This window comes from Podarcis gaigeae, assembly GCF_964106915.1.
Source record: "Podarcis gaigeae genome assembly, chromosome: 2".
Classification (NCBI taxonomy): Eukaryota; Metazoa; Chordata; class Lepidosauria; order Squamata; family Lacertidae; genus Podarcis; species Podarcis gaigeae.
The window spans coordinates 7,540,557-7,662,452 of NC_139679.1; the positions used below are offsets into that span (position 1 = coordinate 7,540,557).

A 121,896-nucleotide genomic window follows, 5' to 3' on the forward strand; every position below is an offset into this window, starting at 1 on the left:
GAATGTGTCATTCTGTGTGGGGGAAAGATGGCCATTATGGACAACTATCATTTCCCCAAAAGAACATGATTGGGACAATCTGGGAAAATGATGACCACTCAGAGTTGAATGTGTGGAAACTCATTCTGGGTGTAATCCTTGATGCCTCCCTTTCCATGGAGGCGCAAGTTACAGCAACAGCCAAGGCGACATTTTTCCACCTTCGCCGCATCAAGCAGTTGGTCCCTTACCTTTCCCGCCCTGACCTGGCCACAGTGATCCATGCGACGGTCATCTCCAGGCTTGACTACTGTAATTCGCTCTATGCGGGGCTGCCCTTGAAGCTGTCCCAGAAACTCCAGCGGGTGCAGAATGCTGCAGTGAGGCTCCTCACGGGGTCTCTGCCATGGGAGCATATTCACCCAGTGCTTTTCAAGCTGCACTGGCTCCCGGTGGAGTACAGGGTCAGATTTAAGGTGCTGCTTTTGACCTTTAAAGCCCTTCACGGCCTAGGACCCTCGTACCTACGGGACCGTCTCTCCTGGTATGCCCCACGGAGAGCCTCAAGGTCCATAAATAACAACACCCTAGTGGTCCCAGGCCCTAAGGAAGTTAGATTGGCTTCAACCAGAGCCAGGGCCTTTTCTTTTTATATATATATAAATATTTATTAAGATTTTTTGTGAAAGAAAAACATAAGTAATAAACAACATTGCTTATATCATAACAAAATTTCATAACTTGTTTAGACTTCCTCACGTCTCCTGCTCCCACTTACATTGTTAAAAAGTTTTTTCAAGCAAATTATCATCTTGTTTGCAATCTTATATCCACTCATTTAAATATAATCTAATAGTTCTCCCAAAGGGTTTGTCTTTTCCTTAATCTCACTTATCATCAAATTCCAATCTAATTTAGTGGTGGCCAATTATTTAAGATCAAGCATCCTTCTTAACATTCAATCAAGTTACAATATTTTTGTAAATAAATTTTAAATTTCTTCCACTCTTCTTCAATCCTTTCTTCTCCCAGGTCTCGGATTCTGCCAGTCATCTCTGCCAGTTGCATATAGTCTATCAGCTGCATCTGCCATTCTTCCAGTGTGGGTAGATCTTGAGTCTTCCAATTCTTGGCAATGAGTATCCTTGCTGCCGTTGTTGCGTACATAAAAAATGTTCGGTCCTTCTTTAACACCTTCTGGCCGACAATACCCAGGAGGAAGGCCTCTGGTTTCTTAGTGAAGGTATACTTAAATACCTTTTTCAACTCATTATATATCATTTCCCAGAAGGCCTTCACTTTAGGGCAAGTCCACCAGAGGTGAAAGAATGTTCCTTCATTTTCTTTACATTTCCAACATTTATTATCAGACGAATGGTATATTTTGGCAAGTTTAACTGGGGTCATGTACCATCTGTATATCATTTTCATTACATTTTCCTTCAAAGCATTACATGCAGTGAAGTTCAGCCCAGTGGTCCACAACCTTTCCCAGTCCTCAAACATAATGTTATGCCCAATATCCTGTGCCCACTTTATCATAGCAGATTTAACCATTTCGTCTTGTGTGTTCCATTTTAACAGCAAGTTATACATTCTTGATAATACCTTAGTCTTTGGTTCTAACAATTCTGTCTCCAACTTCGATTTCTCCACCTGGAACCCTAGTTTTTTGTCATTTTAAAAAACTTCTTTAATCTGGGCGTAATGTAACCAGTCTCGCACTTTACCCTCCATTTTCTCCAAACTCTGCAATTTCCAATTGTCACCGTCTTTTTCTAATATTTCCCAATATTTTGGCCATTTGGCCTCCATATTGGGTCTTTTTCGGGCCTTAGCTTCCAGAGGGGACAGCCACCTAGGAATTTTGTTTTCCAATAAGTCTTTGTATTTTGTCCAGACATTGAATACTGCTTTCCTGACAATATGGTTCTTAAAGGCCTTATTGATCTTAACTTTGTCATACCATAAGTATGCATGCCAAGAGCCAGGGCCTTTTCAACTCTGGCCCCGGCCTGGTGGAACGCTCTGCCTCATGAGACCAGGGCCCTGCAGGATCTGATTTCTTTCCGCAGGGCCTGTAAGACAGAGTTGTTCCGCCTGGCCTTTGGCTTGGAGCCAATTTGATTCCCTCTCTCTCTTTCTTTTCCTTTCTTTTCCTTCTCCTCCTGCGATGAGGCTACATTTTAATATTTTAATGTTCCATTATTTTAATGTTGTATTTTATTTTTGTTTTTAAGTTGTAATCATTCATCTTGTTTTTATTATTGCTTGTAAGCCGCTCTGAGCCCGGCCTTGGCTGGGGAGGGCGGGGTATATATATTATTATTATTATTATTATATTCTCCTAAAAAAAATTGTTACATTTCTTAAAAAATCACTTTAGTTGTCTTCAAGAATCCTGAGATGTTTTGGGTGAGAAAATACTCTAAATTCATCCTGAATTTTACAATAGGCAAAATCTAGTAAATATAGCCTAAATAGCCAAAATCTGGTACATGGGGTCACGAAGAGTCGGACACGACTAAACGACTAAACAACAACAACAACAAAGTAACAACCTTGGGGTGTAAGGAGCCTCCCCATGAAATCTACTACTCTTAACATAAACTTTTTAGCTTCCCTCAAAATTTATCAAATATTTCCCTGGAGAACGAATAACCTGCTTTGCTGCGAATATTGCTTTAAGCGAGATTTCAGTACCAACATTTTTACGCCCTGATGGAAAAAAGAAATTGTGGGGGGTGGGGCAAGCTGTGAGAAAAGAAAGAAAATGTTTGCAGTTCACTTCCAGAGTTTCTGCTGTCTAACTGAATTGGCCTGTTGACAACATCATTTAGCAAGATCTGATGGTATCATAATATATGTGTATTTATGACATCTGGAGGTGTCACTCAGGGAATAAGAGGGAATGGCACAGAAGCTGCATGAAAAGAGAGAAACAAAGGTTGTGAATAGGCAAACAAACACCAAAAAGGGTACAGAGAATGTGTTTTGAAGGAATCATTTAGAGTCCCTCAAAATTCCCAGCCCCCTCTCTCTAACATCAGAGTGGAGTACAAACCACAAGCTAAAAAAACATTAAAAGCAAAGAATACACACCAAACAGCTCATATATATAATAGGGGGTGGGAGGGTGGGGGGTTTCCGCATTACTCCTACTTAAAGTAGACCCACTGACATTGATGAAACCAAATTTGTCATGCCCATTAATATCATTGGGTCTTCACTGAGTAATTGTGAGCTGGTCCAGCCATATATATACATGCAATGCACACAGGATTTTAAACATGGGATATTTAGTGTGCATCATTTGGGTTGATTAAAAAAACAAAACTGTTTTGAGCCTCACAGTGGTATCCATGTCGATGATGGGTGGGTTATAAATATGCCTAATAAACTAATAAGCATGTCTGTGCATGTTCTCAAAATAAAATGTGTGAAATACCACCTCCCACACAATGGGAAATGAAGGAAGAAAATTAAATGTCCAAAGGCATTTCGCAGAAACCTATTGCTTTGAGGAGAATGAGAGGAAATCACACTCATACACCCCAAAGTGTCAGGGCCTTCGCTTAAATGTTGAAAATGGCTCTGGTAATTTTATTCTCAAAATGCTTCCAATTCCAAAGGAGAATTCAGGATGACTGACTGGTTTTTTGGCTCCACCCACACACCATTAAATGAGTCCCTTATAAATGTGTGCACGGCCCTACACTTTACACCAATCCCTGCCTACAAGCAGGATAACTTTCCACCTCATCATCTCCACTGCTCCTACCTCCTCTCTGATCTCACAATGGCGGCGGCTGCTCCACCACGAAGGCAACAGGAACTGTTCACACTCAGGTTTACCCAGGCTCTTGCCTGTGAATTTGTCGCCACTGTGATCTTCATTTTCATTGTCCTGGGCTCAGCCTTCAAGTGGCCCTTACAGCTGCCCAGTGTCCTCCAGATCTCCATGGCCTTTGGCCTAACCATCGGCACCTTGGTTCAAGCGTTCGGTCATGTCAGCGGCACGCACATCAACCCAGCAGTGACCATCGCCTACTTTGTAGGGAACCAGATCTCTATCGTCCGCTCGGTGCTCTATGTGGTGTTACAGCTGTTGGGAGCCGTCACTGGTGCAGGAATCATCTACTCCGTGACACCCAAAGACGTCCGCCATACATTAGCCCTGAATGACGTAAGTCCTTCCATTGCCAAAGAAATGATTGATCAACAGAATCTTGCACAAGTAGAATATTTTTTTATTATTATTTAGAATGTTACCAATTATGATATTGGAGACAGAGATAAAGGGATGGCAAAGTATGATTAATAAATTTTGTAATGGGGATAAGAAACCTAGAATTAATAAAATAAGATGGTATTAACCCCTGAAAACAAGTGGCCTGGGTCTCCCCAACATCAAGTTATATTATATAGCAAATCAGTTAACATATATTGTAGATGGGATTACAGTACAAGGAGAGTTAGAATGGTTCTAGAATGGTACACGGGAAATGAGGGAGACGTTTGTGAATATATATTTTTATCAAACCAATAGGCAATGGTAGCAGAATATTGAAAATCTCTTATTAAGAAACATCATTGAGATATGGGCGAAATATAAATGAAAATTGATACCTGAAAATTCCCCACTAACACTGGTGATGATGCTAGAAGACTTCCCAGTAAATTGAAAAAAGGAAATTGAAAAAGTAAGCGAAAGAGAAGAAAATACTTAAAATAAAGGGAATAGGTGGAGAAAATGAGAAGCAAAGAACAAATAAGAGAAGCTCTAACAGGAAGTAAAATAACTTGGTTTAACTAGAGCAATGGACAAAGAAGTGGTTAAGGGAAAACAAGAAATGCAAAGAATATATAAAATTTGAAATAAAATGATTATAAAAGGGGAGATAAAGAAGAAAATATAGTTATTAAAGGGGAAGCTAGTGAAATTTATAAAATATTAGTAAAAATGAAGGATCAACAAGATCAATTAAAAGAGGTGTGGGAAAAGGAGACAACAGGGCAGATAAATAGTCAAAGCTGGGGGGAAATATGGGAGAACGCACTTTGAAAATGTTGTCTATAAGATAAAAGAAAATTACTATAGGTTAGTATGGAGATGGTATTTAACACCAATATGATTAAATCAAATAAACAAGAAATATTCAGTGTTATGTTGGAGGGGATGCCAGGAAACTGGGACTTATGTTCACATGTGGTAGGGGTGTAAATATGTACAATTTTTTTGGCAAAGGGTGTTTAAGGAGATAACAGAAATCACTGGGTTAAACTGACTGAAAGTCCAGAGGTAGCATTGTTATCAATTTACTATGGGGTGGAAGGTTTGCAGGTTATGAAGGACTTGCTCACAAATTTATTGACAGCTGCATGAGTTATTATAGCTAGGAAGTGGAAGGGACAAAGTGAATATAAAATGGAAGAATGATATAAAGAGGGGCGGTATATAGCTATTAATGATAAATTAACATGTGCTATTAAGGTAAGACAGGGAATATGCAGGGGTTATTATTTTGAGGAAATCTGGAAGGTATTGTAGAATTTGTACTGTTAAAAAGGAAAGGGGTCAAACCATCACAAGAGATGTTGAAATTCTGGGAGGTTGGATAGTTACAATGGAATGGTTTTGGGGGTGGGGTGCATATTTTTATTTATTTTTTATTTTTACCTTGTCAAAAAGAAGAATCTTGCACAAGTGACTCCCAGCCTTCCAAATTAGACAGATGAAGGAATGTGAACAAAACCAGCAATTCTATATGGGTTGATTCTAGCTAATGTGCATTCCTGGATTACAATATGGAACACTGGCTGCATCAACATTGCACAACAGATTGACACAAGATCTTCCACTTGTCTCGTGCCTAGATAGCACGTGTCCAAGCGGTTTTCCCCTTGCCCCACTCTTTCTCAGGAGAACCCATTTTTTAGCTCTAAATCACCGCAAATGTCAATCCGGAGAAAACTCAAGCGGTTTTCCCCTTGCCCCACTCTTTCTCAGGAGAACCCATTTTTTAGCTCTAAATCACCGCAAATGTCAATCCGGAGAAAACTCAAGTTGTGGTTTGTTCCAATTGAGTGCTGAACAGTGATTTTCCCCAAGGGAAAGCAGTGGAACAAGAGGAATAGGCTGCTAACTGACAATATGGTTTTTCTTTAGGTTGGTCACTTTGGGATCCAGTTTTCCCAAATGATTTTTTATTTTTATTTTTGGTCCCATGTGGAGAAAAGTTGATGTCTGTGTGTGTGGTGTTGCAATGGAAAAGGAGGAACATCTGGGTGAAAAGCAGACCAGCAACATCACTATCTGCATTCGCCTGTGATCCTGTATCCTTGGGAGAGTCACCTGGGCAAAACAGGTTTCTAATCTAGCTTTCCAGCTCCCACAGTAAAACTGAGAAAATTGGCAAAAGAAGGCATTGTACAGGGGAAAGTTATTCATTGGAGAAAGGAAGATTTAGCAGTTAAGGCAGAATTGCTCAGAAGACCCGTCTGACTGTTGTTGTTGTTGACAGGAGAGAAGGGAACCATTACAGAGCTATCATATTTACTATTGGTTTACTCAGAAGTAAATCCCTCTGTGTGTTCAATGGGATCTACTCCCAGCTCGGGATAGGACTGCATCCTAAATGTGCAGTCATATATGTGCTTACTCACAAGTAAGTCCCACTGAACTCAATTGGGCTTACTCCCAGTAAGTGTGGTTAGGATTGCAGCAATAGACACCCATTAGAGCAGCCTTCCCCAACTTGGAACCCTCCAGATATTGGACTACAGCTCCCATCATCCCTTTCCATTAACAATGCTGCTTGGGGCTGATGGGAGTTGGAGTTGAACAACATTTGTAGGGCACCAGGTTGGGGAATATTGTATTAGAGGGAGCCAGCCTAGAGCTACAGAGATGCTCCATGTTAGAACTTTTTCTATTCTCTTCACATTCATCTCTTCCATTTTGCCAGCTCACCTATGGCACAAACCCTGGTGAGGCCCTGGTGGTGGAAATCATCCTAACCTTCTCGGTTGTCATGTGTATCTTCTCTGCCACTGATAAACGCAGGACGGAGAGCAGGGGCAATGCAGCATTGTCTATTGGACTGGCAGTCACCATGGCTCACCTCATCGGGGTAAGCGTCTGAGTTATCATTTTCCCCTAGTTTCGGAAACAGATGAGTTGACGTGTTTCTAGAAGGCAGGGTAGGAAAAGTTACTTCGGCTAGAGTTAAAAATATTTAGAAATGGTTATGTGCTGGTGTGTGCGTGCGTGTGTGCACTATCTATCTATCTATCTATCTATTTATTTATTTATAAGAAATTAAAGATTTGGAGTGGGGGCCCTGAGGGAATTCCAGTGTTTACTTGACCAGGAGATGCCAAAATGAAAATGGGGGAGTCCTCCCTCCAGTGAATAAAAATCTGCGAAAAAACAAAACAAAAAAAAAAACCCCAACAACAGTAAAACCAGTGCAGTTACTCAGGGATGGGAGACAGGGGCAGAGGAAGGGGGGTGGTTAGGGGGGGCCACCCCAGGTGTCACCACTGAAGGGGGTGACAAAATGGCGGGCGGCACTCACCTCAGGGCCTGCAGCATACCCAAGCCGCGCATCTCTCCTGGGAGTGATGCGGTGGCTTGGGTGCCCGCAGGCTCCATGCTGCCCCAAACAGTCCGCCCACCGCCTCCCCCTCACCTGTAGGGTGGCTGAGTGGGAGGAGTCAGGCAGACTCCTTGGAGGCCCTGTGGAGCATCCTGTCGCAGTTTGCCCCTGCTGGCACCGCCCCTGGGCGCAGGGCACGTGTGCCACCCCAGGCACCGGATCGGCTTGTTCCGTCACTGAATGCACTGCTTCTCTGCTTAATCAACACCTGAGGTGGAAGAGCAACAGTGAGCATGCTCTCTTCTCTGGGTACCATCCATCTTACTCTACACAAGCAGCAGGGATAATGTATGAATCAGGGAACCTCCACTACTCACACAGCCTGTCTGTTTCATGTAGAAAAATCAGGGCTCTACATTGTGTGGGTAACTTACACAAGCAGAAGTGGCTCCCCACTGGAGAAGTCAATCCATGGGTAAGCAAACTAAGGCCCAGGAGCCGGATCCAGCCCAATCACCTTCTCAATCCGGCCCGTGGATGGTCCAGGAATCAGTGTGTTTTTACATGAGTAGAATGTTTCCTTTTATTTAAAATGCATCTCTGGGTTATTTGTGGGGAATAGGAATTTGTTTGTTTGTTTGTTTGTTTGTTTGTTTGTTTGTTTGTTTGTTTGTTTTCAAAATATAGTCTGGCCCCCCACAAGGTCTGAGGGACAGTGGACTGGCCCCTTGATGAAAAAGTTTGCTGACCCCTAATCCTATCAGTTCATGGAGAAGGGAATGAGGAAGAGATGGGAGAGAATTTCAATTCAGTTCACATGGAGAAGCTAGCCTACCCAGTCTGCACTTCCCAAAACAATAAGCAGACTGACACACAGCCATCCTTTGAAATTCAAACTTCTCCAAATCTTGAAATGCAAATTTTACATGTTATTCTTCCCATTTTGATTGTGAAATTTGGACGTCAGAGTGTTTTAGATTTCTTAGCATCTCTTGGTTTTTTTTATTTTGGCACACATCAAAAATGAAACTTCATGAGATACAGCAAAATATTAAGTGCTGTTCCATATCAACTACAAAATACAGTCAAATGTTATATGCTAGGAGTCAAATATTATCCATGTTAAATAACCTTGCATGCCAGTTGTCAAGTCCAAAATTCAGTTTCATGTTAATAGATTTTTAAAAATGCTTTTGTACTGCTGTGTACCACCCTAATATTTTGTGAGAGGGTGGTATTAAAATAATAAAATAAAATAAAATACTGTCAAACATCAAAGTTACAAATAAAATACTGAAAATTCAGATGAAGTGAATATTCAGCATCAAGAATGAAAGAGTAGAATTGGGAGAAACACAGGTCACTTTCAGTTCTACAGAGAATAACAAAGAATGTTATCCATGTGGTAAACATTGTTTTCTCTTTTGTTTGATTTCAATGGTGTATCTCTGCATTCATTTGAAAGCTTTCTGGATCATCTGCACATAGAGACCCCCTTGGTATTTTGGTTCTGATTCTGTTTAGTTAGTTATACTTTAGATTTTGTAATGTGTCCTTTCTGTCTTGATAAATTTTTGATTCGTTATGTATGTTACGTAACTTAAGATAATAATAGAAAAGAATTTTTTAAAAATCATGCAAAAAAGTTAATTGAGGAGAGTTCATAGATGGCATTGTATGGGAGCACCTGGAGACTGGATACCCAGATAAAGTCACCTTGATGGGAGGAAAGAGCTCAGTTGGTAGAGCATGAGACTCTTAATCTGGGGGTTGTGGGTTCAAGCTCCATGAAAGATCCCCAAATTTCAGGGGGTAGGACTAGATGATCCTTGTGGTCCCTCTACAATTCTGTGATGGACTGCTTGATGAAGGAATCCTAATTTCTAGAGGGGAAAGAATATATGGAGAAATTGAGAAGAACGGCAAATCTAAACCCATGTCTTTTCTGCCTTTTACAGATTTATTATACTGGCTGCTCCCTAAATCCAGCTAGATCCTTTGGACCTGCTGTCATAATGGGAAAATTCAGTGGGGCTCACTGGGTAAGTTTTGTATGATGCACTATCGATTAGCCAGACTAGACTGCATAATTGATCCTAGAATTTTGGGTCAGCAAGCAGGGCAGCCACATAACGTATCACCCGAAAAGAGGAAATTCATCACCAAAACCCCAAAGAGAACACAAGTTTCTTTTAAATTGTTATTTAAACAGAAATACAGTAAATCTAACGGTTGTGGGGAAGACTGTGACTTATGTAACCTGGACAGAAGAGCACTCACTACCATTTGATAAAGAATCTTGACCAGCTTTGGTGCAGATTCGACTTCCTAGCCCTATCAATCCAGTGACACAGTGGTTAAAGGGCTGTACTGGGACCTGGGAGAGCAAATTCCCACTCAGCCATGAAGTTCACTAGATGACCTTGGGTCAACCACCAACTAACCTGCCTCAGAAGTTTGTTGTGAGGTAATAAAGAGAGGGGGAGAAGTGTTCAAGCCACTTTACAACAAATAAAGACATAACAAATAAATAAATAAAAGTGCATAGAACTGAAATCATGGTTAGAAGCCCTACCACAGTTTTCGGGATATGGCTGTCATGGTTGCCTTCAAAGCTTACTCTACATCTCCTTGTTTCCACAGGTCTTCTGGTTAGGACCCATTTTTGGTGCCAGCGTGGCCTCCGTAGTTTACAACTACCTTCTGTACCCTCAGAAACTGAGCATAGCTGAGAGGCTGGCTATTGTTCAAGGGTTCATTCTTCCAGAAGATGAAGGGAGAAGCACACCTGGAACTAACACTGAAAGACTCCGGACCTGAGCATGTGGTGGGTTACTTATCATGCCCAAATGATTCAAATGACAGCGACACAATTTGCTACAATGCTGTAGAACTCTGAGAAGTAACATCCAGCCATTGCAAAGGAAACAGTGTGAGTCATTTGAGTTTAAACAGTAACCAACTGACACGGTTCTCCACATGCCACACTCACCAACAAACCAATAATAGAGTATGAGTGCCTGGCAAACATTGTTATGCACATTGGGTGTGATGTTTGTACATGGAAGTATGAATCTTGGCGCTACCTCTAGCCAAAATTCAGGTTTGCCCAGTGCAATGGTTTTATAATTGCTATTCCAGGAGGGACAGGATGCTTAATCTCCTTGGCCCATCAGCCAGAGTTTACTAAGACTTCCCCCGTCAAGCAAGGTGTCTGAGTCATGGGTGGCTATACCCCCCCCCATCTAGTTCTGCCAGCTGCTTTTGACTACCATCGCTGAGCATTGTCTGAGAAAGGAGAAGCAATTGGCTGTTGCCAGAAGAGCCAAGTGTGGAAAGATGCATAAATTCATGACAGTACACTTTCCTTTCCTTGACTTCTACCCATTTCCTCATTTCAAAAGCCACTCATCAGGTGGTAGCTTCCTGGCAGGTTGGTCACTGTTGCTTACTGAGAGGAAGGGGCAAGGCAGTGGGGAGGTTGGCATGCTGCAAACACACAGCCAGCAGTGCTGGATTGTCTCTGCTGGTGTGTTTTCACCATGCTGACCTCCACCTCACTTCCTGTAAACAACAGTTCCCCACCTGCTGGGAAGCGAGTGTAACAACTCTGCCCACCAGCCGATGAACTGTTTCTGCCTCAATCCAAGTTTCCCTCTGCCCATTTTATTATTATGAAAGAGAACTCATTTGTTGGAGCAAGATGCCATTTTCATTTATGGGTGGCTGGGCTGTTGACAACAGATCCACATGTCATTATTTATTTGGTCCCACCTTACAAACATTTGTCAGCAGGGGAGCTGTGTTTTTTCGCCCCTGTTGTGTTGACTGTAGTTCTATAACGTGAAAGGATTGTCGCGGGGAGCAGGTGGTTTGCCAACAGTCATTTCTGTAACATTTCTGTAACATTATGAGTTGTTCATTGTCAATAAATAAGAATTCGGGAAAATAATATATAAAATGTATCAAGAGCAAGAACTTTGGTGCATTGTGAAGTAAGGATGTAGCGCAATAGTTAGGAGGTTCCTGCAAAGCAGTTTGCTTTCCTGGCTGAGATGGTAACCTCAATGTCCCAACTTCACTATGGCCAGAGGAGGTCCATGTGCTACTTTGCTCCTCCACCCATTGAGGTGGCACAGGCACAATCTGATTCAGGAGAGACAAAACAAAGTACTTATTCATGGAGTGCATAATTAACTTAATTGAATTTGGTCATAATCATTACCCTACATGGTGGTGTTTTGGTTTTTTTAAGCACTAGACAAATTAATAGAGGTTAGTCCTGTCAGCAGCTACTAGCCAAGACAACACCATTAAATTCTAATGTATAGAGGCAATATGTCTCTGAATTAAGGTTACCAGACATCCCCGTTTCCCAGAGACAGTCCCTGGATTTACAAATCAGTCCCCATACAAAACCCATTGAAGTTGAAAAGTGTCCCCGGATTCATTGAAAAAAATCTGGTAACCTTACTCTGAATACAGTATGCATTGGGAACAGGAGGACAGTATGGACTGTGTTCTTTAAAAACCCCTCAGATGACAGTAGGATATCAAGGCAAAAGTTTGCAAAGCATGGACAATTTATGGGGAGCTGCCGAACTTTTCTCAATATTTCAGCACAACACTTTTCGGAAACTCCATGAATATTCTGTGAACACTACTCAAAATCATTGATGGGGACGAAGTTGAACCAAAGTATTTAATCAAAGTGATTAAAAATGGATTTGGCCCTAAATATGTCAGAATATTGGGAATAATTTATGATATTGCATCTGGTAGAATTCGGATAAATAATACAGATTCACAAAAATGTCAGCTTAGCCACAGGACAAAACAAGATTGCCCATTATCAACGTTACCATTTGCTTTTATTTTAAAACCTCTGGCAATGAGATATGCCAAATTCTGACAGGAAATGGTGAGAATACATTCTGGGACATTATGCTGATGATATTGCTTTATGTACATCAGACCCAGTTTATGCAGGGAAGTTATTATGTATAGAATTGAAGACCTTTTTCAATATCTCTGGACTTAAGGTAATTTTTCAAAAATCAGAAATAACGTTCTTTCATACTCCCCCGCAACTTTAGGAAACTTTAGCCAAAATATTGCAAATCCCAAAAGCTAGAAAAAGCTTCAGATACTTAGGTATTCAGGTTACCAATAATTTAAACAAAATATATCAGCTAAATAATAGCAAAGTAAATAAAACAATAAAAATGGACATATGATGCTGGAACAAAATACAATTTTCTATCATAGACCAACTGACTACAACTAAAATAATGCTTGTGCCAAAATAATTACTTTTATTTCAAATGTTACCAGTTTGGATCCCACCAACCCATATGCCCAAATGCTAAAGAAAACTCAACAAATTCATATTTCAAGCAGCCAAACCACACATTTAAAAATATTTGCTGTTGGAGGATGAGGACTCCAAAGCTAAACAGCTATTACAACACATATCAACTCAGCACCATTGATAGACCTAATGTCTGGCAATAAGGGAAATCAATGGAGCGCCTTAGAGAACTTGGAAATAGATGGCGTCCCTATGAAAGTAGCATTTTCAAAAATAAATTAATTCCACTCTTTGATTCCACTCTTTTGATTACAAGGCAGACAGTCCCCATGACTCCAGGACTGGCTCCAAATTTTATAGTTAGGTCACCCAGCAGCTGCATGTGGAGGAGCGGGGAAGCGAACCCAGTTCACCAGATTACGAGTCCACTGCTCTTAACCACTACACCACACTGGCATGACATCACACGCACTACGTCCAGGTGTGTGCGTGTGACATCGCACATCCACGTTGCAGCGGTGGGCCATTTGACAGCATCCAGATCAAAGACGACAATCCAGCCAGGCATTTACAATATAGAAGAGGCCATGAAATAAGTACAGAGCCAACCTCTTTCCTCTAAGTCTGCTCATCGAAAGATAATGATGAGATTGCTGCTCCCTCAACATCAGTCACCGCCCACACATGGTACTTCTATGCTCCCTAAACCCCAGCAGCACTTTAGCTTTGCCAGTCATTTCAAAACCATGACTCAGTCTCTTTTATGGAGCACAAACTTATTAGAAGGCAGTGCATGTATCATGGTAAGTGGTGCAGTTTTAGCTCAAGGCATTTCCTAAGCCTTCCATATTATTCCGTACTGTTCCAATCAAATGACTAGATTCCGGTTGCAGTCCTAAACTCAATTACCCCAGAGTAAGTCCCATTGTACCGAATGGAATTTATTTCTGGTAAATCACCATAGGGGATTCACACATTACATCCAACACGTGTACCATCTGTGTACCTGTGTACACTAACAGTGGAGCCATACAGTTATGCAGGCATAGGCAAACTCCAGCCCTCCAGATGTTTGGGACTACAATTCCCATCATCCCTAGCTAACAGGACCAGTGGTCAGGGATGATGGGAGTTGTAGTCCCAAACATCTGGAGGGCAGGAGTTTGCCTATGCCTGCACTTATCTAAGTAATTCACGGGGGATGATCCATGAGTGTACAATCTGCATAGACAATAGCTGAGATGTACAAATGACAGTTCTTTCGCATAAACACTTTTAGAGTCAAGTCGCACCTAGAGTCAGTGTAATAGTAACTTACTTATACTGTATGCTATTATACCCTCCTCATTTGGCCAATACGTCCATTTCGGAAGGAAGCCTTCTTGGACCTGCTTGTTAACTATGATGCCACCCTCTTGGCCATGCTGGTACAGTGGTACCTTAGGTTGCAGATGCTTCAGGTTACAGACACTTCAGGTTACAGACTCCACTAACCCAAAAATAGTACTTCGGGTTAAGAACTTTGCTTCAGGATGAGAACAGAAATCGTGCGGCAGCAGGGCAGCAGTGGGAGGCCCCATTAGCTAAAGTGGTACCTCAGATTAAGAACAGTTTCAGGTTAAGAACTGACCTCCAGAACGAATTAAGTTCTTAACCCAAGGCACCACTGTCTATTTCCTGAGCTGTAGGTTACATTGTAACTGAGCTTCCATTATTGTGGCTTTGGACAACTCTCAAACATACTGAAGAGATCAGATCCTCTCCATTTTCCTGCCCAACCTTCTTTAGCCAGTCCACTCATTTTAGGGGAGTTTCCTCTTATGAAGTCAAATGTGCAACACATCGGGGGGGGGGGGTAGAAAATAATGCAAATATATTTCACACATAGCAACCAATGCGCCCCTTTGGCTTCAGATAGTACATGGGTAGACGAGTCTGGGGCACAAATTTTCATGGCCCTTTGACGGCTATAGTGGCTCATTTACCAGATGTATTTAATGTTAACTCTGGAAGTGTATCCTTGATTCTGACCAAACTAGGCCTCCTGACATATATTTTGCTCTTTAATTAACTAGGCGGTTTGAGTATCCCGGTGCAATTTAATTAACTAGGTGGTTTTCCTTTCTGCTCTTCTCCTAGCCTGCAGGTACATGTGAGTCATCTGCCAGCAAGACTAGTTCTAATTTGACTTCTCCCACAGTGTGGCCAGGCTTCAAAGGAATAATGTGAGCAGGAAAGAGCTGGATGTGTACAACCTAAAAGCGCTGCACGCAATTTGAAGGGATGCTTTCGGTTGTCTCTGGCTTTCTGCTTGGGGACCAGACTGAGGATCTGCAGCCTACAGAGATGTTTCATTAAAGCCTTAGTAAAAGCTTTGATTCCTTTAATAAGGTGTGTGGAAGAGGAAACGTAACAATGCGTTTCGTGCCATCAGGCATTCCCTCCTAGGCCACAAAACTGTTATGTAATCCCATCCCCTTCACTTTTTAAATATATTTATAATTCCCTCCCCCTGCCCCAGAAGGCTCAGAAAACTCGTGCATCTTACCTGGGTCTCTGCAGTCTCTCTCCTGTTAAGGAGGCCTCCTAGCCAGGCAGTAACTAGTTTTAGCAATGCAACAGCATCACCTGCCCTCGCAGCATTATCTGAGTGCTGACGAGGAAATTTCTTAACCTTCTACAGAATTATTAAAGGCACAGGCTCACCATCCCTGGGCCAAAGGGTAGAGAGATCTGGGAGACATCTCTTCCCTAGATTCTTTGAGCTACGCATGTTCTCTTGTTTCCAGCTCCTTCCCTGAAAAAATGGGAAACAGAGTAACTGATGTAAACCAAGGGTAGGCAACCTAAGCCCCGGGGGCAGGATGCAGCCCAATCGCCTTCTCAATCCGGCCCATGGATGGTCCAGGAATCAGCGAGTTTTTACATGAGTAGAATGTGTCCTTTTGTTTAAAATGCATCTCTGGGTTATTTGTGGGGCATAGGAATTCGTTCATATATATTTTTCAAAATATAGTCTGGCCCACCACATGGTCTGAGGGATGGTGGACCATCCCATGGCCGAAAAAGGTTTCTGACCCCTGATGTAAACCATTATAAAGATGATAATGACATTTGCAAATTAAAAGTGTTTAAGATATATAAGACACTTGGGCTGATTAAAGAAATCTCAGTTTATTAACCATACAAGTTTTTGGTCAACTAGTCAATTAATTCATCATGCAAATCTGCATAAATTTACATATTAGTGAACCCACATAGAAGAAGAACAAGAAGAGCAGCAGACTTTTACTTGTTTTTGGATCAAAAGCGAGGAATCTTTTTAAGACCAAGGGCCACATTTCCTCATGGGACCCCTTCCAGGCCAGTAGTGGGTGGGGCCAGAAGCAAAAGTGGGTGGGTCAATGGATATGACTGTTTCCTTCACACAGTAAACTAAACTATGGCCATGTAGAAACATAGGTTTCTATGCTCTCCACTCTACATACGTACTCACATATCTTCCACCAAGCCATGCTAAAGGTCTAATAAGAATTCATACAGGATTTATACAGTCCAGCCAGGCAAAAGCACTCACAGTGGGCATGGCTCCTGAGAGCCAAACAGAAAGGCTGGGAGGGCAAAATTTATGGTAGCTCCCAGTCCTGGAGTTCCCCAAACACACAACATCTTAGAAGCACACAACATCTTAGAAGAAGTCTTCCATTATGTGTGCCAGAGAAATGGAAATACATTTTTCTTAGGGTGGCAACCTACCATTTAGGTAAGTTCCTGTATTAAAATAAGAAACCATTGTCTTAACCTCTGTTTCTGATTAACCAAGGGCACCTGTTTAGTCAATCAGAAGTATTTAAATCCATTATCTTGTCTGATTAATCAGTTATAGTTTGAAGCCACAAACAGATGGACAGATACAGAAAGAGGTACGTAAGGCCTATGGCTGTGGAGAAAGAGGACAGGCTATATTATAAACACACATGGAAAACGCCTGTCGTATTGGACGGACTGGAGGGGTATGGATCTCTGTATCTTCTGAGCTCACCGCTGCATTGCACTGTTCTGTATCAGGGATTCTTAACACTCCTTTTCACAAAATCCAAATGTGTGCCATTTTCTGTGCCACTCGCATGTTCATGCAGGGAACATCATTGTTATATTTTTTCCTGACACAAACAAGGTACATGGTGATTTAGAGTTGTAGAAGACAACTGGGATGTACTGAGCACACTGTGAGCTGTTAAACTGGGAGGTTTCAAGGAGCAATTTTGTGGGACTGAATTCTGTCCAGCAGGATCTGAGCTCAAGAGTACTCTCTCGTATTCAGAAGCATACTGGCCATAATATGGGGAGAATATTCAACTCTAATGATTGAAGGTTGAGCATGGACTCAGCTGGAAAGACTGGCTTACTATAGCAACAGCAGAGAGGTGTCTTGCAACATCTTGGCCTGATGTCAAACGTAATAATGCTGTTGACATGTCTTTTCAGCCCAAATAGAGTTATGCACCTGCTCTGGGCTATCTGTATTAATTAAAATTCCTGGAAAGGACACATAAATCAAAAGCAATTGAATTGAATCATATATGGTACATCATCATTCACTGTGGGTTCAGGCACAGTTGAGCCATGTGTGGTGGGACAAAGGCATGGTGAAATTGCAATGAACACAATTACAATACAACCCCCATTGTTCAGCCCAGACACCGAGGGCCTTCTGGCAGTTCCCTCCCTGCAAGAAGTGAGGTTACAGGGAACAAGGCAGAGGGCCTTCTTGGAGGTGGCGCCCGCCTTGTGGAACACCCTCCCATCAGATGTCAAGGATATAAACAACTATCTGACTTTTAGAAGACATCTGAAGGCAGCCCTGTTTGGGGAAGTTTTTAATGTTTGATGTTTTATTTTGTTTTTAGTCCTCTGTTGGGAGCCGCCCAGAGTGGCTGGGGAAACCCATTCAGATGGGCAGGTATAAATAATAAAATTATTATTATTATTATTATTATTATTATTATTATTATTATTATTACTACTACTACTACTATTATTATTATTATTATTATTATTATTATTATTATTATTGATTGCAGATGTCAGCAGGTTTTGACACAGGCATAGGGTGTGTATCCAGTATCAACCAACCCGCTGCTGGTTGATTATCTGGCAGATTAATCAAAGTTAACAACCACCCTATGACGTTCATCAAATTGGGGCAACTCCCCAAGATCACCATTTTGTGAGTGCTTTAGCCCATAAGCCCCTGTCTGGGCATCTGGACAGAAGCTCCTCCCCCTGAATCCCCTTAACAGGATACCTTCATTCCTTGGTACAGCGCCCCATTATGAAATATGATTCCAGGGTGCTAAATCACCCAGCCTCCCAGTTGCAACATCATGTGTTGCATTGCCCTGTGAAGTTTCTTCCATGCATGGTTGACTTCTACTAGTTCCGTGGCTCCCCAACATTTCTGCCATTCCAGACGTTCTGACCGCACCATTGCCACTAGTGAGTGTGTTACGTGCAGTGCCTAAAGGTCCACTGCTGCTGCAATGGTGAGGTCAATGCCTTTCCGGCACTCCTGACTGCATGATCTGAGCATCCAGCAGGCCCACCACTGTGATGTGAGATGTCAGTCAAGGCATCAAGCCGTCCCACATCATACCACTCCAGCCAAGCCATGTTATATGTCCAAACCAGAGTGTTGGCCCCACCATGTCAATTTACAACATAGCAGTGCCCAATGCCCAATGCTGTGGACTCAGATCCACAGTCCCTTGTGTGCTGCACCAGAAACAGGTAAATCAACAGGAAGGATTAAGTATTGAGGCTATTTCAGGTCTAATCTAACTCTTGTAGATGGAGGAGCACCAACAGCCTCCACCTGAAAACTATGGTGGCTGCTCCACTGTGGAACAAATGAGCAGCATAATCCATGGGGTTATCACTGCAGGTGAGCAGAGCCTTCCTTAGAACTCCTGTGAATTGACTCTTCGTTAAATGAGCTCCATTGGTGTGGATGAGGCAGGGCCTGTGGCCTGTGGGCCTTCTGACCAGAAACTGCCTGGTGTTGACCACAGGGCAAGCTTCAGCATGAGGAGAGGCTTTCATAGACAGCATGCCCCCCCCCCCCGCCAAACTGGTTGGTCTTGGAAACCTGGATCCACACCCTCAGGGAAGTCTTAGCAAGCTGTAGGTCACTTAGTAGGAGTAGGGACGGCAGGAGAGTTGGCCATGCACTCCCCAACTTGGAGAGCCTACTAAAATGAGAGGGAGCAGGCCACACAAAAAAGCTTGGTCTCATATTCTGACCAGCAGATGGTGTCCAGTACTCTCCATATGTCCCTAAAGAGGTCACATGTAATTGGTCTCCTAGTGTCTGGGGCTGGAGAGTGGTACCACTGCCAACCCTTGAGCAGCCTGACTACATGGAAGTAGTTTCAGGTCTTGATGGTTAACCCCAGTTCCTTAAGAGAGACAAGGTATTGCAGAACATCCTCGTCCTATGTGACCCAGGCCTGCCCACGTGCAGCCTAAATGTTTCAAAGGAAGCCCAAGCCCTGGATTATGGATTGTAATACTCCCTGCATCATGGTGTGCTTCCAAGTGGCCCACAGATCCACGGGAAAAGGCTCTGGCTCCAACTTAGCCCTGAGTGCCAGAGCCCGAAAGTGATCCTTCTGAAACTGAGACAGAGCATCCGCTGTGCTGTTATCGAGGCCTGGAACAAAACTGGCTGAAAAGGAGATGTTAGCCAGCAAACACTGAACCCCTTGAATCTAGTCAAGCGCGGTGTGCACCCAAAACATCACCATTAGCATTTCCATGTGTTGCCCTCTATAAAACCTATTGACACATACTTTCCTACACACTAATCACGCTATCGTGCCTATAAAAATTAATAATGCAATAAACGTTAAGTGGTTATGAATCAGACCAGACTCTAAGAACGGGAAATGTTTAGTAGTTCTGTGTTTCCTGCTCCATAACAAGTCACTTAGGCTGCACTCCTGTGCACAATTACCTGGGAATAGGCACCATGGAAATTAAAGGGGCTTACTTCCGAGTAGACTGGTATAGGATTGTTATAGTGTTGTCCTGCTCAGCACATTGAGCCCCCGTCAAATGACATTGCTGCAATGGCATTCCTCATCCAGATCCCCTGTAATTCACATCTTACATCCAGCCATTTTAAACTTACTTAAAATCATGATTTATTCCATATCCTTCGCCGAAGAATTGATGCTTTTGAATTATGGTGCTGGCGGAGACTCTTGAGAGTCCCATGGACTGCAAGAAGATCAAACCTATCCATTCTTAAGGAAATCAGCCCGGAGTGCTCACTGGAAGGACAGTTCATGAAGCTGAGGCTCCAATACTTTGGCCACCTCATGAGAAGAGAAGACTCCCTGGAAAAGACCCTGATGTTGGGAAAGATGGAGGGCACAAGGAGAAGGGGATGACAGAGGACGAGATGGTTGGATAGTGTTTGCGAAGCTACCAGCATGAGTTTGACCAAACTGTGGGAGGCAGTGGAAGACAGAAGTGCCTGGCGTGCTCTGGTCCATGGGGTCATGAAGAGTCAGACACAACTAAACAACTAAACAGCAACAACAACAACAAAGTCTATAACAGGAGCTGTGCTCCCATGACTGCTAAATTTGCTCAGGAACCTTCGACAAGAAACTATGTCAAAAGCTGTTTTGAGAGTCCAAGTTGATAATGTCTCTGAGTTCAACCTTATCCACATGCTTGACATCATTTTCTTTGAACTATGAAAGGTTACTAGGGAAAGGCTTGGCTTTGCCATAATGATGATTCTTCTTCATTATTCATTTATTTATTTGTGCGTCACTTCCCACATAATGTCCTGAAGACACTAACAGCAATAACAATAATTACAAAATAATAACTCAGTTTCCAAAAACATTATACCAAAATAAAACCCTCACCTCCAACTGTTAGATATAAGTTGGGACCTTTTCAACCGTATCAGTAGCAATCAGTTGTACATGCCAATTTATCTCTACCCTCAACTTTGGTAAAATAATATGCAAGTTCATTTATTTTAAACATTTATACCCTGCCTTGCATAAGTGAGCCCAAGGCAACTGACAACCTAAGTTACAACAATGACTTAAATGCATCTATGTGTAGGCATGTAAATGCGTCACGCCGCAATTTGGCAATGCCAGCTGAGCATCAGGAATGACTCCTTTGTCACGGAGAGGCCATGACTAGTAAAGGATCAGGTCTTCTAGCCTCTGCAGGGATGTGGAATGGTTTGATTAGGATGTCCAGCTTGCAGAGCCTGGGAGATCCAACTGGTTTCCAGAATGCCTTTCAGGGGTTTTCTGCTGGCTGTCCTGTTAAAGCCCCAGCTGGCTTCAGACGGGGGAAATGAGTCAAACCATAATAATCATGAGAGCCCTCAGTAGCATGTTCCTGCCTCAGGAGCACCACGCTGACTCTTTCTCTGTGATATGCTGGTGTTAGGAGCGTGCAGGAAGTTATTTTGGTTTTTAACTTTAATGTAAGGGAGCATCCCAATATATATATATATGATTTATTTGATTTATTCATTTGATTTATATCCTGCCCTTGAACCTGAAGGTTCCCAGTGTGGCTTGCAATGTATCAGAAAACACATAATCGGCATAATAAGTTTTCATTAAAAATAAACCCTTTCTAAATAAATAAAACAGTGATTCAACATTCCAGAGGAGAGAGAGAGAGAGAGATGAGTACTTTTAATCAGTTGCCCCTATAAGCCTGAAGTATAAGCTTACCTGGCTCTTAGCTTATTTTCAGAGCTGGAAACTTCTAAACAAATCAAGAGGGGAATTATTATTATTATTTTTAAAAATTGCTTTAACTACTTACACAGCTGATCTGGAAAATAAAAAACATGTTCATACCTGCATATAGATGTTGTCTGCTACTGCTGCCACCTGGCAGATTATAATATGGAGTGGTTCTTTTACATCAGAATCACTGGAGCATACATTAGCCTCCTAGAATTTAAAAGCAATCAACACACCGTATTTTGTTTTTACAAATCCTGGCGCAAGTGATATCCCAGGCTTCTCTATAGAAATGACATCCCACAAATTCACAGTTCCTTCCCTGATTGGCTAGGAGTTTCAAAACCTTTGTCTGTTGGTCCACACGGGCTACCACCATTAAAGAAGGTTCGCATGACCACCACCACCCAAAAGTGCATGTCATGGTGGTCCTCAGGGGCAGGACTACTGGTGTGGGACATCTGAGGCAGCACATCATGTGACACCACCTATCAAACCCTAGGAGACCAATCAAACCCTAGAGGGAGTGTGATTATGTTATATTCCTTCACCACCAGCTTGAGGAAGTAGTAAATAAACTGGGCTGTGACATGACATGACATCACTGCATCATGTATTCCTTTGCCCTGTTTTGCTATTGGCTACCACATGGTGATGTCATATCCCTTGTTTCCACTACTGCATGTCCCATGAACAGCGGCGGAGGAAGCTGCTCAGGCGCGTGGGGCAGGACACCGAGGGACAGTGCAAACCGCCCAGTGACACATGTGCGATATCCATACAGACTGCGCATGTACGGCATCCCGTTTGGAGTGTGCATGCGCAGCGACCGTATGAGCTGCCACGCATGCACACTCCATACAGGATGCCGCACATGCGCAGTCCGTATGAGCTGCCGCTCCCATGCGGCGGCCGTACGGGCTGTCGCTTGCACAGCATCCATACGGGCTGCCACTTGCTCATGTGTGGCATGTGCAGCATGCTGTACAGACTGTGCATGTGCAGCATCCCGTATGGACTGTGCACATGCAGCAGCCTGTATGGATGGTGCATGGGAGCGGTGCCCATACGGACTGCACGCGCACTCAGCCGCTCTACAGCTGGGGAGAGGCAGGGGCCATCTTGTCACACACACCCCGAGTGGCACCCGGGGTGGCCTGCCTCTTCTGCCCCCCACTTCATATGCCCCTGGCGGGGCGCACCATGGGCATCCGGAGTCTGCCTGCTCTTCCCACTCAGCCACCCTACAGCTGGGGGAGAGGCAGTGGGTGGACTGTTTGGGCAGCGTGGAGCCTGCGCATGCCCAAGCCACCACGTCTGTCCCAGGAGAGACACATTGAAGAAGAAGAAGAAGAAGAGTAGTAGTAGTTTGGATTTGATATCCCACCTTTCACTCCCTTTAAGGAGTCTCAAAGCGGCTAGCAATCTCCTTTCCCTTCCTCCCCCACAACAAACACTCTGTGAGGTGAGTGGGGCTGAGAGACTTCAGAGGAGTGTGACTGGCCCAAGGTCACCCAGCAGCTGCATGTGGAGGAGCGGGGAAGCGAACCCGGTTCCCCAGATTACGAGACTACCGCTCTTAACCACTACACCACACTGGCTCTCATTGCATTGCAGGCCTCGAGGTGAGTGGCACCCGGCATTTTGTCACCCCCTCAGTGGTGACACCCGGGGCGGCCTGCACCTATTGCACCCCCCTTCCTCTGCCCCTGTCCATGCAGAGAAAGGAGAACAACGTGCATGAACCTGCATTTTTGGTCATGTCTAATCCCAGCCTTCGCAACAAAGAACAGTCCAAACAATTCTTGTGAGTGATGAAAGGCAAAGGGGGTAAAAATATGTTCCCATCAGGGCAACCTCTCCAAAACTAATACACAATTGTGGCAGCTTAATCCTTTCAGAGACCACACTACTGTGTAGCCTGCACTTGAGTTTCGATAACACAGCTTCTATCACCTCTTTGTGTTGTGTTTACTTTAAAGGGGACCCAAACATCCGCGTTTTGAATGAATCAATTGTGTTAACGTGCAGAGAGTGCTTTTGCCTTTTAATCGCATCACGCTGCCTAATGACATCAAGCTCTGATAAAAATTGTGAAATCGCTGCTTCCTCATGTGTTATTTTCATGGTTCAGGCTAACCTGTTCCCTTCACACCCCTCAGGCAACCTGATATGTGAACAAACACTTATCTCTGATGCTGTTTTTGCCTCATAGCAACAAATATCCAAGACACAAAAAAAGGAAGCCTATGTACGATATTGGAATTGCTTTAATCTAATTTGATTATTGGGCATTAGATGACTTGCACTTCATCTGCTCTATACAATTAAGCAGTATCATACCACTTTAAACAGTTTCTGCCAACCTTGGGAATTGTAGTTTGCTAAGCAGAGCCTAGGACTTGCCGATCAGAAGGTCGGCGGTTCGAATCCTCACGATGGGGTCAGCTCCCGTTGCTCGGTCCCTGCTCCTGCCAACCTAGCAGTTTGAAAGCACGTCAAAGTGCAAGTAGATAAATAGGTCCCACTCTGGCGGGAAGGTAAACGGTGTTTCCGTGCGCTGCTCTGGTTCGCCAGAAGTGGCTTAGTCATCCTGGCCACATGACCCAGAAGCTGTATGCCGGCTCCCTCGGGCAGCAAAGCGAAATGAGTGCCGCAACCCCAGAGTCAGTCACGACTGGACCTAATGGTCAGGGGTCCCTTTACCTTTACCTTTCTAAGGGTGCTGAGACTTGTTAGGAAACCCCTGTTCCTCTCACAGAACAGCAATTCCCAGAGTGGTTTAACCATCAATACCTCTTTCCCAAGAACTCTTGGAACTGAGTACCAGCAAATCATTCTTTGCCAAATCGGGTCCTCCCTTAAAGAGGGCATGTATTGTGGTGAGACCTGGAAAACCGACACCCTGTGTTGTGGGTGGGTATGACTGGTCAGCTACAACACCCGATTCGTAGGTCCCTCAAAGCTGGGTGCAATCTGGCCAATGGGACACAGTCCAAACGGTTCAAGGGACCTATTTATGGCCATGCACGTAACCTAGAGCTTCCTCTTTCGGTGCGGGCATTCGGAACACCCGCCTACCTCTCCCTACTTTTAGGGCTTTGAGCTAGACCTTGCTTTGCCATCGTGTGTTGTCTTTTGTTGGGACAGGGGCATGGCCGGAATTTTCCCCAATTGGCTGATTGGCTGTTGCCATTTGGGTTTCGCCTGCCGCATAGCAAATCGTCAAAACTTGTAAGGTTGCGGATAGCCTCTGGTTCAGGTGATAGGGATGGGAGAACGCTCTCGCCATCCCTATGTGAAGGGTATTCCGTTAAAGGAATGCAGGGGCTCGGTGATGTGGTCAACCCCTAAGAGGGGGTTGTGCCTGTGCCTGAGTCCAGGGGGACATTTGGGTGGCGGAGTTGGCCTGTTCCCGGCTTTCCGCTTATCCAGGTGTTCACCCTTGGCTGACCTATGCTGGAACCCTGGGTCAGCGCTACCTGCATGGCAGGGAGCTAGTCAATGCAACCAGCAAGCCTATGCAACCAGTCACTTTCTGTAATCAATAAAGTTGTGGCCTAAATTCTGCCAAAACCCAAAATTTGAGTCAAGTGTGAATTTATTTAGGGGGGAGGTTTCTGGGTCTGAACACGCAAAAAGACAAAAGCAACAAAACCAGAAAAATCACACTGCTGTAGGCTACCTATCACGTAGCAGAATGAAGTATAGTTGGTACCCACTAAAGAGGTTGTGTTTATGTAATGCAAAAATTGTTAGTTCAGATCATCACCCGCTCTGTTTGGAACAGAATATACCAATTAGTAGTCAACCCTAGATGAGTACTGGCACTTGATATTCAATTTAATTTCATTCTGTATTAATATATCAACTAACTCTAAACACAGAATACATATTTATGCTCTTACTGTTTTATATTAGCATAACATACACCATGTACTGTAACATTTCTGACTATGGACGACAGGGCACAATACACACACCCTTCACCATTCTGGGAAAACCCCTTAATCCCAATTTTATTTCATTTTACGAAAAGAAAAACATACACCAATAAATAAATTTTAGAAAGAGGGCACATGGACACACAAAGCATTAAAAAAAATAAAAACTGAGACTCCTTGAGCTCCATGTTACGCCCCCTTTCTGCCCTCTGCCTGCCCCTCAGAGCTGTAACTGGCTGTACATTTGAAAAAATAATATATACTATTCATTGTATTGAATTGTAGATTTCAACAAAAGTAGCTCATAAAGTTCAATGAAAAAAGTAGAAGACCCTGTTGATTGCCAACACCAGTTACTCAAATCAGTATTGTGCTTGTCCATATAACTGTAAATTGCTGCTTACAGCAGCTACTACTATGCTATAAGATCCACTGTCCTGCGATATCATATATGGTATGTATGGTTGTTGACAGCTTTTATATTAATTTTGCTGTAAAAATTGGTGAGATTACGATATTGTATTTTTTTGCATATTGTATTTTTTTTGCATATTTGTATTTTTTTGCAATATTCCGGAAATCCTTGTCTTAGACTCCGTGAAAGGATTCTGTGGAACTGCAACAACCTTTCGTGTGGATTGTTGGACTCTGTGAACGGACAGGTGGAATAGACATTTTCACATATATGGACCTTATGCATAAACTGATTAGAGAATGAACTGATCCACTGGGTCTTCTACTTTTTTCATTGAACTTTATGAGCTATTTCTGTTGAAATCTACAATTCAATACAATGAATAGTATATATTATTTTTTCAAACGTGCAGCCGGTTACGTCTTGTGTGTTTATTGAATGGTTCATGTAACCAGAGGTTTGTTGTTGTTTTGCCCCTCAGAGCTGGCACATCACACAGGGCTGGACCTCAGCGGCTGCAGCCTCTCCTCCTCCTCCTCCTTGCCCGCTCTCCAGCAGCTGCTACAAGGGAGGAGGCCAGCAGTGGTAGCCATGGAGAGGCAAGAGAACGTTCCCTTGCAGCAACCACCACAGCCGCTGTCACTCAAGACAAGAACCACCTCATCCTCCTCCATGAACTTGGCAGAAGCAGCACCGGCGAGGGAAACTGAGGCATTCCGGGATGAAATCAAAAGCTGGGATGGCTCTTGCAATTCTGGGACTCTCCCTGGATAATTGCCCCACACAAATGATGAGTGTGCCATAAAATGTTCCCAGAATCCTCTGCAACGTGGGAGAATTTCTGTGGCAGGAGTTCCTTGGCGAATTAATTGATTTGGGAAGGATTCTGAAATCCCTGTTCTAAGAAATGAGTCACCTCTGTGTACATAGCAAAATAATGTTTTGCTGGGGAATTCTAGTAAACTTTCCAGTCCAAGGTTTTAACATAAAAGACCTTTTGTATGCGAGGGAAATATAGTAAGACAGACCCAAGCGTTTCCACACATTTTGGGTGGATGGAATATATTTCCAGTCATCGTTTCCTGATGCTTTTGGATATTAGATGGTTTGCCCTCATTAGGGGGGCATATTGGGTGATGATATGTTTCTTCTTCCTGATTATCTTTGTTCCTCAGCTCCCAACATGTGACCTTTGCTGGCAGCAACCAAAAGCTTCGGCCTTCTGCCTACATTAAATTTCACTGTGTTTCTGCCCTCAGGCCTTGCCTGCTGTAAGGCTCCTTTGTTCAACTGGCACATAAAGGCCTGGGAGGTAAATCTAGCTGGGGCTGAACAGGTCTTTCAAGGAGATGTATTAACCTGAGTTGGGGCCAAAAAGAAAAAAACAATCCTTACTGGACATTCCAGCTGAGCCGAGCTGGTTTTTGCAGCAAGCATTACACAACAGTGACGCAGAGTGATTTTAGGGGAATCACAAAGTCCTATCACATACCGCATTGCGGGGTGGGGCAGGGAGCACACAAAATGTTTCATGGGTACACCTTAGCTCTTAAATGAGGACTGATGCAAGACATTTCACCCCATCAGGGAAAGAGGATGAGGAGCACAGAGAAAGGCAGCTGGAGAATGAGTGGACAAAGGATGAAAGATGGGAGGATTCATGCAAGGAGAGACGCATGTGGATGTGCTGTCCGAGGATGAAGGTTGAGGAAGTTTCCCTGAGAATCCATTGCAATGTTCAGATGCATGGTGTTATGTACTGAGGTTCTCACCCTGGGCCAGCAGGGGGATACTGTAGATAGTTTTCACTCAGGTCCACATATGCAAATAAGGGATTGAAAGTGACGTTCAGTGATTGGATAGTTACTGTTGCATTCTAGTGGAGCTCTATATAAGCAGGCTGGCTGAACCCTTCACTTCAGTTCAGTTCTGGCCTGTGAATAAACAAGAGCTGTTTGAAGAATCGCTGCGTCGTCTGATATGTTCACCCACAACTTAACACATAGGGATGGGGAGGAAACAGGAAAGCAAATAAATTCGGGCATCCATTCTTCATGAAGTTAGATAAATGCTGAGACCCTACCTGCCCACAGTCTGTCTCGCCAGAGTGGTGCAGGCTCTAGTTATCTCCCGCTTGGATGACTGTGATGCACTGTACGTGGGGCTACCTTTGAAGGTGACCTGGAAACTACAGGGACAACCCATCCTCTTTCACTGCCTGAGACTAAATAGGAAGGTGCCTTTGCACCACCCCACCTCCAGAAGCCTCGCTTGCTCACAAGATCTCACAGAAATCTCACAAGACCTCAACAGAAGCCACTGCCACTTTTCAGCCGGCAACTTTTTCCACTCAGTCACATCACAGCAAATTCTGCCCTCAAACTCAGGCATTGTCCTTCTAGCTATCTAAGAAAAAGAAGAGGGGCCCCACTCATTTGCTCTCTTAATGGCCCATCACCTTTCCTTTCTTCTCTTAATGGCCCGTCGCCAAGTGATCACCTGAAAGCAGAAAGCTAGCCTGGCCTGTTTAGCTTTTAACGCTTGCTGGAGCCAGGGATTAGAATTGTCTGGCACACACAAACTCATAACAATATATGCATAACGAGTGGGTGTGGGCATGTTTAGAGAAAGTATATACTATATACTATGTGTGTGCGTGCACACGTATTTAGAGTATATATTATATATTCATTGTGTGTGTGTGCATGTACTGTGGAGTGTGTATATATTATATATACACAGTGTGTGTGTCTGTGTATTTAGAGTATATATTATATATTCATTTTTTGTGTGTGTGTGTGTGTGTGTGTGTGTAATTTTCCTGTATAAATAAAAATATAAGGTGTCATCATGCTCTGCCAAGTTCTGTCATCTTTGCTATTGAAAATTATACCTAACACCACACCCACTTAAAACTCCTGCCAAAAATCTTGAGCTCCACACTATGACCAGGCATGGGATTCAGGTTTGCTCTAGTAACAGCCCTGTGTTAATGCTCAAAGGAGCAAGTGGCGTGGCCTGGTACATTTTGGGTACTCCCTGCTCCTCTGTCTTGCTTGCACAGTCCATCTGCATGTCAGGGACTGGGCTCAAGAGGGCGAGAGGGGGGAGGAATGGTGGAAATCACACGCACCCTTCTCCTGACGCTGCAGGAGAAGAGGAACACAGCACTGATTTATATCAGGGGTTTGAGGAGCTTAAGGGAAGTCACAGCTCAGAGATAGGTGAACAGAAGAGTTGGGAAGTGTTAGAAGAAGATATGATAGCCATGTTCAAATATATAAAAGGATGTCACATAGAGGAGGGAGAAAGATTGTTTTCTGCTGCTCCAGAGAAGCGGACACGGAGCAATGGATCCAAACTACAAGAAAGAAGATTCCACCAAAACATTAGGAGCTGTTCGACAGTGGAATTTGCTGCCAAGGAGTGTGGCGGAGTCTCCTTCTTTGGAGGTCTTTAAGCAGAGGCTTGACAACCATATGTCAGGGGTGCTCTGATGGTGTTTCCTGCTTGGCAGGGGGTTGGACTCGATGGCCCTTGTGGTCTCTTCCAACTCTATGATTCTATGATTCTAAGAAGGGGGGAGGAACTGTGGCAGGGCAGCCAGCTGACACGTTGTCACTGGAAAGTATCTCTGATCCCCCTTCTCCCAGAACTCAACGTTCGTTAAGAGGGCCATACCTGCTTTAGATCAAGAATGACAGCTGTCCAAAGCATACTAGAAAACTCCAGGTGTAAGGTTGCCAGATTTTTTTCAATGAATCCAGGGACACTTTTCAACTTCCTACTCAATAGATGGAATTTGGCAGGGGACAAATTTGTAAATCTAGGGACTGTCCCCGGGAAACAGGGACACCTGGTAACCTTATACTGGTGTGTCATAATATGTCATAATATGCAAATAAATGAAACGTTTTAAAACCTCTGAGGATGTGAAAGCACTTAGCTCTAGAGGAAGCTGCCTGCTGCATCTCTGCATGATTTACTCTTCAGGCTTTCCAATCTACCTCATCTGAGCATGGAGCCTTCTGCAGATGCGACAGAGAGACAAACGACACATGACATTGAATGCATCACTTGGAGCTGCATGAATCATCATTAAACTGTAAATAGCAGATGCCGCGGGGCTGTGACTGATCGAGATTGGGACCACAGCGCACTGGGAAGGGGAATTAACCCTTTCCTCCCTTATCAAAGCCCCAACAACTCTACCACCACAAAAGCCTAGGCATAGGACGGCAGCTTCCACTGGGGCCAACACCAGCTTTCTTCCTCCCACTAATTATCAGCTTCCTTGGGAGAGATGGATTTTCACAGGAAAACTATTCAATCTGTGTCATTTCCCTGCTGCCATGATACCACCCCTCTGGCTCATATCACTCCATGGCTGCAATTTGCTTTTTAGAATAAAGACAGGCATGTGCCAATGTATTTTTCTTCTATATTCTCTTTTTCCACCTCCGTACAGAGGTCTGCTCTGTGTTATGGCTGTACTGTGGAGACACCTTGTGGAGAAAGAATAATATTTTTCCTTAGCACACCTACAGCATGAAAGCGATTTGGATGGTTGCTTTGTTTTGTTTTAATGCTTTGTAAAATCTGCCTTTGAAGGGATGATTCTCCCTTCTCTTCTATTTGTTATAATAGTATTTCTCTCTCTCTCTCTCTCTCTCTCACACACACACACACACACACACACACAGAGAGAGAGAGAGAGAGAGAGAGAGAGAGAGAGAGAGAGAGAGATTCAAATTACTTTTTTATCAAATTTAAATACTGCCCTATATCCAGGAGTCTCAGGGCAGTTCACAGAATAAAATCAAGATATAAAACCACAAAATACACAATAACAATGGAAACAACAACCCAATCACCCTCCAAAAAAACCCCACATTTTAAAAGGGCATAGGATGTAAATCAGATCAACCAAAGGCCTGGTTAAAAAGGAACGTTTTTGCCTGGTGCCTAAAGAGTATAGTGAGGGTGCCAGGTGAACTTCCCTGGGAGAGCATTCCACAGATGGGGAGCCACTGCAGAGAAGGCCCTGTTCTTGTGTTGCTACCCTCCACACCTCTCAAGGAGGAGGCACACGAAGGAGGGCCTCAGAAGATGATCTCAGGGTCCGGGGAGGTTCATCTGGAAAGAGGCAGTCCTGGAGGTATTGTGGTCCTGAACTGTTTAAAGCTTTATAGGTCAAAACCAGCACTTTGAATTGGGCCCAGAAACTAATTGGTAGCCAGTGCAGTTGGGCCAGGATCAGTGTAATATGCTCAAACTGTCTTGCCCCGGTGAACAACCTGGCTGCTGAATTCTGCACCAGCTGAAGTTTCTGAACCGCCTTCAGAGGCAGCCCTACGTATTTGCATGAATGTTCAGGAACAATGCTCAAAAGCTGAACTTCTTCCACACCAACCCTTATTGCGTCCTCAAAGGAAGAAGAAGAAAAAGGAAGAACCAGCAACAACAGTTTAACTCTGGTGAATGGGACAAATGTAGTGCAATCCCACACATTGATCTTGCATTTTTCGACCATCAGTATATGGGAAAAGAAATCGCATTCAAAAATATGAAAAGTCAAAGGAAATTTCAGTAATTTCCCTAAAATGACCATCTTGGCAGATGTATTTCCCCCAGCATAATAGATTCTCATATATTAATCTCACTGGCATGTGCCTTTTTTTGTAAACTTTTAAATTTTATTTCATTTTATAATGTATATAAAACAGGGAGAACAGACAAAAATTAGAAGACGAAAAACAAAATTATAAAATAGGCACATAGAATGAGTAGTTGCCCATGAGTTAAAACAACAAAGTCCAAGTATGGAATATCAATATTATCAGATCATAAATTCTCGTTCCAGGCTTGTGACGAGGGCTGTCTGAAAATGATGGTTCTGCTGTATGGAATGCCAAAACATATAAAAAGTGTCAGGAGGGTCTAGTCCTTGCCAAAATCTCAAATGCAGAGTAATTTTCTCCATTATAGCTATATTCCACAGTAAGTGTAAAATCTAGGACTGTTTTCCATTGAGCTGCAATTACTATTCGTGCTGCCAAGGTCATATATAAGGCCAATTCTTTTGACAATATCAGATGCCTCTTACTGCACATTTTACCCTAATATTTGCATTTTTGTACACATGACTTGGCTGGAGAACTGTACTGCAAAATTCAGATAAGTGCAAATTTCAAAACAGTTGTCTTTCAGTTCACATAGTGTTTCGTATGGTAGGTAGATTTGCTTTAAAATGCAAACCGAATGTAATTTTTCACCCATCCCTACAACTGGCGGGCTGGTTCGTCCTGTCCCCAAACAGCAGCTCTTACTTGAGAGTAAGGAAGAGAGCTTTATTGAGTCAAATAATAGTAAAGGCCCAGCAACAAGCACTGGGTACACAAGCCAGGATTCCAAGGTAAGCAGGAAAGGCAAGCAAAGCAGAACTGAACAGAGGCAATGAAGATGTCCCAACAAGTTGTCATACTCCTCTCTCTATGCTTTCAGAGGTGAAGTGACATGAGCTAACTGACAGAACTCTCACACCTTAAGGGACAGGTGCACATTCAAATGTGTGTTCCACCTGAGTGGGTGCCTCTGATTCCACCTACCGAGGTGGCATTCTTGTTCCTCTGACTCCAGCTCTTCCACCTCCTCCTCCTCCTCCTGCACAAGCCCTCCCACTGGCTGGTCAAAGTCCTCCCCTCTCCCCAATGAGGTTCTGCACTCGACAGCAGGGGCAATGGAGACAACTTCCCCCTCTCTGGCATCTGAGAGCCAGTGTGGTGTAGTGGTTAAGAGCGGTAGTCTCGTAATCCTGGGTAACCGGGTTCGCGTCTCCGCTCCTCCACATGCAGCTGCTGGGTGACCTTGGGCCAGTCACACTTCCTTGAAGTCTCTCAGCCCCACTCACCTCACAGAGTGTTTGTTGTGGGGGAGGAAGGGAAAGGAGAATGTTAGCCGCTTTGAGACTCCTTAAAGGGAGTGAAAGGCGGGATATCAAATCCAAACTCTTCTTCTTCTTCTTCTACCAAGCTTCCAGCCCCCCCCCCCCTGCTTCTTCTCCTACAGTGTCATCCTCTTCCATCTGGGGCCACCAAATCAGGCCAGATTCTGGCAGAGTCAAGAGGTCCGTGACAGAAAAGCATGTGCTCTACTACTGAGCTACAGCCATTTCCCTAAGACTTATTTACATTCAGAATTTCTGGATGCAATCTGAATTCAAATCCTGCTTGGCAAAAAGAAAGAATGAATGTATGGAGCCCAAAATCACAATGCTTCGAAATTTGCTTTGATTGCTCCTTAATCTCCAAGGGTTACCCATGTTTCCAAAAGGGGTGTTGGTTAACTTTCATTTTTCTGAGCTACACATGTATGTCAAAAATCAGTTCTGACCCATGAATGTACGTCAACATGTCTTTGCCACATACCTAGTCAGTACATTCCTAATACCTGCAAGGACCCAGAATCAAGGCATCATGTTACACCAGAGCACGTTCAACCTTATTTGGCAGCATTAATAAACAGAGAAGCTTAATCATTCCTAAAAGATCAACACAGTCGAAAGCCCAGTTCACCAAAGGTAGTGCTAATGAACCTGTTATCCAAGTTATTTGCAATGGAAAGCCTCTTCTCATCCCACACCAGATGCCCAATTAGCAGGGGTTTCTTGTACCCCACCTGGAAAGTGGTATTTTGAAAAGGGTATTAAAATAAACTCAGCGCTAGAGAGAAAAGTCTAATTACTTGGCGAGAATGGAAGCATGTCTAGCATGAAAAGTGCAGGCTGCAAATGTCAGGGGAGTTCAGAAGCAGAACGGCTGTCTCTGGGCTAGGACCGAAGGTGGCAACACTCAGGATGCAATGCCCAGGAGCAGAGCAGAGAACAACAGGTAAATTGCCACCTTGTGATAATTAATGGCAACACAAGACCTTTTTTAAACAAACAAACAAAAAAGCTCGTGACCCGCTCTTCCCTCATTTCCCCTTGCTATGAGCTCTGGGTTCTCAACAGCATTAACTCTGGACACCGCCTTTCTTTGTTCACTGTTCTTATGGCCTACCTTCCATAACCAACATGGACCACTTCTTCACTTACCTTCTTTCTTTTTTTGTATAATTTTTATTAAGTTTTTCTGTTTTACATTTTAGAATATTTATTTAAACAACCTTAACATATCAATGTTATGGTGACAGCAGCCACGAAATTAAAAGACTCCTGCTTCTTGGGAGAAGGGCAATGACAGGCCTAGACAGCATCTTGAGAAGTAGAGACATCACCTTGCCAACAAAGGTTCGTATAGTTAAAGCTATGGTTTTCCCAGTAGTGATGTATGGAAGTGAGAGCTGGACCATAAAGAAGGCTGATCGCCGAAGAATTGATGCTTTTGAATTATGGTGCTGGAGGAGACTCTTGAGAGTCCCATGGACTGCAAGAAGATCAAACCTCTCCATACTGAAGGAAATCAACCCTGAGTGCTCACTGGAAGGACAGATTGTGAAGCTGAGGCTCCAGTACTTTGGCCACCTCATGAGAAGAGAAGACTCCCTGGAGAAGACCCTGATGTTGGGAAAGATGGAGGGCACAAGGAGAAGGGGGCGACAGAGGACGAGATGGTTGGATAGTGTTTTCGAGGTTACCAGCATGAGTTTGACCAAACTGCGGGAGGCAGTGGAGGACAGAGGTGCCTGGCGTTCTCTGGTCCATGGGGTCACGAAGAGTCGGACACGACTAAACAACAACAACAACAACATATCAATGACTTCCCTTCTTCTCTTTCCATGGTTCATTTTGCATATCATAAATCCCTGCATATTTTACATAAACTAAACCATTCAGTATTCCATTGTTACATCCATCAAAACCTATTTACACTGTTGAATTTATCTGAATGCTGCCAATGTTTTCAAGTATACACAATTTCCCCCCATATATTGAATAAACATTTTCCAGTCTTCTTTAAACATATGCTCTTCTTGTTCTCTTATTCTACATGTTAGGCCTGCAAGCTGCGCATATTCCATCAGTTTAAGTTGCCATTCTTCTTTAGTTGGGACTTCACTTGTTTTCCATTTGGGGGCTAACAAAACACGGGCTGCAGTAGTGGCATACATAAATAAGCCTTTTTTGACACCTGGGAATTTCCATCTGAATTATCCCCAACAAAAAGGATTCTGTGTTGTTTTTTGGAAAAGTAATTTTAAACATTTTTTTCAATTCATTATAAATTATTTCCCAATACTCTTTTACCAAGTCCACCACATATGATAGAACGTACCCTCAGCCTCATTGCATCTCCAGCTTCACTTATCTTCTTAATCTTCAAGGATGGCCCAAAACATTTTGCTGCCTAAGGCAGAGCAGCAAATGGATCCCCACCACCACCTCCACTCCACACACATAAATCAAGGTGCATATATTACCCAAGACTAGCCAGGCAACTAGCCTACAAGGGTTATCCTACACCAGGGGTCAGAAAACCTTTTCAGCAGGGGGCCAGTCCACTGTCCCTCAGACCTTGTGGGGGGCCAGACTATATTTTGAAGAAAAAAAAGATGAATGAATTCCTATGCCCCACAAATAACCCAGAGATGGATTTTAAATAAAAGCATACATTCTACTCATGTAAAAACATGCTGATTCCTGGACCGTCCACAGGCCAGACTGAGAAGATGATTGGGCTGGATCCGGCCCCTGGGCCTTAGTTTGCCTACCCCTCTCATACACTTACCGTTCCTTGGTGGTAACATAACCATGTGCGCCCATTGCTGACATCAGCCACTTGAGGTGATCACCTTACTCTGCCCAATGTTATGGCTGGACCTGCACATAGCACAGGTCCATACCACATAACACGAAGCTGAAGCAACTCCATTTGTACATATTCCCTGTTATTTTCTAAGTGGGCTAGGGAAAGCTTCCATTATTGGTTTGCAGTCATACCTTGCTTTAGAGAGAAAGGCACTGGGGGTGGCATCCTCCCTGTGGCATCCATGTCAGGATGGGACCAGGCAATGACGTTGAGAGAACTCCAGGCTGGGGGCAGTAACCCTGCAGGTGGTGAACGTTGTCTCTCCGTGTCTTCTTTTCTGTTCCGTTCTTTCACTGTCCTTCTTGTTGCTTGTGTTTTGTTGGAAGAGAAACCTGTCTCTGAAGGAATATGCACTTACCTCTCTCACTTTCCAGTATGTGTGATAGACTGAGATTCAGACTCGGAGGCTTGAGGAATCCCAGCCTGCACAGGAGTCCCCGCCTCCAGAACCAGCTGAGCCAGGGCTGGGGCTTGAGCCTGAAGGGTACTCACCTGTGCTGGATCCTCAGGTGCAGGCGTCAGCTGAGTCTGCTCTGGCTCCTGAGGTGATGGAGGACCCATTGCCTGCAGGTGCTCCACTCTCAGCCCCGTCAGGGGAAGCTGAGGTTGCCTCTGGGTCCGGTAACCCTCCAGCCTCTCCTGAGCTGCAGAGGTTCAGGGCAGAGAGGCAGAGAGAACTAAGTTCCCGCAGGAGGAGTGCTCGTCTCCAGGCCAGGAGAGGCGCGTCACCTGTGGACCGGGGCCGCCCTATGCCTTGGGGCAGATAAAAGCCAGCCAGCCAGCCCCAGTCCCAAGTTGTGGGAGCAACATTGCTGGTAGCCTGTTCCTGCCTGCACCCTGTCCTGCTCTTCTGCCAGAGTTCCTGACCTCACCCGACTCCCTGCCTTGGACCCAGCTTCAGCTTTAACAGACTACCTCCATACCGCACACTTGACCTCAGACTGGACTCGGACCTTGCCGCATGATTAACCCTCAGGACCAGCACAGTATGTGTGTGTGGTGGGAAGGGGAAGGGGAAGGGGAAGGGGAAGGGGAAGAGGAGACAGATCACGGGCAACTGGTAACTAGAGTAGCCTAAAGCACTTCCAAGACTGAACTGACCACTCTTTGAAATTAGTTGATTGATCAAATATAAGTTTCATGCTGATAATACATGGACAGCATCTTTTCCAGAGCATACAAAAGACACTGTCATTGGAAAGTACCTTTGACTGAAAGAATCTTCAAGTTACAGTAACAGGAACCAAGATTCCTATGGTAACTTCAAGCCTAACACATTTATTGTAGGTAAACTCTGTAGACGAGAGCCCATTTCATCCGTCGGGTATTGCATAAATCTTTGTTGTCAAGGGGTATATGCAGTTTGGTAGAGAGCGTGGGGGGAGTTTATGGACAGTGGGGCCCAAAACTCACAAAATGCAAAGGATACCCGTAAGCCTATCACATCTCTGTATAAATTTCAAATGAATACAAACCAAGACACTCCTTCCCAACCAGTTGCCGCTAAGATAATTTCCCTTGCTTTGCTATTTTAGCACCTGAAGAAGGGCAATTACCTTCTGTGGTGGAAACGATGCTCCAATCTAGACTGAGTCCAAATGTAGTCACTTTGAATTTGCTAATGAATTCTCCCTTATCACCTTCATACTGGAACCTTAGATGTTAGCAGCAGAATCCTGAGAGACAGAAATGTCTCCCCAATAGCCTCTGAATGTTGCAAATTGGTGTTGTGATGTGTGTTCTTTTATCTCTCTTTCCCTCTTCTTGTTGTTTTGGAAGAGAAAGGTGTTTGGAACATCACTCCTTCAGGCTCACACAGGATGACAATGAGACACACACACACACTCCTCCAGTAAGGAAGAAGTGTGCTGTTGACTTGATCTACCTGAGCATTGTGGAGAAAACCTTGCTGAAGGCACTGCTAAGGAGTCCTGCAATGGTCACATCTTCTCTATGGACCCACTTAAAAATAGAAAAGGAAAGAAAGATCCGGTAATGATTCATAACTGGCCCATCCAACCAAAATCATGAACACCAATGACCTACCTGTCATCTTCTAGCATTCCACTAACAAGCTTAAAAACCCTGGTAAGGAATAGCATTAAGCCACAAACTCAGCTCCCAAAGAGAAAGGACTCGGGATTTAAAGAGAATCTTGCGTCTTTCGGAAGGTAAGCGATATTCTCTTCAGCAGCACCATTAAGTATAAGACTTCATCTATAGCACTTTAAATGAGACATTAATGACAAAGGGGTAGAAAGCCTCTATTACATTCAAAGTAGTGGGGGGAAAGGCAGATATCGGGTTTTCTAAGCTAAGGCATGAAGGAATGTGATTGCTTTCAGTTTATCCAAAGTGAGACATCATCCTAGGTGCAAACAGCCATTCTTTTAAAGGAAATAGATTGGGGAAAGCAAGGCATTTCTGAAATGCCATTGTATGGTTGCCACTTTGGCTGGGAATAGCTTGCAAAAGCACGCATCAATAAGTTCCACTAAAATGAAAAAGGCACACATGCAAATAACAAACTCACTAAGCACTGAAATGAACGCTGTGGTCTTAAGCGAGCTTAGCTGCAAGTAAGGCTGGAGGAACAAGTGAACAGCTTTTAAGAGCACTGAAGGTAGAACGACAGAGCCACAATTTACACAGTGTACACATGCATTTTCTCATTATGCTTACTTGCTGGATTTGTTAGACTCCTTTCCAAAGAGATTGAGGCAATATGCAGCACCTCATATTGTAAAACATGTTTTTGAAAACTCCCCCCCTTTTTTATTATAAAAAAACCTATTTTCTCCAATCAGGTTTCTGAAGAATTACAAAAACTTGTGAACAAAGGCAATAAGGTGAGTCTCTGCACAGCATGGACAATGATGCCCCTCTCTCTCTCTCTCTCTCTCTCTCTCTCTCTCTCTCTCTCTCTCTCCACTTTCATTATCTAGAGAGGAAGGACTCCTCTGTCTCCATGAGTTTGGGATTGCTATGTCAGCCTCATTTGACTGAACAGCATGAAATCAACTTCGCATCAGCTTCTTTAGCTTAGCTGGTGTGTGCCAACTGCAAGTTCAAACGGTCAAAATCAGAAGGCTGTGGCCAAATAAGTTCTATTTAGAGCAGACCCATTGAAATTTATAGACTTAAGTTAGTCACATATGCTAAATAAATAAATAAATAAATATGAAAAAATAATAATTCCTATCAATCTACTACTCTGAGTATGGCTAACATTAAATGCAGCATAGAGTCATGATTTGGATGTTTATAAACTCATTTTAAGAGTCATCCTTTCCTTTGAAATACATCAATATGTCATCTCCTAAACTGGAAGGTAAATGTAACTTTTAACAACAATGATCCAATTTCTGGTTCATTTATTTGCTTGTTTTGGTGCAGAAGACCTGATGAAGAACACACAGTGGCTTTACCTTTGTGGGCTGGTTGTTGCAGCTTTTCTTCCCGTTAGCTGGCAAATGGTCCTGAAAGATTCGACCGATGAGTCCAGGTAAGAAACATTAAAGAATGATTGACAGAATGGAGTTGAATCACAGGGACACAGATACTTGATGTATCCTTGTGGAAATCTTCAGAATATATTTTCAGCACTGTCACACTGACTCCTAGAAATTTGAACCCTTTCCCCAATCCTGTAATGGAGGAAATAGGACGGTCAGTTTAAGAAAATATGAGGAGATTAACTGGCAACCTCTGTCCACACCCCAGGTAAAGCAGAATTTTGGAATGTATGCCAGCTGAAGTATCTATTACTACATATTATATACCGTATTTTTTTGTGTATAAGACTAGGTTTTTCCCCTAAAAAATAATGTCAAAAATTAGGGGGCATCTTATACACAATAGTGTCTCCCTCCATTTTCTTAAATCTGAGTCCCCAAAAATAGGGGGTGTCTTATACATGGGAGCATCTTATAGACGGGAAAATACGGTATATATAAACTGCGTTTACTTAAAGCACAAGAAGATGATACAAATTGGTGCCCTTTGTAATCTGCATGGGAGCCTTATTTGTGGAAATAAGTTCAGGGTATGCATATGAAGGTCAAGTTCATGCCCCAGTCTGAACCCATGCAGCTTATGCACATTCAGTTTAAATTGTGTGCAGACTGTTCTGCAGACTCAAATGTAACATGCCTAGATTGTGGATGCACAATCCTTACAAACAGCAGAGTCATGCAAACTGGCCAACACAGGTACTGTTTGTAGGTAGGTATATCAGGTGTGTTCACAAGACCTACTGGTCATGAATAAGTTGGGGTGGGGCCAGCAGGCATGACTATTACCACCCCAAAAATATGTGTTCTCTTGTCACGTGACGTCTGCCGTGCAGGGCTTGTGGTGGCCAGTGTTTTAAAAAACATGATGGGTGTTACTCAGAGTGGACCTCTTGAAATTAAATGACCTAACTTAGTCCTGTTCATTAATTTCAGTAGCTTTTACTCTGTGTAAAATTTAATTTTTTGATAAGGTGTGATGTGCTATGAAGATACTCTTACTATGGTTAAAAGCAGGCATAGGCAAACTTGGCTCTCCAGATGTTTTGGGACTATAACTCCCATCATCCCTAACCACGGGCCCTGTTAGCTAGGGATGATGGGAGTTGTAGTCCCTAGATATCTGGAGGGCCGAGTTTGCCTATGCCTGGTTAAAAAAAGGATGTATAATTCTGTCTATTCTTGATTTCGGATACAGGTGGCAGTCTTATGAAACAGAAAGTGGCCATAGCTTTACATCTAATGTCAAAAGACATTCTGAAGGCACCTTTACCAGTGATTTTACTCAATATTTGGACAAAATGAAGGCCAAGGATTTTGTACACTGGCTCATCAATGCCAAACAGTACAGGTATGTGGTAGACTGCAGATCAGTTTTCCATTCAGAGTAAAGACAACAGGGCCAGCAGAAAGACAAAGAAGAATCAAAACCAAATTGATTCCTGTATAACTATAAAAATACTTTCTTATGCAAGAGCAGGCAGACACAAGACAGTTCTTTGCTTTCTGCAGTAGATCAGCATAGGTTTCAAAGTCCCAGTTGTTTGACAACAGCAAAACAGTGATTATAGTTTCTTGTTTAAAGGTTTTATTCTGCTTTATTATGTTTTGTGCTTTTAAATTATGCCCTGCTTTGGGATTAGAGAATAGTGAAAAGTAGATAGGAAATGTTTTGTTTTTTTAAAGAAAACACAACTTATAATTGAATAAGCAAAAGCTTGCAACCATGATTAGAAGAGAAGTTGATTTTTCAACTTCAGTATGGTAACACTCCAGAATCAAATAAATGAGGGCATTCTTAATCCTAAACCCATTTATTAAACCCTACTCTTCATTGATTGGGCCTCAATTTAGCAAAATTGAATTAAATAATCTACTGGTTGAAATGTAAAAGGTTCATTGTTGTTGTTATTATTACTATTAATATCCTTGTCAATACTACTACAGCTTGATTGATAATTATTCCCAATTCAGGAACAATCAGCAATCGGGTGATTTATCTAGCTGGTCTAATTACGGTAAAATAGCTGCAGGAAAGTCAGGCTTTAGATCAGGGGTAGGGAACTTTTGTTGCCGGACTACAACTCCCACCATCCCATGCTTGCTGGGACTGATGGGAGTTGTAGTTCAGCAACATCTGGATGGTCAAAGGTTATTTCCACCTACTTTGGGATGTTTGGTTATTTGGGATTGGTTTGGCTCTGTTAGGCTCCAGTCCTATGCAACAGGGGTGGAGAACACACAGTCCTTCAGATGTTATAGGATTTCAACTCCACGTTTAGTACCAGCCAGTATGGCCAATGGTCAAGGATTATGGGAGTTGTAGTCCAGTTACATCTGGAGAGCCAAAGTTTCCCTGTGTCTTACCTAGGAACAGTTCCTATTGAATTCAGAGTTCTTTCTAAGTAGACATGCACAGGATTACACTGTTACCGTTGTTTTCATAACTGTTGCCTTATTCCTATTCACAGCTATAAAAAGAGGTTCATCAAGGAAAGTTACCCACCTGGCTTTCTCTCATTCAGGTAAGTCTTACTGCATTTGAAAAGACTCACATCCTCAAGACAGATAAACTTCAAGGGTTCTGACTTTCCCTATTTCTGGAAAGCGAAGGAAGAGCCAGTGCCATGCACTAGAAGTGATCACCTTTGACTGATTCAGATCCTTATGTAATAGTAAATACTTCCCTGTCTGCATGTCTGGAAAAATCATACACTATGAAATACAGCCATACCTTGGTTGACGAACGCCTTAGCAGTCAATCGTTTTGGGTCCCGAACGCTGCAAACGCAGAAGTGCGTGTTCCGGTTTGCAAACGTTCTTTTAGAAGCTGAATGTCCGGCAGGGCTTCCACAGCTTCCGATTGGCTGCAGGAAGCTTCTGCAGCCAACTGGAAGCCGTGCCTTGGAAGTTGAACCAACTACCGGAACATATTCCATTCAGCTTCCAAGGTACAACTCTACAAGTGATTTTACCAGTCACACAGATGCCACTTCAAACAGTAAGCCCACAGCTCACACACATTTAATTCATGCACATTCAGCTTTGCATGCATGGCAAAAAAAATTAAAGGGATCATGGTTCCAGGAAAAATGACAGTCCCACCCACCCTTGAACCCAGTGTGTTTTGGCTTTAGACGTGATCCCCAGAACATAACCCCTGTTTAAATTGCAGTGTTACTGTATTGGATTGCATGAGTTCATTAAATAATCTTAGGACAGTCACTGTCTTTCCACCCAGCCTACCTCATAGGGCTGTTCTTACTTGAGCTTCTTACAGAAAATAGGAGAGAGTGTATTTTTCGCTCTATAAGACACACCAGACCATAAGACACACCTAGTTTTTGGAAGAGGAAAACAAGAAAAAAAATATTCTGAATCCCAGAAGCCAGGACAGCCAGCAGGATTGCAGTGCAGCGATCCTGCTGGCTGTCCCGGCTTATGGGATAGCCGCACTCAGCCTCTCCCGGGCAGGGGGAGCCTTCATCCCTAAGGCTCCCCCAAGAGCCGCACTCCCTTTAAAAGCCCCGAAGAGCCCCACACACACACACAATCCATGTGGCTCTTTAAAGGGAGTGCTGAGCAGAGCCTCTCGCCTGCATTCGCTCCATAAGACACACACACATTTCCCCTTATTTTTTAGGAGTGGAAAAGTGCATCTTATGAGTGAAAAATAGGGAACATAATAGTTCAAAACTATTTTTCTGAAGGCGGGAGGTGTGCAGCCCCCACCCATAATTGGCTCAGGCCCCTAAATTCCTTCTGACCTGAACTCAGTTCATCTCCTTATTCCATGATCTATCACTTTTACAGATATGCGTAAAAGGAAAACTCAAAATATAAGAATCCCAAGTTCCCCTGCTTTGATGTCCAGCTTCAGCCGACACTGGAGTCTTTTGCTTGACATGGTCTTACCATCATTCTTTAGCTCTTCATTGTTTCCAAGTTGGTGAGCTACAGGCACTTATGAAACTTGCCGCTAAAGCTGCCTGCACTAAATAATGTCACATTAAAAGTGGTTTCTTCCAGCCTCTATCTTTTGATTTCCCCTGTGTTCCTTGGAGGTGTTTGATGTTAAAGGCGGGATTTATGGGTCAAAACGCACCAATGTAAAGGTTCTGTTTTTAATAAGATGTGGATTCTAAACAGTCTGGCCTCTAATAGTTCCAACAGTCTACAACTCCAGGTTAAAGGAATACAGCAGCAGCATAATTGCTGATGAAAGATTTAAATGATTGCTAGCTACTCATCGCCTAGGACACCCAAGCCATGCTCCATCAAAATGGGAAGCTGTGCAGGTGTGCTGGTCCCGGAAGGTTACCGTGCGGCAAGGTCCGAGTCCAGTCCGAGGTCGAGGGTGTGGTATGGGGCTGTCCATCAAGGCTGAAGCGGGGTCCAAGGCAAGGAGTCGGGTGAGGTCAGGAACTCTGGCAGAAGAGCAGGACAGGGTGCCAGCAGGAACAGGTTACCAGCAATGATGCTTCCACAACCTGGGACTGGGCTGGCTGGCTTTTATCTCCTCTGAGGCATAGGGCAGCCCTGGTCCATAGGTGACTCGCCTCTCCTGGCCTGGAGGCAAGCACTCCTCCTGCGAGAACTTAGTTCCCTCCGCCTCTCTGCCCTGAGCCTCTGCAGCTCAGGAGAGGCAGGAGGATTACTGGACCCAGAGGCAACCTCAGCTTCCTCTGACGGGGCTGAGAGTGGAGCACCTGCAGGCAATGGGTCCTCGATCACCTCCAGAGCCGGAGCAGATTCAGCTGATGTCTGCTCCAGGTTCAAAACCCAGCCTTCAGGTTCAAAACCCAGCCCCGGCTCAGCTGGTCCTGGAGGCGAGGACTCCTGTGCAGGCTGGGATTCCTCAGGTTCAGCCTCTGAATCTGATTCCCAGGCCATCACAGCAGGCACAGAACCTCAGCTCTGCTTCCCTATTGTACTTTGCATGTTGATAGCAGCATCTGGGCTTGAGGAGGCATGTGGACCTCACCTGTCCTGAGACTAATCCAGCTGAGGAATCACACACCTCCTTCCAGATCCAACCAGCCCCACCTGGCCAGTTAGTGAGCTGGGCTGTGTGCCTTTGCCTGTCCCAGCTTCCTAGAGCGTTCCTCCCACTCCTCCCTATGCCTTGGCGCCTGCTGTGTTTGTGGAGATGGGAACACCTTCAGCTCTGGTAATGGGTCCTGCTTCTCTGGTGCCTGTGCACTGATCCCCTCGCCATCCTCTGACACCCTGTGAGTACTTTCTATGCCCCCAACCTCTTCCTCCTCCATCCGCAGCTTGTTCTAATATGTACCAGTGGAGATGGCAGTGCTGAATCGGTAGCTCGTGTCCTTCTGTCTTGCACTCTTTATAAAGATTTGAAGAGTGAGGTTATCACCCCTCCATTGCAGGTCGCCCAACCACTGTTACAGTGTCCTTTCTCTTGGCAGATCAAGATGAGCAGGTGACAGCAAAGGTTGCAAGGTTTTTAGTCGGGGCAATTAGAATAAGCTCCACTATTTGACTATTGATCCAAACCCCCAAAATGTATTTTATATAATTGACTTTTTACCTTTAACCTCTGTATACTGCATTTTGTTTGTTTTATTGCTATGGCTGGTGGCTGATGCAAATAAAGATTCATTCATTCATGTGTACCAGTTGTTGCTACACCCAGCAGCGGGATCCGTTTCCTCCTCCGCATTGTCCTGGCAGCTCATGACACGAATTTTCATATTGTCCCCATCTTCCTCACTGCTGAATTGTACAAGGAATAACATTGAGACAAGGGAGGTGGGAACCAGCAGGCTGCGAGTGCCACACTTGGTCTGGCTATAGATAAGACGGCAGAGAAGTGGGGGGGGGTGGCAGAGAGCAGACTGCATTTGGTGGGGCACAGCCCCACTCACCTGTATGGACTATCTTCCAACACTGCATGCTTCTTCATGTATAAAGGCTTCCCCAGGGGACATAAGGCCTCTTTCTTGTGCTGGGTTTCCACCCTGGGACGTTTGAAAGAATATCAGAGACAAGAGTGCCTTCTAGCATATGCAGAATGCATATATCTCACCAATGAGCAACCACAGAAGGCAAGGGCTTTCACTTCTGAAGGCTTGAATCGAGGGTACAGCTGAATCCAGAACTCTTAGTTATAAGCTATGCACACTTACCGTATTTTTCGCTCTATAAGACGTACCCGACCATAAGACGCACCTAGTTTTTAGGGGAGGAAAACAAGAAATAAGAAGCCTCCTGAGCAAAGAGGAAGCACTTCTCCCTCTTCGCTCAGGAGGCTTTGCGGGGATATCCCTGAAGCCAGGAGAGCAAGCGGGATCAGTGCGCACTGATCTCGCTTGCTCTCCTGGCTTCAGCGAAACCAAGTCTCCTGGCTTTCCCCTGACCTCCCGCAAGAGCCATGTGCTCTTTAAAGGGAGCGCGGCTCTTGGGGGCTTTTCTGGGAGGTGGGGGAAGGGACAGAGCCACGCGCTCTGTCCCTTCCCCCACCTCCCACAAAAGCCAGAGATAGCTGTGTGAAGCCTCCGCAGGGCAGAGGGATGAAGGCTCCCCTGCGGAGGCTTCACACGGCGAAGCTAGAACAGCTAGAGGGAGTGCTGCGCAGTGCTCCCTCTTGCTGTTCTGGCTTCTGGGATAGCCCACGAAGCCTGCATTCGCTCCATAAGACGCACACACATTCCCCCTTACTTTTTAGGAGGGGGGAGTGCGTCTTATAGAGCGAAAAATATGGTACATTGAAATACGTGGGACTTGCTTCTAAGCAATGTGACATTTTGTGCTGCAGCTTCCATCAGCCCCAGCTAGCATGACCATCCTGTGTTATGGTCCAAAACATCTGGAATGTATCGAGTTAGGGACGGCTGCTGTGGATGATACATTCATACGAAGCCTTCGTATGTGAAGTTCAATGGAAGTTGGTCTTGAGCTGCAGTGGGGGTCCCCATATATTTTTAAAAGAGCAGTGCCTCCTTTCAGCATTGAGGTGCTCAGGAGTTTCATAAGGGGGAGAGGATAGCTACTCAGGCTCAGAGCATACCAAAAGGGAAAAGGAAAGAGAGGGACAGTTGCACAGAGCAATTTCAGCCAGAAGCAAACAGGGATGCTGACAAAAATATGTGAAGACAGGACAGCCTGGCCTCTAGCATCTGCTTATTATCTATGTCTCGCGATGTTTCCTGTTTCACACAGAATCTGGCCTCTGGTAGTTCTTGTGATATGCTTACTGCACTCCCAACTAAATTTGAAAGGATTGTAATGACATCACTCCTGGCAAAGTTCTCGATTTCCTGTTAAGACATCTTTGCTACGAATCCTATTGCATCACTTTTCTCAATATTCATATGGGATACATAATGCAACATTGCATCTTTGGGCTTTGCATTAATTAACCTGGAAGAGGCTTCCACAACTGGTGACTCACTAACTGACAACCCACCTGTCATGCGCAGTGGCCTGCTGGGGTTCAATAAACTCCCTGTTTTTCCTGGTGGCCTGAGACTGTACAAACAGGAAGGGATGGATGCATCTAGCAGGGTGCCACATGTGGCTGCTGGGAATACATCAGGCTTGGTAGGTCACAAGTTGCCCAGGCATGATCTGAAAGTCCTCCTCCTGCTCAAGGACCAGGGAACTGTAAATTCTGTAAATACTTCCCTTTGTGATGTGATGGAGTAAGTGTGAAAGACTATACAGTGGTACCTCGGGTTACAGACGCTGTCTTCACACTCCGCTAACCCAGAAATATTACCTGAGGTTAAGAACTTTGCTTCAAGATGAGAGCAGAAACCATGCAGTGGCGGCGTGGCATCAGCAGGAGGCCTCATTAGCTAAAGTGGTGCTTCAGGTTAAGAACAGTTTCAGGTTAAGAATGGACCTCCAGAACGAATTAAGTTCTTAACCTGAGGTACCACTGTATTTGATTGACAGGGGCATGCCTGAATCTCAGGTTCTACCAGAGACCACACCTTTTCAGTGAAAGCACCACTTTAGCTAATGGGGTCTCCTGCTGTCGCCGCGCCGCTGGAGCACAATTTATGTTCTCACCCTGAAACAAAAGTTTTTAACCCGAGGTACTATTTCTGGGTTAGCGGAGTCTGTAACCTGAAACGTCTGTAACCTGAAGCATCTGTAACCTGAAGCGTATATAACCCAAAGCGTATGTAACCCGAGGTACCACTGTATCTATGATGTCTTGATGATGCATCCTGAGGTGTATTATGGGAAACTTTAAAATACTGAAATACTTTATTAAAATAAAGACACTGAGCATATAAGGTAAAGGTAAAGGTACCCCTGCCCGTACGGGCCAGTCTTGCCAGACTCTAGGGTTGTGTGCTCATCTCACTCTATAGGCCAGGAGCCAGCGCTGTCCGCAGACACTTCCGGGTCACATGGCCAGCGTGACAAGCTGCATCTGGCGAGCCAGCGCATCACACGGAACGCCATTTACCTTCCCGCTGGTAAGCGGTCCCTATTTATCTACTTGCACCTGAGGGTGCTTTCGAACTGCTAGGTTGGCAGGCGCTGGGACCGAACGATGGGAGCGCACCCCGCCGCGGGGATTCGAACCGCTGACCATGCGATCGGCAAGTCCTAGGCGCTGAGGTTTTACCCACAGCGCATACTGTGCGTTAATATACCCGTTTCCAGATAGTGTTTTGAAAAGGCCTTTAAAAATCCAACATCCTTTTCCAACAGAAACCATTGTCTTCTGAAAATACCCTGCAGAGAGAGTGCTTAGACAAATAAGGGCAGCTTTTATTTTACATTTCTCCTTGTTATTTTGGGCGAATATGTAGATGACAGGCACAATCCTGATTGTCAGAATTTCATCATCAGTGTCATTTTAGTCATAAACCACAAGGCAGAAACCAATGCCTGTTACTATAGAACCAAACAAAAACTATACTATAATACCGTATATACTCAAGTATAAGCAGACCTAAATATAAGCCGAGGCACCTAATTTTAGCACAAAAAAACTGGGAAAACATATTGACTTGAGTATAAGCCGGTTCACCACACCACAAACCTGGTGGTGGCAGCAGCGGCAGAGGAAGAACATTGGAGGAAGAAAGGGCTGCTTTCAGGCTGCTCATTCCTCCGCCGCCAACAGCAGCAGCAAAGGCAGAGGAGGAGGAAGGAGCAGCCCGAAAGCACCCTCACTTGGGTATAAGCTGAGAGGGGCTTTTTCAGCATAAAAATGTGCTGAAAAAGTCAGCTTATACTCGAATATATATGGTAAATAAAAAATGATGATTTATTTATTTATATTCTGGCCATCTAACTGTAAGGTAAAGGTAAAGGTACCCCTGCTCGTACAGGCCAGTCTTGCCAGACTCTGGGGTTGTGCGCCCATCTCACTCAAGAGGCCAGGGGCCAGCGCTGTCCGGAGACACTTCCGGGTCACGTGGCCAGCGTGACATTGCTGCTCTGGTGAGCCAGAGCTGCACACGGAAACGCCGTTTACCTTCCCGCTAGAAAGCGGTCCCTATTTATCTACTTGCACCCGAGGGTGCTTTCGAACTGCTAGGTTGGCAGGCGCTGGGACCGAGCAGCGGGAGCGCACCCCGCCGTGGGGATTCGAACCGCCGACCTTTCGATCGGCAAGTCCTAGGCGCTGAGGCTTTAACCCACAGCGCCACCTGCATCCCATCTAACTGTACATGTCCATAATACTTGTTTCTTACGTGAATTTAGCAAAAACCCTTTTTGTCGTGCACAAAACAAGTAGCCAGAGTCAATCTTCCAATTTTCATATTTTATTTACAACATGGAGTGTTATTTTTGAAATTACATCTCTTACAACAAAATAAATATTTTTTCCCCCTTTTATTTCTAAAAAGAAAATAATCTCTCTATTTCTACATGTAGCGATTATAGGAGGAAGGAAATACACTAGAAAAAATGTGCCAGCACCTTTTCTTTATTTGATTCCCCTCCTTCTTCAGTAAGGATTATGAAGCACTTCATGTGGGTTGCGATTTTCAAAGAAGACAGACCCTGCCTTAAGAACTTAACACAGATTCTGTTATCTAAAGCCTTTCAGACAACAAGCTTGTTGGGAGATACTGTGGAACCTGGAGTCAAGCTTATGCCCCACCCCGCAATATTTGTCATCTAATCCCTGTCAGCTATGAGCCATTTCCCTCCTTCCCATCAATACTGGGATGAAGTCAAATAAAGGCTTAGGTTGGCCCAACTGGGTTGTGGTCTCTCTTATGAATGGCGCTAGGAAGGAACAACTGTGTGCTCAAAGATTCTTCCCTACCAAATAATCCTAGCCAGCTGACTACCCTCCAAATCCACACACAGGAAGGAAGGAAGGAAGGAAGGAAGGAAGGAAGGAAGGAAGGAAGGGAGGGAGCTCTGCACGATTCTGCCTCAGGTTGCAAAAGTTCATGTTCTAAGACTCATGTAAATCTTGACAAATTCCCCAACCCTTGAGCTATGAAGCTGTAGGAGAAGTTCAATGTAGCACTAAGCAGATAACTCCATCTACTTGCCCAATGGAACAACCAGCCTTGCCCTCCCCCATAAGCTGCTCTGGCAATTCTCTGAACCCCCTTATCCTAGTAGAAGTCCTTGCATGGGCCTCCACTGGCAGGGCCACTTAATGGAATGGGTGGCATTCAAGAAAGTTCTACTCACCCATTGAAATTAATGGACCTAGCTTAGTAACGTTCATGAATTTCAGTGACTCTACTCTGAGTAAAATTTAGTTGCATACCACCCTATACATTTCAATTTTTGCAAGCAGAATCACCAGGCTACGCCCAGCCATGCTTCGTGTTTTTCTCTTTGCCTTCCTAAATTCCCATAGACAACCGCTCTTAGTTAAAAGTCTTCACTTCTTGGAGCTGGGACCTGCTTCAAGTCCAGGTCCCCCCCCCCACACACACACTTTAGTCCAGAATAACCCCAACCACTCTGAACTATGGCTCCCGATAGCTCCACAGATCCATCATGCAGCAACACCTTTCTACATTAGACCAAATGAGATTGTTTCTGTCACTTTCTACTCGGTGCCCATCCAGCACTCTATGATTTGGCCTACAGGTAGTGTAGGGGTACCTCAAAGTTCATGCTGCTTTCCTTTGTTTAGCCATAGATGCCCCTAGAGTCGAAAGAAGCTACATATTGTGGCCTCCTATCAAGATTGCCAAGCAAATATTGCAAGGCCCTTTTGCAGAGACAAGCAGGAGATGCTTAGGGTAGAATTGAAAAGAAAGCTGCTGATTATTCATGGCATGAATATGGAAATTGTCACTTTAAGGGTTTTGTCTCTTGGCATACAAGGAGACCCATGAATAGAGTGAATGCAAATATTAATGCGGATACTCTGGTTTTTCTCGGCTTAACTTTCATGGCAGGTCAAGTGGTGGAAATTTTGAAATTCAAGTCAGAAAGGAAATTCAAAACTCCGTTTCAATAAAGTGGTGCTTGGTAGGTATAGCTCCATCCATTATTTGACCTGCAATCCAGTTAAGTTCAAGCCGCTGACACCTATACCTTAAACCTAACAATTATTGGGAGTTCCTCTGACTTCAATAAAATGGCCAAGCAAATGGGAATGCAACAGTGGCCCAAAACAATATTTCATCGGTGACAAAGGAGAAACCTAATTCTGCTACACACTATTTTCTGCTTCTGCTTTACCCTGGCCAGCTAAATCCCATCACACTTATGTTCCTAATTCACCAAACTCTGCTTTGGCTCAACCCCTTACCTGGCAGGTATCATCTCGCTACCACTTGCCTTAGCTCTACTCACTAATGCTACCTGGGCAGGGGACAGACTTTTTGAAATCCTAACGAGCAAATCCTAATGCTAAATGTTCTCACCAATGAAGTATCTTAAAACAATCTCAATTTTGCGTCAGGAAAAAAAAATCACCCCAAGGTTCAGAGTGACTTGCAAATGATTTGCATCCTGTCTCCCAAACCTGCCCCCAGGTAAGAATTGGTAGGTTTACCTTGACCAATTCAGCATGCCCATTCCTGCAGGGTATTTAATGCTCTCTGTTCCCAAGGACAACTGGTGTAACCTAGCAGACCTCTTGCCCCCTTTCCCCCATGAAATATACGCCTCTATTCAAGTTGTATAATCTCATAAACCACTCTCAGCATACAGAATTAAGTCCAGATATGAAATGTGTGCATTTGATTTCCTGCCAGTCTTAAAAGCTGCTTACTTAAAGCATGGAATCCCTACAATTACAGCCAACTGAAAAGGGCAATACCACCACTTTGACTACCCCTCCACAGCTCCTTGTGTGCTTGTGAATGAGATGGCTTTGCTCACACCCTTGGAACACAAGACTGCAATGCAGAGCCAGATCAGATGACACGGATGGCAGTCAATAGTGGGGAGTGGGATTTAAGTATGTATGTACAGGTGAAAATCAGAAAATTAGAATATCATGGAAAAGTTCATGACATGGCTCCCCAAATCAACACAGACTGTGGAAACTTCACACTGGACTTCAAGCATCTGGCATTGTGTGCCTCCCCATTCTTCTTCCAGACTCTGGGTCCTTGGTTTCCAAATGAGATGCAAAAACTGCTCTCATCAGAAAAGAGATTTGGGGAGCCATGTCACCAGCTGGTGTTGGTCCACTGTGCTTCATTAAGTCCAGGGTCAATGCAGCCGTCTACCAGGAGATTTTGGAGCACTTCATGCTTCCTTCCACAGACAAGTTTTATGGGGATGCTGACTTAATTTTCCAGCAGGACTTTGGCACCTGCCCACACTGCCCAAAGTACCAAAACCTAGTTCAATGCCCATGGGATTACTATGCTTGATTGGCCAGCAAACTCACCATACCTGAACTCCATAGAGAATCTATGGGCCATTGCCAAGAGAAAGATGAGAGACATGAGACCAAGCAATGCAAAAGAGCTGAAGGCTGCTATTGAAGCATCCTGGTCTTCCATAACACCTCAGCAGTGCCACAGGCTGATAGCATCCATGCCACGCCGCATTGAGGCAGTAATTGATGCAAAAGGGGCCCAAACCAAGTACTGAGTACATATGCATGCTTCTACGTCTCAGAGGTCCAATATTGCTCTATTTGCAGTCTTTGTTTTGCTGATTTCATTTAATATTCTTATTTTCTGAGATTGTTAATTTGGGATTTTCATCAGCTGTACACTATAATATCACAATTATAACAAATAAAGGCTTGACATATCTTGCTTTGCATGTCATGAGTCTATCTCATATATTAGTTTCACCTTTTAAGTTGAATTACTGAAATAAATGAACTTTTCCACAATATTCTAATTTTCTGAGTTTCACCTGTAAGTGCTTGCTCCTCCCTTGCTTGCCTCTGTGTGCCATAAAAGGGGCCAGCAATGCAGCACAAGAATCTGAGCCAGGGTACTGTCACCCAAAGGAAGCAGACTCCGGGAGGCAGTATCTTCTGGCTCTCACCTTATCACAAGAAGAACTCATACTCTGAAAGGGGGATAAGGAGAGAGGACTTTTGCTCATTGCCGATCATGTTGTCTATCAATAAAAGTTGTGCTCTTCTTTTCAGTCCAGTTCTTGAGTCTCATGTCTTCATTCTGGGTCTTGATAATAATAGTTTTAATATTTGTACCCTGCCCATCCAGCTGGGTTTCCCCAGCCACTCTTGAGGCAAACGTTTACAAGGAAAATAAACCATTCACAATTCTTTCCACCATGCTGGTTTTCTTCACATAGCCAAGAGATGAAGGAATGTTGATAAGGAGAGAATCAGAGAAATGAGCAATGTAGTTTGGCTTAAGTTCCATGGAAGGGTAACAGATCTAAATTGCACTTAGATCTAGGTGGAATGAAACTGCTAAAGGTTTGCAGTATAAACTGCCATCGCTTCCTCCAAAAAAATATTGGGAGCAAGAATCGCGGCTAAGAGTCTCCATCACAGTACTTCTGTTCCATGGTTTTCCACTGGGAAGGAATAGCTTTAAATGAGTTTTAAGCATGTGGTATTGTTGTTCCCATCTTAGTACCCTCTTTCACAATAAACACATGTCCAACTTCCGAAAATATCAATGAACTTGGTACAGACAAACCTACAGGAAGAACTTGAGAAAAGACAACAGTGTTCTGTCTAGGTTGGAGAACCCTGACCTACTCACCTGGCCTATCATCCCTGCCTTGTCCCTCAAAGGTTTTGACAAAGTATGTATTGGCCATTGCAGAGCACTGCTTTATGAGGAAATCAACACACACACAATCTGGCTCTTGGGTACAAAAAGGCAGCAGAAGTCAGGACAGATATTATTGATTTGTTCTGAAAAGTCAGCAGGTCACGTCCATCTCATTCTTGTCTGTTTCAATTTTTTAACTTCTCTGAATTTTGAGGGGCCCAGGATGGTCAAAATACTATGCAACCTATTCTTTTGAGGTGCCAGCAGCTTTGGAAGCATAAACTACTTATGCTACCAGCAGCCCCCCTGCCACATAGTCAAAGCACCAGATTGGATGGGCGAGGAAGCAGAGTGAGTCCCTGCTCTGTAATACAGTTATGTCTCCCTCCCAGTTGCAGTAGTGGATAATGCACAGGGCCCCAATGGAGCAAACTGGTTGGTTGGCTTCCTTGAAACCTGCACCTGAAATCATGGCATCAATTCAAATGACCAAGCATCATTGGGGCAGTAGCAGGAGCCCTAGTCATCATTTCTTGGCTAATTAACACTTGGGGAGGTTCACTTCTTGACCTGAAAAGGCACACAAGAACCATGCTTGAGAACCCCAATGTTCTCAAACGATAACAGAAAACAGAATAATCAAGAACCAAATTTCTGTCTAGCAGATCAATTAGCTCTGATGTTATTAATTTCAAAGGGGCAGAAGAATATCATGAACTAAGTTTCCATGCACTGAGGCACTGAGACTCCTGGCCCAATCATCTCAAAGGCAACTTTTGATGTCTGTTGTTCTCAACCTTTGAACTCAACATTTCTGATACATTTCTGGGCTCAACTGCTGCTCTCCCCATATCAGTCCACTTTTGCCCTCATAATACATTGGGCTGCAGGGATTTGTCAAGAGAGTGCCGATGGTGACATCAATAGCTGTTGACACAATTGCCCTTCTCTAGCCTGCTAGCTCATTTACATTGCTATGGTCAATGGCTTGGTTGCATTTACCTAGACCATGAAGATCACACACACAGACAAATCAACACAGAAATGTTTGGCCCATGTCTATATTGTGACTGAAACATGTAAATGTTCTGATGAATTAGGGTTTCATCATAAAGTAGCTAAAAAAACAACAACCAAAGGAATTAAAATAATGTGACTTAATTTTTTCTAAAATGAGCATTTCAGAAGGCCATTCCCCACCCCACATTTTCTTGTAAGTAGTCTCTTATCAGTTGCTTCTGTGATTCAGTGTAGAAACTCAGGCAAACCCTAATTGAACTATTTCTGCAAAGAATAAGTAAATACAAAGAATGAAAAAGATAATCCAAACATAGTGGTGGTGTTGTACATTCAAAGTTTAAACGGTTAAAAAAAACAGACACTGAAGAGGGAGACTTTAAGTATGCAGAGACAGCAGTCTCTCTATAGCTAAGAAACTGCAACACGGCAAATGTACACACACACACACACACACACACACACAGGCTTTAACACTGAATTTTCATTGTTTCATGTGCGTCTTGATTTGCTGGTCTGAAGATAATTAGGATGCCCACTGAAGCACACTAAAGGATATTCAAAACACTTCTGAATGGCTTTTTAATATGAACCCAGTTACTTGTGTGAAGGAAGTACTGGGGCAGTTTGTTTGCTTTCACCCTTTTCCATTGCAAAAGCATTTTTCTTCCTTGCCTGCATGTCTTGGCTCTTCCCTGAGTCATCTTCATGTGCTGCTGCTCCTCATCCAAAGCAGAGGGGCATGAATGGCAAAGCTGTGAACCAAAACATGCTATTAGAGATATATTAATTCTGGACATTCTGAAGGTAGGAATCAATGTGGTTTCTTCTCCAAGCTCCATCTTCTTCTATCAAAGATGATTTAGGGTAACACAAGAGGCGCAGAGGCACTGGGTGCACAACCAAGGAGGGTGCCTTCTCAAAGCCCAGTAAGCACCTGCCTGGCTTGAAGGAGGAGGCATGAGGGCTCTTACAGGGTTCTAGAGTCTTCCTGTCTTCTTCCCAAAGCCAGGCAAGTGTTTACCTGGCTTTGGGAAGGAGGAGGGAGGGCTCTAGGACCTTGCCAGAGCCTTATGCCTCCTTCCCAAAGCCTTGTTTACCTGGCTTAAGCCAGAGGGCCAGAGGGTAGCTAACAGGACCAGTGGTCAGGGATGATGAGAACTGTAATCCCAAAACAGCTGGAGATACAAGTTTGGAAACCTTGGACTAGATGATCCTCATGGTCCCTTCCAGCTCTATGAATCTATGACTCTAAGTCCGAGAGCATGAGAAACAGTGTCAGTTTGCCTATCAGTGACTGTCAAATGCTTGGATCCTTTGCACACATAAATACAGTGCAAAATAGATTAGATGTGCTACCAGACAGGGAGCTCCTAGCACTACCTAATGATTGTTCCACTGTTGTAATCGAAGTGTAGCATTGCAATAGACTTTCCACAGTCCAGACGGCATAATGTTTTGCGTCTGCATGCACACTCTGCTATGTTCTGTCCACCTTAGTGAATGTGGAATGTGGGTGAAATTGTTTAATGCTCTGCTCTCACCAGTACCTTAAATTAACCACTCTAGCTGGCTGGCTTGAAGATTGCATGGGTAAGTACAGGTCCAGGGTCACTGTACAGCGAAATCTCCATACCTCTACTCTTGATTTAGAGCATTTATTGATTCACGATGTTCTTCCACAAAATTGTTTTAGCCATTTCGTCAGTGATGTTGATTTCTAAAGGATCAGGCCTGCAATAAGCATTTTAGTTAGAGATTAACTCCTAGGACAGTGAAATTAAAAGCACTGCAAAATAATGGAAAGTCAACATAAGATTTTTGTAGTACCTGAAAGACTAACAAGTATAGCCATCTTTAGATCAGTTACAGAGTGTCCTGGTAGACTCTCTGCCACTGATCCTAAAAGTGGCGATTCTTGAAGAAGTCAGTTTCAAAGGGAAGCTCCAGTGTGAAACTGCTGAATTGCAATTCACCAAGAAGTTCAGCTCTGTTTATTTGTGACTGAATAGAGACAATGGTCTCTTTGCCCACTACAGATGTTAATTAACACAGCAATGTCAAGTTGAATTTCTATCCCTGCTATTGTAAAAGGCCACTAAAATACAAAATAAGAGATATTCAAAAATAAAAATAAAAGAGGAAACATGCAATTTCTGGATATCTGGAATTCACCAAAATTATAGCAAGCATTGATCACTCATTTGGTGCCATTGAATGCCCTTTTCGTATTGATTTTATGACCTTCCCAAAGGCTAATATTTTCTTTTTGACTTCATAATTTTGTGTTTTTACCCGTTTTGTGTTTTTACCTGTTGGTATTTTTTTGGGGAATTTTTGGTGGTGGAGTTCCAGCTCCTGGTACAGTAAGAAAATTTGGCGTTTGAACTACAGTTTCTTCTGAAGATTCTTTCATCCTTTCAGACTCCTGTTTGACACATAAAAATGGCGTAAGGCTGATTTGAGAAACAACACATCGAAAAGTAACATTTATAACAACACACGGTGAACAGGAATGTGAACAAAGCCTTAGTCTCTATGCATTCCTCATGTGAACAAAGCATACAAATATATAAAGTGAGTGAGTGTGTGTTTTGTGTGTGTGTGTGTACACAGGGACCCCAATTTCTGGAAGGTTCCTTATTGTGCAAAGAAAGCCTGTGTGCATACAGTTATATGGATCCAGGGGTGGAGGAAGGGGGTGCGGTGGGTGCGGGCCACAATTCAAGGACAATTACTAATGCTACAGTACACAGCTGGATCATCTCCCATTTAAATTCCTTGCACCGTAACTGGAACTGTGAGGCATTGACTGTCATGGTCCTGGCCAAGCTGAGAGTCAGGAGGATGGATCTGGGACGGCTGAAAAAGTGACTCAGAACAAAGTTCCTGAAGATTGGAAAAACATTGCCTAGCAGAGGGCAGAACAGTTGGATATTAATTTAGATTGAACATTTGACCACTTTGAAGAATTATTGTACAGTCATACCTTGGTTGCCGAACGGAATCCATTCCGGAAGTCCGTTTGACTTCTGAAAATGTTCAACAACCAAGGAGCATCCTGCACTCAATTGGAAGCCGCAGAAGCTGAGTCAGATATTTGGCTTCCAAAGAACCTTTGCAAATTGGAACACTCACTTCCGGGTTTGCGGCGTTCAGGAGCCAAAACGTTCGACTCCCAAAGCATTGGGGAACCAAGGTATGGCTGTATATACAACTGAGGGATGGCTAGCTGGAAGTCATTTGACCTTTTATCTATTTCTTTCTCATTTCCTTTCTCTTTATTCCTTTATTCCTTTCTTTAATATTCTCTCTTACAGTATTTTGATAAGAATTCCATGCAGATGGAGATGATGGACAGTTGGTGAAATGTCAGGCGGCACTCACTGTGGGGTCTGCAGCCCACCCAAGCCACGTATCTCTTCTGGGAGAGACATGGTGGTTTGGGTACACACAGGCTTTGCACTGCCCAAACAGTCTGCCTGCTGGCTCCCCCCCAGCTGTAGGGTGGCTGAGTGGGAGGAGGCAGGCAGATTCCATAGGCCCCATGGTGCGCCCTGCCTCTATGGGAGGCTTGTCCTGCCCTCGGCTTGCCTATATGGGCGGCTCGCCCCGCCCTTGGGTGTGCTGCCTCAGGTGCCCAAGCAGCTTCCTCCACCGCTGTATGAATCTAGAGTGGAAAATGGTAAGGGTCTGGCAACTGATCAATAAGAGAAAGTTGGGGGGAACTAGATGGTGATAGCACAGGAAAGATCAAAAAGGGCTCGAGTGATGAGATGGGTATCTCAAGAGTAACATGTCTGTGCTCGCCCTTGATTATAAGAAAGTACAAGAGGATCTTATAGCTGGTGCCTAACTTTGCTACAGGGACGCGGGTGGCGCTGTGGGTTAAACCACAGAGCCTAGGACTTGCCGATCAGAAGGTCAGCGGTTTGAATCCCCACAACGGGGTGAGCTCCCGTTGCTTGGTCCCTGCTCCTGCCAACCTAGCAGTTCGAAAGCACATTAAAGTGCAAGTAGATCAATAGGTACCGCTTCAGCGGGAAGGTAAATGGCATTTCCGTGCTTCTCTGGTTCTCCAGATGTGGCTTAGTCATGCTGGCCACATGACCCAGAAGCTGTATGCCAGCTCCCTCGGCCAATAAAGCGACATGAGCACCGCAACCCCAGAGTCGGTCACGACTGGACCTAATGGTGAGGGGTCCCTTTACCTAACTTTGCTACAGCATAATCAGGTTCTGAAGGGTGGACACATACATGCAATAAATAAACCTGCTTACCTCTACTTGCTCTACTTGCTCTGCCACAATCTGTGCATCGTCCAATCTTTTCTTCTTGCTCTCTGGCATAAGGTCATCAAGCCAACTGAGTTCCCGCTTTGAAAAGCAGACATCCATGAGCTTCCGTACAAAGACCAACGCCAAAACCTTGTTGTTGTAAGGAGAAGAGAAATGGGAAGGTGGGAAAAGATAAAGAGCACTCACACTCTTAATGAGAGGATTCACCAAGTGGAACAATACACAGATGAAGACAAAGGGGATAAAGGGTACCAGACAGGGGGAGAAAGACACAATTTTCTTTACTCTCCTCTTCGATGATCAAATGTTATGCAAAGATTGCCATTCTTGCTGCAGAGTTTTGTTTGTGGCAAGGAGGCCAACAGGAGAGCAAGAGAACTTCATTAATGTGTAATCCCCAAATCCCTCCAAACTAATGCCATAGTTTTGCGTCCTTTTTGTGCCATTTTGTTTGGGGGAATACCTCTGGCTCTCAGTCTATTAACTACGCAGTTTTGAGTGGAGTGGAGGTACCAATGGGCTTTTCAGGACAAAATGGCACAAAATGAAGACAAAACTTTGGCATCAGTTTGGAGGTGATTAGACAATGCCGGATTTGGGGGTGTTAACTTGGCAGTGGCGTAGCGTGGGGGGTGCAGGGGGGCCGGCCGCACCGGGTGCAACATCTGGGGGGCGCACTCGCACTCGCAGCTCTCTGCCCCTACTAAAATCTATGGGTTAGGGGGCGCAAATTACTTGCCTTGCCCCGGGTGCTGACAACCCACGCTACGCCACTGTAACTTGGAACCGTGGTTTGCTGTGTCAATTATTCAGCTGGTGGGGAGCACAAAACACAGGGTCTGTACCCCAAAAGGAACACATCAGTTTAGTATCAGCTTGGAGGGGATCCAAAATTTTGAGGGTTACATGTTAATGAAAATCCAGCATGTTTGTAACCCAGCTCAGGCAATCAAACAATAGCAATAGTCAGCTATTATGGAGGGGTGAGGGACGCGGGTGGTACTGTGAGTAAAACCTCAGTGCCTAGGACCTGCCGATCGCATGGTCAGCGGTTCGAATCCCCGCGGCGGGGTGAGCTCCCGTCGTTCGGTCCCAGCTCCTGCCCACCTAGCAGTTCGAAAGCACCCCTAAGTGCAAGTAGATAAATAGGGGCCGCTTTATAGCGGGAAGGTAAACGGCATTTCCGTGCGCTGCGCTGGTGCTGGCTCGCCAGCTGCAGCTTCGTCATGCTGGCCACGTGACCCGGAAGTGTCTTCGGACAGCGCTGCCCCCCGGCCTCTTAAGTGAGATGGGCGCACAACCCTAGAGTCGGACACGACTGGCCCGTACAGGCAGGGGTACCTTTACCTTTATGAAGGGGATGCCAGGGCTGCCTCTACCATGCAGCAGAGCAAAGCAACTTGCTTTAGACAACACCATGGGGACAGATGGATAGATGAAGGCAGGAATTGGTGTTGCAGCAAAACTTTCAAAAGTGTTGGCCCTAGTGGGGAGGGAACCATTTAGGCTCTGCTTCAGGGATCAAAATATACAGTGGTGCCTCGCAAGACAAAAAGAATCCGTTCCGCGAGTCTCTTCGTCTTGCGGTTTTTTCGTCTTGCGAAGCAAGACCATTAGCGGCTTAGCGGATTAGAGCTATTAGTGGCTTAGCGGATCAGCTGATAAGCGGCTTAGCGGATCTGCGGCTTAGCAGATCAGCTGTTAAGCGGCTTAGCGGATCAGCTGATAAGCGGCTTAGCGGATCAGCTGTTAGGCGGCTTAGCAGGTTAGCGGATCAGCTGTTAAGCGGCTTAGCGGATCAGCTGATAAGCGGCTTAGCGGCTTGGGGAAAAGAGGGGGGGCAAGGAAAAAAAACCCCGCAGGAACTCTCAAGACATTTTCGTCTTGCGAAGCAAGCCCATAGGAAATTCGTTTTGCGAAGCACCTCCAAAACGGAAAACCCTTTCGTCTAGCGGGTTTTCCGTCTTGCGAGGCATTCGTCTTGTGGAGCACCACTGTACTGGGCCAGCACAGGGGACAGCGAGGAACTGAATTGAAGCTCCCCCCCCCAAAAAAAATAAGGCTAATTGGAACTACTGCCAACTATCTGAACTGGACTGCACACAGATGTTAGATCAGAGTCCATGTTTACATTTGTGTTGGTACTACTGACACCTTAGGGACATGGGTGGCACTGTGGGTTTAACCACAGAGCCTAGGACTTGCCGATCAGAAGGTTGGCGGTTCGAATCCCCACGACAGGGTGAGCTCCCGGTCCTCGGTCCCTGCTCCTGCCAACCTGGCAGCTTAGTCATGCTGGCCACATGACCCAGAAGCTGTACGCTGACTCCCTCGGCCAATAAAGCGAGATGAGCACCACAACATCAGAGTCAGTCACAACAGGACCTAATGGTCAGGGGTCCCTTTTTCTTTTTACTGACACCTTCCATCCCTTCCAATTTGGTTAAACTGTGGATGGCTAACCTGCCTTCGCTCACTGGAAGGACAGATTGTGAAGCTGAGGCTCCAATACTTTGGCCACCTCATGAGAAGAGAAGACTTCCTGGAAAAGACCCTGATGTTGGGAAAGATTGAGGGTACAAGGAGAAGGGAACGACAGAGGACGAGATGGTGGGACAGTGTTCTCGAAGCTACCAGCATGAGTTTGACCAAACTGCGGGAGGCAGTGGAAGACAGGAGTGCCTGGTGTGCTCTGGTCCATGGGGTCAAGAAGAGTCGGACACGACTAAACGACTAAACAACAACAAACCTGCCTTCTGGTTAGACTTCTGTTATCCACTTTGTACACTGGCTTATAAATACTCTGTAACCAAATAAATATGCTGAGGATACAAAAGACATTTGGGGAACAGAATTCCCATTAATAAACGGGAGTAAGACACAAAACACAGGCCAATTTTTACAGATGCAATCTCGGTCCACGTGATAACATTATGGCCTGTTCAGCATTAAGTTATAGGTTTTTACCATCATGGGAAAGACAATAGCAGCACGAGATGCCTTAATAGCCCAGAGAATAATGAGGCAGCTCAGTTGGATGGCAGTGAAGAGGTGCACTTTCCGCAATGGAACGTGTCGAAGATAGATGAAGTCCGGCTGGTGTTTGGTTGGCATTCCAATGAGCTTCAGGCGATCAAAGAACTAGGAAGAGCATACAACAGAATAAATCAAGCATTTGAAACAAGGCATAAATTACTATAGAGTGCCTACTTCATGAACTACCTTACACAAACCCGCATAAAATAGCTAAGGGCATTTTCCACACAAGACACAGATGCAAAACTCCTTTAACATGTGGGTGTAGCTTGAAAGCAATATTAATCTTCACTAGAATGTGCTTTCCATTTTATTAGGAAATGATTCCCTGTCTTCCAGTTCTTATCTCATATTAATAAATAAAAGGGATTTCTGCCGCATTGAAAGGCATTTATGAGGTCAGCACAGTGAATATGCACCAGTGGAGCCCATCCAGCACTCCTTTCAGTGCGTTTGCACCATGCCAACCTCACTGCTGGCTGGAGATGTTACTGTGCAAGTTAGAAGTGTGGGTGCAGCTTCTTTTTCAGCCATTTTGTTTGGTTGCTAATGACGCTGTAAATGTATAGTTTTGCTGTAATCTTTAATTTTTAGGTATATGTTTAAGATAACATTTGCTTCCTTGCTAACTATGTTTCTTTAAATGTGTATTTTATACTTACTTTCATTTGTAATGTTTTATTTTGATATTTTGTAATAGTTTGTTCACCACTTTGAGATTTTTTTAAAAAATATACACTCAAGACACCTTTCCCCCCCAAAAAACATGTTTTGTCTCTTTCACACACACTGGAACTTGCAGTATCAACATTGTGTTTGAAGCAGCCTTTATTTTTATGCACAGTGTTGGAAAGGCGCAAATGTGGGAGGCTGAGAAACCAACACAGCCAGTGAAAGGCAAAACAAACTAATTCTAGATTTGTCCCCAGCCTCCTCTCTGCTGAGTCCTGCAAAGGCATCACTATGACTGTGAAGCTGACCGATGATGCTACCCCCTGGAATGGCTGTAAGTAAGAAGGCAAGAAGGTTGGGGCTGGCTGAAGTTGCAGAGGGGAGTGCCCCATTCTCCCCAGTCAAGCAGACTCCACTATCCTAATCTTTGACAGAATAGACTGTGCAGTGTTACATCAGAGGTTTGAGATTACTGACAACAAAAATGAAAATCAAGTCATTTCTACACCCTTGTGTTAGTTCCAAAGGGCAAAAGCCCACTACAATGTTATACATCTGGAAAAAAATGCAAAACAAGGATAAGAGGAGTAATTAAGACATACACAATTAATATTATTATATGTATTACAAAATATATCAGTACTGTTTTGGATGCTTTCAATGCACTGGATGCTGTGTATTGTTTTATTGTTGTGCTCTTATTACTGCTGTGAGCTGCTTCAGTTGGGGAGGCCTAATAATAAATAATAATATTTTTTTTGTACCCCACCCACCTGTCTTGGTTGCCCCAGCCACTCTGGGCAGCTTCCAACTGAATATAGATAAACAACAAAACATCACACATTAAAAGAGTCCTGATACAGGGCTGCCTTTAGATGTCTTCAGAAGGTTGCATAATTATTTATCTTTGACATCTGACAGACATTCTTGGCAGTCGCCAAGAAGGCCTTCTGCCTGGTTCCCTGTAACTTGGCTTCTTGCAATGAGAGAACAGTCAGAAGGCTCTTGGAGCTAGACCTCAGTGTCCGACCTGAAGAATGGGAGTGAAGATGCTCCTTCAAGAAAGGATCCCTTCTACATCTGTGGCAATCTGTGTCTGCTGCACAGAGAGGAACACTGCAACCTTCAGGGGCCTTTGCCAACTTCAAGGCTTCAACACAGGTGCCTAACAACCAACTCCCAACCAGGTAAAGAACACGAGACATAACTATGCCTATGCTGTCTAGAGTGTTTGACTAGGTCCCCATGAAGCTTATCTTGGGTCAGATACCATCTCTCAGTCTAACCTACAATAATTCCAACTCCCTCCCTGATATAGAATACACCTCACCAGGTTATTGTGAATATAAAATGAGAGGAGAATCACATATACTGGCCCGAGTTCCTTGGAAGAAAGGTAGGGTACCACATAGTGTGAAGGAGTGAAGGGAAAGGAAGGGAAAGGATGGGTGGAAGTGGAAGATGGAATAGTGAAAGTGATATTCGGGGGAGGGGGTAAAAAAAGAGGAAAAGAAAAATAGGGGAAAGAGGAAGGTTCTTCTTTTAAGAGATGGTGGAACATTTCCAGACTGCTTTTTCTAATGTGTATTGTGTTGAGCCTAGTAGAGACATCACCTTGCCAAAAAAGGTCCGTATAGTAAAAGCTATGGTTTTCCCAGTTGTGATGTATGGAAGTGAAAGCTGGACCATAAAGAAGGCTGATCGCCAAAGAATTGATGCTTTTGAATTCTGGTGCTGGAGGAGACTCTTGAGAGTCCCATGGGCTGCAAGAAGATCAAACCTCCCCATTCTTAAGGAAATCAGCCCTGAGTGCTCACTGGAAGGACAGATCGTGAAGCTGAGGCTCCAATACTTTGGCCACCTCATGAGAAGAGAAGACTCCCTGGGAAAGACCCTGATATTGGGAAAGATGGAGGGCACAAGGAGAACGGGGCGACAGAGGATGAGATGGTTGGACAGTGTTCTCGAAGCTACCAGCATGAGTTTGACCAAACTGCAGGAGGCAGTGGAAGACAGAAGTGCCTGGCGTGCTCTGGTCCAGGGGGTCACGAAGAGTCGGACACGACTAAACGACTAAACAACAACAACATTGTGTTGATCTGCCTCTTTTTGGCAATTCCTTGTAGTCAGTAAAATTGCATACCTGAATTCCGTCCAGGGAAGAAACACCCATGTACAGGAACACTCCATAGAGGACAGGCATAGGTATAAACTGGAAAAGGAGTACACACATCATTCCACTATTCATTTATTCATTCACTTCAAGCATTTATACATCATACCTTCTGCCAAAATAACACTCCAAACGGCATCCAAGGACAGTAAAAACAGCATTTAAAAGCATAGTACAAAATTCATAAAGCATAAAGGCTTGGTTGTAAAAAGTCAATAGAGACAACTATAACTAATAAGCAGCAAACTTTGCATTACAAACAGATGAGTTATATATTTATTTGTGGGGCACACTTAATAGGATGCATCAACCTCTTGAAGCACAGTTCCTAGCTGTCATTCTATTGGCAAATAATATTAAATGACCCACCAAGAAAGCCTAAATCTGCCTTTTCAGCCTCTCCTCCCTGCCTCTGTGATATCTCCTGGCAACTCTTCCAACCCTTATCTTGTCAATGAAATGCAGACTGAGCAAAGACTTAGGCCGCAATCCTAACATTAGGGTCTAACTGTGCAATTGTCTACATGTCAATTTAGTAGCACATGGGAGCCGAGCGAAAGGATATTTTTGCTATTTTAAGTATAAGAGAATTATCTGGCTCCAAGTTAATGCAGAAAAAACTGTGCTCTAGGTACCTATAGTCTGAGGAGCAAAAGGATATAAAGCCCCCATTTAATGAGGCCATCTCTCCAAAGCACCTTCTGCAAATACTGTAAGTGCACTTTTGGAACAGAAATCCAGGTTTAATTGCTATTGCCAAAGCTGGTTTCACATATTAAAACCAACACCATCTAATTTCAGCGCTTTCCCAAAAATGGGGTTATTGTCATATTGTAACCTTGAATGTTCCCTTTACCTGCAACGCACTAGTGATGAAAACTGAGAGGCCCATTAGTATAAAAATCATCAATCCAGTAGCTCTTTGCTCACGTATGCCCAGGAATTTAGGTTGCTCTCCAGGAGCTGCCACAGTGGACTCCAGTTTGAGGCTGTTCACATGACTGATGGAAAGAACAGTGGCAGCAACAAACCAAGGCAACCCCATCACTGAACACACACCAATCATGACGCCCACCGTTAGAAGGTCCAAGTGGTAGCCGCCCCCTTTCTGTGGAGATATGAGTCATTAGCAGATGGCAACTAGAAGCTTATATATTCAGAGAGCTATCAAACACTAACAAGTTCTAGAGAAAGGTTTGTCACATGTTTGAAATGCAAGAGAGGTCACAGGACACCTGATGGCAAAGGTCAGGCCCTAATTCTTCATACCATGGAAGATGATATTAGGTAAGAAGCAGATTATCCAACCTCTGTCAGATGCAAGATTCTTTCACTTTTGGCAGTACTTTGAACTAGTTAAAACCACACACACACACACACACACACACACACACACACAATCTCTTAGAGAGCCCACTTTCTCCCATATTTATTTTCCTATACCCTGAGATCTTCTGGGAAGTCAATAGAAAACTGTTGGGTTTTGCAAGTTATTTTAAAAGCAGAGATCTCTACTTATTTACTAAGCAGACCTATTTCAAGAAAGGCAATAAAGCTGATAAGTAAGTTTGCTAGTACGTTTGTGGACAAACAAAAGAGGAACATTACCACCTTCATTAATTTAGAACAGGGAAAGAGATTATTAAAAACAAAAGAAAAAAAGAAATTGTAACTTTGCCTTTTGAATTTCATAAAGCCGTTAATTCATCAGATAACCTAGATCTGATGAGGGCATTTTGTGTGATCTGGATATACCTAAAATTAGCAGTGCAGATGAGGTTATGTTAAACAGCCTATCTATGGGAGAAAACGTGAGACAGGTTATCTGTTTATTGGAACAACCCAATAAACTGCTGGTTTCCAAGCAATTTTATAACAGATTTTTTAAGACTGATACTTATCACAGAATAATTAAATAATTATCAGACACATTCCCATTTTTCAAATACTTGAAAAGATGAAAATTCACTCTTATTCTTAAAATAAAATAAGTGGTCATATTGGCCACTTGTGGAATTTTTCTAAATATATTAATCACCACCAGAGTTTAGAAGCAGTTGGGCTTCAGTTCACAATATGAGAAAAGGAATAAATGTAATTGCTGAAAGTGAATATCAGCAGAAACAAGCATGAATTATGTGTTCCTGAGTGTCAGGAAGGCATTTGATTGAGTGGAAGAACAGTTTTTATTCATTACATTGCAAAAATGTAGTAGCATGAGATGTTCACTTCCCCAAACCTGAAGATTAGGATGACAAAGAATATATATATATATATATATATGCTTTCGTAGATTTTCACGGGTACAGGAATGCAGGTTTTGGTGTCCTCGGGTGTCTTCCCGTGTAAAAGTTGGGGTGTCTAGGCGACGTTTTGACGAGGTCTCACTCGTCATCTTCAGGCTGGTGCTTTCGGCTTCTTGTTACTGGAACAGAGCGGGATCTCAATGTTTGAGTTCCTATAAATACTGTAGAGGGGGTGTGGTGTCTAGCCTCCAATGTTCTGGGCAGAGAGGAAATTCCCAGGCTAGTGTGCCTTTTCTTCTTTTGTTCCTTAATTACTTGAGAGATACCTTGAGTGATTTCTTGAGTGATATCCTGAGTACCACTTAGGTGGGTCATTAGGTGTGGATTAGTTGCTAAAGTCTTTGTGTCTTGACCTCTTGAACTTTGTGAAGAGTTTTCCTGAGAAGATGGCTGTATTGCACTTAGTTGTGCTTTGGCTTGGCTTCGTGTATAGGGGCGAGCTGTGGTTTTGTGGCTTGTGTCAGCCAGATCTGTGTAGGGATTGCAGGGGGGTGCAGCATCCGGAGGTGCCACCATGGATTGGCTACTGGATGGTGTCAGTAATTCATCTGTGGAGAGGGTCTGGGTTTGGGTCTGGTGTGGTTGATTGGTGTTGGCGTTAGACTTTAGCAACTAATCCACACCTAATGACCCACCTAAGTGGTACTCAGGATATCACTCAAGAAATCACTCAAGGTATCTCTCAAGTAATTAAGGAACAAAAGAAGAAAAGGCACACTAGCCTGGGAATTTCCTCTCTGCCCAGAACATTGGAGGCTAGACACCACACCCCCTCTACAGTATTTATAGGAACTCAAACATTGAGATCCCGCTCTGTTCCAGTAACAAGAAGCCGAAAGCACCAGCCTGAAGATGACGAGTGAGACCTCGTCGAAACGTCGCCTAGACACCCCAACTTTTACACGGGAAGACACCCGAGGACACCAAAACCTGCATATATATATATATATATATATATTTGCTTTCGTAGGTTCTATATATATAAAATACCTGCAGGCAAGAGGTTGCATCCAGTTGTACATTGCAATCCTAAACATGCCTACTCAGAAGCAAGGCCCATTGAGATCAATGAGATTTACTCCCAGCTAAGGATGGGAGTAGTAATGTTTTAGTCCCATTAAAATCACTGAGGCTTACATTAGTCTAATGTGCTACTAACTGCAATGGGACCAAAGCACTGATTAAAACCAGTGGGTGGCATTCAACTAAGTTTTACTCAGAGCAGACCCACAGAAATGAAAGAACACGACTAAGTATCTTTCATCTGAGCTTTTTAATGCCATCACAATGCTTCTGTCCTAGTAGGCAGCAAAATTATACATCTCATATCATAGTAATAGAAATAAAAGTATTGCAGACTTCAACAAGCAAAGTATAACATTACCTTAAGCTTGTGTTCCTTCCTGTTCACAATAACTGCAGTGATCTGCTGGTCCATAAATATCAGTATGGTGCAGAGCAGAGCTGGGATGATAGCTGCTGCTACTGTCCACCCGGGATTGTCACCAACTGGACTAATGAGCCACCCACGGTCGTCTCTTGTTGGCTGCAGAATAATACACAGGGTTTGTGCACTACCCAGTCTCAGCTGCTATTCTTCTTGATGTCCTGAAAATTCTAGGATGTCACAGCACGGTGCACAACAGCCTTGCCTATGGCTCCCCATCCTAAATTTAAAAATGCTCTCCATATGCTTGGGGTGTCAGACATTTTGATATGACCCTAAGGTTTCACAGTTTTGAGACACTCATCAGATCAGGTACACATATCCTGGCAATAGGCCTATGCCCTATAAAATACAGTGGTACCTCGGAACTCGAACGGCTCCATTGCCAAACGTTTCGGTTCCCGATAGCCAAAAACCCGGAAGTGCTCCAGTTTTTGAATGTCCCTCGGAACTCAAACATCCGATGCAGATTCCACTGAGAGCAAGAACCAATCAGAAGCTGCGGCTTGGAACCTGAACGTTTCGGAGGTCGAATGGTCTTCCGGAACAGATTACATTCGAGTTCCAAGGTACCACTGTAACTACTTCTCATGTCAATATAGTGATGAACTTGACCCATGCAATACAGCACTCCTCCTCAATCCATCGCGTTCCACATGCTGTTGAGTTCCAGCTTCCATCAGCCCCTTCCAACATGGCCAATAGCCAGAGATTATGGAAGTTCCAACTTAATTGGGCAATGTGCATTTTATCCTTGACCCCTGACAGTTAAGTCCAGTCACGAATGACTCTGGGGTTGCGGTGCTTAACTCACTTTACTGGCCGAGGGAATCAACAGTTTTTCCAGGTCATGTGGCCAGCATGACTAAGCCGCTTCTGGCAAAACCAGAGCAGTGCACAGAAATGCTGTTTACCTTCCCACCAGAGTGGTACCTATTTATCTACTTGCACTTTGACATGCTTTTGAACTGCTAGATTGGCAGGAGCTGGGACCAAGCAACGGGAGCTCACCCCGTCGTGGAGATTCGAACCGCCAACCTTCCCAATTTGCCATCTTTCCCTATAACACACACCCTGGAGAGGATTCTTGAACTGTGTACTCAAGAATAAGCTCAAGATTTATCTGCAACATGTAGGGATCCCACAGCTGGCCATGCTAGGGTTCCTTAGTACTGTGATGGGGAAGACATTGGAATACCACCACTTTAGGGAATGTGGAGTGGAGCCACATGCCAAGTTCAGCAGAGGGCTTTAGGTTTCGCAAAGCAAAACGTTAATTGCTGAGAAGAATAAACATGGTCCCCTGAATCCACCCTTGGGGTGTTTTTCTTAAGGTAAATGGTAAAGGGACCCCTGACCGTTAGGTCCAGTCGTGACCGACTCTGGGGTTGCGGTGCTCATCTCGCTTTATTGGTCGAGGGAGCCACCGTACAGCTTCCGTGTCATGTTGCCAGCATGACTAAGCCGCTTCTAGTGAACCAGAGCAGCGCACAGAAAACGCCATTTACCGTCCTGCTGGAGCAGTACCTATTTATCTACTTGCACTTTGACGTGCTTTCGAACTGCTAGGTTGGCAGGAGCAGGGACCAAGCAACGGGAACTCACTCTGTCGCGGGGATTCGAACCGCCAACCTTCTGATCGGCAAGTCCTAGGCTCTGTGGTTTAACCCACAGCGCCATCCACGTCCCTTTTCTTAAGGTAGCAAGACACACATATTTTACCATGCACAAGCATCTTTCAAGCATTTTCAGTTATGATGGGACTGTCCGCAACCTTTGCTTGTTTCCACAGTGTCGCTTCTGCCTTGACTGGACAACAGAGCCACCAACTTCTAATTCCACAATTCTTTAGCACTTTCATTTTTCTGTTTCCCACTCTGCTTTTAAGCAACCACCTGATTATCTCAAGCCATGAATTCCTCTCGCCTCCTGTACTATATCTTGCCTCATTGCCCTGTAATCTACCTATGCCCAGTTGGGGCAGATGTCCAAAGCCCCTCTCAGCAAAAGGTATAGGAATACTGAAGGGATGACTTACCACATATTGAAGTAAGTGTAGTAATACACATTACTATCCTGGTGATGTCTAAGACATTGAAGCCCAGAGTCTAAAATTACCTAGCTGCATCTCTCTGCCCCATCCACTGCAAATAGTATACACAACTCCCAAACCTCAGTTCCCCCTATGCACATCTAGCTATGAAATATCACTTCTACCCCAGAGAAGCTGTCCTCTTCTGCCCAATCACATAGACATACCTTATTTTCCACACCAAAAAGTTAGCTGCACTTAAGAAGCCACATCAAATCTATCATCAAAAGAAAGGTGCCTACCTTGAAGACCCTGGGAACATGGAGCTTTGGTGATGGGATTCCAACTAAGTAGTCAATTAGAACCATGATAGCAATGGTAATGAAAATAGCAAAATCACCTACTGTTGAACGAACCTATTGCAAAAAAAAAAAAAAAAAGCAAGAGAGGGCTCAGCAAGAGGATATATGTTGGTTATCAGAGCACTTAGCAGGTTAATTAGTATGCAGATGGCTAAGACAGGGGCTGAAAAGGACTGCAGGCCAGAAAGCTGTGAGTTAAGCTGCCTCACCGCAATGAAGGACTGTTTGCACACTATCCTATTTGCAAATTAATGCACATAATCCAGAATACAATGCAGTATGAGAGCCACGGTGGTGTAGTGGTTAGAGGGTCAGACTGAGACCTTGGAGGAAGGGTTCAAGTTCCCACTCAGAAGAAGAAGAGGAGGAGGAGGAGGAGGAGTTTGGATTTGATATCCCGCTTTATCACTACCCGAAGGAGTCTCAAAGTGGCTAACATTCTCCTTTTCCCTTCCTCCCCCACAACAAACACTCTGTGAGGTGAGTGAGGCTGAGAGACTTCAGAGAAGTGTGACTAGCTCAAGGTCCCCCAGCAGCTGCATGTGGAGGAGCGGGCAATCGAACCCGGTTCACCAGATTATGAGTCTACCGCTCCTAAACCACTACACCACACTGGCTCTCTCAGCCATGAAGCTCCCTGGATGATCACTTTCTCTCATCTTAACCCATCTCACAGGAGGCAGAGAATTGTGCATGCCACCTCGGAAGACAGGTGGCGTGTAAATGCATAAATAAAATAATTAAATAAATTAGTAGAAGGCAAGACTAGGTGGATGCTCAAAAATGCCCTAAAAGCAGGATTACAACTCAAAATGCAGGTAAAAGCTGAGCACATAACCCAAGCCAGTAAAATGTCTCATTTAGTTCATTAGTTCCTTCATGCAGCCCAAAGTCTCTGCACTCAGTAGCAAATGGCATAGTGAGGTGAGGTGCCTCTGTTCACCTGGTCACATTTCTGTTGCTGACCAGGGAATAGAAGAGGAAGGGAGACAAGGTCATCATGGTGCAAACACACCAGCAAGAGCACTGGATTGGCTCTGCCTGCTTGTTTGCAGAATGCCAACCTCACTGCCACTTTGTCACATGTCCCCTTTTTCCAGGACACACCCTCTTTCTCATGGGTATGTAAAATGAGAGTCGCCATAGCGATCCATAGCTAAAAGTAGAAGTTGGCAAATGTGTCCTCTTTTTTGCTCTTTGTCATATGGCAACCCTAACTTTGCCCCTCCCTGATACCTGACCATCACCTGCTGCTTATTGTATCTGCTGTAACTCTGTACTCTGCTATTGTGAAAGAGAGAGAAGCAATGTCTCTCCTTTGCCATTGCTCCAGATGCTGGCCACAAACAGGGCCACCTTTTGCCCCCCCCCCATGGTAAATGCCAGGTGCCTTAATTTACCCCATAGGGTAGAGGTGAAGATAAGCAGAAAGTCCTCCCGTCCCCCCACCAAAAAAAATCCAGCCTGTTCATGTGACCAGGGTAATGTGGTAATTATGCAGAACAGAGAAAAATAATTCAGCCAGTCATTGTTACACAGGGTAGACAGCATATATTTGTCGGGGTTTGAATTTGTTGTGCTCACTGCTGCTATCTACTTACTCTTTTTGGGAAATAGCTACTGGTCTTAAATTTCTTCAGCGTACTCGACAGGATAAAGGTGGTAAAAAACAAAATACAGCACCAGAAATGAACATCCGGGGTGAAAGGGCCATCAACGCCACATGAAGGTCCTGTGAATTCTCCAAGCATCTTCCGGCATTTCTGAACAAACAAGTGTAATGAAAGCATTGAAAAGAGAGCCCAGGCAGCAGGCATGGTAACATCAGTGATTATTAGATGCAATGAACATTTGAATAAATTAAAGGTAAAGGTAAAGGGACCCCCGACCATTAGGTCCAGTTGTGGCCGACTCTGGGGTTGTGGCGCTCATCTCGCTTTATTGGCCAAGAGAGCCGGCGTACAACTTCTGGGTCATGTGGCCAACATGACTAAGCCTCTTCTGGTGAACCAGAGCAGCGCACGGAAACGCCGTTTACCTTCCCGCTGGAGTGGTACCTATTTATCTACTTGCACTTGACGTGCTTTTGAACTGCTAGATGGGCAGGAGCTGGGACCGAACAATGGGAGCTCACCCCGTCACGGGGACTCGAACCACCGACTATCTGATCGGCAAGTCCTAGCCTCTGTGGTTTAACCCACAGCACCACCCATGTCCCCTTGAATAAATTAGGGCTGCTCAATTTGAATACTAAACTTGCAGCAGGGGGGAGATGTGGCTCTCTGGATTGCTGGGCTCCCAACTCCACTCATTCTCAACCATCATTGCCAAGGATTGTGGGAGCTGTAGTCCAACAATCAAGGTGGGCATAGGTCGGCAATCCCTACCAGGTAAGAATGGGCAAAATGAAGTTGAAATAAAGTCTCCATTTGGGCTAAATGTGATACTCTACTATTCAGCAGAACAGCCTGTGGGTGCATGGATGCTGTTATGCAAATTCAACATTGCTTGGGTGGGAGAATCCCAAGCCCACAATTCTTAAATGTGCAGAACATGTTTGGCATTCAATACCATGATAAAGTTGGGCCATGATCAAGTATGTAATGATTCAGATCCTTACTTTAAAAAAGTAAGGGCAAGGCAGGGGTGAGGACATTAAATATACCGTATTTTTTGCTCTATAAGACTCACTTTTCCCCTCCTAAAAAGTAAGGGGAAATGTGTGTGTGTCTTATGGAGTGAATGCAGGCTGCGCAGCTATCCCAGAAGCCAGAACAGCAAGAGGGATTGCTGCTTTCACTGCGCAGTGATCCCTCTTGCTGTTCTGGCTTCTGAGATTCAAAATATTTTTTTTCTTGTTTTCCTCCTCCAAAAACTAGGTGCGTCTTGTGGTCTGGGGCATCTTATAGAGCAAAAAATACGGTAATAAGGAACACTGGTGTGGACATGTCCTAAGCATTAGAGCTGGATGCCAGAGAACCAGTAGAGTAGTCCACAACAGCTCTTCCAAAAGAGGAGCCTTTCCCAAATATTAAAACTGTTGTATGAGCAGGCAAATGGTCTGCATAGGTCCAATCAAGCACACTATTAGCTTATATACCGTATTTTTCGCTGCATAGGGCGCACCAGACCATAGGGCGCACCTAGTTTTTAGGGGGGGAAATCAAGAAAAAAAATCTAATGAGAAATTTAAAAAGAGGGATTCTTGGTTTTTTGTGCTTTTTTTCTTTTTCCTTTTTATGTTAAATGTTTGTATTTTTGTATTTTGTAATTTTGTATTTTTGTGGTTTTGTATTTTTCTTGTGTGTTTTTTTCTGTTTGTTGCTCTGGAATTTCTTCATTGTTAAAACTTAATAAAATATTATTTCTTAAAAAAATCTAATTCCCCCCCCCCCAGCCCCAAAGAGCCAGAGGGGTTTCACAAGCCAAGGCAGCCAGCGGGATGGATTCCGCTGGCTGTTTTGGCTTCCTCTTTAGCCCCATGCAACCTCTCCCTGCCGGGAGAGGTTGCGCGGGGCTAAAGAAGCCATAGCCATGTGCAGCCTCTCCCTGCCGGAGGGGCTGCATGCGGCTATCCCTGAAGCCTGGAGAGCGAGAGGGGTCGGTGCACACCAACGCCTCTCGCTCTCCAGGCTTCAGCAAAAGCAACGCGAAGCCTTTGGAGCACAGAGGGAGTGCTCCCTCTGCGCTTCGGAGGCTTCGTGTTGCTATCGCTGAAGCCAAGGAGCCTGCATTCGCTCCATAGGACGCACACACATTTCCCCTCAATTTTTGGAGGGGGAAAAGTGGATCCTATAGAGCGAAAAATATGGTAACTTTAAATGGACTATTACGATTCCACCGTACAAAAGGGAGCAACTTGGTTCAGCCCACTTTAGAACATTATGAGACCAGAGCATTGCCAAAGTTGTTACATGAAGCACCACTGTGGGCCATGGCCAATTTAGACTCACTGCAGAGAGCTCAAAATAATTATTCACGCAGACTCCTGCTAGTCCCTATTTCTACAAAAATAGCACTACTCCGTGCAGAGCTGGGTGTAATGCCTATTAAAGCTAAAGCCATTAGACTAGCTCTGCTTTGGGGATTAAAAACTATTTTTAAGCAGATATCAGAATCTTTCATGAAAACTTTTGAAGATATGGCTCCCAACTTTTGGAAACGTGAAATTCAGCTTGCTGCCACAAGCTTGGGACTCTCTGCCCCCTTTCTTGTGACGCAGTGTTTTGAGAGAGGTAAATAATGCTCCAAAGGCTGGGAGACACTGAGATGCAATCTCAAGTGGTTGAGATCAACACCTGTCAATAGAATAAATTGTATGCTTCTTTTATCCAATTGCACCCATCCCTGCCAAGATATCTGGTAGATTTACCAAATGTTAAAATGAGGACAGCCTTCACACAGGCAAATGTTGTTCCATTAGAAGACTGGAATGGCCGACATAAAGGAGTTCCTAAGAAGGATAGAATTTGTGGCTGCATCTCTGTATCAATAAAAGGCATAACTCATTTTCTCCTTGAGTGCCCTTTCTATGATGATCTCAGAAACAATTACATCTACCCATTGACATAGCTGTCAACTTTCGAATTTGAAAATAAGGGATCAGCAACCTCACCTGTCCCGGAGACAGTCTACGGGATATCTAACAATCCGGGATAGCAGTGGGAAGCTGCAGGAAACAGCACTGAAATAAGGGAATTTCCCGCAAAAAAAGGGAAGGTTGACAGCTATGCCCATTGCCAAGATCGCAGAAGGGAAGGTTGTCTCTTTCAAATACCTGTTTTTTGCTGTTAGTTGTTGAGAGTTATACAGTGGTACCTCAGGTTAAGTACTTAATTCGTTCCGGAGGTCCGTTCTTAACCTGAAACTGTTCTTAACCTGAAGCACCACTTTAGCTAATGGGGCCTCCTGCTGCCACCGTGCTGCCACTGCATGATTTCTGTTCTCATCCTGAAGCAAAGTTCTTAACCTGAAGCACTATTTCTGGGTTAGCGGAGTCTGTAACCTGAAGTGTATGTAACCTGAAGCGTATGTAACCCGAGGTACCACTGTATATCCTTTAGAACATTTAAATTTCTTGTTAAGGCTTTACAGATTTGTGTAACATAACTTGAGGGGGGGATGGGAAGTGATTTATCCATTAGGGGTCAGGGAGTAGAAATGTAAACCATTATTAGTAGCAGTATTCCTGTTGTTGTTATTATTATTATTTTATGTGTGTAAAGGCTGCTTGCTAAACACAATAAACCAAACTGACTAACATAGGTTGGAAATTGTTGAAACAAATAAATAAAACAGTAGCTTAAACAAGGTTCAGACAGGTTCTGTCAGCAGTTCATCAAACTTAATTGGCTTGTCGGTAATATGTGAACAAAAAGCCAAAACCATTTTTTTCTCAAACAGTTCTTCTCCAGCAATGAAGGAATATGATTTTTATTTTTTAAATGTGATGTTCCCATATTTTCTTTTTGCAAATACAGTGGTACCTCGGTTTAAGAACAATCCTGTTTATGAACGATTCAGTTTACAAACTCCGCAAAACCGGAAATAGTGTCCCAGTTTGCGAACTTTACCTCAGTCTAAGAATGGAATCTGAACAGTGGAAGGGCACTGGCGATGGGAGGCCTCATTAGGGAAAGTGCACCATGGTTTAAGAATGGTTTCGGTTTAAGAACAGACTTCCGGAATGGATTAAGTTCGTAAACCGAGGTACCACTGTACATATTTTACTACAACAGTTCTGCTGCAACCCACTGAAAGCTAATGTAGTGCAGGCATCCCCTCCAGATGTTTTGGCCTACAACTCCCATGATCCCTAGCTAACAGGACCAGTGGTCAGGGATGATGGGAACTGTAGTCCAAAACATCTGGAGGGCCGAAGGTTGGGGAAGCCTGATGTAGTGCATTAGTGGGAGTGTCAGACAAGGATCAGAGAAGCCTAATTTCAAATCAGCACAAAGCCATGAAGTTCCTTGGAAAAGGCAGGATCATAGTAATGGTAGACAAGAATTTTAAGGGTACACATGTAAAAAAGAAAATGTGCTAATATTATTGGTTTAATAAACTGCTGATCTAAATAATTGGTAATGCTGTGCTATAGACATCAACCCATCTCCAATGGGGAGGGGTGTTTTTGCAAAGACCAGAGACTTACGGAGACTGTGAGATTAGCCCATGTGACAGCTGAAGGAATGATGTTGTTTTCTTTCCAGTACTTCAGGGTCTCATTGCTGGGATTCGCTGGGGCTGAACACCTGCAGCTGACAGGCAAAGGAAAGGGTTAATAAAGCACACTGAGAATGTCTCAAAAGACAGCCTTGTTTACATTCCAAAGCAAAATGGCATATCCATTTGGGATGGAGTGGGGGGAAACACAAAAACCGTATTGTTCCATTTGTGGTAAGCACCTCCATTTAGAAAACATTTACTTGGGAATCATTCCCACAATTGAGACTTTGTTCTGTCCAAATCCTTCATGAGAGGAGAAAATCAACAGAGCTGCCTTTAACTACATGGTCTGAACTGGTGGCCCTGCCTTCCCTCTTTGACTTTTCTTCCATGTCTGGATGGATCACGTGACCACTTTACAAACCAGTAGTTCCTCATTACTACAGTCATACCTTGGGTTACACACGCTTCAGGTTGTGTTTTTTCAGGTTACAGACCACCGAAACCCAGAAGTACCGGAACGGGTTACTTCCAGGTTTCGGCAGTCGCGCATGCGCAGAAGTGCTAAATCACACTTTGCGCATGTGCATAAGCACCGAATCGCAACCCGCGTGTCCACTGTATGAAGCTTCCGTTAGCTCCAGACCACTGATGGAGCAATATTCTAGTCTGCCTGGTCATGGCTGCTGCCTATATGCAGCCAGAATTTGGAGCTGTCCATGGTCCTGATTCCCTGTCTGAACTGTAGTTTCACTTTCTTCATCCTCCCTGCAGACTCCACCTGCAACAGAAGTGCTAGCAGGTATAATAATCAGTAAATAAATGAGACACACAAGAACCCCCTTAAGAAATAGGTTGAGGAATGCACCCTATGCCACAGTATGGGTAGCACAATTCAAAGTGTTGGTGCTGACCTTTAAAGCCTTAAATGACCTCAAAGGCCCAGTAGACCTGAAGGAGTGTCTCCACCCCCATTGTTCAGCCTGGACACTGAGGTCCAGTGCCAAGGGCCTTCTGGCTGTTCCCTCCCTGTGAGTTTACAGGGAACCAGGCAGAGGGCCTTCTCAGTAGTGGTACCCGCCCTGTGGAATGCCCTCCCATCAGATGTCAAGGAAATAAATAACTATACAACTGTTAGAAGACATCTGAAGGCAGTCCTGTATCGGAAAGCTTTTAATGTTTGATGTTTTATTATGTTTTTTTGTATTTGTATTTATGTTATTATGTTTATTATGTTTTTATATTTGTTGGCAGAAGCACAGAGTGGCTGGGGCAACCCAGCTGGATGGGCGGGTATGAAAATAATAACAACAACAACAACAACAACAACAAGCAGCTGCAGCAGACTCCACCTGGAACAGATGTGCTGGCAGATATAACAACTATTAAATAAACAGCACACACAACAACCCCCTTGAGAAATAGGTCAAGGAATGCTCCCTATGCTACAGTATGGGTCATGGCTAATAAGTGCCCAAAAGGCTTATAAATTAACCTTTTTTAAATTGAAAATCCCAATATCCATACCAGAGAGAGAAAGTGTGAGTGTGTATATGTGTATACACTGTACAGCATAAAAATCCTTTGAATGACCTCTGCTATCTTCTTCACTAAATGAGCTCCATCCAACTAAAATTATTTCCTCCACTGCCTCCAATATATGAATGGGCTGATATACCTAGATGTATTTTTATTATGGCGTGTCATTTCAGTGAATCTATCATGCACTAGCACTTGCTTAACTACTGCTGGAATGAGGTGTTCTGTGCAGCAAACATTCTCAGAGTACTTAGTGAATTCAAACAAACCGAAAGAAAAATCAATAGGTCACGTTTAAACAAGAAGAGCAACAGTAACTCACTAATACAAGCTCAGTTGATCAAGATCAGTGTGCATATGAAATGGGTAGGTTCTCCCCAACTTAATCAGTTTCTCTAGAGACTCATAGATGAAAATGATGCAGATCAACGAGGCAAACGCTTCTTCTGTAAAGCGAGTGATGTGGCACACAAGGCAGCTGGCATCAGTTGCTACAAGGAGGACGCACATGAATGTAGTCCACAGGCCAATGCAAGTTCGTAGAGAGAGATAATTTAGGTTATAGTCTCTGCAAAAAAAAAAAAAAGACCAATTTAGACTCTCTCCAATGCAGAACGTATTTAATTCAAACCCATAATCAGAACAGAAAAAAGCTGCAATGCAATATAGAGTTAAGTAAATGATCCTAAAATGCTATTGACTCTGTTTTGCTTTGTGGCCAAACTCTACCATCCTGACTGTTGATTACACACAGTAATAAATATTATCTCCAGCCACAATGAACTCTTTTAATCGCAGATGACATCGCTTTATCTTCTGCCACTTTTTTAAAGTTTAGAGGCCCAACACCATGTGACCCCACGTGTCTTTTCCACCTGATGTGGACCACATTGTATGATAAAGGACTGGAAACAAATTAATTTAATTAAATAATTGAACTTCCAAAGTTCAGCATCTTGGTTGATGGCATTCAACCATTTCTGCAAGAGTAAAGAGGAGGGGGGCATTGTCCCTCTCCAGGTATTAAATTCATTCACAGATATCAGGGCAATTCACAACATAAAACTTAGGAGTAAAAGAGAGGTAGAGAGACCCCTGACCATTAGGTCCAGTCATGACCGACTCTGGGGTTGCAGCGCTCATCTCACTTTACAGGCCAAGGGAGCCAGCATACGGCTTCTGGGTCATGTGGCCAGCATGACTAAGCCGCTTCTGGCAAACCAGAGCAGCGCACGGAAATGCCATTTACCTTCCCGCCAGAGCAGTATCTATTTATCTACATGCACTCTGACGGCTTTCGAACTGCTAGGTGGTCAGGAGCAGGGACTGAACAATGGGAGCTCACCCCGTCGCAGGGTTTTGAACTGTCGACCTTCCAATCGGCAAGCCCTGGGCTCTGTGGTTTAACCCACAGTGCCACCCGCATCCCTAAAAACTTAGGGGACAACATAGCAAATCATGAGGAACAAAATCATGGCAGGTTGCCATTTCCCATTTCCCACATCACTTGCCCCCCTGGCTTGCTATGCATCATGATTAGCCCCAGATTACACCAAAGCAGGGAAGTGGGGTAAAGGTCCATTCACCAGACAGACAGACCGCCCTCCCTCTGTCTCTGTCTGTCTCTGTCTCTCTTCCACGTCCTTTTGTCAAACTATAAAAATTGTTTGCCCCTTAAGAGAGCACACAGCCTTACTTGCAGAATTTGAATAAAATCTTCTCGAAGACCAGTACCGGCCCAGTACTTCCCAAGATGGTGAGAGGCTGACCAGCAAAGAGGGAATACACCACCCCAGTCATTGAGGCTCCAAGCAAGGATTCTATTGCACTCTGCAGGTGTGAACAGGTAAAAACAGAAGGGTGGCCATGTTGAGTCAGACTACTGGTCCATTCAGCTCACCTAACTAACTCCAGGTTCTACAGCGGAGATGAAGTTAGAACTTTCAGAGATTCATATACCTATAGAACAGCCTCCATATTTTGGCTTCTTCAGCATCCTCGTTGCAATGATTGCTTGACTGTCTCACCATCACCACATATTTGTTTTAACAGAGTTTGTGGTGAGTGGGGGAGTTGCAGCAGTATAAAGAAAAACCACCCTTTCCCTAGAAATAGGCTAACTGTGTGGAGATAGATAGCTCAGGAAGCAATTTCAAATGGCACCAGTTTTCAGGTTCAAAAGTCCTCAGCCTCTGCTTTCTGCAGTGGCAGGTTATTTCTCACACTCCTTATTATTATGGATCAACTTACTCCTGAATAGCTGTCACCCTTTAATTTATATTCAGACTCATGAATGTCCTTTAAGTATTGCATTCTGTCTATGAGTCTAGTAAATCAATTAAAAAGGAAATCCAAACACTGAGCATTTTCTGACTGAATACAAAGCATGGTTGAAGTGTTCAGAGGCCATCTGTCAAGGTGAGGAATCCTAAGTACCGTATTTTTCGCTCCATAGGGCGCACCAGACTATAGGGCGCACCTAGTTTTTAGGGGGGGAATAAAGGGGGGAATTATTTTTTTTTCCCCAGCCCCAAAGAGCAAAGAAGCCAAGACCGCAAGCAGGATGGATCCCGCTCGCTGTCTTGGCTTCTTTTTAGCAGTGGGGCTGGGGCGGGGGAAGCCTGAGCTTCCCCTGACCCCAGCCCCCAGAACAATCCGGGAGCGGCGGCAAGGTTGCGTGCATCCTTGTTGCTGCTCCCAGAGCTTGCAGGGCTGGGTGCGTGCTCCGAAGGCTTGAGGATAGCTGCCTGAAGCCCGGGGAGTGCAGCGGGAGTTGGCGCTGCGCTCCCCGGGCTTCAGGCTGCTATCCACAAGCCTTCGGAGCATGGAGGGAACTCCTGCTGTGCTCCGAAGGCTTGCGGATAGCTGCCTGAAGCCTGGAGAGTGAAAGCAACGTGAAGGCTCCGGAGCACAGAGGGAGAGCTCCCTCTGCGTTTTGGAGGCTTCCCGTTGCTATCGCTGAAGCCAAGGAGCCTGCACTCACTCCATAGGACACACACACATTTCCCCTTCATTTTTGGAGGGGGGAAGTGCATCCTATAGAGCGAAAAATACGGTACATACCCTCACCCTCTGTTCTAAAAGAGATTATGGAGAATGTGTCTTCTATAACAAATGAACATCTGAAGGCCACATTCTCCTGGGGGCATAAAATTCCATAACTTCAGAGATGTGTCACTGGCCACACACACTGAGTGATGAAGTCTGTCACAGTGAGATAAAAACATTGGCTCTATTAATGCTGAATAGCACACAAACCTGAAATGTAGAAGAGCAGCAGTTAAGTTAAATGCTTGCTGCTTTCTTGTAATGCTGCCTAGGAATTATTCATAACACATGAAAGGAGAGGGGGGAACTTTCTTACTATTTCTCCCTCTGTTGCTTCTCCAAGCAACCCCCCAAAGGTGATCACAGGAGACATGCAGGCACAGTACAGGAAGAGGAAAGAAGCTAAGCACTGCAAACTCATAGCATCTTTATAGTCGCTCCAGTACCAAGGAACCTTCCGTTTCACATCCAAGATCAAGCCACCAAAGAGCCTGCAAAGAAAATACAGGGAGATGAACAAGAAAAAGGTGGGCAGATACATCTTTTGATTTCCACAGGGGAGTTAACAAAAGAGGGACAGAGGTATAGCTGAAAGTGGTATGATTGTAGTGTTAGTCGTGCTCATCCAATTATTGTCAGGTTCTGCAAAAATCTTATTTCACTCCAAATGAGTGGTTTTCACACGCACACACATGCAGATAGTGGAGGATGATATCTTCATGACACCACCTTAATCCTCTATAAAATTGTTGTCTATTGGCAACCAGATGACCAATTCACAAAACGAGGGCCTGAATTGTGGCTAATTTGGGCATTACTTATAAATAGGCATCTGCACTTGCTAGAATCATTTGGACTTCTGAATCTCCACTATAAAAAAGTAATGAGGTTTACTGCTGGGTCACTTCATACTTCTAACTAGCCTTCTGACTAGGCCCCTCCATGCTATGAAAGCCACCTGGACCAATGTTTCAAAAACAGAAGTTGTACTTGTGCATCACCAACTTGTGTGGCAGTGAAGGTCATACTTTAAATTACCTGTTGTGTGAAGAATTGTGGTTTATTTTGTCTGCCTTGAATCTACCGCCAGTTTTGTTGGATGACCATAAACACCCTGCAAGCTCTAGTGCTATGGAAGAGGGAAGGTGGCCTTTAGCAGAAACCATTTGAGGCACCTAGAACGTACCTTCCCGTTCGCTTAAGTTCTGGCCCACCATGGTCATCTTCTGCGTCCTCTTGGCTAATGCTTCCATTAGGGGCTCCTGATGTTCCCTGTAACTTTCTCTTTTCCTAATAAAGTGGGAACATTATGAACAATCCCATTAATTTCTATCCAAGGAATCAAGGAATAGTTCATTAACTGAGTGAAAGTAACTGGAGCCAATCCAGACATGAAAACGGCATTTGGGCTTGAATGGAACTAAGAAAGTGAAAATAAGGAAAGAAAGAAGCAATAGACAGTGGATTGAGTCAATCAGTGTTATGCCTATGAAGGCATGCTATATTTATGGCAGGCTGTCCTCTGTCCTGACACTGAAGCAATCACCCAACGGGTTCATTATCTTTGTGCATAATTTCTGTAGGAAAGTAGGAATCAAGGTGCTTTGAGATGGAATTTGAAAGAAGGAAATGAGATGGGGTTCTAGGCAAAAGGGGCAGCAAGGGAGAACGATTGAAATCATCGAAAGATATATTTGGGTGATGGAGTTGCAAATTTGCAACAAAAGACTACAAATATGAGCCACGTCGGCCACATTCTTCCACCATAATATGTGAACACTCCAACTCAACTCAGTGTATTCTGCTCTGACAAGTGCATTAGCAGTCTAGACCAGGCTTCCTCAACCTCAGCCCTCCAGATGTTTTTGGCCTACAACTCCCATGATCCCTAGCTAGCAGGAGCTGTGGTCAGGGATGCTGGGAATTGTAGTCTCAAAACATTTGGAGCCAAAGTTGAGGAAGCCTGGTCTAGACAGTCAAGGATGAAGAAGAAGAAGAAGAAGAAGAAGAAGAAGAAGAAGAAGAAGAAGAAGATTCCTGAGCCTCTAACAGGCTACATGGCTGGTGAGCTGCATTCAGCTTGGCAGGTCACCGATAGTACAACTCCTTCCAGACAAAAGGGTTAGACAAAGCCAGATGCTCTCAATTATTTCAGTTCATGGTGGACAGGAAAAAAGGCCCATCCATACTAGTTCCCTTTTATTTCAGCCTGCAGCAGCTCATTTGTTTCCATTGGACAAGCTCTCAAAAAGTGATGTTTACAACAGAGGTACCAAAAACCACATCCTGTACATCATGTGCAATACCATATGAGAGACAACATGGGCCTTTCCCCTATAGTTCAATGTTCCAAAAAGGCTGAACAGACTCTCCTTCAGGGCCCTAGTGTGGACAAACAGGTGGAAAGGCTTAAAATGTAACATGGTTTTGATTACACTATTAACGCTGTCCACCTAATCAAGGGACCAACCTTCAGAGTCCAAGGGCATCGCTTCCAAAAACACAGCCATCGTGTTCTAGTGTGCCAGAGAAGAAAGTCATTATTTACCTGGGAAGGGAGATTTTTTGGTGGCTCAATTCTAATTGATGGATCCCATTCTCCAGGTGGTAGCACCGTCGCCTGATCTAGAAATTCATCAATCCCAGCTAAAAGGTCGTTACGGTTCCTAGCTTTATAAGCAACATCATGGAAAATCTGTAGACAGGAGATCAAGACAAAGCCATCAGTCTGTTACATTACATACAACAACAACAACAAAGCCATATGAAATTTGCATGATGTTTTGCCAGATAAATAATTTGCAATCTCAGCTATTGGTTTGTTTGTCCTGAAAAATAGGTAACAAGGTATTCTAATGTATAATGTTCATGTATCTGCTTCTTTATTGTTTTAAAAATTGAATTTCACAAAATGGGTAGCAGCCTGAGCAAAATGTCTCATATTTCTAGCAACAGTTTTGCATTCCTATTCTCTTATCATTGTGTCATTCCTCCTGAAGCTCGAATTATGGCAGAAAGGCAAAGCAATGCAAACAAAAGGAGTGAAAATATATATTGTATTTTACTGTACCTCATCAGTCATGAGGGTAGCCATTGACCTTCCAATCTCATGATACTGTTGTCCTTTCCCTAATGGACCCAGCAAGATAAACATGAACCTAGGGAGAGAAGGGGGAAATGGGGCAGACGTTTTTTAAGGCTTTGAGAAGTTAACATTCCTTTAAGGCAGGCATCCCCAAACTCGGCCCTCCAGATGTTTTGGGACTACAATTCCCATCATCCCTGACCACTGGTCCTGTTTGCTAAGGATGATGGGAATTGTAGTCCCAAAACAGCTGGAGGACCAAGTTTGGGGATGCCTACTTTAAGCCAAGTATCGACATGTAACATTTCACAAGTATGGGAAGAGAAACTGGGCTCAGATGAAGCCTGTCTTCCATTACCTCCCCACCACCTACATCCATGATGCTGTGATGCAGTTTAATGTAGGGTTACCAGACGTCCCCGGTTCCCAGGGACAGTCCCCGGATTTGCAAATCTGTCCCCGGACAAATTCCGTCCCCAGAATGTCCCCAGATTTGCAAATGTTTCCCCAGGAAACGTGGCAGTGGCAGCCTCAGCAGCCCAGAGCCAGCCTGGTAGCGCAGTTAGCTCTGGCTGGCTTCAGGAGCTGCTCGCTGCCGCCGCCACTGCCGAAGGGGAACCAGGGATGTCCGGCAGTGCAGATCTCCTGCTCCTTTTCCCCTTTGTTTTGACAGATGGGGGGAGGTTCAGGAGTCACTGGCGGGTGACGCACCATTGCCCATTTTTTAAAAAAACTCTGCACATTTATGTTTCACAGGGTGCAAAAGAAGGGCTTTGCACGTTTATACAATATGCATGTGTGCTTGGGCCCAGGGTCTTTTGCCTCACCATCCCCACTACTGACTCCCGGTTGCTACCATAGATTCTGGCGTATTAGGCGACTGGGCATATTAGACGACCCCCAACTTTTCCTGTAAAAATATAGAGTTTGGGATATACTTGCCATATAAGACTACCCCCGCCTGCAGCCAACTAGCAGCAGCCCGAGGCGAGGCGAGCAAGCCCAGATCGGCCATCCAGCAAAGCGGCAGGCTATGCTTACCGGCTGGTAGTTCTGGCAGTTATGCCCAGCTCCTTGGAGCCCCAGCTGAAGCCACGCACCACCTCGCTGTGGGAAGGGGAGGCTACAGTTGCTGCTGCTTCAGGATAGCTGCCTGCTATCCGGCAGTCCCCATGGTGGCAGGATGGGCAAGTGAGCGAGAGGCAAGGGCTTGGAACGGGGTGGGTGGGAAGAGTCGCCACCGGTTCTTCTCTCCAGCCCGCAGCCACTGCCTGGCTGCCTCCCGCGCAGCCGTCACCACCTGCCACAACCATACCCGGCGTATAAGGCGACCCCTGACTTTGGAGAAGATTTTCTGGGGTTCAAAAGTCACCTTATACGCCGGAATCTACAGTACTCAGCTTAAAAAAAAAAAGTGTCCCCGGATTCTTTGGAAAAAACCTGGTAACCGTATTTTAATGATCACAGTGAGGAGAGGACTGGGATCCCAGATATACACTGTCAGAGTCAAGTTCCATCTCCAACCCATTGGGGCACCAAGCTGAATTGTCAGGCTCACTTTCCTCCCAGCCAACTGGGGCTAGCTCATGGTTGCAGGCTTACTTTGGCCCTCATTCATTTTGGGGGAGTTAGGGTGGGAGGTAACATCAACCTCTCTTCCAATTCAGGCATTGCACCTTCTTCCTGTCCTGTGACAACAATGGTTTCAATGGTGGCAGCATGAAACTTATCAAGTGGGAACAGAAGGGAAGGAACATTCCGGATTTCCCTACTCACTAGCCTAGAGGTTCCTAAATTATTAATCTGGGTCGGTTCCCCAGAGGACGACCATCTCCACACTTTATGCAGCAAATGTTGCATCCTGGAGTAAATATAGAGCAGTATCAATATACATCTCCAATCTCCCAAGCACAAGCACACAAGACCTCTCGTTTCTGAATATATCATAACAGTACAAAACATAAATGCTTGCTTTATATAGGTTTTCTGCTTTGTAGAAATGCTTGCTTTCTACTCTCTTTTTTTGGGATTTTTGGGTTTTTACTCAATCAGCAAGTTTCTATTATCCTAATTTGAAGAAAAGCGGGGGGGAACGATTGACAATTTCGGTTCAAAGTGTGAAAAGGCAGATATCATTTAAGAAACTTGGTCAGTCCCTCAATCAGAAGTTTGGAACCTTTCCCCAATAATAAGGGGGTTATTAATATCAATGCCTACCCTCAAATCACAGTCTGCCTCCCCCCCCCCAAGACAAATAATAATAATTAAGGACAATATTCCAAATTCTGCAAAAATAAAAATGCAAATGACAGCTGGGCAAATTACAGGCATGCACACAAGTTCTCATTATCACAAATTGTTGTTGTTGTTGTTGTTAAGCCTACAACACCAACAAAACATAGTGATGTATGGAAGTGAGAGCTGGACCATAAAGAAGGCTGATCGCCAAAGAATGGATGCTTTTGAATTCTGGTGCTGGAGGAGACTCTTGAGAGTCCCAAGGACTGCAAGAAGATCAAACCTCTCCATTCTGAAGGAAATCAGCCCTGAGTGCTCACTGGAAGGACAGATCCTGAAGCTGAGGCTCCAGTACTTTGGCCACCTCATGAGAAGAGAAGACTCCCTGGAAAAGACCCTGATGTTGGGAAAGATGTAGGGCACAAGGAGAAGGGGACGACAGAGAATGAGATGGTTGGACAGTGTTCTCGAAGCTACCAGCATGAGTTTGACCAAACTGCGGGAGGCAGTGGAAGACAAGAGTGCCTGGCATGCGCTGGTCCATGGGGTCATGAAGAATCGGACACGACTAAACGACTAAACAACAACAACAACCAACAAAACAACGGTAACAACAACTCTTACCTGGTAGGAAGAGGAATTTCAGTCATGCCTGGGAGAAGAACAGCTGGTGATAAGCGCACAAAGGCAATAACCGGTCGAGAAAGAAAATCCAGCTCTCCCACTAGAACATTTGAGGCTTCTGCTCCAGTGGGAATCTTCTTCATAAAATGAAGCTCTGCCTAATTCCAAAGAACAGGGCATAATTTCTAGGGCTGAGATACAATTTGACCAGCATTTTCGCCCACCCAGACAAGGCACTCCTCCTTTTCACCCAAAACAAACCCCTGTGTTGCAATAAGAACCAAACACAACAATACAAAAGCAACACGTAGGCTAATAGTTAGTAGAGAATATATAACAGAATAATGATATCATTCAAATTATAGGTATAACAGAAGACGTCTCAAAAGTTTCAAAAGTAAAGTCTATCAATATGTCTTTTGTTGGAACTTTTGAAAGACTATTGATAGACTTTACTTTTGAAACTTTTGAGACATCTTCTGTTGAAACTTTTGAAAACTATTGTGAGACATATGTTTGGAACAGATGGCTTGACGGTCCTCGCTACCACTCTGTTATATTGCATATATGAACTTTCATTGGCTTATTCCACCTTTTCATACATAATTTTGGGGATACTCCCTCTTCACTGACTTTGACTTTTTTCTTTTTTGCAGGGTAACAATGGATCAGATAAGCCATCAAGACTTTACATCAAATGTATTCATTTAAAAACAAACCATTGCTCCTTCATAATATTCCTTTTACAGGAAACCAGAGATCTGCCTGCCGTTACCTAACTGACCATTCCACACTGGTCAATTGATCAAGAACAGCAAATTGAGCGTGTATAGATATTTCTTGCAAGGAAAACCTGAGTCCACTTGTCATAGTAAAACAGGGGCAGGAAGGACAATTGCAGAGAAGAACTGGCAAGCAGTGAGGAATCATCAACCCTTCTCTCACTTATTTTCTCTCCCATGAAAATGCCCACGCCATAAGTGTACGGCTGCACATTCACCATACATTTTAAACACTATGGACCAATACTATGTGTCAATAATCTAGCAAGAGACAGTCTATAATGGCCACCTGCTCCTGCGCAGCAATTTGCTTTTACAGTTCTACTCTACATACCTCTACAGCAGGCATGGCCAAACCTGGCCCTCCGGTGGTCAGGGATGATGGGAATTGTAGTCTCAAAACATCTGGAGGGCCAAGTTTGGCCATGCCTGCTCTACAGCAATATACGGTATTGCTTTATTATATATAATACAATATAAAAGTTCTATTATGATAAATAAAAAATATAAAAATCTGCTGTGTACCCTTGGAAACTGTTTTGCATATCCCTAGGGGTACACGTTATCACACTGCTCTCTTTTTTTAAAAAAAAAGATTCTTCTGCAATCCAAACAACACAATTTTATTGTTTTAATTTTGAACTGAATCTTATTGGGGGATTTATATATCTTATTAGCAACATAGGTAAACTGAGATTCAAACGACAGTGTTTAAGTTGAATAGACGAGCGAAGAAGATTGCACCTTAGTTAAGTCTGTTGGGGTGGTATCATGGATTATTCCATTCTTAGCGTCCAAGCCTGGAGGAGGTGGGGCACTTGGTGAGCTCACTCCTAGGAAGAAATGAAGAGAAATAATTCTAGATGAAATTGCATGTTAATGGTTAGTTTCAGAATATCACCGTCTATAGATACATTTTCACCAAGTGCACCTTTATATGCATGAAATCACACACACACTTTTCTCAGCACAAATTACATGAAGCATTTGTTTTCATCCACATATCCAATTTTATGTGGATGGTGCTTATTCATTAAGAGTAATGCTACTCCGGAAAAAATGAAGGGTATCTTTTTATACACTACAGTTGCAAGAAGAGTTCTTATTGCTGCAAAATGGAAGAGTGATGACATCCCCTCTATTCATGAATGGACTCAAAAATTGACAGAATATGCGGAGTTAGACAGTCTATCAGAAAAAAATTAAGAGTAAACCGAAACAGGAATTTGTCTCAAAATGGGAGGTCTTTAAAGTATATTTGAAAAATAATTACATCAGTTTAAACTCTGTCACAGCATTCAAATAATTTCAGTAGTAGCTTTAAGAAAGACGTGAGACCTAAGACAAATTAAGGATTAGTTAAATTATGATAAAAGTGTGTATTGGCAAGAAGTAATATATAATTGAAGTAAGGAATAGACGGAAGGTCGGGCCTATAGTTCAAAGACCAAATCTTGCTTTATTGTTTTGTAAATAATTTTGTGTTCATTATTAATTTCATTTGGATTTTTGCTTTTCTTCCTTTTTTTTCTCGGTGTATCAACAAAAAAGGAAATGAAAAAAATAAATTTTAAAAAAGAGTACAGTGGTACCTCAGGTTAAGAACTTAATTTGTTCCGGAGGTCCGTACTTAACCTGAAACTGTTCTTAACCTGAAGCACCACTTTAGCTAATGGGGCCTCCTGCTGCTGCTGCACCGCCGGAGCCCGATTTCTGTTCTCATCCTGAAGCAAAGTTCTTAACCTGAAGCACTATTTCTGGGTTAGCGGAGTCTGTAACCTGAGGCGTATGTAACCTGAAACTTACGTAACCTGAGGTACCACTGTATTGCTACTGTAATTACAATTATTCTAAACCACCACCTTGATGTGATTTACCCACAAAGTAGATAAAAAACAGTTAAAAACACAAGAACAGTAAACACATTTTACTGAACAGTAAACACAAGAACAGAAAACACAAGACCAAAACAAGACCAAAACTATAGCAAGTGGACACTTGTGGGAAAGACCCATTTATCCACTCGGGGTGGCAAAAATGTTTTCGTCTATTTCCATGAAGCACAGAACAGGGGCAGCCACACCAGAGTGGGCTTCTGAGGTCTCTGGCATTTGCAGGAGATGCTCTCCAGCAGACCACAGATATTAACTGGGTGTATAAGGCAAGTTACTGCCGACACCAGTTTGGACAACAATCCCACCAACCCAACGTACATAAGGAAACAAGTGCGCATAGCTCCTTCCTTGCCACTTTGTATGCTGTCCCCTTCTCTGCCTGAACATTTGGAACAGATCTTCTGATTTAATCCTGCTCTCGTGCAAATCAGGAGGCTGATTTTCATTTACACAATTTGCACACAATATGCAGGATTACCGTATTTTTCGCTCCATAAGACACACCTGACCATAAGACGCACCTAGTTTTTAGAGTGGGAAAAAATATTTAAAGGGAGCACTGAGCAGAGCCTGTATGCATCCCAGGCTCTGCTCAGCGCTCCCTTTCACGAGCCGCGTGGAGAGTGTGCGCGGCGCTTGCGGGCCTTTCCCCGAGGAGGGAGAAGGGCAGCCCATCACTGACAGGCTGCCCTTCTCCCTCCTTGGGGAAAAGCCCCCAAGAGCTGCACACACGCTCCGCGCGGCTCTTTCAAGGGAGCGCGGCTCTTGGGGGCTTTTCCAGGAGGTGGGGGAAGGGACTGAGGCGCTAAGCCAGAAGCTAGAACAGCAAGAGGGAGCACTGCGCAGCGATCCCTCTCACTGTTCTGGCTTCTGGGATAGCCGCACAGCCTGCATTCACTCCATAAGATGCACACACCTTTCCCCTTACTTTTTAGGAGGGAAAAAGTGTGTCTTATAGAGCGAAAAATATGGTAGATCAGATGACCAGTCCCTGCATTTTCAAGCAACGACAGCAGAGGCAGCGCAGGAGAGTTGTATGCACTCACTTCTGCTCCATGTGATAGGTTAAGTTGGGGACAGGGGGTGGTGAGTATTGCCCAAATGAGCCAATGACCTCCCTAGTGCCCTTTAATATTAGAACCCAGGTAGTGCTGGTGGGTGGGGACACGGGTAAACCACAGAGCCTAGGACTTGCCGATCAGAAGGTCAGCGGTTCAAATCCCCGCGATGGGGTGAGCTCCCGTTGCTCGGTCCCTGCTCCTGCCAACCTAGCAGTTCGAAAGCACGTCAAAGTGCAAGTAGATAAATAGGTACCGCTCCAGCGGGAAGGTAAATGCCGTAAATGTACTGCACTGCTTTTGCCAGAAGCGGCTTAGTCATGCTGGCCACATGACCCGGAAAAACTATCTGCAGACAAACACCAGCTCCCTCAGCCAGTAAAGCGGGATGAGCACCGCAACCCCAGAGTCGTTCGCAACTGGACTTAACTGTCAGGGGTCCTTTACCTTTTTAGTGCTGGAGGATTAGCCAGAATAAGGGTCCCAGAGTAGCACCTGAAGGCAAACAAGCGCACCAACTGGCTAAAGCTAAGCAGGTCTATGTCGGGATGCGAGACCTCCTGGGAACCATGTGACTCTGGACTCCATAACAGAACAAATGTGGCACTGAGAAGACTGGTTGGATGCTAGGGAGGCATGATAGGAGATGCACAGGTTATTGTGCTAATTCAACCAGACCGTACAGACCTCCAGGGACTCTCACCTGCTTTATCTGTCGAGGGAGGTTCGTTTTTTTTCTGGGAGACATCAGCTAAAGAGCGGACAATTGGGAGGATGTTTTTCTTCTTTCCATTCTGATGGTGATGACTCCTCAAAAGGGCTTCCCAGATTTTTTTACGGGTTTTCCTATCAATCTCCTCAGCAGGTTCATATTGATCCAGAACCATGTCTGAAAGGGAGAAACTCCAAGTCATTAAATTTTTTAGCACCATTCATTTATTGCAATTCATAAAATTCATAAACCACTTGATTGCTTTATATATATATACCATATATATATATATATATATATATATATATATATATATATATACACACACACACACACACACACACACATAAAACCTCAAAGAAGTTCAACGAAGAAAATAAACAATAAAATTCACAGTGAAAACAGTTATAAACATCAATTGAAAACATTTTTTTTTTTAATGGCAGTCAAATAAATACAGATTAAAGCATACATCAACATTGTCGAAGTCTGGGTAGGCTTGTCTAAAGAAAAATGTTTTTAGCGGGTGCCCCAAAGAGTGCAGTGGAGGTGCTTGCCTAGTGTCAATAGGCAGGGAGTTTCAAAGTGTAGATACGACCACATTTAAAGACTGGTTTCTTACAAATGCTAGTTCCACAGACTGAAGTGGCTGAGTGGTCATATATGAGTTAAGGCGATCTTGTGTGTAAACTGGTTCCAAGTGGTTAAGGTCATTAGTGGTTATTTACTAATAATAACAAGGGACGCGGGTGGCGCTGTGAGTTAAGCCACAGAGCCTAGGACTTGCTGATCAGAAGGTATCTATTGATTTGTTTTACCTTGTGGGCTTATAGCCGAATAAAGTATTATCTATCTATCTAAGGTTGGCGGTTCGAATCCCCATGACGGGGTGAGCTCCCGTTGCTCGGTCCCTGCTCCTGCCAACCTAGCAGTTTGAAAGCATGTCAAAGTGCAAGTAGATAAATAGGTACCGCTCCAGCAGGAAGGTAAACGGCGTTTCCGTGTGCTGCTCTGGTTCACCAGAAGTGGTTTAGTCATGCTGGCCACATGACCCGGAAGCTGTACACCGGCTCCTTCGGCCAATAAAGCAAGATGAGCGCCGCAACCCCAGAGTCGGTCATGACTGGACCTAATGGCCAGGGGTCCCTTTACCTTTACCTTTTACTAATAATAACACCTTAAATTTGGTCCAATAGCAAATTGGCAACCAATGCAGACCTCTCAGCACAGGTCTGACAAGGTCTCACACCTGTCACCAATTTTGCCACAGCATTTTGCACTAACTGCAGCTTCCAGATCCAGCATAAGGGAAGCCCCACATACAGCACATTTGTCAGGGAATGGTCTGGATCTGAAGATTGAGGAATGCAGTCGCAGGCAGATCAGCTCCTCTCAGAAGAGGAGGTGGAATATTCAGGGGGGCTCACCTCTAGTGTTTTCAGAAGCAGAGAGAGAGGCAGACACAGAAGCTAAACAGATTAAGGAGGAGTAAGCCAGCTACGCGGGTGGTGCTGTGGTGTAAACCACAGAGCCTAGAGCTTGCCGATCAGAAAGTCAGTGTTTTGAATCCCCGCGACAGGATGAGCTTCCGTTGCTCGGTCCCTGCTCCTGCCAACCTAGCAGTTCGAAAGCATGTCAAATGCAAGTAGACAAATAGGTACCACTCCGGTGGGAAGGTAAACAGAGTCTCTGTGTGCTGCTCTGGTTTTGCCAGAAGCAGCTTAGTTATGCTGGCCACATGACCTGGAAAAACTATCTGTGGACAAATGCCGGCTCCCTCGGCCAGTAAAGCGAGATGAGTGTGCAACCCCAGAGTCGTCTGCAACTGGACTTAATTGTCAGGGGTCCTTTACCTTTACCTTTTTACCCAGCTACGAGATAATGCTAAGAGATCCAGAAGGGAGGGGGCAGCTGGGAGACACATCAACTGAGAGTGGGGGGGAACCCCCCTCCCCACGGACTCCGAGGTCCACACGTATCAGAGAACAAAGGAGGCAAAGAGGGAGAGGAACTTCCCACTGGCTCCCCCTTGTTGAGAAAGTCAGAAGGAGGATTCAGAGTAGGCAACTGATCTCCTTGTGGAGGGTTTGTGCTTGCAACATGATGCTGTAATAAAAGAACTATAAATCTATCAACTGCTCGTTAATTCTTATCTGTGAGCTACCGAAGGGAGAGGGGAACTCTCACGCTTGACAGCATTGCAGTAATCCAGTCTTGAATTAACCCATGTATGAACTACTGTAGCCAAGCTTTCTTGGTCCAGGAATGGTCACAGCTTTCAGACCAGTTGCGAGAGCCAATGAGAGCTTTCCTTCCAACAGCAGCTCAGGAGGACCAAATTTTCTCAGGATTGCAAAAATGGAGAAGAGGCTTGCACTCTCCCATCAGCTGTGATCCCAATATAGTAAGTCTTCCACTTATGTGCACTTAACTTGTGCACATTCAGCTTTATGTGTGGAGCAAAAAAAATAATTTATTTAAAAGGGAGTGAAAAGGAGGGGGGTTTTGAGGGGGGGATCCTGCCTGCCATTGAACCCAATGGATTTTGACTGTACACAATTTTGGCTTTAGGCATGATCCCCAGAATGAAACCCCTGAGTAAATTGAGGGCTTACCGTAATTTTCAATGTACACACATAGCAGCTGCTACTGGCATCTTTTAATACAACAGTAAAACTAATATAGGGATGTGGGTGGCGCCGTGATCTAAACCACAGAGCCTAGGGCTTGCTGATCGGAAGGTCGGCGGTTCAAATCCCCGCGAAGGGGTGAGTTCCCGTTGCTCGGTCCCTGCTCCTGCCAACCTAACAGTTTGAAAGCAAGTAGATAAATAGGTACCACTCCGGCGGGAAGGTAAACAGCGTTTCCCTGCGCTGCTCTGGTTCGCCAGAAGCGGCTTAGTCATGCTGGCCACATGACCTGGAAGCTGTACGCTGGCTCCCTTGGCCAATAAAGCAAAATGAGTGCCGCAAACCCAGAGTCAGCCACGACTGGACCTAATGGTCAGGGGCCCTTTACCTTTACCTTTACCTTTAAAACTAATAAAACATCTAGCTTGGCCCTTAATAGTGAAAGAATGTCAAAAATACCCTTACCGGATCACACCCAGTTCCACTGAGTTTGTCTCACTGTTTTTAAGTGGAGCCAGATATATGTGGGAAGCTCACAAGCAAGCCATTCCTCTTCTCTGTCCCCAGCATGTGGTATGCAGAGAGAGACTGCCTCTAAACATGGAGGTTCCCTTTAGCTATCATGACTTATGGCCAACAGCAACCCTACTCTCCAAGAATTTGTCCAGACCTTTTCAAAAACCCATCTAAACCATTGAAGAATGGAGGATGAAGTTAATGGACTATGCAGAATTAGACAAACTAACAGGAAGGATCCGAAACCGGCGGGACCAGAAATTTACCAAAGACTGGAGTAAATTTACGAATTAATTGAAAAGTATTTGTGATGACCAGACGATGTTTGTAGGTTTGCAAGAAGTTCTGTGAGGAGTAATATTGTAAAAATGGAGAAGGGGAGATGTTATGTTAAGAGATGTAAAGACAATACTAAGTTAAGAAATGCATAAGAAATGGTTAAGACGGAGGATCATCAGAGGTACTGATGGAAGTCCAATAAGATTGTATTTGTAATAAATTGTGCGGTACGTTTTATAATTTGAATGTTAAAATTAATAAAAATGTATTTAAAAAAACACCCATCTAAACCAAGAAAGGAAAATAACGATCGGTGGCCCTAGAGCCAGCATGGAAAGCAAAATACAACCAGAGGAATGACAAGATGGAACTGACAGGAAACGAAGGAATGTTGTGTGAGAGTAGGGGATGGGTGGGGTTGTGTGCAATTTCCATGAGATTTTTAAGTGTAAGAAAAGAAAGCATACCATGTGCAGCCTTATGTTCATAGACCACTGCTCCACTGAACCCAGGACCACCTAGCAACCCTGAACAGAGCAGCTCTCCATGGTCCTGAACAGAGACCTTTCTTAGCCCTGACTTCCAGTGTTTCCTACATCAGAGGTACGGAATATGTGGCCCACCATTCATTGTTGGACTCCCAACTCCCAATTAGTCTCAGCCAGGAATTATGGGAGTTGAAGGTTCTTTACTCTTTATAGAGATGACAGGGAGTCAACCCAAGACCAGTGATCTACCACTGAGCTACAGGAACAACCTGTAAGGAGACTTGAGGAGAAAGGCTATGGCACAATGGCAGAACATCTGGTTTCCATGCAGAAGGTCCCAGATTCAAACCCCACCACCCCCAGGTAGGGTTTGGGAGAGACCCCTGTCAGAAACCCCAGAGGGCCCGTGGTCCTGTGTGGTCCTGTGGTCCTTTGCCTGCAGGATCCTTGGTTCCTGAGTTAGAACAGACTGGTAGTAATCATGTTGTAGGTGCTTAAGGATGTGAGAGCTCCGGACTGTGGGGAGTGGCACCCATTCTTACCATCCAGTCATCAGGTTAGTTCAGCACTGCTGCTCTACCCTGAATTTCCTGGAGGATAACAACAAATCACCTTCATTCATGGCCTACGACAGTCTCTGTGCTTGAACAGCTATTGTGTAGGATATCCATTTCCACCCTCCAAATGTGGCGGGCGTGTGATCTTTTCCCCAATAATGCTGAAGATAAAACAGTGAAGATAAAACATAGCATGTGGTGGACTTGCTCCAAGATTAAAGCCTTTTGGGATATTATATATAATGAATTGAAAAAGGTATTCAAGTATAATTTCAGTAAAAAACCAGGGGCTTCCTGTTGGGGTTAACTGAGGAAATTCAAGTGAAAGATGTAAATTTGTTGATGTATGCAACAATGGCCGCAAGAATACTCCTGTCCCAGAAATGGAAGCAACAAGAACCCCCCACATTGGCAAGTAAAGATGGTCAAATATGTGGAGCTGGCAAAGCTGACGGGGAAGATTTGAAATCGCTGTGTTGATTTGTTTCAAAAGGACTGGGGCAAATTTATACTCTATTTGAAAGAAAATTGTAAACAGTTGAATACAAACAGTTGAAATGTTTGGTAATGGAAAATTAAGGAGCTGATTTACTTATAAGAAGGTGATTTTTAAAAGATTGATTTAAGGTAAAAAAGTGAATTTCGTAATGTGGAGAAATTGTTAATGAGATAAGGAAGTCCGTTAGAGGGAAGAAAGGTCAAGGCTTTATTTAAGCAATGTTTTAAGTCATGAATTAATTATTATTATTATTATTATTATTATTATTATTATTATTATTATTATTTTCTCTAATTCTTTGATACTGAAATGTAATAAAATATGAAAAAATTAATAAAAATTAATAAAAATTTAACAAAAAACATAGCTCAGTGGCTTCCATGTTCAATCCCTGGCAGCTTCAGGTAAGGCATGCAAAGTCTCCTGCCTAAAACCCTGGACAGCTGCCTCCAGTCAGTGCAGGCAATACTGACCTAAATGGGCCCATGGTTTGTGTTCCTCTGTGTTCCTATGTGCCAACAAAGCCAGAGAAACATCACTCGAGCACAAGCTATTCCTCTTCTATATAAACAGTCTAATTCCTTGGCTCTCTAAAACTTATATATGCCAGATGAGAAGCCACAGAGGCCAAGTCCATGTGCAGGTTTGTGGTGCAGAAGGCTGCAGTGTAGACAAACCCTCTTTGTCTCTGCTGAGAAAGGAGGCGTTTTCCTTCAGTTAATAAGCTTTGCTGAAACGCTAAATAATGCATCTGCAACCCCATTCAAGATAATGCAGTTCGCTTCCACAATCTGAGTCAGTTTTATTTCTCTGCGCATCTAATCAAATGAAAAGCAGTCTGCAGCACAATGCCTCATTGAAATATCTTGCGTAATTGACTGATATTAGTAACCTTTGTGGGAAGGAAATGTGCTTAGAATTATCAGGGCTTGAATGCAATCTTCTCAATCAAGAGCCTATTTCTACAAAGCTACTTTCCTGGAAGGAAAAAATTAAGAAAGCTCCATTAAGTCTTCCACTGACTCTTCCATTAACACATTATTTTGGTTATCAGGCAAAAGAGCAACTGCCTCTGAAAACGAATGCTACATCCCCTCTCTTTAAGATCCTTTTTAAACATTTCATTTACCTGAAGATAGTGCAACCAATCAAACACATAGTCTTTAACTTGTTCATATGGGGATATATAGAAAAAGTATCTAAATTTCAAACAGAGATAATAAATAATGATTTTAAGATAATGTCAAAAATGTATAAAATTTTATTGGAATGGCAAACGAAGGATGAGGAGATTAAGTCGGTTATGATACATTGGGCCAGAGACTTTGGTTATAACATACAACTGGCTGACTGGGAAAAAGTATGGAATGAAAATATGAAATTTACTGCATGTTTGGCGATAAAGGAAAACATTATGAAAATTGTATATAGATGGTACATTACACCGGTTAAGTTAGCAAAAATGTACAAAACATGTAACAAGTGCTGGAAATGTAAAGAAAAAGAAGGATCATTCTTTCATATGTGGTGGGAATGTAAGAAGGTTAAGGGTTTCTGGGAAATGATATATAATGAGTTGAAAAGGATGTTTAAATATACATTTGTAAAGAAACCAGAAGCCTTTTTGTTAGGAATAACAGGAAGAGAGATTAATAGAAGGGACTACAAACTCTTTCAATATGCAGTAACAGCGGCAAGAATATTAATGGCCCGAAAATGGAAACAAGAGGAACTACCGACACTTGAAGAGTGGAGAATGAAACTTATGGACTACGCAGAACTGGACAAAATGACTGGGAAAATTAGATACCAAAAGGATCACAAATTCATCGAGGACTGGGGAAAGTTTACGGATTATCTGAAAAACATATGTGATGTACAGACAACGTTAGTCGGTTTTAAAGAGGCTTTGTGACTGTTAAAGATGTATTGTAAAAAAAAAACAGAGACGATAAGTTAGTATTAACTGGCAATATAAGACATGGAAATTGCGTAATGAATAGAAAATATGGATGATTGGTGGAGGAGCTGGTGGAAGTACAAAAAAACTGGAAAATTGAGAACAGGATTGTGTTGATTAATTTGTAAAAGAAAATTTAATTAAAATTTATTTCAAAAAAAAAGAAAGAAAACGAATGCTACAAAAATGTCTCAAGCAACTTTCTGTTTTCCAGTAAGCTTGAAGTTCACAGAGTTCCAAAAGATGAAGATTTTAACAGCTCAGGGCAGTTTCTCTATCACTCACAAGTGTATGTACTTTCCTGCAGAGGATGACTAGAGTCTGTTACATCAAACAAAGATAGCATTTCCCATAGCAAACCGGGGCTTTGACACTAATATCTTAATCAGCTCCTTAATGGGCAAGTCTCACAAGGCTGCCAATGGGGTGAGGTCAGGTTTGATGGTGTTTTTTAAAAAATAAAAAGTCATTGTCATGAAAGCTAGCGAAACATTTGCATTTTTAAAAAAATCATTTTTAGCACAGTTTAGTAGAAATACGTAGCATGCAACACACACACATTTTTGCTGGAAAGCACACTCCACTTGTAACAACCATGACAAAATCATGAACAGCCGTAACAATTTTCTCAGACTCCGAGGAAATCTTGAGGTTGCAAGCCAACCTGACCAAGTCTAATCAGGGCCATGTAAAATATGTGCATTTAAGGTGTCTAAAATGACATGTGGAGGTTTGCATTTGCAGGATATCTGTTTTACAGAGAACTGTAACAAGTGCAAAAAGGTGTTTCAATGTTATGTTAATCGATTACTTATCCCTGGGAGTCTGGATCTCTCTTGGAAGCTAAAAGCATATTGAATAAGTAGCTTGCTTTTCTGAATCTCTCTCTGTAACCAGAGAGAGAATACCGTATTTTTCCATCTATAAGACGCCTCCATGTATAAGATCCCCCTGTTTTTCAGAGCTCAATTTTAAGAAAATGAGGGGAGATGGCCCAAAGTGGTTGAGCTTCTCCCCCCACACAGCTGCGGGCAGGAAAAACTCCCTAGATTGTTTCCCACACGCAGCGACATCGGGGGGAAGTTGCGTTCCTGCCAACTGGCCGGCCGGCAGGTTTGCCACTTCTCCCCCCTCCCCCCATGCCACTATCCATGTATTGTATGACCCCATGATTTTTGAGTCAAAAAACCTCATCTAATGCAAGGAAAAATACGGTAGTTATTGGACTATACATTGGTACCTCAGGTTAAGTACTTAATTCGTTCTGGAGGTCCGTACTTAACCTGAAACTGTTCTTAACCTGAATTACCACTTTAGCTAATGGGTCCTCCTGCTGCTGCCGTGCCGCCGGAGCACGATTTCTGTTCTCATCCTGAAGCAAAGTTCTTAACCTGAAGCACTATTTCTGGGTTAGCGGAGTCTGTAACCTGAAGCGTATGTAACCTGAGGTACCACTGTACTAACAAGTAAGAACTGAAAGAAAACTGGACTGCATTGCTCGTTGTTTAAGAGCAATGCGTTGATTGATATTTGAAACGATGCTTTGTAACAAGTTTATAGACTGTTTGCAGTAAAACTTTGGAACTCCTTGTGGCACAAGGCAAAGATCAGGAAATTACACTCAGGTAACTCTTAACTTGCCACACATATGGGCTAGGGCTAAGTCAAAATCACCCCCCCCCCCATGAATTTACCATTCCTGTTTGGGGGTGTTTTGGCAAATTTTGGGGTGGGGAGCCAAATAGTTGCAATAGTTTCAGGTGAGTGGGACACTTACCATGATGGCAACCGGTTCTTTCTTTCTCTCTGTACCCCCCTCCCTCTCTCCCTCTCTCCCTCTCTCTGGTCTGACTGCCACCATTGGTGCACCTTGCATTATTATTTTTTACACAGTAAAAAAAAAAAAAAACGGAAAGAGAAAATCTTTAGTTGACACGGCAATAACCCCCCTCCCCCAGAAACCATTCATACAATTTCATCACCCCACCCCAAAAATTATGCCCCCATTTCTCGAAGCCAAAATGGGGTGGTTTTAGCCCTTCTCTAATATGAATATATAGGGACACGGGTGGCGCTGTGGGTTAAACCACAGAGCCTAGGACTTGCCAATCAGAAGGTCGGTGGTTCGAATCCCCACGACGGGGTGAGCTCCCGTTGCTCAGTCCCATCTCCTGCCAACCTAGCAGTTCAAAAGCATGTCAAAGTGCAAGCAGATAAATAGGTACCACTCTGGCGGGAAGGTGAACGGTGTTTCCGTGCACTGCTCTGGTTCACCAGAAGCAGCTTAGTCATGCTGGCCACATGACCCGGAAGCTATCTGCGGACAAATGCCGGATCCCTCGGCCTATAGAGCGAGATGAGCGCTGCAACCCCAGAGTCGGTCACAACTGGACCTAGTGGTCAGGAGTCCCTTTACCTTTTCCTTTAATATGAATATATGAAGCTGCCTTTTACCCTTGGCCCATATATGGCTCAGTACTGCCTGTTTGACGGGAGACAGCCCTCCAGCGTCTCTGGCAAAAACATCCTTCTAATCTCCACCCCACTACTAAGAAAAGGTGCCGGGCAGTGAAATTGGGGTCTGCTGTATGCAAAGCAGGAGGATGCCATTTGGATTTTCTGCCCCAGGCTCCACTCCACCTTACGCTGACACTGTTCCTTTCCTTTTTAATCATCCTTAACTGGCACCTGCAATTTCTTCGATGGTGCTTGCGTTCATATCCAGAAGGACAATCCCATTGATGATGCAGCTCCTCAGCTCAAAGATACTGTGCAATGAGAGGGTTGCAACGTAGGGTTTACTCCAACGTTCTCCTCCATCTTCCACATCTTCTTCAAACTTCACCCACCTGCAAGTGATGGACACCAACACAATCCAAATCAATAGGAACAGTTTTCTTGGAAAAAAACAAAAAACCTTGACCCTGGTGCTGAGTACCAATGTGCAAATTTATTTTATTACATTTATATCCTTTCCCAGAACCCAAGATGGAGGCAGTCTCTTACCCAATCACTAGACCTGCTTAGCTTCAAGCAAGGTAGTGGCCTGATGGGCCTTTTTAATTTTAATTTAAGTATTTCTACACCACCTTCTACTTGTTACCCATAATCCTTTAATTTGAGATGCCAGCAATTGAATGTGGGAGCTTCTGCAAGCACTGCTTGTACTCTACCTATAAATTATTGCCCCTTCCCAAAGCGAAGTATGGACGCAGGTGGCACTGTGGTCTAAACCACAGAGCCTAGGGCTTGCCGATCGGAAGGTTGGCAGTTTGAATCCCTGCGATGGGGTGAGCTCCTGTTGCTCGGTCCCTGCTCCTGCCAACCTAGCAGTTTGAAAGCACGTCAAAGTGCAAGTAGATAAATAGGTACCACTCCGGTGGGAAGGTAAACAGCGTTTACGTGCACTGCTCTGGTACGCCAGAAGTGGCTTAGTCATGCTGGCCACATGACCCAAAAGCTGTCTGCAGACAAACGCCGGCTCCCTTGGCCTATAGAGCAAAATGAGCGAGCAACCCCAGAGTCGTTCGCGACTGGACCTAACGGTCAGGGGTACCTTTACCTAAAGCTAAGTATTCTCAAAATATGAGAAGTATCTTTCAAGGAAAGTACAATCAGCTGCTATGGGAAGCTGTCAGTAGAACATAAATGAGGCAATGGTTTTCTTGTTTTCAGAGAGCACTGAGAGTCTTACATTTTGCCACTTCAGGGGGCTCCAAATAGCAGTTCCCTGCTTTGTAGTGGCTCTGAGAAACCAAGGCTTATGAAGCTGTGATCTACCCAGATTACTAAAATGAATTCTCCCAGTGTTCACAAACAAACTGGTGCAGAAGGAGTTACCAGTCACTTGCTTTGTTTATTTTGAAAATCAACACCTATGGAAACATCTGGAGCTACCAAGGCTGAATGTAGAAAACACTGGCTGGTAGCAACAACATGTCTTCTGCCAGTAGATGTCACCACTGGGCAAAGCAACAGTGAATGTGTTCTTTGGTTTGTGTGAGCTTGGCAGGTACATTAGCACATGTATTTTGAATAGGTTTGGAAGTGCATTTAAGGCACTTATGAACTAGAGACGCAAAGTGGCATTTGGCAGCAGCTTAGCAGCTCTTTGCTCAGCAGAAACAAAACAGCCCAGAGACTGGATTTCCTGGAATCCAGAAGGTCCTGCTGCAAAGCATGGAAGCCTTCTCCAGTGTTGTTGGTTCAGCAGCCAATGATGAAAAGCCTCCTCAATTGGACTGATGTGAAGGCACTACCATCTCATGCTGACTCAGGAAGCTTGCATGCATGTTCAAAGCAGCCCATTAGTAAAACCCACCAGATACCATTCAAACTGGGACATCTGGAACTGATTCTGGAACAGGAGCAGAAAGTATGGTAGAATTCCAGATGCAAAATCCTGTCCTGCCAGACTGCCTGAGTGAAACTGGGTGCTTCTATCCCTTCTTCATTCAAGACTTACAGTAATCCCACACAGATATTACTGTACTGACAACTCCCTTGCCACATCTCTGGCAACCCATGTGATAGAAGATCATCTGTTCAGCATCAGCATTCAGGATGCAGCCTGTCCATTTAACTTTCTGGTCCCATAAGCAGGGGAAAGGGTTACTTGTTCCTTTAAGAATGCTTCTGGCTTAATTCTTTGGAGCTAAACTGACCACACAGGAAGCTGGCGTACAGCTGTTGTCCTTTATTTTTACCTTGCTGTTTCCTTCCACTCTGAATCTTCATCCTCCTTCACGCAGATTTCATCCATCTCTGTGAACAAGTCATGGGGGACATGTTCCTCATCCTCCTCCATGCCAATGATAAACTGAACTCTCCGAGATGGGGAATCTAAGAAAATGGAGCAATAAGTAAATAACAAACAGGGAGACGAGCTTTGAGAGCACGATTAATTGCTTTCCCCCCCTCTTTTGAATATCCTGCAAAAAAAAGGACAAGAGGGAAAAGCCTTGTAATGTTTCTAGACATGGGACTAGTAGCTTACAGGAGCAGCCCCTCAGCATAAGAACACAACATGCAAAAGAATAATATGCAGTACCACAGATAATGAAGATTTGTGCAACGGAAGCAACTTCCTGCATTGCTAGCTACTTACTACATTTGCTACCTAGTAAATGTACCTAGTAAATACATTTACTACCTAGTAAATACATTTACTACCTAGCCAGAAGTGTACAGCAAGAAAAGTTACTCTACAGCTCTACAATTCTCTTGAAGGATCTAATGGTAGCCATGTTGGGAAAGCTTCTGTCTCTGAGGTATTGGAAATCTATACGGGACACTGGCCCATGAAGTTGCTTGCCCTACTGTCATGTCCACCTCACATAGTAACCCAGCACTGCACACTCACCATTAGACCCAGGCTCTTCTTGCATTTGTCGCACCCGATCTCGCTTCCTGTGCTTCTGGCCATGTCTGTGATGTCTGTGGGTCTGTCTCACTAAAGGCATCCGCACCCCAACATACAGAGTCCTGTGCCCTGGAATCAAAGCAGAGAACTTTAAGGTTTGTATTGGATGTAACTGATACAAATCATATCCTGTGCAAACTTCTCCCCTTCTCATTCCAATCCCAGCCATTCTCCAGAACCAGAACAGCCCAAACAGTAACAGCATCTTGAATGGTTTTGGAGCAACTTTCCTGGAAAAACTAGGAATCAAAGCCTTTCCACATGTCCATCCTATTGACATATAAAATAGGGGTGGGGGCACTGAGTCCACTCTCTTTCCCATCATGCAATTGCATCAGCCATGTTTCTCTGCTTATGGCTCACTTCTGTTAATCATGGACAGGAACAGAGAAAAGCAGGTAGAGCAATGGACTGCAGGAAAGTAAGGCTCAGAAGGAAGGGTGGAAGATTCAGTGCCCATTTCCTATGCACTCCCTTTGAAGATATTCCAAAAAACGGCCTCCAGTCTTCTACAAAACGTTCATGAACCTTTGAATTGCAGGCACCTTCAGGCCCTGGACAAGACAGCATCTACCCAAGTTGGCCATTCCTTGACAGGTGGGAAGTGTAAGAGGGCTTCCTCTTCCAGTCCAACTTTGCTTGAGCAACAAGGTCCTCCTGAGCTGCAGTGTGTTCCTGTATTCATAGTTATTTTTTGGTCCTGACTTCTGGCTTGCTCATTGACCCCTAGTTTTTCCACTGACTTCTACCTTGCTTCATGGCTGCCCTGTGGCTCTGGATTATTCATTGGCCCTGCTGGCTGGCTGGTCCCACAGCCACTAGTAATCCCCAGACTGTTGATCATGGCCCATTCCTGTTGGGCACACACTACAATGATTAGCCCAATGGTTTAGTTCAGAAGCATGGCCTGCTGGGACACATGATGAATATATATAGCTCAGGCTGTTTTGGGCATTGTGGTTCATGAATGGCCCAGACGGATTTATGGAGCCAGTGAAGACCCTGGAATGTCAGTTTAATGTGTTTCTGATTACCCATCTTTTTCTGGATGCTGAGACCGTGTGTTGCATTACTTCTGAGTAGTCTCTTCAAGCCCCATGTAGACCTAATTGCAGTAAGTCTAGCCTTCAAGCTACGAAAGTAAGAATGAATACTGCCAGTTCAGAATCTGAAAAAGAAGCAGCTGCAGCTTTCTAACCAATGTAAGCTATGAATTGTGGGGGGTTTGGGGGGGACTTTTCAATTTAGCCATTTGGAAAGCTGCTAAAGGTAAAGGGACCCCTGACTGTTAGGTCCAGTCACAGATGACTCTGGGGTTGCAGCGCTCATCTCGCTTTATTGGCCGAGGGAGCTTCCGGGTCATGTGGCCAGCATGACTAAGTCGCTTCTGGCGAACCAGAGCAGCGCACGGAAACACCGTTTACCTTCCTGCCAGAGTGGTACCTATTTATCTACTTGCACTTTGACGTGCTTTCAAACTGCTAGGCTGGCAGGAGCTGGAGCTCACCCCATCGCTGGGATTCGAACCGCCAACCTTCCGATCGGCAGGCCCAAGAGGCTCTGGGGTTTAGACCACAGCGCCACCCGCGTCCCTGCTACCAATATTTTAATATTGGCGGTGAGATGTTGTTTGAGAAGGGTCATAGCTCATGCGCAGAGCATTGGCTTTGCATGCAGAACATTCAACGTTTGATCCCTGAGGTTTTTATGAGTTTTTCACCCCATCACTTAACTTTTTCTCTTTTTTTAGGGTTCAAGGATGCAGTTCTGCTTGGAAGCTCAGGCCGTGGATACACGGCAATGCAGAAAACGTACTCAGCTCTCATTCAGAGCACCCCCGTCCTTGTTGTTACTGCACACCTTCCAAGAAAACAGGTACCTTCTGTTCAAGGTTTGGGTCTGAGTCCCAAGAAACCATGACCTTTATTTATATAAAACTGAGAGGGTGAAAAGATTTGTGACATTTTTCTGCTGTGCAATTTATTACTAATTCAAGCACACTGTGCCAGGCTGAATACAAAGAGAGAATAAAAGGAACAAGGAATAAAAAGAACAGCGGAAGGAGCTGCGGAGATTCCCCCTCCTCCACCTTTGGACTTAGAGGGGCTTCCTCTTAAGGGTGACTTCCCTTTGATATAAAAGGGAATTATTTATAGGTACTGACACCCTGCTTGCTTTGCGTGGGATTTTGACAGACGAGAAGCACACGATATTCACCCTTTGTTTCCAAATCCTGTTAGGAAGATTAGTGCCGTAAGCCACCTTAAGGGTCTGTTTGAAGCTGATGTGAAAGAGTGTGCAATCCTGTGCATATTTACTCAGGTCTAAGTCCCACCATTCAATGGGATTACCTTCTCCCACTGCAGTGCTGCAGCCTGAGATAAGATGAAGTTTCAGATGCAAATCTCAGTATATCAGTAATAGTGAATGTGACAAATCTCAGACTACAAAGTGCAGCATATTCAGGATTTGGTATTGTGACTCCCAACTATGTTTTACTCCAAGAAGAGCCATTAAAATGAATGACATGGCTAACTTAGGTCCATTAACTTCAATGGCTCTACTTTGAGCATGGCCAACAATGGATACAACTCAGAGTCCTTTAAAATCTGGTTTTCGTCTCCAGCATGTTTTCTATTTCCTGTTGTGGCTCTTGCCCTTTGGAATTCCTGTTTGGAGAGTCCTTTGCCGTGTTTTTTCTTGCAGGAATGCAAGACGCAAGGGGAGGGGGACTTTTGTTTCAGTCCACCCTAGGGGGATGTGTTTGAAGTGAAAAAAATAATTGGTGTGCTGCATTTATGACTGCAATTCTTGTTGGCACCTTTTACTAGTTTTTATCACTTGTCACAGGTAACAGAGCTTTCCCCTGGTGGAATGTTTCAAAGTTATGAAGGACAATTTATTCTATAGATTTATTATTAATAATTTATATACCACCTACATGCCAAAGTGGCTTCTAAGAGGTTTACCAGTATGAAATCAATACATTATGAAAATACACAATTAAACAATTCCATCAAAGTATTGAAAGTATCCATAATTTACATATAACGAGGTGAAATGTTAAAGGAAGATAGAAAGTAAGAAGGGGATTACAGAGATGCTAAGAATTTAGTAAAGATGTTCAGAAGTCAGAAAGAGGGAGGGAAGGAGGTCGGTGCTCAGTCGAGCAATGTTTAAGGTTATTGTTGTATGTGACAAAATGTGGCTATAATAAATATTGAAAACTCAATACACTGGGCAACAATTTTTTACTTTTTGAATGTTGTCTAGATTTCTACAACTGATTTAGGGTATTTTTGCACTGCTGAATCAGGAAATGGCATCCGTTTCTCTCCATCAGGTCAGGTTTTTGTGCTGTGTTGATTTGGGAAAAAAAATCAGATCGTGTGACAAAATCGATTACATTTTTGTGGCATTATCAGCTGATTTTTGTCAACACATATCATCCTAAATATGTTTTTAAGAGAAAGAAATGTTTTTCCAACAACATATATTGATTACCTGATAGAAACATTGATTACTGTAAACTGAATGGTGGGCATTGATAAAGGTAAGTACACGTAAATTGCATGTTGCTTCACCATTTTTCAAACTTCAGGGCTTGAACTTCCGTTTCTTGGAACTCCTGGAATGCTCAGCGGCAGGGAGGTCTCTCTTCAGAGTCCAACAGTAGTCAGCCATCATGACTGCATCCCAGTGACCCCGATACCTGGTCTCCATCTCTTTCATGTCCTGATGGAATCTCTCCCCCTGCTCGTCACTCATTGAACCCAGGTTCTCAGGAAACCGGTCCATATGTGAAAATAGGTAGTGCATCTTGACGCTCATGTTGCAGCCCAGGTTTCTGAAAGCAGTCAGCATGTTGTTGACAAGTTCTGCGTAGTTTCTGGCCTTATTGTTGCCCAGAAAGTTCTTCACTACCAGAACAAATGCCTTCCACGCTTCCAGTTCCACTTAATCACCCATAACTACCCAGAACTATCGGACCTGAATACTTCTTGTCATTAAAATAATCATTTCCAATCAAAACAATTATTTGACATGGCATTTTACCCCCACCAACTTCTTCTAAAATGCTCCACACAAGCGTACATGTGAACAAAAATGTAAAAAAATGACATGTGGTCATAGCTCAAAAACTTGACCTGATTGAGCAAAACCAATGTGATTTTTGGATTCAGCGCATCAGATTCGTCCTAAATCATCTGAAAAAAACGCAGACAACAAATTTGTTGTTGACCAGTGAATAAAATAAAAATAATAAATAAAAATGCAATAAAACAAGCCAGTCAAAAAGCATAACTGCTAAAACATGTAAAACAACAACAACTAAAACAATTAGAAAACAAGTTCAACTTGCGATCCACAAACAGAGAGGGAGAATTTTGCTTTGGAAGGAAGCTCTATCAGATCTTTGCTCATGTCGAAAATTTGCATGAAGGCTTGGAACAGTCCGTGCTATGGAACAATTTCATTCAGAGGGATATTTGGTAGCAGAAGAAGCAGCAGGCTGTGTTTGTTGGGCAAATATTTGCTAGTCATAGTGGGAGGTACTCACACTGTCACATAACACAAGCTACTTTAAACATGCGTGTGCATCTGAGTGCCCACATAGCAGCAGCTGCTCGACCCAAAGGATGATAGTGCCAATTGCAGAGTTCCAGCGTTCTCTTCACCCAGCATTTGTGAATCCTTGGCCTCAGCACCACTGCTAAAGGAATTACAGAGTTCTCTGTGGCACCACCGCCAAAGATTCTTTGGCTTCTCAGATTCCAAGTGTCAGAGTGGCTTGCACAAAATCCAATCCCACATTTCAAGTTCCTGAAGGACATCGGTTGTCATTCTTATATGACAGTCAAGTTTCTAGTCCCTGTGGTTTTGAAAGTGTCATGGATGTGTAATCAACGGGCAGCTGTCTAACGTAAGTCAGGAGCCAGGAAGCAGCAGCTGGGCCAGGGAGTTGGAACCAGGGAAGGAGCAGGCAAGAATGACAAAAGCAGGAATTGGATCCAAGGAGCAAAGAAGATGTTAGAGCAGATGACAAAGCCAGGAATCAGGACCAAAGGGTACGACAAGGAACACACCAGAGTTAGGCATATCCTCTGCTCGTGCAAACTGGAAACCCTTTTATAGTCCTTTCTGTCCAGGAGGTGCCAATGACCAGTATGCCTGGGTGAGGCCAATTCAGGCCTGAAGGTTCTTAACTACTTAGGGCAGTAGATATTCGAGACTTACAATTCACCAGATGGAACAGCCACATGCAAACAGAAGGTCTCAAGTTTGAGCCCAGCAGCTCCTGGGAGAATATTTTTGAGTACCACAATATTACAGGGGGGAGAAGCTTGATTTAGCAGGTTTCCTGCCTCTCCTTCCTGGAATCCTGTCACATTCCACTACCCAAAGACTTCTACTGCCCCTCCGCTATGGCGCATATGGAAGTTAGCATTACATTGTTGGAACCAGAATCTGAAGTGAAACAGGAATGTGCTGCCCTGCAGTGCCCCCCTGAAGATTCCCTTACCAGGTTCCAGTGTGATCTCAGGAGACATCTACAAGATCTCACAAAATCTTGCCGGAAGCTGCTGCTGCTGCCTCCACTTCTCTGCCAGCAGCAAAGGGGGCATCATCACCTCTTTGGGTTTTGCTGCCTGAGGCAGCATTCTCAGCCTGCATCATGGGTGGACTGGCCCTGGTCAGACCAATAGCTTGAGGGGTGGCACCATCGTGGGTGCAATGGCACCATCTTGAAACAGCCATGCTCAGGCTCCAGCATACAATGAAGTGAACTTCTCATATGCCTTCTCAGACACCCTTGAGGGCTTTGTTGTGTAAGGGTTGAATATTTTCAACATTTCCCAAAAATTCACAACCTATAGTGCTGTGTTATTCTAAGAGGCAAGCACAAAAAGCTTCAGGTCAAACAGGCAGTGTGAAAAGGAACAGGAGAGGATGTTCTCACTTTCTGGTGCAAAGTCTGAGAGACGGTTCAGATTGGCTGGGTTGGGGGGGGGGAGATCCTGGGCAAAGAAGAAGAAGAAGAAGAAGAAGAAGAAGAAGAAGAAGAAGAAGAAGAAGAAGAAGAAGAGTAGTAGTAGTTTGGATTTGATATCCCACTTTATTACTACCCGAAGGAGTCTCAAAGCGGCTAACATTCTCCTTTCCCTTCCTCCCCCACAACAAACACTCTGTGAGGTGAGTGGGGCTGAGAGACTTCAGAGAAGTGTGACTAGCCCAAGGTCACCCAGCAGCTGCATGTGGAGGAGCGGAGATGCGAACCCGGTTCACCAGATTACCGCTCTTAACCACTACACCACAGGGGCTCTCAATGCTAGCCACAATAAACTTTATTCAACTACACTGTTTATGGTAATGTCAAACAATGTTGCCCTGTGTTCTGTATGTTTTAATAAATCATTGCTGAGTGTGAAGACGTCTTGGTGGGGCCTGAGGATTCCCATATATAAAACATAGGATGCTACCATGAGGCAGCCTCATGATTTGATACACCAAAGTATAGGAAATAAGACAAAGAAAGTGCGTGTGTTTTTGTTTTCATTTTAAAGCAGGTCTATTTGTTCCCATGAGATGAAATGTAGCTCAAAATATGCCATCTACTCTGCAAGGACAAAATGCATCTCTTGCAAGAACACACACACACCCCTGTAACATGGAAAAAGAAAAGGGATCAATACAGGCAGAAGACAGCATCTGATATGGATTGGAGGGAAATATATGTAATAGATAAAACTAAGCATGGCTGAATAGTTCAGATCTGGGCACTCCCATTTTTCTGATTCCATATTAGTTTGCAATTAAAAAAAAGTTCACACAAAAAGTCACCAGCATTTTACTACTAATTTCTCACAAACATTTTTGTATACAATTTTCCCAAGTATTTTGTAAAGCAGTTTCCCATAATATAACACAGTTTTCTATGTCATTTTCACCAGTATATTTTTTCCCCTACATTTGGGGACAGTATATGCATTTTTGCACACATTACTTGGCCAGAAAATCACATTGCAAAATCTGGAGAAGAGGAAATTTCAACGGAGGGTTGTGTTTCAGTATTCTTATTGATTTGGAAAGTGTGGGTTTAGTAGGTTTGCCTTTAAATGAGAACTGAATCAATTTTGTCCCCCATCCTTATCTCCTACACACTTTTAAAACCACCATACTTGTATAACTCCTGTACGTGTACCACCACATATAACTCGTTTAAAAAAAAATAAATCAAGATATATTGAATTTTCACACTTGAAATAAAGCAGAATGGAAGTAGTCATGCAAAATAATCAAGTTTCCCAAATCCTGCATGCAGAATTTGAATTTTCTTGCTAAAGAAATTGGATTTTCACCAGAGTCTTGATTTATGAGACGCAGTATAAGCAGTGTTGGTTCTGTGGTATACAAGACACTGTATCTGGAACCTTCTCAGATAGAAAGCACATTTACTTCACTTTCCAAATAGTTAATGATGATTAATGGCCTGCCAGAGAAGTGGGGGAGGGGGGGCAGGAAGGAACAGCCTCACCTTCCAGCTCTTCGGGTTCATAACGAATGTTGACAACATTTCTGGTACCTCCCAGATCCACAACAGCCTCATCCTCTGGTCTCTGGTAGAGAAACAATGAGGGTGCGTCACACATATTATTAACACACAAATCTATGCATCTACCCCATGAACCAGATTAAAGAACAGTGAAGGTCAATGCTGATTCCTGTTCAAGAATACTGTAAATTTCTGACACATACAAATATTCTTTCCCCTCTGTTGAACAGTCACATGTAAACACTGGCCTACCCAAATATAGCCAGATGTTTGTACATACACAATCACATACAGTTCCTCTCACACACATTTTGGGATACCTTTGGAAATATCTGCAATATAAACAGCATTATATGAGCTATTCTACGGCTTCGTAGCAATGTTTGCTATAGGAATATGGATGCAAGCAGCCAATATGTTGTCTTACCCCTATTCAATAAAATTGTGCAGTCATTTAAGATTGGTATAACGGGTGCTGATATCAGAAAATGTCACTAAAGCACTGCATTAGGGAGTGCTATTCCTTTATGCATTTCCTAGAGGGAAGAGGTTGCAGGTTGTCTAAGGACCAGTCAATTACTTTGCCCTTCTTCTCAAATTTTCATCAATACTTCTCCTGCCAGTGCTGACCCAAAACATTGTGTGGCCTCACAGGGCCCCCACCCCACCCCCTAGGCTAAGATCAGTGGTGTAGCATCAGTTGTTGGTGCCTGGGGCAGGTGCACATGTGCCAGGCAGGCAGCAGATAGACTGGGAGGGGGTGCCAGCCCAGCCCTCGCCACCACCACTGGAGTGACCTCACTCCCACCACAGCAAAGCATGGCCACGCTAAGCTGTCTGCCTGCCTGTGCAGGGAACAGCCTGGCCGACCAACACGGCCCTTGGCAGGTGGAGAGGAGTATCAGGCCAGGCTGTGCTGGGGGCACCTGCATGGGGGCATCTGGTTCAAACCCACTCAAAAAATTGTGTGCTTGGGGCCATAGCCCCCTGGCACCCTCTACACAATGCCCCTGGCTATGGTCATGTATTGCTGCACCAAAGACCACTTTTTGTCTTCATCAATTTCCCCCCATTCACATACTTCATGATGTCTGAAGCAAATCCCTTCCTTCTGCTGCCTAGCAAAGCCAGCCTTTCCTCCTGCCCCAATTCAAAAGTAGGAGAAGAGGCAGAGATGTGTGACATTATAGAAGCTTATTTGCCCTTTGTGCCAAGGGGACTCACAATCCAAATTTAGATGTGGGGGATGGGAAACATCCAAGTTAAAATTCAGATCATGCATCAACACTCATTTTTCAAGTCCTAGAGAAAATTAAGACTATTAAAGCTTAGCAGTACGGAGAAGCAACAATCTTGTTTAGTCCTTCTCTGTTTCCTGACATAGAAGCTTGGCTGGGGAAAAGGGATTATTTCTCTCTTATCAAAGTGCATTTCAGACTTGTTGCACTTACTATATACCCTGATAAAGCTCTTCCTCACAGGACACAGCGATTCCATACATCATTTTAATAATTAGATAGATAGAGGAGAAAGGACACTTTGCTAATAGCAAGCTCCAGTGCCACTCTTTTATTTATTTTTCTTCCCTCAACCTAGAAAGATAAATAATGCATAGCTCTGCTGGGCAGAATTTCCCATAGGGAAAAGCGAAAGCATTCTTTCCACCCATAATGAGCAACAAGAGGAACCAACTGTAGGGGCCAGAAGGGGCTTCTGCCCCCTCAATATTTGTGAGCAGGGGGCTGAGCCACCCCAATACTGAGGGTCCCAAAACAGATCAAGCTCTCTGCAAACCTGCCCTCCATGCTTCCCATTCCCCGGCCAACGGGCGAGTACTCTTGTACTGGGCAGGGATGGAGGGCAGTGGTTGATATTTACTCAATGTGCTCTCCAGCCCCTGTCACCAGCAGAGTGCAATGGGGATCTCTGCAGGGGGCTCCTGGTTGATGCTTCCCCCCATTGCGCACCCGGGGCAACAGCCCCCATGGAACCCTCCACCTGGTGCATGACATTGTGCATATAACATCACACAGCGCTGAGTCCCTCGATGTGGAAGGCAAGCTGGCAGCCCTGAGCAGCAGCAAAACTACAAGATCCAAAAATTCATGAAGAGACAGGATCTGCCCAAACTGGAGTTCAAACTGGGGGTGTTGTATTCTCGGTTGCTCTTAGATTTTCCTCCCCATTGTATCTTCATTTTATTTTCAGTTCCTGCAAGAATACTGCACATCGGAAGCTAGAACAACAGAAAAGGGAGATGAACAAGAACCTCTCACTTTTCCCGCCTAGTTTTCCACCAGCAGAGAATCCTTTACATAGAGGATCACTTAAAATAAATAAACCAGCGCCTCCAGTTGCAGTCTGAAATGACAGTGCACTCTAACACCCCCACCACCATCACCTCCTTCTCATAGAACTCATTCTGCTGCCTCCTGTGTAGATCCAGACTCGTGCCTGCTCTGCACATGCCGCAGAATGCACTGTGAGCATTATGATTATTTATTATATTTATTCGTTGTTTTCCCCAAGATAAACGAAACTTGAAGCAACTTGCAAATATGAATATCAAAAACAAGGATAAGGTAAAGGTAAAGGGACCGCTGACTGTTAGGTCCAGTCGTGGCCGACTCTGGGGTTGCAGCGCTCATCTCACTTTATTGGCCGAGGGAGCCAGCGTACAGCTTCCGGGTCATGTGGCCAGCAGGACTAAGCCGCTTCTGGCGAACCAGAGCAGCGCACGGAAACGCCGTTTACCTTCCCGTCGGAGTGGTACCTATTTATCTACTTGCACTTTGACATGCTTTCGAACTGCTAGGTTGGCAGGAGCAGGGACCGAGCAACGGGAGTTCACCCCTTCGTGGTTCTAGGCTCTGTGGTTTAACCCACAGCGCCACCCACGTCCCTTAAAACAAGGATAAAACAACTTAAAATGACACACGCACACACATAATAATGTTTCTGCCTGATTTCTAAAAGCACATAGTAATAGTGTCTGGTGTGCCTCCCTGGAGCACGTATTCCATAAACAGGGAGCCACCACTGAGAAGGCCTGTTCTCAAGTTGCCACCCTCTGCATCTCCTTTTGAAGGAGCACACACAAAAAGAGTCTCAGATGAAGCATGTGAATTGTACTACCATGTTCTAAATGCATATACCTGGAGATTTTATCACTGGGTTAGAATGCCAACTTCAAGGAAGTCCCAGAATGGCCAATACCCCGCTGTTGTGCTAGGGCTGAGGCTGATTTGTTTATATTTTAGTACAGAATTGTGACCATATACAGCAGTATAGAAGAATGACAGTAACAAATTCTGAGGTCCTTCAGAGAGACATAACCTCTTTCCCTGGCACCCTAGGAAGTCACAGAGTAAGCCATTTTAATTGGGCTTTGGGTTGTCCCTGTTTCAGTGCTTTTTTCTAAAAAAAAAATGGGGTACTCTCATTTCCCTACTCATATTGAAATACTGCCCTTCAATGAGGCCAAACTTGGATTCACAAAATGTTTAGGGGTATGCATACCCCTGTGTACCTCCAGAAAAAAGCACTGTCTAGGGTTAAACCACCCTAAAACAGTAAAAGGCACAGGACAGGGGCTATTAAAAAAGAAAAAGCTGGCAACTCTAATTCAGTTATATCACTAGATCCAGGTATTGGCTTTATTTGACATTAACCTTTATTTTAATGTTGTTGCTCTGGTGAACCTTTGGAGCCTGGTTTCCTGTAAGGTGATTAAGTAAGTGCTTCTACTATGGTAACGTTAACACCATCTACTCATAGTGTGAAGTTAACACTATAATTACACCATAATTGATTTAGGCTGCAATCCTATACCCACTTACCTGGGAGTAAGGCTCACATGAATTACATAGTTCTCACGTCTGAAAAGAAGACTATAGCCTTAGCACTGTTAACCAATGCTCTAAGTAATTATGGTCAGCCTAGGGCTTGCTGATCAGAAGGTCGGCAGTTCGAATCCCCATGACGGGGTGAGCTCCTGTTACTCAGCCCCAGCTCCTGCCAACCTAGCAGTTTGAAAGCACGTCAAAGTGCAAGTAGGGAAGGTAAACAGCGTTTCCATGCACTGCTCTGGTTCGCCAGAAGTGGCTTAGTCATGCTGGCCACATGACCCGGAAAAACCATCTGTGGACAAACGCTGGCTCCATCGGCCTATAGAGCAAGATGAGCGCTGCAACCCCAGAGTCGTCCATGACTGGACCTAATGGTCAGGGGTCCCTTTACCTTTACCTTTGGGGGTTTTAACCATTTGCAGGGCTTCCAGTGGGGACTCATCCATCCTCATAAAAGCGCTTTACCTGCAAGTTCCTGAATGATGTCATGGTTATCTTCCAAAGCCGTGCAAGGTCAGAAAGAAAGAAGAATCAATCTTCTTCTACAATTATGTTCAAGAATCCAGGTCCTGGGCTAAGTTCTCTTCTGGTGCAAGTCTGGGTTGCCAAAGGGAGGCTTGAGTCCATTCCATACACCCATTTAGCTGACTAGGCATTGACCCCCAACAGAAGCCACTTGCTACTTCTTAAAGCATCTCTTTTAGACAATCTTTTTTAATGGGCAGGTGGGGAGGGGAGGGGGAAAGGTTGAACCATTGAAGATGCTGCTTCAGCTGGGTTTCCTCGCTAACTCTGTTCCCAGAGCCACCTGACTTTCATTACTATGACAGCATGGAACACGGCAGCATGAATATTCCAAATGGTACCCACCCTTCTGTCTCATCAAATCCATTCTTAAGGAGCTTTCTTGGAAAGTAAGGGGAGTGGGAGGGAAGGATGTAAACCTTGAGGTCCTGTTCTCACAACTACCTTGACACTGGAAGTCAGTACAAAATGCACCGGGCTTCATCAGATTGCCCATCTGGTAAGAAGGCAGCAATCTTCTGTTTATAGGCTAGCCATGTGAAAAAGAAGAGGGCAGGGCTACTGAGTCTTTCAAAAGTTGTGTAGAGGAGGGGATTGGGGGCCACGGGGGCCTATAAATATTTATCTTGGGTTGGGGTCCATCCCAGTTCCCTGGAGGGAGAGAACTAAGTTATTCCCATCACATTTCAAGGTGTATTTTAATGGGAAAGCCTTTAAAATCCACCCAAAGCACTTTAGGAAATAGTATTTATAAGGGGGTTCATCCCTCCCCTCCAAAAAAACCCCCAAACTTTTATAACTTCTAAAACAGGGCATCCAGCCACCTACAGCCTGAGCAGCTAATAATACACAAGCCTCCCTGCACACCACATGCATAGTTAAGTCCTCTTAGGAGGGAGGAGACTTAATGGCAAGATGCACTAGCTGCTGAAACTGTGGGTGGCTAGATGCCCTGTTTATGTTTAAAAGGGGAGTTGGGGTGGTGGTACAGAGGTAGGCACTGTAGGAACCTCTGGCCCTACAGATGTTGCCGAACTGCACCCAGCAGCACCCAGGGGGAAAATGTGGGCCATTACCAGGGCCAGATACAAGAAAATAGGGTGTCTATCACAGGGAAAGGGGAGCCATTCATGCATATGTACGTTATCTGCGCATTCTAACACAGGCTGCAGTCCCAAGCACACTTACCTGCGTATAAGCTCCCTTGAACACAGTAGGACGAACTTCTGAATAAACATGCATAAGGTTGCACTGTTGGTTTTTTTAGGGTATATTTCCCTCCTTCTGAAACTCATGAGTGAGCTCTATGTTGAAAATTCTCTTTCCTACAGCAGACAAGCCTTCAGGACGACTATGCCTGTTAACAGGCAAGCTCTGCTTGAAATGTTATCATTGACGTAATAGGGCATCCAAAATGAAAAACGACACCAATCAGTTAAAATTAGATGGTGACCATGGCCTTCAGCCCTGTGCCCCATATTACTGTTTAACAATGGGGAAAACACAAAAGTAAACATCTGGAGAAAACAGAATACGCAGCCCAAGGAAAATGCAAAATCAGTTTCCTTCTGGGCACACTTTTGAGCTGATCTACATAGTGGAGTTATTAATCTACATGTTAAGTTTGTGAGAGCATATAGTACTGGCTGCTGCGACTGCATCACTTTAGACTGCAGGTGGAGAATTGCTTGTTTGAATGGTCCCTAATGTAAACAGCCTTCCAGAATAAAACAAACTAGTAGCTTGGGGAGAAGCTAGGCTTTTTAAGTGACAGTGAAATTCTCAAAACTTACAGCAATTGCCAGATTCTACGTCAGTGGAAGTGCTGGAATTTCATTCCATGCTCTACATACAGAACAGCTGAAGTCAAGTCCATTTCTCAATCCCCACAACTATAAATATCTTCCTAACAACAGAGGGTTTTAAAGTCATTGTTGGGTCTTTTCTTAGTAGCAGTGAAGTGTACACACTGTGGTCAACAGTTGTCTAACAGAACATTGATTGACAGTTGGAAGTCTTTCTACATTATATGAGAAATCATAAATCCAATTGTTCCCAGGTCTGGGGGCACAACTGTTCTCCTTATGAACACACACACACAAACTAGAGATGTGGAGAAAATTCAATAAAAAACACATTTTAAAGAAAACCCTAGAGAAACCAATGTCCTCATAAATAAGAAAGGTTCAAGCTCTACCATTGGACACTTACTTCAGAGTTGGTTATTTAGTATTCATCTCTAGTTATGCAGTGAAGGCAGATAACTTTGCATGTTGCACCAAGCAAATCATTTATTTAATCAATAAATCAGTTACGGAACGAGGAAAGCTTGCTTATATTTATTTAACGTGTCCAGTCTTTGCATGTACCAGTCTGGGCACCTTCATTACACCAACAACTGGAGGTGGAAACCCAAATGAAGGTTTGTATTTTGGAAAGGAAACATGATACAACACAGAGACTTGCTTTAAAATTAACTTTTCAAACTATGTCTTGAAAATGGTGAGTATTAAGTTCTGCTCAAAACAAGTGACACAAGTTCGTGTCTGCTGTTGCTTTTGATAGTGTTCACCACTTTGGAGGCCTTGGTGATAACATGGCTTTGCATTATAAACAAACAAGTTCAGCAACACATTGTACAGGTAACAGGCTGCAATCCTATACTCACGGACCTGAGAGGAAGCCCCACTGAAGTCAGATGGGTGAGGGTATAACTAATAAATTATGATGATGATGATTTTTTTTTTTAATACACACCTCTGCAGTTTATTCAAAAGCAGACAATGCAAACCTGAGACACACTGATAATGATAAAGGAAGGGATATTACTTATTTCCCTTAGACCTTTCAGTCCTGTTACTAACTTGGTTTAAGAGCTAACACATTAATTTAGCTATTGGTTTGCATTTGGAATGTGGCCGTATTGGAGCATCTAAACAAGGTCTATGCATCCCCTCTCAGAAAATACATCGCCACATTGCTTGATGGATACATTCAGTGAATAAGTACATGCATGGTGATTATTATTAGCATGCATAGACTTAAGATGGTTAATTCTTCTGGCACATAAGAAGATATGAACATAAGAACATCCTTCAGGAAACCCACAAGCAGGGTCCGAGGACAACCGCCCTGCCATGTGTTTTCCAGCAACTGGTTATATGCTAAAAGATTAACAAATAGATTCTGCCGATCTGAATGCTTAATTTCCTGAGATGCACCAGCAAGAATCTCACTTTTCTTCTTTCAAAGGCGAATGAGGGCATTACAGATCTCTATTCCTTGATCACAACCACCCCAGTTCAGAGGAGCAGCAGAACTTTGCGCAAGCACCCTGCTCCACCGTCAATTCAACACTGTCCCACAGGAATGTCTAATGGCCAGCAATGGACCCTCTTTGCCAGTTACCAGAACTGGAAGGTGCAAAGTCCATTTTTTCTGTCAGCGCACATATGAGAGGTGTCCTAATGCATATATGGTTACTAAGGCATCCCATGGGCGGAGCACGGCTGCAACTGCTTACTACACACACATGGCTGCTATACTACACTATGGCTGCTATGTGCTGTGAATTCAAATACAGGCCTAATGTGGTACCATATGAATCACTTGGAGGGGTCATTTTGTGAAGTGCATTTGGAGTGAAAAGATATCATAGTCATCAGGGTGCAATGAAGTCAGCCAAACCCACACATCTCAACCTCAGCTAATCGCTTGCCATCTGGGCCTCCTCTCAGCATTACTGTGCCTTCAGATTTGCTGTTGACCTAACAAGCAGGAACTCACAAGGTTACTAGGTTCAACTGTAGGCCTGGACTCTCTCCAGACATATGTGAAAGTCTTCCTTTCTGGGGAAACTGGGCTTCTCAAGCCCCCTTTGGGCTCCAACTCCCATTAGCCACTGTTCCAGTGTGGTCCACTGCCAAGGATGTTGGGAGTTGCAGTCTAGCAACAACTGAAGAGCCACAGATTACTCATCCCTGTTGTACAATGGCATTTTACTTGTAGCTCCTTTTGTTTATTTATCATGCATGCAAACAAGCAAACGAAACCTTTCTCTTGTGGCAGGAATAACTTTACCCATGTTCCGTGGCACCAAGTTTACATATGTGTTACCTTAATGGTAAAGGGACCCCTGACCATTAGGTCCAGTCGCGGATGACTCTGGGGTTGCAGCACTCATCTCGCTTTACTGGCTGAGGGAGCTGGCGTACAGCTTCCGGGTCATGTGACCAGAGCAGCGCACGGAAACGCCGTTTACCTTCCCGCTGGAGTGGTACCAATTTATTTACTTGCACTGTGTGCTTTCAAACTGCTAGGTTGGCAGGAGCAGGGACTGAGCAACAGGAGCTCACCCCGTCGCAGAGATTCAAACCGCCAACCTTCTGATCAGCAAGCCCTAGACTCTGTGGTTTACACCACAGCACCACCCGCATCCCATACCACATCCCTACCCCACCTCAAACTCAGCTTTAGCATACTAGTACAGGAAATCAACCTGTTTCCATATTGAGAGAAGAGTACTTGGGCTAAGACAACTGTATTTCAAAACGCAAATTATAGACTCATGATACATACATTTAACTACCTTGGGCCTTTGTTAACTGAATTGTAGAAAATGACCTGGCCTCCAATGCACCCTTTTCTCATGACTGCTAGTATTTGGTGGGTGCAAAGATAAGGAAATATTTATTCGTGTAACTTTCCCAGATTTGTGGGTTAAGAGATGGCAAGCTTAATCATCATGCACCTGTATAAATACATCGTTTTCTCTTGCTCTAGAATAGGTCCTAACAATAATGATGGGAGAAACTGAGATGTAAAGGTAAAGGTAAAGGTACCCCTGCCCGTATGGGCCAGTCTTGACAGACTCTGGGGTTGTGCGCCCATCTCACTCAAGAGGCCAGGGGCCAGCGCTGTCCGGAGACACTTCCGGGTCACGTGGCCAGCGTGACATCGCTGCTCTGGCGAGCCAGAGCCGCACACGGAAACGCCGTTTACCTTCCCGCTGGTAAGCGGTCCCTATTTATCTACTTGCACCCGGAGGTGCTTTCAAACTGCTAGGTTGGCAGGCGCTGGGACCGAGCAGCGGGAGCGCACCCCGCCGCAGGGATTCGAACCGCCGACCTTTCGATCGGCAAGTCCTAGGCGCTGAGGCTTTAACCCACAGCGCCACCTGCGTCACCTGCGACTGTGTTCAATTATAATCAACCTTGACTCTGCCTATTCAATAACACTGTTATCCTGCCTTGAGCTTCCTGATACATGAAACCTTTTTCTTCTGCCATCTTCCCCTGATCTCACTAGGCCATCTCCAGTCTTCGATGCATGTAACTCCTGCTTGGATCCTCAACAGCCAAGAAAACCAACACCCTCAGTGGGAGCCCAGTGCTAAAAAAAAACCTAATCAATTCTTAAAGCTGGGTTCAGTCATACTTTGAACTTCTGCCAGTGGTAGTGCTTGCAATTATCGAAGCAGAATGGTTTTGCGTGGCAAATCCCGTCCCCCCGTGTGAAATGAAGACACCGGACACATTATTTAAGGTTAATGGGCATAAAAGGCCACAACTTTATTGATTACAGGAATTGGAAGGTATTGGCCTTAGGCATTGGCTCCTATCGACTAC

The 121,896-nt window shown here is 44.1% G+C and overlaps 3 protein-coding genes and 1 long non-coding RNA gene across 9 annotated transcripts; 3 read left to right on the forward strand and 1 right to left on the reverse strand.

Annotated features, from left to right (window-relative positions):
* The first annotated feature begins 3,737 nt into the window (after nucleotides 1–3,737).
* Nucleotides 3,738–10,608, forward strand: LOC310839830 (aquaporin-5-like). Its single transcript, XM_083728769.1, has 4 exons — nucleotides 3,738–4,165; nucleotides 6,948–7,112; nucleotides 9,539–9,622; nucleotides 10,224–10,608. The coding sequence occupies exons 1-4, from the start codon at nucleotides 3,779–3,781 to the stop codon at nucleotides 10,398–10,400; spliced, it is 813 nt and encodes a 270-aa protein (XP_083584895.1). The 5' UTR covers nucleotides 3,738–3,778; the 3' UTR covers nucleotides 10,401–10,608.
* Nucleotides 10,609–37,968: 27,360 nt separating this feature from the next.
* On the forward strand, nucleotides 37,969–44,064 carry LOC310835515 (exendin-3-like). The gene is made up of 6 exons (XM_083720167.1): nucleotides 37,969–38,025; nucleotides 38,662–38,703; nucleotides 39,251–39,359; nucleotides 40,565–40,717; nucleotides 41,838–41,891; nucleotides 43,180–44,064. The coding sequence occupies exons 3-6, from the start codon at nucleotides 39,259–39,261 to the stop codon at nucleotides 43,187–43,189; spliced, it is 318 nt and encodes a 105-aa protein (XP_083576293.1). The 5' UTR covers nucleotides 37,969–38,025; nucleotides 38,662–38,703; nucleotides 39,251–39,258; the 3' UTR covers nucleotides 43,190–44,064.
* Nucleotides 44,065–49,098: 5,034 nt separating this feature from the next.
* On the forward strand, nucleotides 49,099–54,816 carry LOC310840240. Its single transcript, XR_014561860.1, has 2 exons — nucleotides 49,099–51,756; nucleotides 52,667–54,816. It is a non-coding gene; the product is annotated as an uncharacterized lncRNA (long non-coding RNA).
* A 168-nt stretch (nucleotides 54,817–54,984) lies between these two features.
* SLC4A8 (solute carrier family 4 member 8) lies at nucleotides 54,985–117,651 on the reverse strand. Of its 6 annotated transcripts, none has more exons than XR_014561827.1 (25): nucleotides 117,458–117,651; nucleotides 111,879–111,960; nucleotides 104,282–104,410; nucleotides 103,626–103,761; nucleotides 101,608–101,768; nucleotides 91,982–92,167; nucleotides 89,070–89,158; nucleotides 87,544–87,701; nucleotides 84,667–84,754; nucleotides 84,145–84,291; nucleotides 82,783–82,886; nucleotides 81,913–82,087; nucleotides 80,245–80,378; nucleotides 78,871–79,116; nucleotides 76,996–77,101; nucleotides 72,443–72,604; nucleotides 70,782–70,895; nucleotides 68,385–68,546; nucleotides 65,551–65,802; nucleotides 64,665–64,733; nucleotides 61,781–61,954; nucleotides 58,788–58,942; nucleotides 56,828–56,943; nucleotides 56,152–56,249; nucleotides 54,985–55,270 (listed from the first exon to the last, which is right to left on the reverse strand). XR_014561827.1 is itself a non-coding variant. In XM_083729366.1 (25 exons), the coding sequence occupies exons 1-24, from the start codon at nucleotides 117,509–117,511 to the stop codon at nucleotides 56,174–56,176; spliced, it is 3,267 nt and encodes a 1,088-aa protein (XP_083585492.1). In that variant the 5' UTR covers nucleotides 117,512–117,619; the 3' UTR covers nucleotides 54,985–55,270; nucleotides 56,152–56,173. The 6 variants fall into 6 exon arrangements, 2 of the variants coding, with proteins under 2 accessions (XP_083585492.1, XP_083585493.1); XR_014561828.1 differs by having other exon boundaries at nucleotides 56,066–56,249; nucleotides 58,796–58,942; nucleotides 117,458–117,619; XR_014561829.1 differs by lacking the exon at nucleotides 117,458–117,651 and adding an exon at nucleotides 116,210–116,562.
* Nucleotides 117,652–121,896: the final 4,245 nt, after the last annotated feature.

What these genes read in the sequence shown, in the direction of transcription:
- LOC310839830 (XM_083728769.1), top strand. Translation starts at nt 3,779, where the DNA reads ATGGCGGCGGCTGCTCCACCACGAAGGCAACAGGAACTGTTCACACTC. An exon ending in ATACATTAGCCCTGAATGAC is followed by an intron (nt 4,166 to 6,947) that starts GTAAGTCCTTCC and finishes CCATTTTGCCAG; the next exon opens with CTCACCTATGGCACAAACCC. An exon ending in AATTCAGTGGGGCTCACTGG is followed by an intron (nt 9,623 to 10,223) that starts GTAAGTTTTGTA and finishes TTGTTTCCACAG; the next exon opens with GTCTTCTGGTTAGGACCCAT.
- SLC4A8 (XM_083729366.1), bottom strand. Translation starts at nt 117,511, where the DNA reads ATGCATGTTTATTCAGAAGTTCGTCCTACTGTGTTCAAGGGAGCTTAT. An exon ending in GAACTTAAGCGAACGGGAAG is followed by an intron (nt 82,088 to 82,782) that starts GTACGTTCTAGG and finishes TTTTCTTTGCAG; the next exon opens with GCTCTTTGGTGGCTTGATCT. An exon ending in GTAGCTATTTCCCAAAAAGA is followed by an intron (nt 70,896 to 72,442) that starts GTAAGTAGATAG and finishes TTTTTGCAATAG; the next exon opens with GTTCGTTCAACAGTAGGTGA.
- LOC310835515 (XM_083720167.1), top strand. Translation starts at nt 39,259, where the DNA reads ATGAAGAACACACAGTGGCTTTACCTTTGTGGGCTGGTTGTTGCAGCT. An exon ending in GATTCGACCGATGAGTCCAG is followed by an intron (nt 39,360 to 40,564) that starts GTAAGAAACATT and finishes TTTCGGATACAG; the next exon opens with GTGGCAGTCTTATGAAACAG. An exon ending in ATCAATGCCAAACAGTACAG is followed by an intron (nt 40,718 to 41,837) that starts GTATGTGGTAGA and finishes TCCTATTCACAG; the next exon opens with CTATAAAAAGAGGTTCATCA.